Raw genomic sequence first — 120,722 nt, 5'->3', positions numbered from 1 at the left:
ATGGAGACTATTAACATGAGCGCACTTGAGCTAGCACCACATGCCAGAAATAACTTCAGCCCATCCCCCAAGCCGCTGAAGTCGACATACATCAGGACCTTTTTATAACAGTGCACACACCATCCCCCACCGCCTTCCCCCTCAGAGCCGCAGACACCAGCAGGACCAGCCTGAGTTCACCCTCCTCCACATCCTCAAAGAGCTGGAGTTTGAGATAGACCCAGTTCCAATGTTAAATTCCCCCCAGACCCAGGGACCAGGCGCTCTGTGACTTGTGCTATCCCCACTCTGTGTCCACTCTCAGCCTAGTACAGCTGCTAGCGGGGCAGGTGCAGGTGGGGGCAGGGCAAGGAGGTGAGATATGGTCATTTTCGCCGGTTCCACAGGGCCATTCTCTCCTGAAAGTCTCTTTTCTTTCTTTTCCAATTGCCTTCGGAGACTGTCCCTGTGTACCTTGATCCTCTGGCTTTGGCCTGCCGGATGCTGACATACATTGCTGCCTCAGGGTTTACCTAAAGTGGGGCTTCCTCGCCCTCTTCTTTGAGACATGGCTTTATTAGATAGCCCAGGCTGGCCTTGTACTCAAGGCAGTCCTGCCGTCTCGCCCTCTCAGATGCCAAGATAATAGGTGTAAGGAAGAGCTGGAGAGATGGCTCAGAGGATTAAGAGCACTGGCTGTTCTTCCAGGGATCCTGAGTTCAATTCCCAGCAACCACATGGTGGCTCAGAGCCATCTGTAATGAGATTTGATGCCTCTTCTGGCATCCAAGCATACATGCAGACAGAATGACAGTGTGTACATAATAAACAGATAAATAAAGATTTCTTTAAAATAAATAAAAGTATTTTAAAAAATAGGTGTATGGAAATACACTGCCCCCGTCCAGCCAGGGTTTGTTGGGTTTGTTCTGCTGGGTTTGTGCTGACAGAAGCTCAGGCTAAGGAGAGGAAACTTGATGGCTTGACTCTTGGAAAGCATCTGCAGACAGTGTCAAGGGCCGAGGACAGCCATGACGGTTCTTTACTCCTACAGGGAGGGATGGTGAAATCCACTCTCAGGCCCCTGTCAGTCTGGTCCACTGCTGGGCCTCAGGGAAGACCTACAGCTCTGACTGGCTGGAAGACAGGGCCAGCTGAGGCAAAGAGAAGTAGTGTGGACTTAATGATCTAAACTCTTGACTCAGCTTGAAGCGAAGCCGTGAGTGAAGCCAGCTCCCTTCCATGGATAGAGGAAGAGGAAGGATGGGGTCTGGTCGCAGGGGAAGTGCCTGGGCAATCCTAGGATAGAGGGAGGAAGATGGGCATGGCGCGGGGGGGGGGGGGGTTCAGCCCTCACCCCAGCCACACAGCTCTAGCTGGAGATATGTTTATCATTTTAAATTTAGTTATTGAAAAGATGCTGGAGGCACCTAAATTGCATTTAGGAAAAAAAAAAGTCCAAAATATCTTAAATGGAAGGGATGTTTCACATAGGCAATTTCAAGTCAGTACCACCAAAGCCTTTCAGTGCCAGGGCAGGATCTGGTGCATACTGGATTCTTAGTAGGAGAGGTACCTCAAACTGAAGACTCTGTCTCCAGGAAGAAAGGTGGGTGGAAGGGTATGGGTGGGAGAAGGAACTGGAAGGGCCGGGGCAGTGAAGGAAGGAGAAAGAACTGAGGATAGCGTGCATGCAAGCACACGTACACACACGTATACACACACATATACACACACACACACACACACACACACACACACACACACACACACGATGCAATTCTCCAAGAATCCTCAAGAGGGCGCCTGGCACTCTAGAAATGCGCAATTCTGCCACACACCCTCATAGCACTCCTAGCTGAGACCAGCACGGCTAAAGGACGGCAACAGAAACTACGTATAGCCCATATTCCTATGAATGCCCAGCCAGACCACTTCAGTCCAGGCACAGCTCAGAGCACTCAAGGGGTAGGAAAGCTCTTGTTCTTGAAGGCAGGGGTGACCCCAACCACATCTGGAAGCAGCAGAAGGGTAGTTAGGGCTTCTCACTGCCAAGAAACAGGGCTCTGGCATGGCTGAACCAGGACCCTCCACCCACGAAGCCCTCAGAAGAGGACATCTCTTCTGAGCCGCAGAACCCATCTCATACTGGGATTGAGACCCTAAATTTAAGCTTATACCTTAATTTTGAAGTTGCTTTTGGTAAGGCAGGACACACTTCCACTCCAAGAGTGCTCCAAGTTAACTTTTAGGTCCCAGACCTTGGCCCAGCAACCTCAATAGGCTGTATTTGGCCTTTCATCCCAATACACCAATTAAAGGGTGAACTTGGGGAAGAGAGAGAGAGATTTAATCAGTGAATACACTGAGAAAGGGAGCAGACAAAGCGATTCGGTGTTCCCCACACTCAGCTTCACAAACTGATTGAGTTTTGGGTTAAAGTAGGAGAATTGGGGCATGAGCAAGACATGTGCACGGCTAGGGTTTCCTGGCCAAGGTGGCCTAGCTGACCAGTTTCTGATGTGTTTGTTTGTTTTGACTTCAGTGTTTTTTGAGACAGGGTCTCTCTGTGTCTGGCTGTCCTGAAACCGCACTGTAGACCAGGCTGGTCTCGAACTCACAGAGAACCACCTGCCTCTGCCTCCGGGGTGCCACCACCACCCAGCTTCTGCTGTGTTTTTACAACCTGGTGAGGTCCTCACTGCCTGAGGGGACAACCTGATCTTCCAGAGCTAATTACTCCGAGTCCAGGTGCAGTGTCCCTGGGATGTATATAATTGCTCTTCCTGCGGACCTCATAGGGTGGTAGTCTGTCCTTCAGGGCTCTACTGTTCCCAGAATCCAAGCTGCACTGCAGGTTTGGGAGGTGGTTGGAGACTTTTTGGCGCCTTTTGGGGTCTGGAACTAGAGAGTGTAAGATGCCTGGCCATCCTTATCTTTGTGCCTACAGCCTTAAGGAAGAATGGGGTTAGGTGCCATCTGTTTCTAGGGGACAGTTCCTGAGAGATAAAGAGGTCCCGAGGTGACCAGGTGAGCCTGAGTAAAGGTGAGGAGGAGACTCCAGGCTCCCACCCTTCCCCTAGCTGTCTGTGGGCCCAAAGGAAGAGTCAGGTTCTTCTTCTTTTTTTTTTTTTCTTCAAAGGTGTTTTGAAGGTATTTGTACAAGGAGATAGAAAATTCCAGATGGCAAATATGGTAGTTGAAGCCGGACAGAAGTGGACCCCCGCACCACAGTCCTTCAGCCATCATACTCTGAGTTGGATATAACTGGAGTCTGTGAGCCAGGTGTGTGCAAGTGTGCAAACGCGGGATGGAGACTCCCTCTCTGGTGTGCAAGTGTGCAAGTGCTGGGTGGAGACTCCCCCTCTGGGAGCAGCCACTGCTTTGCCCTCTGTGGCAGCCTGGTGTATGGATGGAGGATCAGAGGCTCAGCAGGGGGACCGCATCTCTCTGATTATGGTCTTTGTCTCTGGCGCAATGCCTGTGTATGCAGCATTGACCCCCAAGTCCCCTGAGGTTATCGGTCTCTGAACCTACAGGGATGCCCAGATGTAGAATGGAATCCATGTGCACTAGCTCAGTTACCTGCTGGAAGGGACACTTCCTGGGACCTGAGGAAGGGCATCACAGGTCTGGGCTAGGACCAAGGAAGAGCTGTTCCAGTAGGCCTGAGCAGGGGCACCCCAATCCCACGGGGATTGCCTCCAACCCTCAGAGGGACTGGGGACTGGGGACTGACAACGGCCATCTGGCAGAATGCATGCGTCTCTCTCCTGAGGAAGCTTGTCATGTGGGAAGTTGAATTCTTTCCCCCTCCCCTCTCTTCTTCTTCTTCTTCTTCTTCTTCTTCTTCTTCTTCTTCTTCTTCTTCTTCTTCTTCTTCTTCTTCTTCTTCTTCTTCTTTTTGAGACAGGGTCTTGCTATGTAACCTTGGCTGACCTCAAACTCACAGAACTCCATCTGCCTCCAGAGTGCTGGGTTTAAAAGTGGGTACCACCGTGCCCAGCATCCTCTCTCCTTTTGAGACAGACTGGACGGGCTTCACTATTTAGTGTGTGAGGGTGGCCTTGAACTCATGATCCTCTTGTCTCAACCACCTCCTAAATGCTGGGATTGTAAGCGTGTGCCACTGTGGTGCCTTTTCCCATCTCTCCTTCCTGTTCTCTCTTAGTGCTAGAGCTCTGACCCAGGGCCTGCCGTGTTGGGAAAGCCGGCCACGGCTGAGCTCTCTCCCCAGTCTGCCATGTTGGGAAAGCCGGCCACCGCTGAGCTATCCCCCCAGCCTCTTTTTGGTTGCCTTGCCTTACTGACTGACTGGAGCTTCCAGAATTCGAATATGACTATAAAACACCATGCATTTTTTTTGAGACAGGGTCTTACTATGTAGCCCCCCCCCAACCTTGAGCTCACTGAGTTCACTGTCTTCCTGTCTCCCCAGTACTGGAATGACAGGAGATTTTTTTTTAAAACAAGATTTGAAATAAAAGCTACCTATTATAATGTGGCTGGATGGCACAGAGTGAGCCAGAAGCATAAAAACATTTTATCTCAAACAAGCAAGAGATGTTTGTTAATACCTTCATTTTCTGAGGGCATTTCGCTGTACTGTTTATTCTGAAATAGGTAGATGGGAACTTTATGCCATAGGACTGGTGTAGCATGAGGGCCGGCTTGTTGGGGTTTCTGTCCCGCCCAGCACCCCAACAAGCCAGCAAGTCCCAAGGAAAATCAATCACACAGAGATCTCTATAAGTTATAAAGCTGATTGGCCCATTTGGTCAGGCTTCTTGTTAACTCTCATAGCTTATATTAACCCATTATTCTGATCTATGTTAGCCATATGGCTTGGTACATTTTTCAGCTGGGCAGGTTACATGTTGCTTCTCTGGTGGTCTGTGCAGGAGTGGCAGAGGAAGCTTCCTGCTTTCCAGAATTCTCCTGTTCTCATTGCCCCGCCTCTACTTCCTGTCTGGTTGACCTGCCTATACTTCCTGCCTGGCCAATCAGCGTTTTATTGAAATACATGATTGACAGAATACAATTGAAATACATGATTGACAGATAATCCTTCCACACCAGACTGGGAGTGAGTTTCTAGCTCTTAAACAGACATTGAGCTAGGAGCTGAAGACGGAGCTTAGGGAGTGGAACACTTACCCAGCACCGGTAAGCCCTGGGTTTGCTCCTCAGCACCGAATCAATCAGGAGTAATGGCACAGGCTGGTAATCTCAGCATTCGAGAAGTAGAGGCAGGGGGATCAGAAGTACAAGGTCATCTCCAGCAGTGGGTCTGAGGACATCCTGTGCTACACAAGACCCTGTCTTGACCAAACAAAATAGCAACAAAAACAACAAAAGCTGCCAAATTAACTGAATTCACTGGCTCACGGCCTCCTCTAGCCCACCAGTTCCTTGGGCTAAGAGGATGACAATGTTTCTCCCATCTAAAGTGACCCAGAGTGGAGTGAAGAGAGGGCTCTACCGTTGAGAGCAGTGGCTGCTCTTCCAGAGGACCCGGGTTCAGTTCTCAACACCCACATGGCAGCTTCAGCCGTCTATAACTCCAGTTCCAGGGGATTCAACACCTTTATACAGACAGACACACATGCAGGCAAAACAACAATGCACATAAATAAGAAAAATATTAATGACATCTCACAGAGAGTTTCTATAGACATATTTTCTCGGGTTAGAACGTTCTTGGGACTGATGGCTGCTTAGAAGCTAAGAGCAGTTAGAGTTCCATTCTCAGCAGCCACACCAGACAGTTCACAGCCAGCTGTACTCTGGCTCCAGGGAGCCAGCATCCTCCTCTAGCTTCCACGGACACCCGTGTGCATGTGCGCATAAGCACACACAGAGACATATAAATAAAAATGAAACAAATCTTTTAAAAAAATGAAAGTTTTTTTAATATACTCCACCAAGATGTTGTTCCCTTCCCCTTTGTCTTTCCCCCCTTTTGTAGTGCTGGATATCAAACCCGTCATGTCTACCAGCGTCATGGCCTATCCTGTTGCAGTAAGACTAGGCACTTCCTCTCCTATTGAGGCTGGACAAGGCAACCCAGTACAAGGAAAGGATCCCTAAAGCAGGCAACAGAGTCATAGCAGCCCCTGCTCCCTCTGCCAGGAGATCCACGAGAAGGCCAAGCTACACAACTACGGCATTACATGCAGAGGACCTAGTTCGGTTCCATACAAGTTCTCTGTTTGTCGGTTCAGTCTCTATGAACCCAGGTTAGTTGATTCTGTGGGTTTTCCTTTATGTTTGTTTGTTGGTTTTTTCAAGACAGGGTTTCTCTGTGTAACAGCCCTAGCTGTCCTGGAACTAGCTCTTGTAGACCAGATTGTCCTCGATTCCGTGGGTTTTCTTGTGGTGTCCTCGATCTCTCTGGCTTCTCCCCCTCTTCCGCAGGATGCTCTGAGCTCGCTAATCTTTGGCTGTGGGTCTCTGCATCTGTTTTCATCAGTCGCGGGGTGAAGCCTCTCTGATGACAACTTGGCTGGGCAACAATCTGTGAGGATAGCAGAATATCATTAGGAATTAGAACTCATTTCATTGACTTTTTTTTTCTTTTTTTCTTGCCAGTTTTCCAGTCATGTTTGGTTCTCTCCTAGGTCTCAGGCTGCCCAGCCTCTGGGTCCTGGTCCTCAAGGATGGGTGCCCTCTCATCGTCCGGGTCTCAAGCTGTACTGGTTGGCCATTCCCATAATTTCTGCGTCACCTTTGTCCCAGCACGTCTTATAGGCGAGAAAAATGTTGTTTCTTAAAAACACAAATTAACATTGAATTGAAAAATAGTCTCTGCATCTGTGGAGCTGATCATGATTTTACTCTGTTGGTCAGTTGTTAGGAAGAAGGATTTTTGTAACATTTTACCATTTCAAGTTCAATACTAAGCTTTTCAAAATTTCCACTCTGCTTCCTTCTTTGACCCATGGATGATTCAGAGGTGTTCTCATTTTCATATATATGGTGATTAATGTTTGTCTTCATTATTAAATTTTTAATATAATTGGATCGTGGTCAGAAAGAGAGATGGGTAGGGTTCCTGCTCTTTGAAAGTCCGCTGGCACCTTTTGCTTTGGCCTTCTGTGGAGTTGACTCACCTCCCCATCAAGCTCAGCCCAGTACGCGACTCTCAGGATGCTGCATCTTGGGGAGATGAGGTTCGTGTGGTGGGCTAGACAACCCCCACCCCACACACACATTCCCACCCCCACCCCCACCCCTTTCTGATTCTCCGGCCTCAGGGCATAGCTAGAGTCATAGCCCTTGACTGGCCAGAACCATGGACAGCGGACACGTCCCTCAACCCCGCAGTTGCTGCTCAGGTGTTCACTTTGTTCCAGTCCCAGCATCTTTGCCAGTGACTTGGGACTACCCAGGGGTGGCCTGTGTAAAAGCCTCAGTGGTGACCCGACTTCTCCTGTGCTCTTTTCCTGGTGGACCCAGAATTCTCCAGAATTCTCCAGAGCACGTGATGTGGGAAGCAGATGGTTGGTGTCTAGAGGTGGGTGTGACGCTTTCTGGAAACAGCAGAGATAGCAGGAGTCTCTCCCTGCTGGACACCGATGATCCTGGACAATCAGATCACGTGGGCTGTCCACCAGCCTCCACTTCCTGAGGGCAAGTGGAGTGTGTACCATAAGGAGCTTTGAGAGCATAGTTTTGGGCCAGGAGGTCTACAAAGCAAGTTCCAAGTCAGACAGAACTGTTACACAAAGAAACCCTGTCTCGAAACCACCCCACCCCCAAAAAGAAAAAAAGCATAGTTTTACTTAGGTTTTGCTGTGTCCTGGTAGGGACTGGGGCTTGAACCTAGGGCCTTGTGCTGGGGTTAAAGGCATTTACCACCATGCCTGGCAGGGTCTTAACCCACATGGATTCTCCTGCCTCAGCTTCTGGGTGCTAGAATTAGAAGAGTGCATAGGTACACTTGGTCTGCCTGTCTGTCTGTCCGTCTGTCTGTGTTTAGATAGGGTCTTACTATTTAGCCCAAGCTAGCTGAAACTCTCCATGTGACTCCAGCTGGCTTGACTTGTGGCAATCCTCCTGCCTCAGTGTCAAGTTTGGGGTTTATAGGTGTGCACCAATCCTGGATGAAGTTTTCTGTTTTTTATTTGTGGGGGACCAGAACGTCAAAGTCATCCCAGCTACATAGTAAGTTTGAAGCCACCCTGGGATACACGGCACCCTGTCTGAAAGGAAACTAACTAACAAGCAAATGGCTTGATGGTTAAGAGCACTTGCCACTTTTTCAGAGGACCTGAGTTCTGCTTCTTGTACCCGTATCAGGTGGCTCACAACATCTGTGGCTCCAGCTCTGGGGGTTGGCGCCTTCTGGCCTTTGATGGCCCCTGCACCAGCTTTCACATACCTACATATGCACCTTCGTGTGCACACTCACATGCACACACCCCAAACATTTGAGTGTAACAAAACATACGAACCCAAGTTCATATAACCTGCTAACAGATGAATATTTATTTATTTATTGGCATGAACTGATTCCTTGCTTGGTCGAGTTACTGAAGCTTTTTCAAGCCTCGCATTTCTTTCTGTAACAGGGATCACATTCATCTGGAAAAGAAGTGTAAGGAGCAGGGAATAGGTTCTGGGAGTATCGCAGGTCATAGCTTCTGAGACAACGACGAACCAACCCCTCAAGCTCTGATTGCTCTAACTCCAGGGACCTAAGATGTGATGCTGACCATTGACGTCTAAGGCCGCTCGCCTCGACTGAGGGAGCCCCCCTCCCTGGGGTTTCTGCTAACCCTGTGCCAGATTTCCTGTTATACACGGTCATCTCTTTTTAGAAAAAAGTAGACGCCAAGAGCCCTGATGCCCAGGCCAATGCTCGTCCCAGCCCAGGATCCTGTTATTGTTCTGTGTTGTTACCTACCCATCTCAACCTCCTCACCAGAATACAAGCCCAGGGTGGGCAGGCCTCTGAAAGGTGGTCTTTCTGTCTACAAAAACCGGAGTGGGGCTACCAAGAGCCCAGACTTGCCTTCGGAAGGCTCCCAGGTAGTTAGTTCTACCAATACCCATGTGATTACGGGTCAATGCCTGCAAGAATAGAGATCTGGAGGCCGCTGACTGCTTCCACAAGTCCCTATTTCCCTAGCAGTCTCTCGGGCACTGTGTGACAGTCTTTCTCAGTCCAGCATCTTCAGTCTCCTCCCTCTGGAAACTGCAGAGAAAATACTGACAGCCTGTAGAGAAACTGTCTTGGCGTGCCTGCTTTCAGGAGGAGAAATGTGTGTTGTGTGTGAAGATGTATTGCTATTGATAAGTGTTGAAAAGCTGAATGGCCAATAGCTAGGCCAGAGGTATGGGCGGGACTTCCGGGTAGAGAGAGAAACAGGGATGATTCTAGGCTATGGTCCTTGAGCCCCTCCTCTTGCTCTTAGGAGCAGTGTCCTCATCTGGGTGCTGCAGCCCCCTGAGGGTCTGGGTGTCCTGGTCACATGCCCTCTCCAGGAACACCTGTTGTAAATCAGTTTCCTCCCAGACTGAAACATCTCATCCTCTAGAAATCTCCTTGGGCAGGAAGGCAAACAACTCAAAATGGCTTCAGGAAGTCCCTGAAACCGGCCAGGTTCACCAGGCCCCTCCCTGCAGAGGATGCAGTGAAAACTGAGAATTCCTCTCAGGCAGGTGAAGCTGGGAAGAAGTAGAAACCAGCTGTGCTGCTGGGAGGGGGTTGGACCAACTGAGGCACAGGGAAAGGACACTCTCCGGCCTGCTGAGCTGCCTCAGGCTGTGCAGGGTGCTCCAGGTTCCCAGCTTGTGTGCTGTCACCCATGCTGAGGGATTCAACTGTCTTTGAGTAACCCCCACCCCATTCCTGTAAGTAACCCCAATAACACTCATAGTTTATCAAGTTGAATTTTAGTGGTATCTGTACTTTGGTCTGTTTTTTCCAGAACTTTCTCTCTGAGGTGAATGGGGCAAGACTCTCCATAGCCCTGGGCTCTGTAACTGCAGAAGGGGATCAATCAACCACAACGTGGAGAGTATCTTTTCTGGGGACAGTGACCACCATCTCTTGGGATTCCATCATTGTCAGGGGCGATGATGGGCTATAGCTCACTCCATCTTATCTGATCCTGCCCCCGCCAAACTCGCAGTCAAGTTTTTGGAACTAGGAGGTATTTCTCACCTGCAGCCTTCAGGGCCCTTAGCTCTCTCTCCTTCTGTTCATTTACCCTGCACCACCCTCCCCAGCTTAGCGTCCAGGACACCCATTCTCAGGGAGGCGATGAGAGCAGTGGGGCCTGGGCTGTCTTCCCTCGGCCCTTCCATCCTCGATACTTGCAGATCTGAGGAAGGATCAGGACAGCAGCAGTGGTTTTGCCCCTTCCTGGATGCACGCTTCGGGAGAGGCGATCCTGGGCTTGTTCTGTGGGAGGTGGATTTGTGTGACCTTCCTTCCCTGTCTTCCACCATCTCTCCTACTCAGTAGGGGGACCCTGGAGCAGCAGGGTCCCTTGTCAGGTATGAGCTTTCTGCTCCATCAGTCTCTAGGCCTGACTGCTGCACCCCACTTTTGCGCTAAGCCTGTCTGGAGCAGGTCAAGGGTTTTTTTTTATCTCCCCCACCCCCACTCCTACCTCCACCCCTCTCACAGCCCTCTCTGGAAATCCAGGGGGAGGAGCAGTGCTACACGCAGGAGACCATTCCCAGACTGTATTCAGGATTAGGCATTCAGGGAAGCAGGAGCCATATCTATGATGCCAAGGATCCAAATTATGAGCACCCCCTAGGTAAGGCCAGCGGAGACCCCTGACTCTCTGCGTGGGAGGGGGACAATGAGAAACCAGCAGGTCCAGATGTGGAAACAGCTGATGTCCTTCTCTCCAGTATACTGACAGCCCTGCTGGATATTCAGAAAAACTGGGTCAGCGGCGGGGGAGGGTGTGTACTCCAGGGTACGCAGAGACTGAGTCTGGAGGTGTCACTGTAGGAGTTCTTGATCATCACGCAGAAGAACATTCAGCCATGGTCAAGCACTTGGGGCCCGGATTGGTCCAGCTTTGGTGAAGATGCCCATGTAGAGCAAAGGAGATGGTGTTCCATGGGTTCCATTATGCAGTGGGCGTGGTGGGGGAAAGTAGAGTGCCCTCTTGTGGACACATGAGGAATTTCACCATATTCTTTCGACTCCCAAGTAGTTCCATACCCGTTTGTACTCTACTTCCAAACCCATAGTGGAGTCCTTTTATTAAAGGGTCTACTTATTGAGCTTCAGCATGCAAAGCCCTACTGTTATATAGACAAGCAATTACAAAGCAGTTGCTGCATGCTGTATAAGTCATCCATTTATTCCCCATAGCCACCCCGGGAGGTAAGTGCTACTTTCAATCTGATTTTACAGATTGTGTCAGTGAAGTGCATCAGAGACAGAGAGAAAACGAGCTGCCTAAGGCCACACAGCTACTGTAGAGTCCAGATGCTTTACTGGTGAGCTCTCCTCTGCCCTGCCTGTCACTGGTGTGAGGAAGCTTCATGTGGGCACAATCATGCCATGTTTGCATGCCATGTTTGCACAGTCTCCTCGGGGCCTCTTCTCTGGCTGCTCTGCCGCTCATCCTGCACCCCTGGCCCCTAGGACTTATCACGTGGATGAAAGCAAAGAAGCCCTCCAGTGGCCTTCCTTCTCATACAGTCTTTAGATCTCTTCTTGTGGAAAACCGAAGAAAATGGGGCCTGATGTTTGAGATCCTCAGGGGTGTCCAGAGCTCAGTAAAGGAATAGGGACATGTCGCTAAGGACCCAGAAGCCAATGTGCACAGTGACCACACTCCATTCCTCAAGAGTGTCCTGGCAAATGTCACAAGGCTCGCTTCTTTTCTGAAACCCGAAACCTCGGGGTGTGAGGGGCCAGGAGGAGGAAATGAAGCCTCTTCCGGAGAGCTCCCTCTCATCACGTGCTTGCTGACAGGGTGCTGTGGGTGTACGGAGCCCCCGCTGCAAAGGTGGCTACGGAGCAGAGCTCGGCCTCATGGGACCCTGCCAGAAGAGGAAGGAGGATGAGTCAACGTGGCTGTGATTCAGCGTGGCTGTCTTAGGGGCAACAATAACGGCAGAAGAGATGGCTGGGCTCCTCCGGAGTGGGCGAGAAAGCTTTGTAAGGAGATGGGATCCGTCAGAGTGGGTGGGGAATGAGCCCTTGGAGAGAGGGGAGATGTAGGTGAGGTATATGCAGAGACCTGCAGTCTGAACCGAGGGAGATTCGGAGACAGTGCATCGCAGGCTGCTTGGAATCCATAGTAACTGTAGGGTTCGTACAAGAACCATAGTGCAAGCAGAAGATGGAATCCCTTCTAAGCATGCAGAAATACTTCCCCACACTCCGAGGGAACAGGACAGGCAGAAGGCCCGGGAGGTGGCCCACCTAGTTTCTTAGTGTCTTTGTTAAGCGTTTATGGAGTTCCCTCTCAGTCAGGGCTCTTGTAGCTGTAAGTGGCAGGGACCCAGTGGGCCCAACTCACGTTGAAAAGGAATGGGTTAGTTCACATACCTGGGAGACTCCGTGAGAGTCCAGCTGATGGTCTAGAAAGCGCGGTTGCTGGGGATGTGGGCGGCTGTAATTAGCCCAGCTGGCCACGTGCCCAGCTTTGTGAGGGAAGCATTAGCAGGAGACCACCCAGGAACTCTTTAAAACCATGTGGAGCTGCTGGCTATACCTGTGCATGCCTGGAATCCCAGCACCCAGAAGGCCGAGGCGGGAGGGTCGTATTCTGGAGGCTAAATCGGTGGAGAGCAAGACCTTGCCTTGAAAAAAACAAAAACAGGCAAATAAAAAAAAACCCTCATGGAGTGTGAGGTTCTTCATGAGAGAAAACAGGACATAATTATCGGGACGACTTAGAAATGAACTGGCCAGCGAGTAACAGACGTTGCCTCAGATGGTGTCCAGTCCAGACAAAGTCGGAGTGCTGAAAGCGTCAGTGATGGTGGGGTACAGGGACTGGACAGGCACATGGAAACCCCAAGAGAAAGTCACCCAATCTAGGAGCCCAAGAGAAACCTGAATAGACTTTGTCCGAAATGTTGCCCTTCCACTGAGTTATGGGAAATCAGGGGAATCTTTAGCCGTAGGCATCTGGTTTGGGAAATGGGGGAACAGGTTGTATGGTTCTCTGAGAGAGGACTGCGGAGAGAGGAGGAGAGGGAACTGTAGAGCCCAGCAGGGTGCAGGAAAAGTGAGGGCTGGGAGGTGGCTGGGAGTCCTTCAGGTTGAGACAGCAGCAGGAATAGATTATGTTGGATCTTGAGGATCAGGAAGAGACATAAGTCATGGAGACGGATTGGATGCACTCCAGTGATGGTAGCTAACAATGCGGGAGGAGGCTGGGGCAGGCAAGGCTGAGCTGCGGCACAGCTATGGTTTGCTGAGCAGGCAAACATGGCTGGAGGCGGGGAGAGAAGATGGCCCAGGTGAACGGTGACTCGTGATGCCTGTGATTCTCACTGGAAAGCTTCTAAGCAAAGCGAAAGACTCCCTGCCACGGAATGAGAATCGATGGTGGGCGGCACACGTTTCAGCTGCAGCATCGACGCAAGAAGTCAGAACAGAACGTGCAGAGGGTGCGTCCAGATTATCGCTCGCAAAGTCCATCTTCTGTTCTTCAAGCTGAAGACTGAATTGTTGTTGGTGCAGCGGCCACCAGGAAGCAAACTCATCGATCCGCTTCCTTGCACCTACACTTGTCATGTGACTCAGGCCCCCATGTCTCTCTCCTTTGCGCTCCATCGCATTGGTTTTGGTTGTTTGGCTGTTGCTGTTCTTTTTGTTTTCTGTTTTTTGAGACACGGTTTCTCTGTGTAGCCCTGACTGTCCTAGAAATAGCTCTATAAACCAGGCTGGCCTTGAACTCACAGAAGTCCGACTGCCTCTGCCTCCTGAGTGCTGGGATTAAAGGCACGTGCCACCAAGGCCCAGCATAGATAGACTAGAAAGCCTATCTATCGTCCTGGATTACGAGAACAGTGAGTTTTGTCTTTGCTTAAGTAAGCATCGTGTATGCATGCTTAATTCTCAGGGAGGTCAGAGGAAGAAACACATCCTGTGAAACTGCAGCCACCGAGGCTTGGGAGTCACCAGTGGGTGCTAGAACTAGAACCCGGGCCCTGCGCAGAAGCAGCAGGTGCTCTTAATCCTGAGCTTCTCTCCAGCCCCTATTTTGAAATTTTATTTTAAGTTACATGCATGTGCATGATGTGAGTCTGTGCACAGGAGTGCAGGTGCCTGCAGAGACCACCGGTGATGGAGCCCCGGGAGCTGGGGTTCCATCCAGTGTGGATGTGTTCCATTGTGCACGGGTGCTGGGAACTGAACTCGGGTCCTCTTCAAGAGCCGTGTTCACTCTTTACTGCTGAGCCATCTCTCCAGCCCACCTCCCTCCCTAACTACTTTTCTGTTCGCCTGCGTTTTGTTTTGTTTTTGAGATAGGTGTTATGATTCTGCACCAGAGAGACCTTGACAGGTGGGTGGAAGCCAAGGTGGGTGAAGGACGGACAGAGCTTGTGTGGGGAGTTTTACTGGGGAAAGGGAAGGAAGTGGGGGAAGGGAAGTGAGAGGGGGAGAGAGAAAGGGAGTGCAGAGTGGCCTCGTGGGGAGAGAGGAGAGAGAGAGAGAGAGAGAAAGAGAGAGAGAGAGAGAGAGGGTGGAAGAGGAAGAGAAAGAGAAAGAAGAAGAGAAAGGAGTACGCAGATTCTACAGGTCCCAGGTTCAATTCCCAGCACCCACATGGCAGCTCATAACTGTCTGTAACTCCAAGATCTGACAGATTCACACAGACATATATGTAGGCAAAACACCTGTGCACATAAAATAAAATAAATAAATTATTAAAAAATTAAAAACAAGTTAGTTGAAATACAAATAAATTTAAAAAAATAAATAAATAAGAATAAAAAAATAAAGTAGTCTTCCACAACAATGGTGTCTCTTCACAGCAACAGAAGCCCTAAGACGGTGACAGAATGTGAAAGGGTGAGAGAGTAAATACAAAACAGAAAGCAAAAGAGACTGGGCTTGTTTTCCAGAACCCTCGTCTACCGTGAGGGAGGCATTGGTCCTTCTTAACTGCTGCTAAAGACGCCTGTTCCACCACGCTTGCAGTGACCTTCTGCAAAGGTGCCGGCTACAAGCAAACCATAGCATATGTGTATGTGTGTGTTCGTGTGTGCATGTCTGTAGACAGGTGCATGTATGTGCATGTCGGCAGAGGCACAAGGACAGCCTCGGGCTTTGGTCCTCCTCAGGCACTGCCCACACTGGAGCTCCTACTGGCCTGCGGCTCCACCCCAGTAAGTCAGACTGGCTGGTCCATGGTCCTTAGGAATCCACCTGTCTTCATGTCTCCAGTCCTGGGAGTGGGAGCGCAAGCCACCCTACCACGCTCATCTTTTCTAGTGAGTTCTGGGGAGGTCAAGCTCAGGTCTTTGTGTTCCCATGGCAAGAACTTCATCAACTAAGCCATTTCCCCAGGCCATGAATACACACACACACACTCACACACATGTATGTATGTATGCCAGGTGTGGTAGCATACACCTTTAACTCAGGACTCATGAGGCAGAGGCAGGCAGATCTCTGTGAGTTCCAAACTGGCCTGCTCTACACAGTGAGTTCCAGGTCAGCCAGGGATACACAACAAGATCCTGTCTCAAGAGAAGTACCAAATACAAATGAGATAAAATGTGTGTATGCACATGTATATGATATGATATGATATGATATGTATGTATGTATGTATTGTGAGTGTGGTCATGTATTACCTTAGTGCAAGTTGTCAGAGGACAACTTTCTTTTTTTTTTAAATATTTTTACAGTTTATTTAACTTTATTTTATGTGCATCGGTGTGAAGGTGTCAGATCCCCTGCAACTGGATCTTCAGACAGTTGTGAGCTGCCATGTGGGTGCTGGGAATTGAACCCAGGTCCTCTGGAAGAGCAGTCAGTGCTCTTAACCACTGAGCCATCTCTCCAGCCCCCAGAGGACAACTTTCAAGAGTCAGTATTACCATGTGAATCCCAGGAATCAAACTCAAGTCATCAGATTTGGTTGCAAATGCCTTTATTTGTTAGGCCATCTTGACAGCCCTAATATATGTGTGTGTGTGTGTGTGTGTGTGTGTGTGTGTGTACACATATGTACACACAAGCACATACTTGGTTCCTTGCACATGATATCCCCAGGAAATCAAACAGCAAAGAGCCGAGTGGAATATACTTCAAGCAGTGTCATCAGAGAAATCCCAAACCTGGAAAAGAGGGGTCTCAGATACATATATGTTGTTTGTTTGTCTGCTTGTTTGAGACAGTATTTCTGTATAGTCCTGGCTGTCGTGGAACTTTCTCTGTAGATCAGAATAGCCTAAAACCCAGAGATATGCCTGCCTCTGCCTTTGGAGTGCTAGAATTAAAGGTGTGTACCACCCTGTCTGGCCCCAACGTATTTTTAATATATAGTTTTTGGTTTGTTTTCAGTTTTATGTGTATGGGTGTTTTGCTTGGATGTCCCACCTGCATGCAGTGCGTGCTTGAAGAGTCCCGAAGAGGGCTTCAGACATCCTGATGGTTGTAAGCCACTGCCGGAGTGTTCTGGCAATGCAGCCCAGGTACTCATACAATACATCCCGACTGCAGACTCCCCTCCCTCCACTCCCCCCAACTCCATTCCCCATACTTCCCCTCTCCCTCAGATTCATTCCTCCTCTGTTTCCCTTCAGAAAAGAGCAGGCCTCCTAAGGATATCACCCAAATACAGCATAACAAGATGCAATAGGACTAGGCACAAGTCGGATAGTCTTGGCGATAGCAGTGCACACCTTTAATCTCAGCACTTGGGAGGCAGAGGCAGGTGAATCCCTGTTGAGTTTGAGGCCAGCCTGGAACTACAGAGCTAGTTCCAGGACAGCTAGGGCTGTTACACAGAGAAACCCTGTCTCAAAACCAAATAAACAAACAAAGCCACAAATCTCATATCAAAGCTGGATGAGGCAAACCAGCAGAAAGAAAAGGGTCCCAAGAGCAGGCAAAATAGAGACACCTCCACCCCCACTGTTGATACCCAAGCTAAACAACCACAGCATGTATGCAGAGGACCTAGCTCGGACCCATGCAGGGTCTGAGGTTGCTGCTTCAGTCTCTGTGAGTCCCTCTGAGCCCTGCTTAGCTGATTCGGTGGGCTGTGTTCTCCTAGGGTCCTCTAATGTGGGATTCCCCTCTGTATACTATGAATATATTTTATTACCATTGGTTAATAAAGAAGCTGCTTCGGCCTTTGCTGCCAGTGCTGAGTCAGGAAGACCTCTCTTAAAGGATGCCCCAATGTTACAGAAAAACTTTGGGTGACTGTCCAGGCAGTAAGATATCTCTGTCAATTCTAGAGTTTTGGAAGTTGCTTACAGTGCACTTCTGTTAACTTAGGTAATCGTTCTGGGGTGTTTAATAAAGTTAAAAAATAGATAGTTATAGTTTTCCTTAGTTATGATGAGAGATAAAGTAGATATAAATATTGTAACTGCAATTCTTGCTTGATACATGTTTTGTTATATGTAATTTTACTATGTTAAAGTTAAAACCTTCCTTTTTATTTAGAAAGAAAAGGGGAGATATGTGGGATTCTTCTTTGTATGCTATGAATATGTTTTATTACCATTGTTTATTAAAGAAGCTGCTTTGGCCAATGGCTTAGAGTAAAGCCAGGAGGGAAATCCGAACAGAGATACAGAGAGAAAGTAGGCAGAGTTAGAGAGACTCCATGTAGCAGCTGCCGAAGGAGAAAGATGCCAGCCACCAGTCAGAACCTTACCGGTAGGCCACAGCCTCATGGTGATTCACAGATTAATAGAAATGGGTTAATTTAAGATATAAGAGTTAGCTAGAAATATACATAAGCTGTTGGCCAAACAGTGTTGTGATTAGTATGGTTTCTGTGTGACTATTCACATATGGGCAGCTGGGAAATGAACGAGCAGTCTCTGCTTACAGTCTTTGATCCCTCTGACTTCTACAATCCTTCCCCCCTACTCGGCTGAGGGGTTCCCCAAGCTCTGCCTAATGTTTGACCATGGGGCTCTGCATCTTCTCCCATCAACTGCTGGAGGAAGCCTCGCTAATGACGATTGGTCTACTACCTAGGAACCTTAAAGACCTGGGTTCATGCCCCAGCACAGGATGGAGAAAACGAGAAAGACAGACAGACAGATTGTATGCGGATTTCCTTTGAAGAGTGTCTATTTCCACCATCTTGTTCTCAGCCAGGATGTTTAATCTGGGATCATGTTCTGCTCCAGTCCAGGACCGTGGCCAGCAGTGTGCTTCCATCTCCACGCTCACGATGACCGCTCATGGGACTGGAGAGACGGCTCTTCCAGAGGACCCAGGTTCTGCTCCCAGCATGTACTGGCAGCCTGCAACTGTCTGTAACTCCAGTTTCAGGAGACCTGGAACCTACGGCAAAACACTAATGCACATAAAATAAAATTAAAAAAAAAAAAAAAGGTGACTGACCGCCTGTGGCAGGCAGATCAATCCGAATGAATCACAAGTCATTTTCTGGGAACAATAAGTTAAGAACCTGTTCTTTAGTGTTTGTTTCTTGAGATAAGGTTGTAGATCTATGGAGCCCTAGCTGACCCAGAGTTCCTTGTGTAGATCAGGCCAGACTTGAACTCGCAGCACACACACCGCAAAAATTTTAAATGATATAATTTTTGTGTCTAGGTGTTTTGGCTACATGTATGCCTGTGCACTACAAGCATACAGTGCACGCAGAGACCACAGAGGGCATCGGATGCCCTAGGACTGGAGTCACAGTTGTAACACAGTTGTGAGCTGCCATGTAGGGACAGGGACTCGGGCAGCGTCACTAAACCAACTCTCTGACCTTGAACTCCATGATCAGGAGTGTCCAGTGGCAAGCTTCATGAGCTTTTCTGTCACCTTAACAGAACCATCCCCTTAACACTGCAGAAAAGCCAGGTTTGTTGGCGCCTGTGTGTAATCTGCAGGCAGAAACAGGAGGGTGTGAGTTCGGGGCAGCCTGGGCTACACAACAAGAGCCTGTCTCTAAGGAAAAGGGAACAAAACTGTCAGCAAGATCTGGAAATGAGCCTGTTGTGGTGGCACATGCCGGTAGGATTTGCTGAAAGAGGCAGAGGCAAGAGGATCACAAGTTCGAGGCCAGTCTGGGCTACACATTGCCAGGCGGTGGTGGTGGCACGCCTTTAATCCCAGCACTCAGGAAGTAGAGGCAGGCAGATCTCTGTGAGTTTGAGGCCAGCCTGGTCTACAAGAGCTAGTTCCAGGACAGGCTCCAAAGAGGTAAAATGTGGACTCTGTCTCCACCCCACTCCCACTCCAGGGTAGATGATATAACTGTGGCAAGAACTAGGTGGCCCATCTAGGTGGCCCATAAAAGGAAGCAAGTCCATCACATCTTCATCCTCTTACTTACAGAGATGTGCCTTGCTTATCACGACAGGGAGAGGATGTCTTCACTGACATGCTCTGAACACTCTCAGACTCCCTCTCCAAATCAAAGAGAAACTGCTGTCAGTGTGTGGGAGATAGGGAGGCTCAGTGCTCTTGCCCTGGCTGTCAAACTGTTAGCAGTGTCTATAGCCTTACATTTGACATCGGTTCTCACGCTATACCCAGGCTTGCTTTGAGTTCATGGCGCCCTCCTGTCTCAGCTTCCAGAGAGATGGGTTATAGATGCCTAGTCACTGGCCAATTTTTGTCTGTTTGACATAAATTGGAGTCATTTGGGAAGAGGGAACCTCAGCTGAAGGATTGTCTCCATCAGACTGACCTCTGTGACAAATCACACAGCCTCAGAGCGCCACCAAACACACTACTCTCAATCCCAGTTTATTCAAGTCACGAGCCCCTTCCTGGAAACTGTGCCAAGGTATGGGGTGGCGTATGAGATGAGACACAGTCCCATCATATAAACCTGGCTCCAAGGAGAGAGCGTGGGGACAGAATTTTCCAAAGGACTCTGACTGAACTGATTATTTTGAGACATAGCCCATGTAGCCCATGCCGGCCTCCGACTTCCTATGTGACTGAGAGTGACTTGTGCACACGCTGCTACGCAAAGTGGAGCTGAAGATTAAAACGCCTTCTAAAAGGACGAACGGTAAGTGAACTAACTCATCCCCGAGGGAAGCATTGAGCCCCAGGGCTCGGGACAGCCAGAGACAGTGGAAGGAGGGGTTGCAGTCCCTTCAGAGAACTGGTAGAACATCCAAAGTCTGAATTCAGACGTGTCAAGATGCTCATGTCTGCTTCTCACGCTAAGTACCGGGAGCCATTTCACTACCACTTCCTTCTAGAAGTAGAGAATGTCCTTCTCTGAAGAGGAGAAGAACGAACACAGGGTTGGGAACACTAAAGGCAGAAAGAAGGGAAATGCAAGGTGGAAAAAGGGAAATCAAAGTCACGTTTGGCTGGAGCGACTACTCTCTGAGTAAAAGCACTTGCCACCCAAGTGTGAGGACCTGAGTTCAAATCCCCAGAGTGCATGTGAATGCTTGACATGGAGTTCAAACACCTGTAATCCCTCCTTTCCCAGAAGACGGGAGGTGGAGCCAGGAGAATCCCCCAAAACTCTCAAGCCAACAAATTGCAAACACAGAAGAAAAACAATAGAATCCTTGTCTCAAACAAGGTGGAAGGGGTGGATGGATACCCAAGGATGTCCCCTGACCTCCAAGTGCATGCCACAGCACACACACACACACACACACCCCACAACCACATACATGTGCATACACATGCATACACACGCACACACGCACCACACACAATAAAGTTGGAGGTAATAAATGGGGTTCAGCTCCCTGTCCTCATGCCCCACTCCCAGAATGCTGCAGCTGCTGAGGGGTTTCCTCTGGAGAATGGATCACCTTGGGCAAGGTCTCTGTGTATTGACACTGCAGGGGATGCCAGCTCTCGATAGTCTGGGAGGAAACAAGGTCTTTGGAAGAGACTGTGCCCTCGGTGTAGTCCAGGCTGATTCCCACAGGGTCAGGCTACCAACCTGATGCTACTGGATGTCATTAGGGAAAGCTATGTCTGTTCTGTGTCAACTTAAAAGAGAATGAGCAGATTCATAGAAAGGAAGTGAGGTCATCCTTCCCAGAAGCTTTGTTTGAGGGGGCCCTGAAAGGTGAGCACAGCCTTCAGGTATGAAGAGGGGCTTCATTAGGAGAGATACTCACCATGGATGGCATGACTGGGGTTACCCTGAAGGGACATAGGGACCTTTTAGTTCACCTACGATCAGGAGAGACATGGCATCACAGCCACAGATATAGCCACAGTGGGACCTTGAGGAGGGACAGAGAGAGACTTTCCTCCAAACCTAGCTTCTGACTCGCACAGATTGTCTGTGGCTGTACAAGCATCCTACCCCATGGTCTAACCTGGCCTACGTGTCAAGGGACGCGAAGCAAACACCAGACAGGACCACAGACTGGACCTGTAAGACCATAGTCCACTAGTTCTTTGGCTCAGAGGTTAAGAGCATTGCCTGCTCTTCCAAAGGTCCTGAGTTCAAATACCAGCAACCACATGGTGGCTCACAACCATCTGTAATGAGGTCTGGTGCCCTCTTCTGGCCTGCAGACACACACAGAGACAGAATATTGTATACATAATAAATAAAAAAGAAAAGAGTTAGGGGAGGGAGGGCAGAGCTGGGCTTGCTTTTCCCTCAGAGATCTAAGAACTCAACAGTCACAGCAGGCATCTGTTAGCTCTTCCTCTTAAGGGACAGATTGCACAGAAGTGTGCCCTGATTCCTGGGAGAGAGAGGCAGACAGAGGGTCTTTAAAAAAAAAGACAGGGTCTCTACTACACAGTCCAGCTGTCCTGAAGCTCTATGTGGACCAGAGTGGCTGCAAACTCACAGAGATCTGCCTGCCTCTGCCTCCCGAGTTCTGAGATTAAAGGTGTGAGCCGCCATACCCGACACAGTCAGGCTTTATAAACTGCTGAGTCAGCCCCGGGACCCCATTATCAGCTTCTCCACGGGGTGGGATCTGGGGAGGGGGAATCGCCCTTCCAGATCTCCCCTAGGGTGAAGTGCTTGCCTAGCATGCCTGAGGCCCTGGATTTGATCCTTGGTAATGGCAGCGCGCACGCGCGCGCACACACACACACACACACACACACACACACACTGTCACATGACTTCAGACCAAGATATGTAACATTCAATATTCAGAACACCGAGGATGAAGAGAGGACCAAAATTTTAACATGAATAAATCAAAATGGCTTTTAGAAGCGACAGCATAAAGTAGAATATAATGGAGAAATATGTTAAGAATTCACACTCTAGAGGTAGAGAGGTGGGCTAGTGGTTAAAACACTGGTTGTTCTTCCAGAGGTCCTGAGTTCAATTCCCAGCAACCACATGGTGGCTCACAACCACCTATAATGGGATCTGGTGTACTCTACACATAATAAATAAATCTAAAAAAAACCCCAAAAAACTCTAAAAATATTTACACACTTTCTCTCGTGTGTGTGTGTGTGTGTGTGTGTGTGTGTGTGTGCGCACAGGCATGCGTAGGCATGGAAATCAGGACAGTCTTCTGAGATCGGCTTTCTCCTGCCATGTTGAGATGGGGTCTCTGTCTCTTCTCCAGTGTTCTCCAGCTGTGCCTCGTACCTATGGCTCATCCCCTGGTGAGCTGCTAAGATATCCCCCGTCTCTGTCCCCCATCACCTAGGAGCACTGGGATGCCAGGTGTTTGCCACCAAATGCAGCTTTTACATAGGTTCAGGGCATCAGGCTTGTGTTTTCAGGCCGTGCCGTTAGTGCATTTACTCCCTGTTTTTTAAAAAGAAACAGAATTAGAAAGACAGGTGGCTGCTGTCTGTCATCCTAGCACTCGGAAGGATGAGACAGGAGGATCACTACAAGCTTCAAAGCCACCCTGACTTACAATGTGAGAACCTGTCACAATAAATACGTAAGTAGAATAAAAGAGGAAGAGAGAAGCTGGGTGATGGTGCACACCTCTAATCACAGCCCTTGGGAGGCAGCGGCGGGTGGTGGGGGTGTATCTGAGTTCAAGACCAATCTGGTCTATAGAGTTCCAGGACAGCTAAGACTGTTACACAGAGAAACCCTGTCTTGAACCCCCTTCAAAAGAAAAGAGGGAGAGAGAGGGAGGGAGAGAGAGAGAGAGAGAGAGAGAGAGAGAGAGAGAGAGAGAGAGAGGGAGGGAGGGAGAGAGAGAGAGAGAGAGAGAGAGAGAGAGAGAGAGAGAGAGAAAGTGGGCCTAGTTCCCAGTTCCCGATGACAGCTCTCCCTGAGGACCTTGTCAAACGCTGATCTCAAACCCTTCCCCTGTACTAAGCTGGTTCCTATGAAACTGCTGATCCTGTGTGGCTGATCCTGACCTGCAAAGGGTGGCAGCCTCACACAGTTTCTGCTTACGCCTTCAACACTTGAACAAACCTAGAAACGGGAAGTGTTAAATGGCAAAGATACATCAAGAGTCCTTTCTCTCCTGGGTCGGCCCTATCCAGCCCAGTCTTGACTTTGCTCTCACCCTGCCTTCCCCCAGGTCAGGGTGCTGAGAAGGCAACACAGGCTGAGGGGCTCTCGGGTCACATGTGGCCGCACGAGCCATCAGCTGGAGTACTGAGGAGAAGACAAACTCTAAACTCAGTTTATCCCTAAGTAAGGTCACTTTAAGATCCTAACAGTTCACCCCCAAAACAAGAGCCCAGGGACCAGCAAACCTCACCCGCCCCCTCCCCCCCACCCCCACCCCTACCCTGCCCACAGAAGCAGGACACACTCACCGACTGGTTCCATGTTTATTTTCAGAAAGTGATGAAAGCAAAGAAAACAACCAGACACCACTCTCCCTACAATAAATAGCCTCCCCATCCCAAAGAAACCAAAAAGAGAAAAGCGTGTGTTCACACCAGTTCCAAGTGACCTCGCTCGGTGAGATGTGCACCCTTCTGACCCCTTCCTCTGCACCCACTCTCTTGTCTCCTCACAAAATCACCTGAGTCCTCTCCCTATTCCTGGTTGACTGTCTGTTATAAAAATCCACGGACCTTTCCTCCCTGGTCAAGAGATTAACACAGAAGAGAGACTAACAGTTCAAAGTTCTTCCGCAGGAGAAGGGGCTATGTCTCCAGGCCTGGCCTCTCTCCTGATCCGTCAGAAGCCATGAAGTCTCTCTGGGTCCAAAACTTTCTGGAGTCCACTCTCCGGGGAACTGGTCAGAAGCAGCACCGGGTACATGACTGTAGTTCGGGCAGAGGAAAGGGCAGGGGACACGTCTGTCACATTTCCTTGTGGGCCAGGAAGTAACAAGTGAAGCCCAGAATCCTTCTTGCCCTTCTCCTTCCCCAACCAATCACTACACGGGGAAGGGACGACTCAGGGCTTCTCCGTCCTGTGTCTGTTTTCTAAATTAGTTGGCGCCCTCCAACCCAGTGACATCTTCTCAGTTGGGAAAATAGTTATAAAACTGGCCCTCGGGTTCCTTGTCAAAAGGAGAAGGGGCCCCAGCAGGAGAGGAGCTGTCGCCACTGGAAGGATAAGGGGAGATCCGCCTCCTCTTAGATTCTCCTTCGCCTAGTCCGGAGTCGTTGGGCTCCTGCCGGAGAGGGGTGATCTCAGTCCACAGCGAGGGGGAGCCCTGCTCCTCTGGTACACGTCCCTCTGAGGATCCCAGGCCAGGGTCCATGGGCAGAGTTCGCATGGGGCGGAACCAGCCAGCTGGACTCATCTTGGGAGGGTACTGAGGGGCCACAGGCCAGCCAGCTCCGGGTGCCAGGACTTCTTGGCCACGGTAGTAGGGCACGGTGGGCCCAGAGGCAGAGGGCAGGAATGTGGGCTTCATGCTCACTGCTCGGAACTCGGCTTCATAACTGTGTTCCCGAGATGTCCCCAACCAGTAAGGCTGTGAGACCATATCCTTGGGTTGGCCAGGAAGGTCGGGGTAGAAACGGGTGGGAACGGGATACTGGTTAGATATGAGAGGTGAGTAGGGGTCTCCCCCTAGCAGTTGACAGTTGGGTCCGGGCGGGGAGGGAACATTGGTGTCAACAGATGCATACATGCTGAAAAACAAAACAAAACAGAAAATGTGAAAAAAAAAAAGACACAAGTATGTCTCTTTCTTCCTGTTTCTCCCTCCTTGGCCTGCTTGCCCCCCCCACCCCAGACTCCCGAAGCAGAGACAGGACATGTTGACCACTGATCCACAGTCCCATCTCAGAGAGACCAAAGGCAAGTTGCCGCCAGTGCGCTTACGACTCAAAGTTCTCCCGGAATCCTTTGGCAAAGGGGTTGTTGTCGATTTTCAGCTGAGTGATCTGGAGAAAGGGGAATAGAGTTGCCTGAGTCTGAGGCTCAGGGACTCCAGCTCCCCACCCTCAACAAGAAGGCCGGGCCCGCCCCCTAGCAAATGCCTGTCCCCAGGCCCTTTTGGCCCCAAGCCTCACCTCTGCATTCTGGTAAGCAGTCACCGCAATGAACTGGGTCTCTTGGAAAGTAAAGATGTGTGTATTAGAAGCATTGCAGCCGGCCTCTGACTCCCCATCATTCACCTCCACGATGTGCAGCCGGGGCTGGTACTTATGCAGAGACTGCAGGACAATCATCTAGAGAGGGAGCGAGGTGGTGGCAGGGTCACCGAGGAGCAGCAAGCTTCCTCCTGACCCCACTGTGGTCTCATCGCTGCATCCGCTCCCCCACCAGTGACGACCAGCCCTACCGTGGGACTAGGAAGAATCCCTGAGGACATCTCGTGCTGTCACCATCCTGCCACCATGCCTCTTCTCTTGGGGGCACCTAGTCTTGCCTCTTATGATAGCTTGTGAAATCATGTAGAATCCTTCCTGATCCTCCATGTCAGTGAGATCAAGGTATTAGCATAGAGGTCATATGTGCACATGGGTGCCTCTGTGTGCAAGCATAGATGGAGGCCAGGGAATAACCTCGGGTACCATCCACTTTTTTGAGACAGGGTCTCTCCCAGGCTTGGAACTCAGCAAGTAGGTCAGTGAGTCCTAGGGATCCACCCATTTCTGCCTCCCCAGTGCTAAAGTTACTGGGTCATATCTTTATAGCCAGCTTTTCTTTTCTTTGTTTAACATGGATGGGTTCTAGGGATGAGACTCTGGTCCTTGTTTTTGCAAGGCAAATGCTTTACCAACTGAACCCTCTCTCCAGCTCAGGTTTTAAAAATCAGGATTGGGTGTTGGGCAGTGGTGGCGCATGCTTTTAATTCCAGCACTCTAGAGGCAGAGGCAGGCGGGTCTCTAAGTTCAAGGCAAACCTGGTCTACAGAGCGAGTTCCAGGGCAATACACAGAAACCCTATCCCAGGAAAAACAAAAAACAAAACCTGAACTGAAGCTGTGGAGATGGTTTGGCAAGCAAAGGGTCTTGCTGCCAAGTTTGGCAACCTGAGTTTGATACCTGGGATCTGTGTGATGGAAGAACAGAACCTACTCCAGCCAAGCTGTCCTCTGACCACCACAAACACAACATAGTGCATGTGCACCCCCACAACCGAATAAATAAATGTGTTAAACTAAACGAAACGAAAAACCTCAATGTTCAACGTGAGGATATTTTGTATCCATTCCCTGGGACACTGGAATCCGTCAAAGTTACAAATCATGACCTAGTGAAAAAGCTCCCAGGCTGGTTTGACCTGTGCTGGCCTGAGAGCGAGCCCTGCCAGAGATCCAGCGTTTTCCCACTTCATTGTCTTCTCAAGGTGGGCACCCAAGAGTTCAAAGAGGAAGTAAAGGTGCTGGGGCATAAAGTAGCTCAACTAATAGGAAAAATTGGTTGGTTAGCACGCAACCCATCCCTGGGTGCAATATCCAGAACCATATAAACCAGGCATGGTGGTCTGTGACTGAAATCTCAGCACTCAGGAGCTGGGGGCAGAAGGTCAAGGTCATCCTTGGCTAGGTGGGAAGGAGAGGAGGGGAGGAGAGTAGAGCAGAGGGGAGGAGACTCCAACAGAGTTGCTCTTAGGAAGTGTCAGGGGAGAAGGTCTCAGACGCAGGGGGAGGTGGGGCTGACTGTCCTACCTGGGTCACATTGTTGGACGCCCCCTTGTTGTTGGTGAGTTTTAGTTTTCCAAATGAAACTTCCTGGCGCATCCAGTGGGCTCCGGTGTTGGGGGAGTCTGGGTGGACGTATAAACGGTTTCCTGTGGACAGTTAACCTTATTGCCAAGTAGCCCTTGAACAGACCCTGAGATGTGGGGTTTTGCCTGTTCTGAGAGGAACGTAAGAAAGATTCAGGGGAGGGGACAGGCAGGTTGGACGGGGCAAATGAGGGCAAAGGATTGAGTTGAGTGTCCTCTGCAGAACTGGAGAAAAGGTGACAAGCCAAAGGAAGGTTGAGGTGGCGCATAGGATACAGAACTTTCACATCGGGACAAGAGCTTGAACAATCCACCAGGGGGCGCCAGTCTGGGAGAAAAAGCATGCCCACTGCTCCGAAAGGGGGTCGTACCTGGCATGCTGCCTTCTGCCTTTCCACACTGCACCCATTTGCCACTCTGGTACCGCCAATGGTGCTGGTCTACCAAGACCACATCCACAAACATCCTGTAATGGCTTGTGGGCTCCAGTCCAGCCACAGTGAAAGAGAGGAATGGGAACATTCGCCTGCGGGGAACAGAGAAGTCCCAGGGTCCATTAGGCCAGTGGTCAGTCACCTGTGTGCTCACGGTGTGCTGCAGCCAGCCTCCACCTGTTCACAAGAGCCACTGGCAAGTGGACCACAAGCTGGTTTGTAGATGTAACTGAAAATTAATTCGTAGGGCTGGGGAAATGGCTCAGCAGGTAGGAGCACACACTGCTATGCCTGAGAATCCGAGTTCAGATCTCAGCATCCACATCAGGCCTGTAACTCCAGCTCCAAGGTGACCCAATGTCTCTGGCCTCCACAGATGTCTGCATGCACAGGTACACATAGACACACACAGAGGAGCATGCATAGGCACACACAGGCTCATATACACGCAGAGGCACGTGCAGGCTCTTTCACACACACACAGAAGTACACACACAGACACACACATAGAGGCACATTCAGGCTCACACATGCACACAGAGGAACACATACACGGATTATTAAAAATAAATCTTTTTTTAAAAAAAATTAAATTGTGCTAGCCGGGTATGGTGGCACACACCTTTAGTCCCAGTACTTGGGAGGCAGAGGCAGGAGAATCTCTGAGTTTGAGGTCAGCCTGGTCTACAGAGCAAGTTCCAGGACAGCCAGGGCTACACAAAGAAACCCTGTCTCGAAAAACAAAATAAAACAAAACTTAAAACTCTACAAACATAACAATTAAATACATTCTCTAAGAGCCAAGGCATCCAGCACTCGAGAGTCTCTTTCCCTTGTTTTCCTTGGCTGTACTGTGGTCTGAGCTGGAGCTGATTTGGGGCTGCTGTGTGAGTTGGTAGAGGAACTGACAATGGCTGCTGTGCATCTCCCCAGCTCTTGTTCAGCCCCATCCTTCTGGTAGCTCGGATACACCACTGTCCCAGTTACACCACGGGAATCAGCAGACGCTGCTACAAATCAGTGCCTGTCTTTGGCAGGGCTAGTGATTCTTGATGCATGCCCGACAAGCACTCTGCCACTAAGCTACATCCCAGCCTGCAGACTTTTGAAAATGCTTTCCTCTCAGATCAGCGACTAGATATTTATCTGGAAACCACCATCTCTAACCCTAGTGTGTTTCCTGTGTGGGCCAAAGGCACCAGCCAACACTCCAAAGGTAGTTCCCAGAAGGGTTATGCCTTGGTCCCACCTTCTCCACAGCGACTCCTGCGCTCCGCAGCACGCTCCTGCTATGCTCCCTGAGCGTCCCTCCCTGCCCCACAGCTCTACAGAACGGTCTGCCCCATGCCTGTGCCTTCAGAAGCTCAGTTAACACCCTAGGTGGCCAGAAGCATCTAATCGTCCTTATGCTTAAAGTCTTGGGTCCTAGCAAAAGAAAAGTGAGTGGGCTGGATGCTGCATTATCCCCCATGGTTCTGGAGTGAGAGTCAGAAGAGGAAGCCCTCTCCTGCGATGGCCTTCCCCCAACTTCCACCATCTCTGCCCCTATTATCGTGATCACTACAACCACCACCTCCATATCACAGCCACATCGCTCTCACCGCTATCTCCACCATCACTGCAGCCACCGTCTTCACCATTACAGCCTCCAGCATTGCTACAGTCCCCACCTCCACAGCCATCTTCGTTACCATTGCCGCGCCATGATTACAGCCACTGTCCCTCTGACCGGCACCTGATCTCCACCATCACTGCAGCCACCACCTCCGCCATCAGTACAGCCACCACCTCCACCATCAGTACAGCCACCACCTCCGCCATCAGTACAGCCACCACCTCCCCCATCAGTACAGCCACCACCTCCACCACCTCCACCACCTCCACCATCAGTACAGCCACCACCTCCGCCACCAATGCAGCCACCACCTCCCCCATCAGTACAGCCACCACCTCCACCATCTCCATTACTCCAGCCATCTCCACCATCATGATCACCACCACACTCCGACTTGTCTGTCATCACAAGAGCTACTGTTTCAGCCTCACCACCATTCCCATTGGTCACCCATCACCACAACCATCCTGTCTCCGACCACTCCTACCGCCATCGCTCCCATGCATCTTAGCAGCAGCCTTCAGGGTCACAACCACCACTAGCAGCCTTAGAGCCATCGCAAGTTCCAAAAACTGAGCTCTTTCCTCAGAGGCAAATCCTCACTGGATGTCCCTTCCGCTCCCACATCCCTCCTCCTAGGGGGCCATGTAGGATAGGAAAGCACAGGTCTCTCAGTTAAGAAAACCTCTCTACTAGACTAGCCTTGAACTCACAGTATAGCTAAGGATGACTTTGAACTTCTGGTCTACCTGCTTCAGTTTCCAAAGTCCTGGGATTACAGGTGTACACCATTATACCCAGTTTGTGTAGTGCTAGGAGTCCATCCAAGATAGTGAATTCTAGACAAGAATTCTATCAGCTTAGCTACATCCCTAGCCCAAGAAGTAAGTATTGAGAAACTGGGTGGGGAGAATGCTTAATATTTTCTTTTCTTTTTTTGGGGGGGACTTTTTTGTTATTGTTACTTTGGTTTTGATTTTTTGAGACAGGGTTTCTTTGTAGCTTTGGAGCCTGACCTGGAACTCATGCTATAGACCAGGGTGATCTCAAACTCACAGAGATTCGCCTTCCTCTGCTTCCTGAGTGCTGGGATTAAAGGTGTGCGCCACCATCAGCCGGTCAGATCATAGTTTCTGAGCTGGAGAGATGGCTCGGGTGGTTAAGAGCACTTCCTGCTGTTTCAGAGGATGCAGGTTTGGTTCCCAGCACCACATCAGGCAGCTCACAAGTGTTCGCCACACACACACACACATAAATAAAAATAAATGAGTTTGAGGCCAGCCTGGTCTATAGAATAAAGTCCAGGACAATCAGGACTACACAGAGAAACTCTGTCTCAAAAAATACTTAATTGTTTAAAAACATAGGGAGCAGAATGTGGTAGCACTTACCTTCATTTTATTCTATTTTATTGAAACAGGGTTTCTCTGTGTAGCTCTGGCTGTCCTAGAACTCACTCTGTAGACCGGGCTGGCCTCAGGTTCACAAATTCTACCTGCCATGCCTGGCTCGGCACTCGACTTTAATCTTAGTCCTTGGAAGGCAAAGACAAGTGCATGTCTGTGAGTCTGAGGCCAGCCTGGTCTCCATATGGAGCGCTAGGACACCCAGCTCTATAATAGAAAGACCCTGTCTTAAAAGGGGTAGGAGGCCTGGAGAGATGGCTCATCAGATAAGAGCACTAGCTGCTTTTCTAGACAACCTGGATTCAATTTTCAGCAACCACACGATGGCCTACAACCAGTAAGACCCGTTTCAAGGGATCCAATACTCTCTTGTTGGCCTCAGCAGGCATTAGGCATGCATGAGGTACACATTCATACATGCTGACATAACATCCGTACACATAATATGTATAATAATATATAATATATATATGTCAGGCTTGGGTGGCACACAGCTTTAATCCCAGCACTCAGGAGGCAGAGGCAGGCAGATCTCCCTGTGAGTTTGAAGCCAGTCTGGTCTACATAGCTAGTTCCAGGACAGGCTCCAAAGCTACAGAGAAACCTTGTCTCAAAAAACAAACAAAAGAAAAAAAGAAAAAAGAAGGGAGGGGGAGAGAAGGAGGGAGGGAGAGAGAGAAGGAGAGAGAGAGAGAGAGAGAGAGAGAGAGAGAGAGAATGATGTCTGAGAAATGACCTGCTAGGTTCACCAACGGCCTCCACACACATGTGCACAGCTATACGTGTAAATATACCATACACACACACACACACGCACACGCACGCGCATGCACACACACGCACACACACACACACACACACACACACACACGCACACACACACATGGCTAAGATTACCGGTAGAACCCCAGAATAACTCCCTGATTTACATGTCGCTTTGCTGGGAAGAAGACAGCAGTGGAGATGGACCTGGTACCACGCTCCCCTCTGTGAAGCTACTTACCATACCCCTTTCAGGGGACAGAGTCATGACCCTATAACTCTGTGCTTCCCCAAGAGCTAACTCATCTAGGGATGATTTGCAGGGTCATGGCTGGGGGCATAGTGAGTTCCAGGCCAGTCAAGGCTACACCGTGAGACCCTGTTTCCAGAAACAAAACAATGACTTGTTTCACACATCGACCAACTGACTGGGTCTTCCTTGAAGCAGGTGACAACTCTGCATTCCTCTTTTTTTTTTTTAATAATCTGTTTTTATTTTAAGTGCATTGGTTCTTTGCCTGTATATATGTCTGTGTGAGGGTGTCAGATTCCCCTGGCACTGGAGTTACAGACACATGTGTGAGCTGCCATGTGGGTGCTGGGAATTGAACCCGGGTCTTCTGGGAGAAACAACTAATACTCTTAACCGCTGAGCCACCTCTCTGGCCGCCAGCTCTGCACTTCTGTGTAGCCATCTGCAAGTGATTCTGGGAATCCTAGTCCACGAGTCCAGATGTGGGAGGAGGAGGAAGAGGCCGCGATGCTTGAGAGTATTGTGCATTCTGTAAGTATAAGACATTGCCAAAATATTTCCTGAGGTGACGTCAGTAATTGTGTCAGGGAGAACAGTTTCCCAAGAGCTGCCTCAGTATTGGAAGGTAAAAATATTTTTTAACTTATTTATCGGAGAGGGCATGGAACATTGGAGAGGGGAGAACGGCTTGTGGGAGTTGGTTCTCTCTTTCTGCCATTTGTGGGTTTCGGGTATTGAACTCGGCTCCTCAGCCTTGGTAGCAAGCAGCTTTATCCACTGAGTCATCTCACTAGCTTAATATCATCCATTTTGTGGACATTTTGTTATAACGACAAACTATTCTGTTTATTTTTTGAGAAAGGGTCTTAGTATGTAGCCCAGGTTAGTTTTGAACTTGTGATCTTCCTGAGCCTAAGTGCTGTGATTGTAGGATCACATATCACGGACATGCCCAGATCTTAAAATAAGTGTTTTGTTTTGTTTTGTTTTGTTTTGAGATCTGAAAAGTTGGTCTGGAATGTAACTTAGTGTAAGAGTGCCTGCCCAACATTCATGAGACTCTGGGTTCAATATAGCACCACCAAGAACAAAAATTCAGGGACTGGAGAAATGACTCAGCAGTTAAAAGCACTTGGTCTTGCAGAAGAGCTGGGTTCAATTCCTAGCACCCACATGACGGCTCACAACTATCTGTAACTCCAATTTCAACATCCTCTCCTAATCTTTGAGGGTACCAGCCATGCACGTGGTGCATAAACATACATACATGTGAGGAGAACACTCGTGCACATACATAAAATAAATCTAAATGACAAAAAGAATCTAGAAGGTTGGTGGGCTGTAATGGCTCATGCCTGCAACGCCAGCACTTAAGAGGCTAAGGAAGGCAGTGTACATGTTCAAGGGTCGGCAGCCTGGACACAGACAGCTCCAGTCTAACTACAGAGTCAGCCTCTCTCTCAAAAATAAAATAAAGCCAGGTGGTGATGGCACACGTCTTTAATCCCAGCACACAGGAGGCAGAGGCAGGGGGGTCTGTGAGTTTGAGGCCAGCCTGATCTACAGAGTGAGTTCCAGGACAGCCAAAGTTGTTACACAGAGAAACCCTGTCTCAAAAGCCAAATAAATAAATAAATAAATAATAGAAGTAAAAGTTTGGAGAGATGGCTTAAGGATACTTGCTGCTTTTATGGGTTACCAGGGTACCTGCATGAGCTCATAACGGCCTGTAATTCCAGTTCCAGGAGCTCTGACTGCCAACCTCCATAGGTTCTTCATACACACGTAGTCTACATACATACACTCAGACAGACACACACACAAACACACATTAAAAAATAAAATAAATATTTAAAAAGTAAAATAATAAGAAGCGAAAACATTCATTAACAGTTGGGAGAGTTGGGACTACGAGAACGGTGGTGGTGGCCCTGCCTCACACGAAGCCAAGCTTGCTTTCGCCGCCACCCCAGCTTCACAGAACCACATGTACTTACCAACTGAGCTACTCACCAGCTCTCTCCAGTTATCTTAATTATAATAATCAACCAATCATACTCAGAAAAGTGGGGATTACCAGCAATTAATATCCACCCACACGCCCACGGAGACCCGGCCTCTCCTCCCCGCCGAGGATATCTGCTGTCTGCTGCTGTTTGTGTTTATCACCCATTCACAGCGCACACTGTACACAGAAACGCTGGCACGGCCGGTGCGGGGCACTCCCAGGTTGCCCCGTCTCCAAAATATACAAACAGGGACCCCAGAGCCTCCTTTTTTATGTTTGTTTGCTTGTTTGTTTTGGTTTTTTGAGACAGGGTTTCGCTGTAGTTTTTTAGAGCCTGTCCTGGAACTAGCTGTTGTAGACCAGGCTGGCCTCGAACTCACAGAGATCCGCCTGCCTCTGCCTCCTGAGTGCTGGGATTAAAGGTGTGCGCCACCACCGCCCCGTTTTTTTTTTTTTGTTTGTTTGTTTTTATTTTTAAATATTACAGTTAGCAGTGGTGGCACATGCCTCTGGTACCAGTACTCAGGAGGCAGAGACAGACAGATCTCTGAGTTCAAGCCAGCCTGTTCTACAAGAGCTAGTTCCAGGACTGTTAGGGCTGTTACACAGAGAAACCCTGTCTCAAAAAACTAAAAAAAAAGAAAGAAAAGAAAAGAAAAAAAAAGAAGACGAAGAAAGAAAAACATCACATTTTATTATGTTTAATTTGTAGGTTTGTGCGCGTCCGTGGGTGCGCATGGGCACGCAGAGGTCAGAGGACAGCTTGCGGGAGTCAGTGCTCTCCTTCCCTGCAGGTCCAGGGATCTAAACTCAGGGCCTCAGGATTGGCGGGAAGCTCCACTACCCCTGAGCTATCTCTCTGCCCACTCCAGACACTTCATATTCTCGGTTTCCCTCTCTGAGCCCGACCTGAGTCGTCTTCATCAGTCACCACACTCAAAAGCCTCACTGCTACTGATCCACACCGGTAGGTGGGTCCGGGGTGGGTGGGAGAGGAAAGGCCAAGGGCAGAGTGAGTCAGCCCAGCCAGGACGCAGGGCTGAGGGGCTGCGGGCAGGTCTGAGATGGAAGAATTTTTCAAAAAGAAAGAAGGTCTGTGGGTGATAGGGTAGTGACTTGCAGGTCATTGGAACCCACAGAGGGACAGGCCAGCCTGCCAGAGGAGGAGGACTGAAAGGAAGCTGCTCTGGGCCCCAAACTCTGCAGCAAGAGGAAACAGCCCTGGACCTGCCAGATCACCGGAGCTCAAGCTGAGAAGACACAGAGGCCGTGGGGTTTGGTAGGGCTGAGTTTGGACGGTGGTGTGTCCTGTCTCCTTCCCAGGATGGAGCCTCTGGGTCCTGACTCAAGTGGAGGCATCAGAGGAAACGATGAGGAGCCACTGACCCCATCCCACAGGGACCCCCATGTCATGCAATATGGCCTTAGGAGATGCAAGCAGACTCTTAGGAAACACTCAGAGGCATTCAGGGGTTTCTTTTACAGGTTTCCTGATGGTATTTTTTTATTATTTATTCGTGTGTGTGTGCACATATACGTATATATGTGCATGTCCATTTAGAAGTTGGAGGACACTCTAAGGTGTCATTCTTCAAGCACTGACATTCATTCATTTATTTACTTCTTTCTTTCTTTTCTTTTCTTTTTTTTTTGTTATTGCTTGTTTTTTGTTTGTTTGTTTGTTTTTTGAGACAGGGTTTCTCTGTGTAGCCCTGGCTGTCCTGGAACTTGATTTGTAGACCAGGCTGGCCTCGAACTCACAGAATTGTAGCACGAATAATAAAAATCCAGAGACAGATATTGGGGTTCAAGCTGAAGGATCAGAGAAGCAAAGCAGCCAACCACTAGAGAGCTCTTGCCTCTACGAAATCTTCAGACTGAAAAGAGAGCGAGTTTCTGTTTCATCCTGCATTAAATTCCTCTCTATTGCTGGGATTAAAGCTGTGCACCACCACCACCCGGCCTCTATGGTTTGTAGACCCAGCTGGCCTCGGACACACAGAGAACAGCCTGCCTCTGCCTCTAGAATGTCGGGATTAAAGACAGGCGCTACCATGCCCTGGCTCTTACTTATTTATTTCAATACAGGGTTTTTCACTGCCCTAAATCTCTTTGATTAGTCTAGGCTGACTGGCCAGCAAGCCCCAGGGATTACAAACACCACCACACCTGGCTAATTGGCTAGGATATTTTGGGTGGTGGTGGTGTTTGTTTGTCTGGTTTTTTTTTTTTTCATAACAGGGTTTCTTTGTGTACCCATGGTTGTCCTGGAACTTACTCTGTAGACCAGGCTAGCCTTGAGCTCACAGAGATCTGCCTGCCTCTGCCTCAAAAGTGTTAGGATTAAAGGTGTGTGCCACCACCACTTGGCTGATTGGCTAATTTTATTTTCTTCTTTTTTGTTTCTTGAGACAGGATTTCTCTGGGTAGCCTTGGCTGTCCTAGAACTTACTATGTAGACCTGGCCTCAAAAATCAGAGATCCACCTGCCTGCCTCTGCCTCCCAAGTGTCTAGATTAAAAGCATGTGCCACAACGCCTAGGTTGTGGGGCTCTTAGCATAGGTTCTGGGGTTCAAACTCGGGTCCTCATGTTTACAAAACCAGCACTTCACGCTTTAAACCGTCTCTCCAGTCCTGTTCTCTCTCTCTCTCTCTCTCTCTCTCTCTCTCTCTCTCTCTCTTTCTCTCTCTCTCCTTCTCTTTTTGCAGATGGTAGTGGTGGTGGACAGTACCCATGTGCCATGGTACATGTCTGGAGGTCACAACTTGTGTGAGGAAGTTCTCTCTTTCAATCATGTGAGTCCTGGGAATCAAACTTGGCAGCCAGTGTCTTTCCCCATTAAGGCATTTTGACAATCATTTTTTAAGTTCCATTTTCTCTTCTTTCTTTCTTCCTTCCTTTCTTTTTTTCTATCTTTTTGTTTGTTTGTTTTTTCAAGACAGGGTTCCTCTGTATAGGTTTGGAGCCTGGAACTCGCTCTGTAGACCAGGCTGGCCTCGAACTCACAGAGATCCACCGGCCTCTTCCTCCCGAGTGCTGGGATTAAAGGCATGCGCCACCACCACCTGGCTTAAATTCTGTTTTCAAACCAAGCATGGTTTCAGTGCACACTTGTAATCCCAACATTTGGGAAGCTGAACCTGATGGGTTGAGAATTCCAGGCCAATGTGGGTTATATGAAGTAAGACCTCGTCTCAACCAAATCAACAAAAATCCACTTTTAGAGCAACATAAAGATTTAAAGCAGGGAGACCACCAATTTTAGGCTAATTTTGATTGCATGGCAAGATTCTAGCTCAAAATTACCACAACATGGCACATGCCATTAATGGCAGTACTCGGGAGGCAGGGCAGGCAGATCTCTATGAGTTCTAGGCCAGCCTGGTCTACAGAGTGAGTTCCAGGCCAGCTGAGCCAATATAATGAGACCTTCCTCAAAAACCAATCAAAGCAACAAAGAAAAAGACCAGCCCAATACTGAAAATTTTTGAAGCTAAGACTGCTATATTTAATTTTAATTTTATTTTTTATTTTGTTTTGTTTTTGAGATAGGTTTTTTTCAGTGTAACAGTACTGCCTTTCCTGGAATGTAGACCATTCTGGCCTCGAACTCACAGAGATCTACCTGCCTCCTGAATTCAGGGATTAAAGGCGTGCACCACCACGCCCAGCTTTCTAGTTTTATATAGTAAGATTTGTCATGATAAGCAGTTGGTTGGGGATGTGCGTCAGTGGTGAACTGTCTGTACGGCAGAACACACACAAGGCCTGGGGTTAAACTTTCAGCATTGAAAGAAAAGTAAATTAATTTTGGTTCTTTGAGACAGCATGTCAACCAGACAGGGTGGCGCACACCCATAATACCAGCACTGGGGAGGCAGAGGTAAGAAGACCTGGAGCTCAAAGGAAGCCTTTGCTACACAGCAGAGAGGAAGAAAGAAATTAAAACAAACAAACAAACAAAAACCCTCACTGTGTAGCACAGGCTAGTCTCCAAGTATGGGTATCACCATATGTGCATACCACAGCTGTCCTAAGAAATATGTCTAGCGAACTCTAGGCGACGGGTTCCAGTCGTAACACTAAAACAGAAAGGGGGAGGAAGGAAAGGAAGACATCCAAAAGGGAGGCAACAAAAGCAGCCAAGTGAAAATTCTGCAGTAGGAACACGCAGGAGAGGAGGCCGTGGGAGTCCAGTGTTTCATTTGGAGTGTACCCCTCCAAACGCCTCTCCTAACAGTCCACAGACAGGCCCCAGCCCAGCCATCACTGATGTTCTGGCTGATGCCGACTGCCCCTGACCAGGCCGCAGGATGAGAGGCTCCCTCCTGCTCCTGGCACACCACAAAGCACAGAGTTAGAGGCCCCACCTAGTCCGTTATGTGACAGAGTGTAAGACACTGGTTATCCCCACGACTCAGTGTTCATGAATATGAAACGGGGAGAATACCTGGCCTACCTAACCCACTGTGAAATAATAGAAGTGAAAGCGTGCTGGGGCGCCACGAAAGGCCTTCAGACAGTGTAGGTGGCTGTGGAGACCGAAGAAAGAGGAGTAGACAGGTACCATCTGAGCCCTAGTCCTAGCTCTGCTGACTGTGGTACCTCAGAAGAGTCCCTGGCCGTCTCTGGGCTTGTTTCCCTGTCTGTGCAGCACAAGTCGGAGTTTCTAGTTCCTTCTGGTTCATACACTCTAGAAACCTGGCCAGTACCTGGAGCCATCCAGAGGGAGGTTGGGGGAGCAGAGAATCCTCAGAAGGCTTTGGAGATGAGGGGTGGGCTGTAAACAAACACGTAAGTTTTATCCTCAGTTCATCCCAGTGGGGAAGAACGATTCAGCAGCTCGAAACCAGTTGGTCTTGGCAGCTAGGTCCCTCCGTCCGCCACAGACATCATCTGGAGGGAATATCCTCTAGTAATGCCACCTTGGGACCCCGCAAGGGCTTCTGTCCCCCCTCCTAGAAACCCCAGCTTTGCAATCTCTCCTTTACCACCCGAGTCTCCATCTCGACACCCTACATCCTAACTCAAAATCCACAGAGTCCTGGTCGCTCCCCACTGAGAAGGGCAGGTGCCTCTTCTCCTAAAACGCAAGGGAATTCACAGGGGTGTTGCATACTAAATGACCCCTCACAAACTGCAAGTTTCTCTTTCTTTCTTCAGCAAAGAGACTTCATCCTCCATCCGGAAGCAGCAGGCTGAGCTGCAAACCCTACCACTAATGCAACAGCCCAGGGGAACCCTCCATCTTCTAGCAGGCTGGACTGGTGAATAGCTGGGTAAGAAAGTGGGCACATTTTTAGGGACCAGCCTCAAAGGGCACAGTTCGGGACTGGACACCAGATGGGACTGATTCTGAATTTGGCCTGTTCAGGCACTGGGCATTTTTATCTTCATTAGTTTTACTGTCCCTCATCTCCACACAACACACACACACACACACACACACACACACACACACACACACACACACACCTCTCCCTCTCTCTCCCCTCAGACATATGATATCAAAGTAAGACCGGAAAAGAAACTTGGCGACCGCTTCTTCATGTCACCAAATCCCAGTCTGTCCCGCCACCCCCATACACCAAAGCCACCCTGAGCGTGGCAGCAGTGAAGGCAGGGACGCTGAGATCCCAAAAGATTCTGCCCCTAACACTTCAGTTTCCCATACACAGGGACTGAGAGACGGCCAGCTTCTGTCAGGCCCAGAATATACTCTAACCCCGCTCCGACCCCAGACTGAGGCAAGGAGCAAGTCTGGGACCCTCCGGCTAACTCTTGGTGAAGCGAGAGTCACCGTTTTTCCTCTGCACCAAAGTAACTTCTAATTGCGCCCACACCATCATCTCTGTCCTTTTTTGATCTCTGACTGTTGGTGTGACAAACCCTAGGCATCCGCAGCTCTACAGAGTTTGCGGAGTCCTCCCTGCTATCCTGCTTCCCCATCTCCTAAGACTGAAGCTCAGACTGCGAGCACGAATCAGCAACGTGTAGCTTCAGAATTTGAAAGAAAAAAAAAGGGAGAGAGAGGAAAGTCCTTGCTCTGGCGGGCCACCGAGGCCAGACCCTCGCCGGCTCCGCCCTGCGAGCTCGCAGCGCTCGGCGCGCGCCACACTCACCGTCCTTGCTTAGTGATGATCATCTCTGTCTGGTGCTGGTTGAACTTGGACCACAACAGGTGGTTGCTGAGCGCGACTCTTAGCTTTCCCGATACCTCCAGCCCCGCGGGCAATGCATAGTCCTCGCGCGGCGCTGGGTAGAGCCCGGCGCGCGGATCTGGGGCAGCGTAGCCATCCCCTGGCGGGTAGCCCTCGGCACCCGCGGGCGGCGGGAAAGGCTCGCTCGGCCCGGGGAAGCCGGCCGCCTGGGCCCGGGGCGGGTAGGCGTAGGAGCCGAGGAAGCGGCCCGGTGCGGCAGGCACCAGGGCTCCCCCAGAGTAGGGCGTCCCTAGGCTGCCACCTGCACGGCGATCGGTCAGGTCCTGTGTGCCTGGCTCCGGATAGAAGAAGCGATGCTGCTGGTCCGCTCCGGGCCCCCGGCCCTCGTCACTCGGCATCGGTTCGGTGCCGGTCAGCATGTCTCCGCAGCCCGGCTCCACGACGCCCATCCGCAGCGGGCTGGGCGCCTACCCGCAGCCGTCGAGGAGGCCCGCGGGTCGTGGGGGCAGGGGAGACGGAGACGGGGTCCGGGGACGAGTGGAACACCACCCGAGCTGGGGTTGGGACCTCTGGCCCCTGAGCGCGCGTTGGGGAGGCGCGCAGCTGCTCCGGGGCTCCCTCTCCAGAGGGCCGCTGTCACTAGCGGCGCGGCGGCCTTTGCTGTGGCTTTATGAAGCTCCTTGGGTCCCCTCACCCCGCCACCTCGGCCCCGCCCCGCCTCGCCCCGCCCCCTCGTGGCTAATACAGCGCGAATTCGCTTTTGGTGAGGACTGAAGCCCCCACCACCACCACCACGTAGAGGGGACCAGTAAGTCTCCGTGCGCCCCGAATCTGGCAGAGTCAACCTGCCACCTGAAACTCGAGAGGTTTCTCTCCTCCAGGAAATTCCGCCCATCCTGGAAGGAACGGCAAAGGCCCTTTCCCCAGATGGGACCATCTGAGCATTCTCACGGCTCTTTCAGGCTCGGAGCTACTTAGACTATACATATTCAACAGATATCTGTTGCTGCCTCTTGTATGCCCAGGCTCTATGACTTTTTTGCACGAAATGTTTGTCTGCCTTCTCTTGGCTAGAACCCCCTCATCGTCGCCACCACCCTGGCCGGGAGATGATGTTTGTCCCTCTAGTCCAGAAGCTGATTTGGAAGCTGTTGGACAACAGGCTCCCAAAAGCATTGCGCCCAAAGCAGCCCTCCCTGGGCTGAGCTGACTGAAACGCTCCCACAAAAGCTCGTTCACGTGGCAAAGCAGCCAGTCAAAGACACGGGAAGTAGCACTTGGCTGTCAGTGTTCAGAGTCCCAGAACTGACTGACTCTGTGATTCGGGTATGTGGGACCTGGGTAAGTCACTTCCTTTGCCTGAAAGTCAGTCCCTCAGGCCTGATGGTGTAGGCTGGGGCAAATAAACATTCGTATTGGGGGTGGGGGCTGTGAATCTTACATCAGCGGCTGTCGGTGTGCTGCATTTTCCATTCTGTTATAGAGGAAACAAGGTGACTAGCAGGCACCCAGAGCTGGTTAATAGCCCAGCGCATGCTCTGACGGAGGAGTGTCCTTTCTCCGCTGTTCTATTCTGCTAAGGGAAGTCACACACATTGAGAAGTATCCTTCTTCTCCCAGTTGAAAATGAACCATTGGGAGCTTTCTTACAAAAGGAAAAACGTTCTCAGGGCTGAGGATGCAGTTCAGTTGATGGGGAGCTGCCTTGCATACACCAAGCTCTGGTTCCTTTCCCAGCTTTATACAGATGGGGCATGGTGGCAAATCACTGTAATCCCAGCACCAGAAAGGTGGTAAAGACTCAAAAGTTTAAGGTCATCTTCATCTACAATTTGGGCCAGCCTAGGTTACATGAGATCTTATCTCAAAAATAAGTAAATAAAAATGAAAGCGTCATTTGAAAGTTATCTATTTATTGTGTGTAGGCATGTGTGCCATGGTGCATGTTTGGAGTTCAAAGGACAACAGTGTGGAGTCTGCTCTCCTCCCATCTTTATGTGGGTTCTGGGGCTCAAACTCAGGTCGTAAGGCTTGGACAGCAAGCGCCTTTACCTGCTGAACCATCTTGCTGGCCCCAATACTAAAACATCTTTCTATAGGAAAGTTTAGCAGTGCAGAAAAGCAAGGTTATATAAATTACCCCTAGTTTTAGCTCCTCAAAGCAAACAGTAGGGACATTTTTGAGGAACATCCTTCCAGATGTCCCTCCTGTATACCTTCTCTCTGTGTCTCTGTCTTTCACACGCACGCGTGCGTGATTTTATATAAACATCGCAGTCTGTTTAGTCATGTGGATTTTTTTTCAATCAACAAGGTGTACTGGATTTTTTTTGCATGTTAAATATATAAAGATTTACATTTTAAAGAATGTTCCAAAATATACCTCCACACAGTTTTATTCGGTTAAAAGGGAGTCTTCTCTGCCTCACCTCTGCCCCACCCCACTTCTCTCAGGGAGAGGGGGGTGACCTCATCACTACATTTCTGTCCCAGCCCAATAGGGCTTCACCCACAGGGGCCCAGAGGGACACTCTCCTCTCAACTAGAGCTGAACCAAGAGGCAGGCTGGCAGGGGAAGGTGAAGCTAGGGACCCCAGGGGACGGACACGACCCAGGGAGGGTGGGGGAGAGACGATTAGTGCATCTCTTGAGAATGGGGCCTGGATTCATGATAGCACCAGAAATTGAGGTCTCCTCACCCCTTTTCCCTTAATCCCCCATGCCTTAGGGGGTAGAAGCTCAGAAGAGAGTGACCCTGGGATCCTTGGCTACCTGTTGTGAAAAACTGATTTCAAGATTCATCAGAGTGACTAATTTCCCCAGGAGGGGAAGATTTTGAACCCCGAGAACTCCTTGTGGGAACATTTTTGCTAAGTGTCCCTTTGTGAACGGCCAAATGTAGTCTTGTTCCTCAGCCTTTCCCTCTCTCCTCTTCCATGTTGACCCTCAGGTCGAGTGATCCATCCCCCTGCTTCGAAACAGAATGTTCTAAGCTCCCAAAAATCTGTGCAGAGAGAAAGGACTATGATTGTCTTTGATTGTCTTATCTGGATGGTCCTGGGAACATATCGCTGGAAGAAGGGGCGGGGGGCTGAGTGTGGTCTCCCCCTAATCCGGTGGGTTCATAGAACCTGCCTTATTAACCTTAGATTCCTCACCCCCTTCACCCTCATTCCCTCTAATTTCTTCCACCCAAAAAAGAAAGTGCTTGTGAAAAAAGCGGGGGCTGAGTGGCCCTGGTGTCACCACTGCCAGTCCCGCCCCTATGCCAGCTTGGGTGAGAAGAGGAGCCCTGGCAGTGACACCTCCTCTTCCTGCCACCTCACCCTCCTTCCCAGACCCCAGGGCTGGCGAGGTGGGAAGAGTGGATAGAAGAGAGGAGGCCCCTTGGGATCCCCTCTCTTCCCTGTGGCTGCTGCTCCCAGCCCCTCTCTCATACAGCCAGCACATCCTACCCACAGGCTGGCCCTGATAGGGAAGGAGCAAAGAAACAAAGAGTAGGCATCCAGGATGGAGCCAGCCAGCACCCATTGCAAAAGTCAGTCTGAATGGGTAACATGAGAGACAGAATGCTTCAAAAGTCACACATCCTCTTGGCCACAGAGCTAGGGCTGAGGGTCTGTTGTCAACTCCCCAGGCTAGTGTTCTTCCTAGAAGTCAGGTAAATGAAAACCAGCCAAGGGCTGGGGTGTGGCTTGGTAGCTAAGCACCTACCTGACATATGCAAAGCCCTCAGTTCTGTCCCTGGCCTCACAAAAAAGTAAGTCTGATAGTCCTCCAAAAAAGATCTGAAAACTGGGGAACAGCGAGAGATTGCAGCTAAACCTGCTGACTTGACACTGGCTCTCCTCACCCTGTGGTGTTCAAGCGTGCAAGACTTCTTTCCAGTATAAGACGTAGAATTCCAGGTGCTCGTGCAAGGCCACACAGTCCCATCATCCCTCTGGGCCACTGCCTAGCCCAGCAAACTGTCACGTGGGTTTCTGGGACTAGTTCCCAGCCATGCCGATTCTGGGGCCTGACAGACTTTAGTGTCTTGGGTTGAGGTGACAATGGCCTTCAGGGGTGCCTCACACCCCACTTCCAGGCCCCTTCTTCTTCCTCTCCAAGCCAGGTGTACCAGAAATTTGCAGTGCCAGGGCCTAGAGGTGGAGGCCATCAGAAACCTTACTGCAGGCATTATGGTGCCCTGGTCAGGGGCATAGGGCCAATAGCTCAGAGATCAGGCACCAGGGGCCAAGTCTCTGCCTGTGGAACCATAGAGGCTAGAGCAGTGAAGGCGGCCTGCGAGCACCCGTCTCAGGATACACTCATGAGAGAGCCAGAGGCAAGAAACCGTGAAGTCAGATACTTAACTGTGACTCAGTGAGAAAGTCTCAGGCCCCAGAGGGGGGAAGCAAGGAAGAGATGTCCCCGAGAGCAGAGATCAAAGACCTCAGGGGCTAAAAGGCTTTGGGGTGCCAAAGTCCCAAGAGAGGGAAATGGCATCTTCCACAAGTGACTTGGTGGGAACCCCCAACTCCAACCCTCACTAGCTGGGTAACCTATTGCAATGTCATGACATCGTTGGCTTCCTAGTCAGAGAAAGAGACTCACTTGGACTATAAAGGCAGAGAGCCTTGGCCTAAGACAGGAGCAGAATGGAGGCCCAGACTGTTTGCCTCTCTTTTGTTTCCAGCTGCCTGCTTCTTCCCTCTCCTCCCTCTAGCTCAGGAGACTGCTCAACAAAGGGCCCCCCAGTCCCTTAGGTTCTTGAGACAGAAGAGAACTCATCGTTCAGAAGACTGGTCTCAGTAAGGAGGGGTAGGCTTGCCTTCCTCCGCACCCCATACAACATTCCCTGATTCCCCCAAGGGCTGTGATAAACTAGGCCCTGGGAACTCTTGGGGACCCAATTCAGGATCAGTCCCCTGACCCCAAAGAGTTCCTAGCTAGGTAGGTGACCATGGGCCCCAGACTTCCCCACACTGCAGCCCACTTCAGCCCCCAGAGACAGACCGGCAACCCAACAGCTTGTGCAAACACGGGTTACTCCCATGTGCACAGACACGCCAAACATGAAGCCCTGCAAACTGTCATTCACTTACCCTGAAGCCCTCCCTGCTCCTGAGTCCAGAGAGCATGGCTGTGGCCGGAACCGTCGGCTTAGCAGAGAGGGGGCAGGGCACTGCCGAGCACCTGGAGAACACACCCCACCCCCAACAGTGACAGCTGCAGGAGGTCGGAATCCCCAGCACCCAGTACCCAGGGCTTACTCCAAGGTCAAGGGCTCCAGGCTCTCATTGCTGGGTAGGAGTCACTCTTTGTCACTCTGCACACTTCTCGAGATGGGTAACTTTTACTCTCTGATCCTAGATGCCACCGCAGCCCCACGTTGAGCTCCCTGCCCTGACTTTCTCATTCCTTTCCACCAGCACCCCATCCCTAGGGTTGAGGGTCCCCTTAACCCTTAAGGTAATCACCTGGAACAACTGAGATTGTCAGGGTACTGAGGGCAAACACAAGCTTTAGGAAGGCCCTGGGGGAGACAGTGCCTCTTCCCCCCAGGGAATCTGGCAGGCAGGCCTTAATCTCAGCAGGAAGCAGGGTCTGGTTACCAGAGGTGGGGGTGGGGGAATGCCAGGGCCTTGGGGAAAGGGAGCTGAGCCGAGGAGGGAGAGAGGAGCCAGGGCAAGACTGGAGAAGTGGCCTTAACTCCTGTGTAGCTGGGCTCCTCTGTCCCTCCCTATTCCATCTTACACAAAGCTTCCAGAACAATCTGGCCATGCCAGCTTGTGCTTCCCAAGGGCTAACCTCTGGGCTCTGGCCACAGATATCTCCTGCTTGGGCCCTCATTTCTCCCAGATCCTTAAGTTTCCCAAGCAGTCTGTATTTTTCTGTCTCTCTCCTTCCTTCCTTCCTTCCTTCCTTCCTTCCTTCCTTCCTTCCTTCCTTCCTTCCTTCCTTCTTTTCTTGAGACAAGGTCTCACTAGGAAGTGCTGGCTTAGAACTAAGTAGACTAGGCTGGCCTCGAACTCACAGAGATCTGCCTGCCTATTGAGTGCTGGGATTAAAGTTGTGTGCCACCATGTCTGAAGCTTTTGGTGCTTCTCTGCCTTGTTGGTTGGAGCCTGTACATGTCTCTAGGTCTTTGTGTCATAGCATGTCTTGGCCATATCTACCTCTATTTCTGGATCTATGAGAGGTAGAGGAAGGATGCTAAGGGAGTCAAGGTTAGCCTCAACTACATATCAAATTGAAGGTCAGTCTGGGCTACATGATATCCTATCTGAAAAATAACTAAAATCAAAACAACGGATGCAGTGGCTGGCGTCCTGTACATGGGTTCTCTATCTGTCTCTGTCTCCTGCTATCCCTGGCTCCATGAACCTACTGTAGTCGCTATCATGGGTTTCTGTCTGCCTGTCCCTGCATCTCCAGCTCTGTCAGTGTCTCAAGGTCAGTCCAACTATCAGGACGCTGTTGAACATCTGCACATCTGGGCGGGTCCCTCTTTTTGGACCCTTGGCTTTGCCCTTCTTGCTAATGTGACAGGATAAGGTGACGGGGCTGTTTGGTGACCTGCTAGGGAGGGAGGGACGAGGGGACAGTAGGTATATGTTGGGTGAGAGATCAAGGTGTTCAATCTGTTTCTAATGGGGTGTGGAGCAAGTTGAGCAGCCCCAGACCTGAGGATGGAGCTCACAGGGGACACAGGGTGGTGTCCTTGCTCAGGGGGTAGGGACTGAGTTACACAGAGACTAAGATGGGAGTGTGGTGTCATGTGCCTGGATGCCAGTACTCAGGAGGGTAAGCTAGGAAGAGCCTGAGTTCCAGGCTAGCCTGGGCTACACAGGGAGCCCCTTGTTTCAAAAACAAGAACAGAAAACAAAAAACAAAAACAACGAAAAACTGACTGTTGGGATGACTTGGTCAATAAAATGCTCTTTTCACAGAATGAGGACCTGAGTAAGTCTCCCGTACTCCCGCTGTGACAAACACAGTATCCTACACTTGTGATCCCAGCTCTGGGAAGGAGACAGGAAGAAGGGTTCCTGGGACCCAATGATCAGGCCATCTAGCCAACTCCAGATTCAGTGAAAGACCTGGGGGAGGGTGGTGGTGGTCTGGAGACATGGCTCAGCATTTAAGAGCACTGGTTGCTTTTGCAAAGGACCCAAGTTTAGTTCTCAGCACCAGCAGGGCACCTCACAACCATCAGTGACTCCAGTTCCAGGGAATCTGACATCCTCTTTCGGCATCCAAGGGCACCAGGCACTCATGTGATGCACATATATACACGCAGGCTAACATTGGCACACATTTACAAAAAAAAATCTTTAAATGAATATATATGGAGACACAGTTGAGGAAGACACCTAACAAGGACCTGTGTACTGATACGCATGCACGCGCACACACATACACAAACACAGACACACACGTGGACACAGAGCAGGGAGAAACTGAAACAGACTAGAGTGGGGGAGACTCAGAAACAGACAGAAAGACAGACAGGAAGCTCTGGGTTCTGATCCTAGCTCCCCCACCAGCCCTACATGACCTTGGACCTGTCCCTTTCTTTCCCTGCACCTCAGTTTTCTGCTCTGTAAAATGAGCCCACCATCTACAGTTCAGAGAGAGCCAGAGTGGCGGCTCTAAATTCAGGTCCGAAGGCTGACACCCTTACTGTCCCTAGAGGAGATGCCCCCAAAGTCCCTTCTCCTCTAGACCATCAGTCCTTGCGTCTGCCATTCAGCACCACTAGGGGAAGGACAGAGGAAAGAATGGAGGTTAGACAGCAGGAAGGACTTCCTGCCCTGCAATGGGAGGGTAAGGAGGTCCCAGTTTCTCCTAGCTGCAGACCTCCAGGGTCCCCTCTGTTGGGGTAGAGTGGCAGGGGTGGGGGGCACTCAGCAGCTGGGTAATTAGCCTTCGCTCTCAGGCCCTGAGGGGAGGGGCTGCAGGACTAAGAAAGCAACGCAAAGTGACAGGGGTGGTTTTGACACGCGGTGGAGCTGACGGGCCCAGGGGGCCAGGGTTTGGTTTGGGAGGGGGGTGGATCTTATCAAATGATTAAAAAATAGGTCAGAAGGAAGAAGCCACAGCCGGCACTGGGTCCGTGGTGAGAAGGCCACACAGCTTCCCCAGGGCTGTGGGCTTTTGTGAGGTGGGGGTGCTGAGGAGGGCTTCCAGGGGCGGGCGGAGGGAACAAGAAGACTGCTGGGCCAGCAGCCGGCCTCTGCCTCTCCAGCTCCGTTCATGGGTCGGTTGGAATTCTACTTTCAGGCCCCTCTGGCTACTTCTTCCTTCATCCACTGAGCTCTAGCCACATCACACTCCCAATGCGCCAGCACCAGAGACCCCGTGGCGGCGTGGAAGTCCTTCTCACCCGCTAGCCTCTGGTTAGCTGCTGCAAAGACAGCCAGCTCACCCTGCTCTTGCCTCTTCAGACGCCTCCCCGCTATCATCTTACCAACCAGACTATGTGGGGTCCACTTTGGCCCTCCAGTTTATTCTTAGCGCTTCCATGAGCCCCTCCCTTCCTGTAAACAGTGTGACAGTAGCGGCCTGGAAAAGCCAGAGCATGGAGTGGTCCTGGGGCCACAGGGCAAGTTGATGATCTCCAGGAGCAAAGCAAACAGGGGCCGAGTACCCAGTAGTTTAAGTCTCTACCCTTCTACCCTTGAGCCATCTTCCCATAAGCCTTCACTCTCAACCCCTTTTCTTTTCTGAGCTCTCTGGGAACAGTCAGGACTGTCCAGGGTCCTTGGAACTCTAGACACTGACCTAGAAGTAATGACAGATAGTGGAGAGATAAGGCCAGCCATGCTGTCGTCTCTAGTCAAGGGGACACCTGAGTCTCAGCTGCTCCCATGCAGGACACCCAGGGCCATGTTGGCATGAAAATGGATTGGCTAGATCTGACCTTGAGATTAACCCCACTTACCACCCCAGATGTAGATCTGCTCTGACACACAAGTCTGTGATCTCCCTGGGGCCTGATGTCTACTGTCCACCCCTCCCGGCCACCCAGTGAGTGTCACAAAGAGTCCCACCAGGGCCATGGGCAGCTGGCACTCTGTGCAGGACCTAGAAATGGCCTGGACAGCGTCTCTGGTTGCAGGGGGGAGACTGACTTGACGGTCCATCAGTGCCCCCTCTTCTTGCCCACCTCCCTCCCCCTCTGCCCATCTGTTTCTTCCCTGTCACTGGCACCAGAGTCTGACACCGTGGACCAGGGAGGGGAGGTTGGTGAGGGTCAGGCAAGTCCTTAGCAACTGAAGCAGCAACTGGAAATGGAAATACCAGCCCATTTCCTCGCTGCATTTCCTGCAGGGCATGCGTACACTGACCCAGACGCTGGGGCCTTGGGATGCCTTGTGTCCAGAACACCTGCTGCTCTGGACATATGGCCACATCTGGCTTCTGCTTCCTCTCATCTCTGTGAATTGGGAAATAAAACCCCAGTTCTGTTTGCCCCCTCTGCTGCTGGGCAGCTGGGATGGACAAGCAGGAAGCAGAGAGGACAGCCACAGGCAACTCACACCCCTTGCTGTCATTATATTTGAATTGGCAGGGACCATTCTGCCTAACTCACAGGTGGGGGAAAGGAAGCAGAGGCACAGAGAAGTTAACGGGTTCTCAAGGCCACATAGTGGGTAACATGGTGATGCGCCTCCCTGGGACCCTGAACTCTTGGGAACACTGGACATTGGGAATGGCACCATGCCCTCAGACTCAGTTGACTGTTTACTGGATTCCTTTCCGGGTGTCTTGGCCCGGAGTCCTTCTGCAGAAAGGAGAGCCTCCAAACCCTCCTTAGGTGCCTGGTACTCCTCCGCCCCTCCTGACATCCTTTACTGCCTGTAGACCCCATAGAACTGGACTCCATTACTCAGCAACCCCATCACTTTTATGACCTGAGGGATGGCAAAGGTCATAGATGGGCACAGTCACACAGCTGAGAGCAGGCTGGGCAGGGTGAGAACGCAGGAAGATAGGTCCAGATGGGAAACACCCTGGAGTCCTGGCTTCTTGGAGCAGGAGTGGGAAGCAGGGATGCTCCTGGTCCCTCTGAGATGTCTGTTAACGGCTGTTGAGCCCATTCCTGGACATCTGGGCAGGCATAAGCTTCCACTACCAGGTCCTGGGTAGGCATGTGCTTGCACTAGAGTGGGCAGCCCTGTGGGTGGCGCTGCACTCTCTAAGGCTGGGACACCTTACCCTGCCCTGCTGGCCAAAACCTTCCTCTTCTTTTCACCCTGGGACCTGTGAGTCAAGGATCAAGAAGTGGGAAGCAGAACCAGCCGCCAGCTGCTCGGTCCCTCTCCATCCAAAGGACTGGCTGCCATTCTGGGGGGCCTGAATGTCCTCCTTGAAGCGGCAGAAGTTGCCTGGGGTCAGACTGGAATTTAAGAATTATTGTTAGGGCTGGGAGTGAGGAGGGGGCTTGACAACATTTGGGGAGGTCAGGGGTCCACCTTCTGACTCCAGATACTTTTCAAGATCTGCACCCTTAACAACAAGACTTCGAGAAAGAGCCTCTGAGACAGAGTCCTTTCCCTGCCCACGGACCACAGGTTCTTCCTCGAGTCTTAATCCCTTAGAGAGGGGTGGAAGAGGACAGAGATGAATCGCAGTTTCTTATAAACCTGGTGGCTTCTTGTTCTCCGACGACAGTACAGTGAAGGAGCCCTGTGGTTCTGGCTTTGAGTCAGCCCCCTGGTCCGGGCGTCCCCAATGCCATCTCTCTCCGCCCCGCCCAAACTGGAAAATCAGGCTCACGCCTGTGCCCGAGACTCAGTGCTTCCCCACACCATCTCGCTTTCCGCTAAAAGGAGGTGTTTCCTCGAAGCTGGGAAAAGTCAACCACGGGGAGGCGGGACTCGGGGGGCACGGGCACTGGCGGGGGTGGGCCTACCTGCCTTCCTGTTCCTCTCCTGCCCCCTCCTCAGCGCAGCTCCCCACCCCCTGCTAAGAGCCCAGTGCCTTTGCGCCAAGAAGGCACGTTTGACTGTGGGGGAGGGGCTCCCGTAGGTAGGGAGGGCGGAGCGAAAGAGGGAGCTGTCACACTTCTAGTGTCACTGAATGACGGAAGCCCAGTGTCCGTACATAGGTTCCTGGCCCTTTCCTATGTCCATAAGTTCCTCTCGGTCCGGCGAGTGACCCTCCCCTTTGTATGAGGGAGTTAAATGTCCCCCACCGCCTGCAGAGGAAAAGCCTACTCACTTCGGAGGAAGGCACTCAGGTGTTTTGTTTGTTGAGACAAATCTCATTGCAGCCCAAGCGGGCCTCGAACTTGCTGTGTAGCAGAGGCTAGCCTTGAACGCCTCGTTCTCCTGCTTCTTGGGTGCCAGGCTTCAAGGGTTTATGACGGGTGGGTGCTATTTATTTATTTATTTATTTATTTATTTTGGTTTTTCGAGACAGGGTTTCCCTGTGTAACAGTCCTAGCTGGCCTAGCTCTTGTAGACCAGGGATTCACTTGCCTCTGCCTCCTGAGTGCTGGGATTGAAGGCATGATCCACCACGGCCCGGCCAACGGGTGGGTGCTTTCCATATCAGAATTCTTCTTTCCCACGGCGGGCTGTGGGGGCACCAGTGCTTAATTGAAAGGATACTAGTCACAGGCTATGTTCTGCGGGCCCTCCTCTTTCTTGCTGTTCCACGGGTCCAAACAATAGCCCGAATCAACAAAAGCAGACCTCGGGCCCTGGATGAGGGCCCCAGAGTCTGGAGGGTCCCACGCCTAAGGGAAGCAGGGTCTTCAGAGAGAGTGGCTAGGGAGGCCTGAGGTTTAGAGTGAGGAGGCTGAAAGAGAAAGAGAGATGGAGAGAGAAAGAAAACAGGAAAGAGGAGTGAAAGAAGGAAACTAAGACTGGTGGACAGTCAGATAGAGAGCAGCACCGGGGCACTGGAGGGGACGGCGGAGTTAGGTCCCAGGGAAAGGCAGGGCCGACGTTCGGCTCCTCTCCTCCCTTAGCAGAACAGACAGCTAACAGACAGCGTGGACAGAGTCCAAGCCTTTCATATCGAGAAGGGTACGTAGGGCGCTTAATGGGAACTAGGCTGACTCAGAGTCACCAGAAGACCCCCGAGTCTGGGTAGAGCCCACTTCCAGAGGGCGCTTCTGGCGGGAATCAGTTGCGGCAGGGGGCCTCCGCAGGGACCTGGCAGGCAGGCACTGTGTGGGCGCGACCTGCAGGACAGCCTCCCGATCCCGACTGGGGTCCGAACTAGGCTTCCGGGTGTGTTTGCTTGGCTAGCTTGCTTTGGGACAGCACTTACCAATGGAAACGGCAGACTTGCTAAAAGATGCATTTAAGGAATACTAAGGGAAATGCTACTTCCTCCCTCCGTGCCCTCATCATTGCACCCCAAGGAGGCCGGAAAAGAGGCCAAGGGTCCCAGAAGGAAAAGGAAAGCGTCTCTCTCTCGGCCCACCTCCCCTGAACTCAGTATCACCTGACAGGCGACCTTGGAAAACCAGAGCTTAGGATCTCTCATAGGCCTTCAACCAGGGCCTGGGCTGGGCATGTGGAACCTTGCTCCTGGCCCCTGCGCCACTCCTTCCCTGAAAGATCATCAGCAGAACTTTTTGAGAGGGAGGAAAGGGCCAATCCAGGTCACACAGCCGCCTACCTAGGGGGAATTCCACCCTAAGGGCCGGGTCCTTAGCTCCAGCGAGTCCAGGAGCTTGACTGGTACTTAGGGCCTGTGTAGAGAATCCAATGTTTCCAGCCAGCGCTGCTCTCCCCAGGGCTGATCCTTGAGAAGTGGAGCAGGGTGAGCCAGAGGGAGATTAGCTCTTCCAGGGACCCTGCTACCTCCTGCCCAACCCCTCCCTCCTCTAAGCAGTAGGATAAGGAAGCTAGGAAAGTTGCAGCCAACAGCTAGGTGGTATTGGACATCTCAGGCACTAGTAAATACCCCCAGAGGAAACCGGGAGACATGGGGGTCTAATGTAAGGGGTTCTTAACCCCTTTAGTCATTTTAGGAAGCCAAACTGAATAGCATTGACTGATATGCACCCAACCACAAGCCAATTTTGTGGTTTCAGTTTTCAGAAGGCAGAGTGAGCTTTGGCCCTAGGCAGAGGAGTGGTCTGTGTCCCAGACCAGGCCACCTGCAGGCAACTGAGGCACAGTAACTGAGTCCCCAACTCAAGATCACACAGACAGGATGGCTGCGATAGCTAACTAAGCTTCTCCCCTCCCCACCCCCATATCTCTGGCATGGTTTCTGAACACTGGGACAACCCTTTGCCAATGCCCCTGACTCTCCTTTCTTCCTTTCCTTTCCCATTTCCTTTCCCCTTCCTCCTGACATTTACCCCTTCCCTTCCTCTCCTTTCTTTGCCTTTCCTCTTTCCCCTTCCTCCTTTTGTCTTCTTTTCTTCCAAATAGATTCATCTTCACTTTCTTCCCTTTCTCCTTTATTCTCCTCTCCTGACACCTTGTCAGGAATGATCGGTTTTCCCAACCCACCCTCGCTACCTTCTCATGACCTGTAGGGGAAGTAATGGAGGTGAGTTCTAAGAAAATGTCTCACTGAGTAGCATTTAGAAGAATCTAGAAATACAGAATGCCAATAAGTCAGCTCTGGAAAATAGATTGAAATGACCTAGTCCAGTTCCTTCCTATCTTCATGCTAGGAGCGGTCACTGAGAAGTGACCCCAGGCTTCCAGGATGCAGAGCCTCGCCTGCAACTGCAGACCATTCTGCAAAATGCAGCTCCTCTCCCCTTCCCCACGCTCCCAGGGTAGGCCACACATTTGGCCTCATGACCTAGACGAAGTGACAAGAAAGGAGATGCTGAAGAGGCAGATGCAGTCCAGGCGTGGAGTTTGAGCAATACACAGCACTCCCGTGCCTTTCTCTCGGGAAGCCATTCTGTGTTCGCTGGTGACCTGGGCCACAAGAGGAGGAAGCAAAGAAAAGGAGGCCGTGTGAGAATGTCACATCCCTCATAGCCCAAGGGATGCAGGAGGAGAAGAGAAAAGGTAGCAAAGTGAGGTGAGGTGCCTAGAAGTAGGGGATGAGGGAAGCTCGGGAAGGGGGTACCCCCAACTCCCAGGAAAAGCTGACCTCATGAGAGTTACTACTGCCCAGGTTCAGCATCCCAGGGGCTCCCGTCTCCCTGAGCCATGTGATCTCTACTAAGGATTCTACCGTGGTGGCTGCAGCCACCTCTCACACAGAGCAAGATGGCTTATGTGTGACTCTTCCTACTGTCTGATCCGTTGAGCAAATGGAGGAGAGTTGATAGCTAAATGTTTACCAGCACACCACTGGGTGGTGAGGTCAGCCTCAAACCCAGGAGTGCCATGTATGTGTTGGTATGCACTATTTCTGATGTCCCTGTGACACTTGAGACATACCCATGTGTCACTGTGATCCGACTGGGTGACACTGAGTATATGCCACATGCACCAGAGGAAATGTGTCTTACATGTGGTTGTCCTGGAAGGCTGGTAGGTAGGAAGGAGTGTGTGTGTGTGTGTGTGTGTGTGTGTGTGTGTTTGTGCATGTGTGTGCACGTGTGTGTGTGTGTGTGGGGGGTCTGTTCAGGCTACTTCCAGGTGAAGTGTGACAGATGAGTCCAGAGCATCTAGCTGGCCATCAAGGGGAGGAGACCTATTTGTTTCCACCATGAGGGACAAGCTGATATAACAGACTTTTTAAGCTCAAAGAACTCCCGGGGTGCTGCGCACACCAGGGTCTCTGCATCCTGGAGGCAGTGAGGTACGGAGGCAGGCAAGGGGTGCTCTAACTCGGAAGAGCATGTGTACAGGACACACCGCACCACAAAGACCAGGACAGGGGGCGCTGTTCTCCCCCTTGCCCCTCACCCATGCTGGGGAAAGCTATCTTCTTCACACCATCTCCTCCTCCTCCCCCTCACCTCCCATCCACAGTTGCTATCTGTGGGGGAAGGAGAGATGGCTTCTGTCACACCCACGGGTCAAGGGCTCCAGGAAGGGGGAGGAGAGTGCTTATCCCTCAGTGGGGTTAGAGCAAGAGCCTTGGCAAATGACCCCTTCAGCTCCTCTCCTGGGCCACTCGGCTCCATCGTCAGTTCCTGCCTTGAGCCCTCCTTCGTGCTGCCAAGCAGGCCTGCAGAAGATGTCTGGTACAAGAGGAGTGTCAAGCACTCCCAGGAGCCACTGCCTCTTCCACCACCACTGTCCCCATCCCGCCGCACCACCCCTCCCCATTGCTTTCTGCCCCACACCTCTTAGTATGTGAAGCCGGAAGAGAAAAGGCCTGAAGACAAGAACCCAGCAAGGGGAGACTTGAGATGGCGGGAGGTCTTCTGGTCCGATGGCCTTCTAACTCCAGTCTCTTACTTGTGCTATGACTTGAGGGACGTCCCTGAACCTTCAGATACCTGGACCCACCGTCATCCCTCCTGTCTAGGGCCTACAGACAGCCTGCTCATCGTGGTTCACTGTGCCCAACTCAACTCTTTGTGTCCCTCGTTGCACAGATGCCAGGCCAATCTCCCCAGCCTTAGAGGGAGGAAGGGAGCCACTGTGGGCCATCCAGGGTTAGCATCCTGCTGGATGCTGCTGCATCCCTTTGTCATTCTGAAAGTTCCTTCTACTGCAACCCATGCTGAGTGAGGACGTGCCTTTCTTCCCACCCCAGCCAGCCTTCTTCAGATGAATCCATACCTTTGGGGGAGACAGATGACCAAGCTCCAAAAATGAAAACAAAAGTCTCCACACTCATCTCCAGCCACACTCTAGCTCCTCGCCTTTTCCTCCTTTGGCCCCAAGCTGCCACAGAAACCTACAGGGCATTAGAGCTTTCATCCCCAAATGAGTCAGGGCCCTTGAGAGCTGAGCTGGGGTGCAAGAATTTCCCCCTTGTGCCAAGCAGTGGCTCTGCTTGCGGGCACCCTCCATCTAGCCCCCTGGAGGCCAAGGAGCGAGATTAGCTTCCTCAGGCAGGCCTGTGGAGTTCTAGACACAGACCTCCCTCAACACCCACCAAGGCCTCTCTGTGATGCTAAGAGGGAATAGGGGTCCAGAGGGCCTAAGGAAGGCTTTAGGGAGCCCAGCCTGATGAGCTATGCTCTGTCGCCATTCCACAGTGCCCTCTACATTTTCAACCACAGATTCAATGACCCCAGAAATGTTTCCCTCTATCAGAGGCCGCAGGGACCTTCCAGGGAGGTGCTCAGAGGCCAGCTCCAGACCTCCCGGCTCATTCCTTCCCTTCTCACTCAGGAATCAAAGGACTTCTTCAGGGGAGAAAGTGGTCCTAGAAGGTGCTGAGGCCAAGGAAGATGATTGGGAGAGGAAAAGCAGCAAGCAGCTGGCTGACCCCTGGGGAAGCTGGCAGCCTCCCACACTACCCCTGCGCTGCATACATTCTCTCCCCTCAAAATAGCATCTCTGGGGGGGGGGGAGTGAGGGGAGTTCTCAGTCATTGTTCACTCCTTCGCGCGGAGCCTTCACAGCTCTCCCTGCTGTCTCTCGCGACCTGGTTTCCCTGCCCAGCCCTTCTGCTCTGCCTGCACCCTTGCCTTTTCACCCTCCTGGTTCCTAGGACCTCTTGCCAGGAAGAGAGCCCACTGACCTCGGCCCACCCTACCTCCTGTCTCCTGTGCCCCCACCCTCTGCTGTAGCTGCCCCTGGGGGGAAGAAGTAGATTTAACATACACAATTTGAACATCAAAGGTGTGGGTGAGGGTTTAAGCCACACTCTTCATTCAGGTTGAGAAAAGAAAAATGGCTGGCTGGGATGGCAGCTCAATGGTAGAGTTCTTCCTATCATGTACAAGGCCAGCAGGAGTGGTCCTAATTCTTCCCTCTTCCTCATGAAGGCAAGGCTCAACATGTGGAGACCTTACTCAAGTAACGATGCTCTCCATTGGAACTGGGAGCCCCAGGAGGAAGGGTTTCTCTGGGCTCTGACTCACACTGGGCTCTGATTTATCTCCCGCCATAGACTCTAGCGGTACGCTCTGCTGATATTGGCTGGACTGTGTCCGGTGTGGAATGTCTTCTTGCGTTGCAGATGGACAAATGGGAGAGCCCGGCTCAGGATCTGAGAAAGGTTCCATCTGATGGGGAAGACAGACCACAGACGGGGGAACGAACATGGACAGAGGCCACTTCTCAGCTGGGAGGACTTCAGAGACAGGGCTCACCGGGTAGGGCTGTGGAGTGCTGGAGCCGTGTGGGGTCGAGAGCGGCCAGAGGCTGGGATGGGGCGTCTGCTAGTCTAAGCCTGGATGAGCAACAGTGGGTGTACTTCCTCTCCCCCAGACCAGCTGTGAAGCTGACCTCCTGTCCCTAGCACCGTGGGAGAGTTGGAGGCAGGGAAAGAGCCTCTCAAAGTCATCCCCCCAAGGGAACCACTTTCCCCCCTTGTTATTTCTGGCTCCATTTTCTTGGTCAAGAAGGGTGTCAGTGGCAATGCAAATGAGGAGGTGCTGGAGGTGCTGGTGACACCCATCCTGTCCTCGGCTCCTCCCTGCCTTCCCCTATGCCCACACTAACACAGCGGCCTGGAACATCTATGAAAAGCGGCTGGTAACTCTGCCCTTGGCCAGAGTGGCAGGGGGAGCGGCCAAAGCTGCAGGCTGAGGCGTAGTCCTCAGAGGGCAGGGCAGGCACAGAGTGGGTCTCGGAGGAGTCCTTCGCTGCACCTGCCCCTCCTGCCCTCAGGTCCCACCAGGTCTCAGGCTGTGAACATTGATTTGTGTCTTAGCAACTGCAGAGATTCTGGTGAGTGCCATGGACCAGGACCTCAAGCCAGAGCTTCCCTCCCAAGGCTGTTCTGGGCAGGGCCAGCAACTTTGTAATACTGGGCTCAGAACCCCCTGTGGATGGAACTAGATCTCATGGGAACCTGTGGAGGATAGGAGTTGGCGAGGAGTTCTCTGGACCACTGAGACTCTCTCAAGTCACAGGAGTGGACGTAGAGGAAGGGCAGAAAGAACAGGACAGCGCCCGTGGGTTTCACATCTCGCTGCTCTCTGTCCTTGGCTAGTCGCCCCGTGCCACTTCTCCCGTTGAAGAAGACACACACCCCCGCCCCGCCCGTCCTTAATGCTTCATTCTCTTTCATGTCTCAATTCTCCCTGAGGTGGCCAAATATGCTCTGTTTATACTCTTGCTGAAGGAGAGGTGGCCTGCTCCCCCACCTTATAAAGTTGGCACCCAGTGAAAACCCCACCCCCGTCTTCATCAGCCCTAATCAGCTGGGTGAGGTGTTTCTCATTAACATGACTCACTCATCCACGCACCCCCTTTTTTTTTTATTATCGATTGGCTCCTTTCAACAGAAGCCACAGGTTTTACATAGAGCTGTCACCCCCTCAGCAGATCACCCGACAAAGCCAGGGACCTCCAGTTGGAGAAACCCTGAGGGGCAGGGCAGAACTGGAGAGAATGTTGGATGGAGATATGCCCTGGCTGATTTGGTTCCTGCTGAGTCCTCTCCCTCACCCCTACAGACACATGGTCATGGTCTTCGGGTCTGTGCTGGGGAGAGCAAGTGGAGCCCCAGGAATCTCTTCTATCCTCTCAGGGGTCTCCCCTCCACCTCGCTCAAGTGGGAGTAGTTCCAATCTTCCGCCTTGTTTTCAGGAGCCTAGAAACGTTAACCTCTTGGTCCCCGAACCCTGCAATTCTCAATCCCCATCCTGTCGCCCTCCGGGCTGCAGAGAACAATCCATAGCAAAAGTGCTGTGTGGCGGCGGCAGTCCTGCTGGAGATGTGGGAGGGACGAGAGTGGCAGGGTCACCAGCCCTCTCCCCTCAGTGGCAATGGAAGTCTGTGGCTGTGGAGGGGACCTAGAGGGGAACACGCTGCCTTTTTCCTTCCCTGCCTTCTCTTCCAGCCCCCAGCAACATTCTGCTCTTTACCCGAGCCTTTCCCAAGTCCCTAGAAATCAAGGAGACAAGCTGCCAGAGTCTGCTCCCTATGTCCCCATGCTCTCTTCACCCTGATGACAGGGAAGGATACCAGGATACCTGGGTTTCCTCCCATCTTCAGTCACAGACTCAAGGCCGGCCTGTGCCCATGTGCCAGCTCATCTCATGCCCTCCTTCGCCACTTTTCTCAAGGCTCAGTGTTTCCCTCGCCTTCTGTGTTCCCAGAACATCCCTAGTCCGGAAGCCAGTGCTTCTGGAGCCACAGGGCTCACTAAGCACTCATATACCAGATGTCCTAGAATCTTCTTTGTCAGGGCCGTGAGGCACATCTGCAAGGTGGTCTACCTTTCCTTGCACTCAGCGAGGTCCTGGCTGCAGACGTGGTTGAAATCGGGAGGCTGGCCCTTGCTGCGTGTGGTGGGATGGCTGCCATGTTCTAGAGCTGAACCCCAACCACTGATCAGCAAAGGCCTCCATGTCCTCTCTCTCTTTCTCTTTCTTTTTCGAGAAAGGGTTTCTCTTGTAGTCCTTGCTGTCCTGGAGCTCACTCTGTAGACCAGGCTGGCCTCAAACTCAGCAATCTGCTTGTCTCTGCCTCCTGGCTGTTGGGATTAAAGCCATGGGCCACCACGCCCTGCTTTCGTATTTTCTTTCCAGTACCAGGGATTCAAACCAGAGCCTTTGTGCAGGCTGGACAAGAGTCCTACCACTAAGCCACACCCTCCAGTCCTCCCCTGTGTGTGCTGCTTTTAAGTGACCATGCGGCTTAAAAAAGGTCTCATGGGAATGAAAGACAGAGTCAATGAATGAACAACTCAGACTTGTTTTTTTCTTTTTTTCTCAGAGAGCACAGCCAAGGCTGTGGCAAAAGTCATGAATTCATGACCCAGCTCTGGCCTCCCAAACCTGAGGTCTTTGAGGGAACAGTTGCGCCTGAAGCCTAGCTCCGCCCTAGTCTTAGACCCACGAGGACACAGAATATAGATTTCCTTCTTTACGTTGTCTCAGCTTGGTTCCTGGCATTTTGAACTATCTGAGAAAGCTATCAGAAAAATAAGGGCTACTGATCAATGAAAACGGCCCCAGAACTTCTGCAGGCCAGGTGTGCTGACGGGAAAAATCCCTGTACCTACAGGGGTAGGCGACTGCTTCACACCTGTTCTAAATGAAGACATAAGCCATGTGTAACCAGCAGCCAGTATCAACAGAATCACAGAATGTGGGCCACCCACACTTGCTAGTGCCAGCTCCGCAGTGCCTATGGTTCCCAAGACAGTTTCTAAGACCTCCCAAGTGAGGTTCAAGGCCCCTCCCGACCCATGGAAGCACGGGCTGAGAGCAGATGGAACAGGTAAGTTTTATTTGGACTTTCAACTTGTTCAGAGAGCACAGGGCCCTCTCTCCCCTCTACAGGCCCCCTTCCCCATGTCCCCTCCCTAGGGAACACTCAGGGTACAATGATGCATCTCTGGAGTCCTTGGCCCCTTCCCTGCTGACATACCCCTCGTTCCTGCACAGAGGAAGGAGGGGTGTGGGGAGAGGGCCTGGAAGATTTGGATCAGAATGGCACAAGCGATGGACGGTGCTTTTCACTGCCACCAGCTGGCCAAGGCCCCAGGGAGGCTCAAAGTGAGGGGTGGATTCATAGTGGGCAGCAGGCTCCCTCAGGAGGCTCCCACCTCAGCCTGGGGCCCCAGCCTCCCGCTCCCCTGTCTTTCTGAGGGGACGGCTCTGAGGTAGATTTCACAGAGGGAATTTAGGGTTGGGTGGGTGGGTGTGGAATGGGGATTAGCTCTTTTGAAGTTGATCTCCACAGCACCCTGGGCCCATTCTCGGGTTCTGGCCTGGGAGGGAGGGGCTGATGACACCCACCCAGCAAACACAGGCGGAGTCACACCTGGGCTCCGGGGCACCTATGGTGTCAGGAGCTGCAGTGGGGGAGCATGGAGGCATCTGCCTTGATGATCTGCTCTTTAGTGCCAGGGACTCTGGAAGGGCCCAGGCCTGTGAGGTTGGCAGACCGACCATCCCCTGGACTGAGAGGGAAATGGCCCAGGAGTCCCCAGCCTCAAGGCAGCCCCTTTGGGCTAGATCATCCAAGGCCTGCAGGGTCCTCCCACACCTCTGCCACATTCCCTGTTCCCTCGGGTGGGCAGAGGGGGAGAACAGAGTTAGCCTGCAGAGAGTAACGAGAAACAAGATGCCTCCTTCCTCAATACCACGAGTCCAAGGCTGGTCAGGCATGAGACAGAGGGCTGGCATCAGTGTGCAGGGCAGGCTCTGAGACCCTCTCAAGAGGTCCTCCCCGGAAGAACATTGCCCGGGGAAGATGGACATTTGGAAAGGGGCTCCCGGAGCTCTTGACCCTTCCTCTCCCTCCCCCAAGCACTAGACTTCTGCTTGGATCCAACCTTGTTGAAAACCAGAAAAGCAGAGAGAGAGAGAGAGAGAGAGAGAGAGAGAGAGAGAGAGAGATGGAAGGTATATCCTCCCCATTTCAGACCAGACCCCACTCCCCAGAGGAAATCAGGAAGATGGAGAGAGCCTTGGTCAACCTCCTGGAAAGAGCCCGAGCTGAGCGGTGCCTGGGCCAGGGAAGACACACTGACTCGGTAGCTAGTGGAGGTATCTGGGGACGCAAGGGGCAGGGGCCCCCCACGAGATTCATGCAGCATTCAAAGTGAGTGTTCGGGGGGAGATAAGAGAGCAGAGAATCAGCCAGCCGGGGTAGAGGCGCCCTAGATCTTGCTGTTCTCCAGGTGGGAGTCAATGTGTTTGATGAGGGCGTCATCCGGGTACCCGACAGGGAAACCCAGCTGGCAGAGGGGGCAGCTGCGGATGTCAGAGCCCACCGTCTCCATCAGTAGCTGCCGGGAGAGAATGAAAGCACTTAGAGCCTGCCTCATACCCCAGCCTGCTCCTTCCTAGGACCCGCAATAGGGTGGGCTGCAGCATGCAGAGGGTCCGGCTACCCTTTCTCCAGCTCTATCCTCAACCTCATTCTTTGCCCAGGGCACAGGTCTTAAAAAGTGCGTCTTAAAAAGGGTCTTAAAAAGTCCCTGTTCAGTTAGCTGGGGTACACCAGTCATGAGGGAAACCAGGACTTTGACATGCCTCCAGAGTGACTCAGACACAGCTAACTTAAAGCACTGGACAACTGCAAACCATGTCCAACCCCAAAATTCCGGTCACTCTCGGGAAATTCATCACTTCTGTGAAATGACGGACCACTGGAACAGGTTATCATGCAGAACAAACAGAAAAGAGTCCAGGATCTGAGACTTCGAGTATGGAACCTGATAGGCAGGCCTGTCCCTGTGTGGGGCCATATTCTGTCCCTTTAGTATCCCTGTCCTTCCGCACCAACATAATAGTACGCTTGAGCCACACATCGGAGAACTGCTTTAGGATCATTGCCTCCTTAAAACTCTCTAAGGTAATAGTGCCCTCGCCCTCATTTTGCTGATAAGGAAACTGACAGAATTTGAATGAGGTTCTTCAGACACTAAGCAGTGGAGTCGAAATCAAAGCTAGGACTTTGAGGACCATGTTTCTAACAGTGCAGGTGGCATGGGAGCTTGTTACTACCAATTGGAAACCGAGGGAGAGGAAGAGGAAGGTCTATACTAAGCTAGGGTGTGTTTACGGGGTTGCCCCTGCCTACCATGTGTGAGGATAAGGAACAGGGTGGGACTCCAGAGGGAGAGCAGGCTCTCTCCTGGCACCTCACGGTACCCAGGTTAAGGGAAGCAGTATACAACTCACATTGATGGATGGCCAGGACTGTGCGTGCTCAGCGTGGGCATAGGCGGTGGCTGCAGGTGACTCCGGGATGGGGAAACCCGCACAGAATGAGGCGCAGCGGATGGTGCCCGCTTCGGGGCTGGGTGGGCTGGCCGGCATGGCCCACTCCTCTTCCTCTGATGGCTGCTTCTCAAAGCGCAGGCGGATGCCCTCGAAGGCGCGGCGAGGGCTGAGCGGCCTGCCGGGGCCATAGAGCTCGCCGCCGTAGGCGCGGGGCTTGGGGAGTGTGGCGGCCTCGGCCTGCAGCCAGGCAGGGGAGGCACTGGCATAGGCTGCGCCCTCTGCCAGCTCCGAGTAGCTGCGGCGGCCCTGGAAGCCGGCCTTGGCGTGGTGGCTAGGCGGCTTGGCGTAGGCGCGCTCGGCCAGCGTCCTCTCTCCGGGCGGCGGCGGAGGCCGGGGCTGCGGGGCCGGACAGCTGGGTGGCACCGGCGAGCGGCGCTGCGGGCTGGGTGACTGACACGATGGCGGCACCGGCGAGCGGCGCTGTGGGACGGGCGACGAGCAGGAGGGCGAGGCGGGCGAGCGGCGCTGCTGGGGCGAAGGGCACGGGGGCACCGGCGAGCGGCGCTGTGCGGCAGGGGACTGGCACGGGGCACAGGGCGGCGGTCGGGCAGGTGGGGAGGGCGAGGGGCACGCGGGGGCCGGGGAATGGCGCTGCGATAGTGGCGAATGCCTTTGACCTGGAAAAGAGAAAGCAGGGTTGGAGAGGAAAGTTAAGTAGCTCGCGTGGACATTGCTCACCCAGGGAGTGGGAGGTGGCTTCTGGGCCCAGCGCCCCTGCTCCCCACACTGGGGGCCTGTCCGTCTCTAGCAGTCTCACCTGCATTCCGGGCCTGCTCCTGCAGCAAAGTCCTCAAGATCCTCCCCTGCAGGGAACTCAACTCCCGAAGCCGACCCAGCTCCTCCGTGAGTTCTGTGTAGGCCAGCGCCAAGTTCACCCTGAGGTCAGAGGGCAAGGGGTGGGAAAGAAAAGGGATGTGGTTCTTCTGCCCCCGCCATAGTAGAAAAGAACCCGCTCTGCCTTACATCTTTCGCACCTACCCCAGCTGCAGGAATCCTTTCTGCCTGTAAGGTCCACCTCAACAGCCACCTCTTCTGGGGAGCCTCCCTCTGCTTCCAGAGATCGTCCCCCATACTGGAGCAGAGGTTCCCCGCCTAGGGCAAGGATGTGGAATAGAGAAATTCCAAGGGGATCCCTGAATCCCATTTGGGGGCTGATTCCTAAGAAAGCTACATATTGAGTTTACAGGCGTGCATACTAGCACACGGAAGCTGACGCGGAAGCTGAAGCCTGACTGCCTGGGACACAGAACAGGTTCAGGGCAAGCCTGGTGAGGTCCTGCCTCAAGACAAAAAGCACAGTCTAACTCTATGGTAGAACACTTGCCTAGCAAGCGTGCGGTCCTGGGTTCAATACTGGCCACAATCCCAAAATTGTAATACCCAAGATCTACAACTCTAAACAAACAATCTGCGTGATGGGGGAGGGGGACTCATAAGAAACATCCTCATCCTCGAAAACACTGGGGACCACTTCTGCACAGGCAGTGACGAAGGAAGGAGGAAGCCATGCTTTAGGAAGCGTTCCACTCGTGGAAGGCAGAGGTTGATTCGCTGCCCTCCAAGCTGGCCCCATTGCCCGCCCACTGCTCTTGTCCCTGCCTAAAGGCCGCCTGTGTGCTCCAAGCTTCCTACCTCTCAGGACCTCTCTGAACACATCTATCCTGCCCTTCCCATTCATATCCGTACAAGCAGCTGGTGGGCACTGCCCGCCTGCAGGGCGTGCCACCCAGACTCAGCTTTTCTCAAAGGCTGCCTTGCTGTGGACTTTTATTGAGAACTGTTCCATTGTATTCTCTTCCCAGTTCCTTTGTTCAGGGCTTGTTACTCAGTACAGGTTCAGAAATGGCTCCCATCCAGTTTTTTCCTGTTCATGTCCTGCAAATTAGGCCTCTTCAACACACGCACTCATGGAGCTGGGGCACACTCACTCCTAAGTTTAGCAAAGGACCCTTTTTTCCCTCTGGGCCACCCCAAACACACACAATGAGAGTTATCACTCCAGTGCTGCCCCTCTTTCTTCCCATGAGCTGCTACCCCGCCCCAGGAGCAATTGATCTCTGCCAGGGCTTTCAGACCTGCCTGCATCTGAGCTTCTGGGCTCGGATGGGTCTGAGCACTCTCTGAAGGTAAGGGTTTGGTTTTCCTTAGCTCTCCCACCTCTACAATTCCAGAAGGGACCCTGGAACTTCAGCAGCTGGGGATGTAGGGAAGTAACAGGTACTATTGAGGGTCAGTCTCCTCCCAGGGCGAGAGGATGCACCCAGAGTGGCAAAGGGCGGTGGCTGGAGATGTGCGAGGCAGGGAGCCTATCAGGAGAGCAGAGGCATCCAGGCTGGGGTTTCAGAGAACAGGTAATGATGTGCTCCCCACTCTGGTTCAGGGGCTGAGCCAGACCTAGGGTCACAGTGTAACACTACTTTTAATCCAATTACAATAGGGCTTCTGGGAGCTAAGCCCACTTCTTAGGGAAAATCAGGCCTCACTGCCTATCTTCCAAGACAGGAGTCGTCCAGGGAGCCCTGACTTGGGCCATGGCCACCAACCCACTATATATATCTCAGGCCTTATGTCTGTGAAAACACCCTCTGCTCCACCCCCATCCCACAAGTCTGTGGGAAGAAATGGCATCTTCCTCTGAGCCTATCCACATATCCCACACCAAACTCGGGGTTCTCCACGGAAGCTTTGGCTTTTAGACTGAAAGCCATCTGAGGTCAGGAGCTGTGTGTTCCTAGTCAGGCTGAGGGCTCCTGGGGAACAGGATCGTGCTGTCCACGCAGCAGTGGAGGCCAGGGGGAGCTCTGCACAGGGCAGAGATGGCTGTTCTCCCCATCCACCTTCCCCGCTGTATCTCAGGTGACAGATACAGGTCGTCTCTTTCACACTCTGCCTGGGAGATCTCACCTGTCACATTCAGTTCCCCAGGCCCCTTTCTCCCCTGCTGGCTCTCTTGGTGTCAGGAGTCACCCTAGTTTCCACAGCCCAGTGCCTGGCACTCTCCTTGAAGTGAAAAACATGGAGCTTCAAGAAATGGAAGGAAGGGGGCTGGAGAGATGGCTCAGTGGTTAAGAGCACTGACTGCTCTTCCAGAGGTCCTGAGTTCAATTCCCAGTACCCACATGGTGACTCACAGCCATCTATAATAAGACCTGGTGCCCCCTTCTGGCATGTGGGCACACATGGAAGGAATGCTGTACACATAATAAATATAAATAAATCAAAAAAAAAAGAAATGGAAGGAAGAAGCCCCTACCACAGTGTGCACAGCCTCTCTCCAGGCTGATACTGCGACCCTGAAGCAAGCTGACAAAGTCCTCCGAAAGCCTCAGGTCACCCTCACAGAGACCCTGGACAGAGTGAGGAGCTCTGACCTGTCCTGACACCTCACAGTCCTGTGGGACATGCCTTTCCTCTGGCTATCTCTCTCCTCACACACTGGTGGCTGAATATGCTAAGCACCACAATGACTCATTGAAAACACTGCCAATTCAGTGGAAAAAAAAATCTCAACTTGACAACACAACCCAGAGCTTCACAGGTGCATCTAAACACAGACCCTGCTTCCTGACTTCCTGGCCACACCTGAGAGATTTTTCCACCATTATGACTTGAGGAAGAACAGGTCCTGTGAGCCACAACACACATTTCCCTGGGTCTATACGAGTGCCGATCATGGGCTAGGAACTTCATTTGTCTTTACGACTACCCTATGCCCACCTACCCACCTATCTATGTCACAGGTAAGAAGATGGTCCACAGAGGTAAAGTCACTCGGCCATGTCCTGAAGCTGGGAGAAGAGCACCAACCTCCAAGATTCCAAAGACCCAGCTACTAAGTGTTACACAAACACCTCCCAAACCTCAGGGAAGTGGGAGGAAGCACAGTGGGAAAGCAGGAGAGAACGAGGAGGAGGAGGAGGCTGGGCACCTCGGAGGCAGCCCAGGCGGTCCGAGAGTGACGGACTACAAGGGAGTGGAAGGTCAGCGTGGCCGAGAGCTAGTAGGAGGCCATGGAGCAGCGGCATACAGAGCGGTGAGTCAAACACTTGCTCTCCGCACCTCAGCCCACTCGGCTGGCATCTGTGGAAAAGCTGGAGTACAAACGGTGGAGCTGGCAGGAGAGAGGGCTACTCTTCCCTGACTTAACCTTTCATTCATCCTTCCCAAAGTCCCTCCTGGAAGGAGTTGTCTTCACTGTCACTAATAAAGCAACTGCAATCCAGGAAAGTCAAAGACCTGAGCATCCTCTCCAAAGCTTCTTTCTGCCTCAAAGGAGTCTGGGAGCCACACAGACCACCCCCACCCCACCAGACCCCACAGTGTGGGGAGAAGTCAGGACTCAGGCTGGCCTTGAGGGATGGGGTGAGACTTGGAGACTGGCTTCGAGTCAGGATGAAAGCGGGGATCAGGGTCCAGCTAGATACACGGCTGGCAGTTCTTTTGTGGCCATGGTTATGGACTAGGGATAGCAGTAAAGTCAGGTCCTGAGCAGGGGCGGCAATAGGACGATAGCTGGCCTGTGGTCAGAGCCCTCATCTGATGCAGACCCGGAAGAAAACCAGAAACCCAGCATTCCCAGCCCTTCCATCCTTACCCTGGTTGCCTCTAGTTGCCCCAGGCACCCTACCCAGCAGGGGAATTTAGGGGCCAAACTTTCCACCCACCCACAGGCACACCCAGCATCAGTCTTCCCGCCTGCCAGACCCTCAGGGAGGGGACCACAGGCACCAGGCCGTGGAGCGGACTTGAGGTTGCGGGCTGGCGGAGGAGGAAGTCGCTTTGCAACAAGCCAGTGCTCCACCACTTCCTTTCCGGAGCCTTGAGCCCTTCATGCTCCTCGACCAGCTATGACTTGTGGTCCCCAGACCTGAGCTTTTATGGCAGCCTCCACCAGGCAGAAGCAGATGACTATGGGTCCAGAAGCTTCCCTAGACACAGTGGGACTGAGCAACCCATAGTTGGACAAGAACCAGGGACCTCTGTTTGCCCTGGCCTGTCCCTGCTCACACTAGTTGCATAATTAATAGTGTCCCCTTTCACTTTCAAAAGTGATGCAATTTCGTCAACAAATCACATGGTCACCTTCTTATAAAAGGCCTCCTACCTGCAGAACCACCTGAGCAGGCAACAGTGAGCCTCTTCACCCTGCCTGCTAGGACCTGTCTGGACCACCCTTCCATGGTTTCTGAAGTCTTTCTTAATGCCTCATGTCTATGAGAGTGATGTGGACATAAGAAAGCCCATTTTGGGGTTTGGGCTTTTTGTTTGTTTGTTTAAGGATACTGACTTAAGATTTGTTTAGTGTGTTGGATGTGGTGGTTCATGCCTATAATTCTAGCACTTGGGAAGAAGAGCCAGGAAGGTGAACTAGGGCTATTTAGCACTTAGGAGGCAGAGGCAGGTGGACTCTGGGAATTCTAGTCCAGCCTGGTCTACATAGTGAGTTCCCAGGGATACGTAGTGTTACCCTGTCTTGGAAAAACAAAACAAACAAACAAATGAAAAAACCAGTTGAGGGTGGGTGGTGGTGGTTTACACCTTTAATCCCAGCACTGGGGAGGCAGAGGCAGGTGGATCTCTGTGAGTTCGAGGCCAGCCTGGTCTACACAGCAAGTTCCAGGACAGGCTCCAAAGCTACAGAGAAACCCTGTCTTGATAAACAAAACAAACAAACAAACAAACAAACAAAACAAGAACAAAAGTTGGCAGTACATGCTGTAATGTTTGCACACGGGAGGCAGAGGAGGAGAAAAGGGGTCATCCTTGGCTACATAGCAAGTTCAAGGCAGCCTGGGCTATGTGCTCTGTCTTAAAAACCAAAAACCAAACCAAAACTCTGACAAAGAACAATAAAAACCACTTGGTGATGAGAGAGGGGAGGCCACGCTTGGCTTCTACAGGGAGAAGGACAAGAGCTGCTCCGGTTCTGGGCCTAGCTGGCAGGCACAAGGCTGGAAATGCCTTCAAAACCCGGTCCCTCCGGCCAGCAGACCCCCCTGCCCACCCTCAGGGTGCCCCGCAGCTGCAAGTGCTCAGGGGTTAATTTGTTCTGGGTATCGGCTGAAGGAGACTTAAAGCAAAGGAAGTAGGGAGGGTGAGAAGCCTGACAGAGGAGGCCCTGGGCCTGCTGGTTCTGGGGGCAGGAGGCTAGGTTCAGGGTATAAGGGGGTCTCCGACTTCCGTCCTGACCCACCCCACACTGCCCTTGACCTCTGTGCAGAGTTTCCATCCTCTCTCTTCTGAGTTCACACTTCCCCACCACTAACCACAGCCCACGCAGAGGCTTGTGGGTGGAGAGAAGGGGTGGGAGGGGTGGGCGGAAAAGGTCCCAGGTTGCAACCCTGAGCCCCCCACACTAGGAAAAAAGAAAGACCTATAATTTATGGTTTCCCCCTCTTTTCGCTGGGCCCCTTCACCTATAAGACCCCATCTACCTTCCAGAGCTGCTATCTGCTTGGCGCCCTCTCTCCCTCAAGCAGTGACTGTAAAGGTTCTCTGGCCCCCAGCACTGGCCATACTTTCAAACAGTCCCACCCAGGAATCTGCAGGCCAGGGGAGGGGACTATAGAGTTCCTGCACAGGTCACCTTGACAAGGATCTTCCTGGGTCCTTACCTCCCCGAACGTCCTCACAAGCTCAGTGAACTCCACCGCCACCTCCAACCTCCTCCCTCATCATTGTTCTTCCTCCCCTGAACTGTGACCTCCAGGAAGCAAGCTCTCCTAGAGATCCTACCCACAGGTCAGACCTGGAGAATGGCAGCCTGGTCCCTGCGGCCTGGCGGCCGTCAGTACCCTGGCTGTGAAGCGTGGTGGTCAGAGTCTGTGGGCCAGGAGCTGAGAACAAGGGACTGCAGCCTCCAAGGCCGGCTCCTAGGCGCGGAGAGCACCAGGATGGGTTCAGACAGGCAAGACTGCTGTAGGGGACATGTTTTAGTGGAGCGTTCCTGAGGTCAGTGAGGCTGCCCCAGAGAACAAGTGAGACTGAAGGCACCTTTCAAGATGAGAAGATTAATTCCTAGAGGCAGGCTGGGTTCAAGAACCGCCCTCTTCCCCCAGATAATTTAGAGCCAGCATTTCACTCCCTGGGAAAGCCCATCAATAAAATTCCCACTTGACTGGGTGGTGGTGGTGCACACCTTTAATCCCAGCACTTGGGAGGCAGAGGTAGGTGAATCTCTGTGAGTTCAAAGTCAGCCTGATCTACAGAGCAAGTTCCAGGATAGTCAAAGCTACACAGAGAGACCCTGTCTCGGGAAAACAAACAAGAAAACAAACAAACAAACAAACGAATAAATAAAATCCCCACTTGATATGTAGTCAGCAGAAGTAGATAAAAGAGATGATTGCTGATCCTGGGAGCTGAAAAGAGGTGACTGAGCCATCCTTAGATGGGGGGATGGGAGGAAGCCCCAGGGAATTGCCTATTACCAAAAAGGCTGGGTTTATAAGAAAATAAAACTACTAGGGGAGTGAGGACTTCCTCTGAGAACTGATCCTGCCTCACGGGGACTGTCCAGAAGCATTTATACTAACAGAGAAGAAAGAGCAGGTCGGATCTGCTGGGCTGACAGAGATCCAGGAGGCCTGTGGAAGCCAGAGTCAGGTCTAGGAGGAGCCCGCTGCACCTTGGGAGAATTTCCTCAACCAGTTCCCTTGGGTTGGCAGGGAAGGGATTAGTTTGGCCAGAACAAGCAATATGGATGATGCAGCCTCCCAAACACCTTCTGAGATGGTTTATCTGTCACTCGGTACTTGCGGTCCTAGCCCTGAAGGATCCGCCACTCTCTTTGCCTCTTCCCATCTTTACCTCACCTTCCTCTCACATCCTGCAGCAATGACTGACTTCTGAGCACAGGAGGAGAACCCAAGGTCCAGAGGGACAAAGGGTAAGTCAAGAATGCACGGCCTTTCCCCAGCCCAGGAAGAGTTCTGGGATCCAGCCTTGCCAAAGCCTCCACTAAGTGCAAGATTTTTCACTATAAGAAGGGGTTGGACTCACTGACCCCTAAGGAGACCTTCGGGGCTCAGCAAGGATCTACTCTACGTGGATATGCGTGCTTTCCAGGTTTGAATATATGGACTACCATGGTCCCAGAGCCCCAGCCACAAGCTAGGGTGGACCCTTTCCACAAAGCTCCCTCCCATCCCCCACAGAAGCCTAGCTGAGGGAGGGGTCTCCCCCTCATCAGTCCCACAAACTAGGTTCTCACCCTTTCAGCTGTCACAGCTCCACCCAAGTCCTCACCCCAGGGTGGGGAAGGAAGCAAGGGGGACCTCTCGTTGGCCAGAAACGGGAAGGATGAGGAGAAAACCTGTTGAGAGGGAGGACCCCTGGAATCCTGGGAATTGGGTATGCCACCGAGGGAAGGTTAATTCCTGCCCCACTCAGGGCCCCAGTCTTCTCTGGTAAGGGATGGATGAAGCTTGTACCTTTAGCTTCATTTCACCAGAGAGGAATTAAGCAAAAGGAGGTTTAAGCACTGTTTCTCAGAAGTGGGTGAGGCTGAGTGCCGGGCAGCTGTGAACGATGCCAGGCTGCACTGCTGCCCAGCACGTCCCAAGACCCTTGTCATGTACCCCACACACTCAGCTTCTTCCTGCTTTCTAGGCCTCTCCTCTGGGACTCTACTCTCTTCCTACCTCAAGGACTCTTCCCTTTAAATAAACAGACGCGGCAGGCCGAATCCTAATCCAGGGAGGCCGACTCCCTCCTCAGGGATGTACTCTCACCCTCTAAGTTTTGTTTCTGCTACAGAAAACTCACCGGGGAATACAGAACAGGGTGGCAGAGCCACTGAGTGCATCCCCAGCCCAAGCCTCTGGGCCTGGTCCCAGAACCTGAGCGCTCCAGTGCCCTCCCTGCTTCCTGTAATGGGGGCAGAGTGTAAGCAACCCAGACATCACACCCTAGACCTAGAAAAGAGGTCTCTCAAATAATGTGGACAGATGGAAAGCAAACGATGGAGACCTGAGGTGTCTCCTAGCGTATGGGGTTGAGAGGGCAAGGGTTACAGATGTGACTTACTGATCATCCCCAACTCTCTTTACCCAAGCCATGTCACATTCCGACTGGTTGGAGGCCAGATCCTGAGGAGAAAAGTAGAGGTCAGAGCCCAGCCTCCCCTCTGCCTTCACCCCTTCTCTGCTGATCTATGCTCTGTACATCTAAGGGCAGCTCCAAAGTCACTGTTACCTGGGCCCGGGACTCCTGTAGCTGCTTCAGCTCTCCCTGCAGTCTCTCGCATTCTGCCTGGAGTTGCTCTTCCCGCAGCTGCGCCCCCCGAGCCTCCCCCTGCGCAGCCTCCAGGGCCTCTTCTAGTCGTCTTCGCTCCAGCTCGCTCACACTTACGCTAGCAGGGCCAGGCCAGCCTGCCGTCGGGAGACAAGACAAGGTAAGGTAGGCTCTAGCTGTCCGTCACTCCCCCCCCCCCCCCCCCCCCCCCGCTGACTCCCAGGTCCACACAAAGCCAAACACATAGGGGAGGAACTCAGTCCACGATAAAGCCAAACACCCAGGGATGAGAGATACTATTACAAGGGAAATTAGGATGGGCTAGATGGAGATTCAACCCTGCTGTGGGCCAGGGGTGGGGGGAGATAAGATGGCCTCTGGAAGGTGTCTCAGGCTAGAACCAGAAGTCTGGAGCATCCTCGGGGGACTCTGAGTGGGCCGCCCTCTGCTGGCATACCCAAGAATTTTATGATCTGAACAGCAGAGGTATGTCAGTGGGAGAATTTGTCAAAGGGTGGCTGAGGTGAAAGAACAGTTGGAGAGGAGAATGGAATAATTTTGAACAAATTTAAGATATTGGAAAGAAGCCAGGTACGGTGTCACATGATTGTAATCCCAGCTCCAGGGAAGCAGAATAAGGCGTAGCATTCCAAATTCAAGGATATCTCCTGGTGTACATAGTAAATTCCAGACCAAAGAGAGCTATATAATAAGACCCCATCTCAAATAAATAAATAATGAGTAAATGAAAGAATTGTATGGGGACTTTAGGCAAGTCGGAGGTGCCCAGTGGTATTGAAAGGAGAGTTACGATTGGAGATTTGGAGATCAGGAAGGCAGAGGTCACTGAAGACTTACCATGACCCAAGGCAGGTCCCCCTCTCAAAGCCAGATAGTGCAGGTCCAGGTCAGGACAGGGTGTGGCGGGGGCAGATGGGGGGCTCAGGCTGGGAAAAGCTGCATCCCGGAGGCCTTGTTGCTGCTGCAGCTGTTGCTCCAAGGCACAGATCTGCTGCAAGTGAGTCTCTACCAGGGCCCGCTGCAGGGAAAGACAGAAGGCTCAGCATCTGGACAGGGCCAGGGAGTGCCATAGACTCCCGGACCCAAGAGTCCCCAAGGCTGGGTAGTCATCACTCCCCAGACTGGAGCAGAGGTTGCTAAAGTGTCCCACACTCACACTCCAAGTGGCCACAGGTGCGAGGCCTCCCCTCCCAGCACCTGCAATGCAGATGTCTCTGGCTACTGTGGCTGGCAAGGTCAGAGCCAATCCTCTTCCCTGTCACTATCGCACAGGGGCATTTATACAAAGATTTGGCTCTAGGTCCAGCCACCCCACCCCCTCAGGAATGTAGCTTCCACTACTGGGCTTCCTCTGCCTCCTGTATGAGATGGGGATAGCAGTGCCACGCCTACCTCTTCTGATTGTTGTGAGAGCTAAAATGAGTAAGCGTGCGTGCGTAGAGGGATGAGAACAGAGCCTGGCATGCAGCGAGAGCCTCACACATGTTTCTGACTATGAGAGGAAAATGGTCTTACCCAAATGTCCCTTTCCCCTCACAGTTGCTCAATGAGATGGTTACCATGTACCCTGCTTGTTAGAGGAGGGATGGGAGCTAAATAACTGGAACAGGGCCACAGTGAGGAGCTGACAGAGACCATGTCTCCTGATCCTGCCACCTGCCCACACACTCGCACAAATGGCCACACGCTAACTCTCATCACACTCATGGCAAGAGCTGTCTCTAGAGTTACCCGCACCCTCTCTCGGGCACAGTACCACAGGTACAGCTTTGATGCAGTGTAAGATATATACATATCTATCTATACATGTCTATAGATAGATATGTATATATATATAAATATAATATGTATATATATACATACACAATAGGATACACACACACACACACATATATCCTACAGAGACACTGCATAGCCAAGGGGACAGAGTCACCCATGACCTGGGTGACACCGTCTCACTCACAAGGCAAAACAGGCAATCAATCACAGATAGATACACATGCACACAGGGCCACACACAATCATAGGGCTGGAATGCTCATACAGAATCACACAGTACCAGGTACATGAATACCTCACCCCCACTCTCTGGGCCTCACCATCTCCCCCAGCTCTGTCTCCAAGTCGTTTTTCTCCACACAGAGTTTCTCGTAAGCCTGGATCATCTCCCCGAGTTGTTCTTCTTGCTCCTTATTCTTCTGCAACTGGGTAGGCCCGGAGAGGTGTGCCAGGGTCAGGGCCGTCCTTGACAGGGAGCAGAGGGGCTCCACGAACCTCCCCAACCCCATTCCCAATAGAACAAGGAGAGCTGAAGCTGGTTTAGGGAGACAGTGGTCATGATGGGGCCATGGCAAGGCAATTGGCATCAGAAACAGATGGAAGCAGGAAGCTTAAGGAGTTGGGCTGGTCGGGAAGCTAAGGCCAGGGACTTACCTCATGTTGGAACTGGTTGAGCCGCTGCTGCAGACTGACCTTCTCTACCTCCAGCAGGGAGCCATCCTTGATTTCATACAGGGGGAAGCCGTGCTCCTCTCCAAAATCAGTGATCAGTGGGTACTGTGGGAGGGCGGTCCTCAGAGAAGGCTGGCCTCCACCCAGTGACCACTCTGCGCCCCAAACCTACTGCTTCAGAGACTCCCATTCCTGCCCTCTCCAATGGGACCTACCACTCCAAAGCTGAGAGCCACCCCCACCCCCCGGCCCCCCAATTAGCTACAGGTGCAGCGAAGCTGACACACCAGAGCAGCCACTTCTTCAAGCATGAGCCTCCAGTTCTGATGATGACTTTGTAGTCTTGAACTCTCCCGGGCGCCCTCCCACCCTTGCAACATCCCTGTCCAACTTCCCATCCCATGCAGGTTCTGACCTTGATCTCATAGACTTTGAGGCGCCGGCGGAGGGTGGCATTCTCTTTCTCCAGGCCCCCTAGCCGCTCCTTGATATCTCCATAGGCTGTGATGAGAGCAAAGTGGGAGGCAGAACACATGTCGCCTCCAAGGGAGGAGTCTCCAGGACCATCCAGCCACACCTCACTGGGCCCCAAAGCTTCTTGGGTCAGGATGCTGATGTCATCTTCAAACATGGACTCCATGGTAAGAGCTTCAGCCCACACTGGGCCTCCTGAGAGAGCAAAAGGAGCAGCGTGAAGAGAACCACCTGGTGCTTGTCCCCAGCTCCCCCATCCTGGTCTGAGGACCCTGTAGTAGGTGTAGAGTTTCGGCTGGGTGACCAGATCCCACAACACATTCTCCTTCAGAAGGTTACGTCTATCCGCCACTGTCACCGATCGTCGAGGAAGGAGATGGAACCAGATGGACCTCATGAGTGGAGTCAGGGGACAATTGATAAACAGGGTCAAGGAAGCCACAGTGAAGGGAAGGGCTCTTTCCAGAACCAAGAGAGACCTGTGGATGGGAGACCTACTGTCCCAGCACTGGCACAGCCCAGAACCTGCCTGGTCAACTCCCCCAGACCTCCGGTTTCCCAAATACCTCGACAGCCGCCGAGATTCCCATCCCAGGCCTCTGTCGCCGCTCTTAAGGAAATCCAGTGCTTCTGGAGGGCCAGTCCTACCAGTCAGCCTGGCCTCTGCGGCCCCCGCCCAACTTCCTCCCGCAGGATCCCAGAGTTCAGGAAAAGGAAGTGCCTCCCTTAACTGCACCGGGGTTGTGGCAACCGTCCAGGCGCAGCCGGCCCCTGACCTGGGACCTACAGGAAGTCCTCGGCTGAGTGTCAGAGACAGCAAACTGGGCAAGGGGGCCTAAGGGGAACGGAGACCACTAAGGGAGACTCCAGCCTGTCCCATTGTGCCTGCACTCAGGGAAATGGGGAGCCCTGCGAGGGGGCAGGAATGACTCAGGGCTCCCAAACGAGTAGGCAGCGAGGGGGTGCATGTGTACTTCTCCCGGCCCTGTTTATGAATGTGTGGCTGTGGCTGGCATGTGGGGGGAGTGTGTGTCTGTGAATGAGTGTAGGTGTGCCGCCGTCAATGAGCGCCTTTGCGGGGCGGAGGACGGGGGTCAGCGCGGAGTTCGGAAGCGGCCAGAGGTTGTGAGCACGCGTGCGTGAGCGTGTGGGCAGGGTGGGCACGTTCGGGCCGAGTGTCACGTGAGGCACTATGGGAATGTCCGAGGTGTGTGCGCGCGCTGGAGCGTGTGTGCGCCTCGGCCAGGGGGCTCGGCCCGAAGGCGCGAGTTCCGACAGTGCAGGCCCCAGCCCCCTCCCCCCAGCCTCGGCTAAGAGCCGGAGGGACGCGTGTGACAGGTCTGAGTAAGGAGCGTGTGCGCGTGTTTGTAGGGCTGGCCCCACCTTTAACCCTCTCTTGCCCACGCCACCCCGTACCCCTACCCCGCTGGCCGGCGCTCATCACACACCCCCTCGACCCCTGTCCACGATCTCGGGCCACCCCCACTCGAGGACTCCGTGTCCCCACACACCCCTGCCGTGAGACCCGAGCTGCCTTCCTCCGCATCCTGGGGCCGCGCACGGAGAACCCGCGCAGGCGACTGGGGAGGGGGCGCCGGTACCGGCCAGGCCCCTCCCGCGGTCCCTTAAAGAGCCGCTCTTGAAACCCCCTCGGGATCGGCGGACAGAAATTGTCGCCCCTCCCCTCTCGGGGGCCGAGACCGCGCAGCCCCCTCCCCCACCGCGGCCCGGCCCCGGGAGGGCTACTGAGCAGCGACGCTCGGGCTGGCCGTAGGCTGCGGGCAGCGGCGCAGGACCCTTCCCTACTCTGCTCCTGGGCAAAGCGCCCGCCCACCTGCGCCCCGCGTCCCCGGCCTCCCGCGCCCCCGAACGCCCCGCGCCCGCCGCGCCCCTCCCCCTCCCTCGGCCCGGCCCGCACTCACGGCTGCCGCGGGCTTCTGCTCGCAGTCGCAGCGCACCCCTCCGCCGGCTCCCTCCCCTGACCAGCCCCGGCGCCCCCACCCCCTGGCACCGCGCGCCGCTCCGCGCCCTGCCGCCGCCGCCGGGTCTCTCCCCACCCCCTCCCCTCCCCTCCCGGCCCCCTCCCTCCCGCTCGCCCGCCCCGCTCCTCCTCCGCCGCCGCCGTCTCCTCCGCCTCCTCCTCCCCGGCTGCTCCGGGTCTCTCCAGCTGGGCCGGCGCCCGGGACCCCGAGGCTGCCACCACCACGTGGCGAGGGGCGGCGGCCCCCGCGGTGCGGCCGGGCGGAGGCTGGCAGCGCGCCTGGCGCCCACCCGCTCCCCGCCGCGCGGCCTCCCCTCCCCGCCGACCGGCGCAGTGTCTGCGGACTATGTGCTGGGGCGCCGCGGGCTGGACTTGGGGCTGCACATTTTGCGAAGAAGTAGAGCTGTTTATTTGGGGAAAATATTTTTGTTTTTTTATTTATTGGTCTTTGGAGAAGAAAGATCACCTGCCTGACTATGCTTTGCTCTCGGAGGAGGGGGCATCGATCTGATCTCTCCGCTTGAACACAGAGACATTAGAGTTAAATCTAACTTTGAAAGTGAGAGTGAACTAAGGAGATGAAATGTTCATTTGGGAAGACGGACAGCCCTCCCACCCTCATTACAGACGCTCCCAGAGGCCAGAGAAGTAGAAACATCTCACCCTTTTCACAAAGATTTGAGCATCTGCCAAACTGCCAGGCAGAAGATGGGTCTTTTTGTCACATTCCCACTGTGTGACCTTGGGCAAGTTACACTGACTTACACTGACTTACACTGGAGATCATTCCCGACAGGCCACCCTAATGAGGAAAGAATAGGGATCAGACGCCAAGGTGCCCTGAGAACGCCTGGGAGATGTTAATGAGTCATTTTCGTTCCCTGGTGGATTAAGAACCGTGGACAGAGGCAAAGCCAGCCTAACAGCTGCTGGGAGACCGCCAGGGGAAAGCTGAGGGCTTCTGAGCGAGGTAGATGCAAACTCTCCAAGCAGGGCAAAGGCAACAAGGGAAGGGGTTCTTGTAGGGGTCAATATTTAGCTGGGAAGACTCCCTGGAACCCGAGCCCAGCTTTCTGGCTTTTTAGAAGAAGTGCTTCTGAGAAGGGAAGGATGAAAGAAAAAGGTAAAAAGGTCTCTTATTCTGCAATAGCTTTGAGAAACAAGGGCAGTTGTCATTTTCTCCACTGTAGAGAAAATGCAAGGCTAGCTAGGGTCAGTTGCTCCTCCCAGGATGGCCAGCACCGGTCTTGGACACTCTTCAAAGAGGGGATTCTCACTGGCTTGGCCTCCTCCTGCTGGCCCGCTCCCTTTTATAGTTCAGAACACAAAGGCCCCTCAGCTACTTGCTGGCCAAGCAAGCACTAACTTTCTCTGAGCCATGTAGGATGACCCACCTATCCTGTAGATATGAAGGCAAGCTGACCGGAACATAGGTTACTCCACTCACTAGACCCAAGGGCAAGGTAGGGTCCTTTTCCTTCAGGCTCCACAATTTCTCTTGTGAAGTAGGAGCCGTTAAGATTGGAGGCCAGGTTTAGGGTTGCTGTCCCCACAATCCTCGGTGAGCTGTGAGCAGAGCTGGCCATAGCCGGCCCTCCCTTGCTGGAAAAGACAGTGGGTCGAGGTACCTACCCTCTGAGTACACTCTCCAGGGTGAGTCAGCCCTGCAGCTGCTGGCTGCTCACAGTGCAGGCCTGAGTGAGTCACCTGGTGCCCTAGAGCCAGGTGCTTCTATCCTGGGCTCTATGTGGCTGGTGGCAAAAGCCCAACAGACTTAGATGCCTGAAAACCTGCCCCTAAGTTTGGCCCTGATTTCAGTACATTCTATTTCTAGCTCCTGTTCATGTAAGACAATGCTAAGGACAAGAACGCGCCTCAGCCCATGGTCACTACATTTATTTAATAAAAATACTCAAAAATTTTTTGGGGGGGAGTGTTTTGAGACACAGTCTCACTCTGTGGCATCAGACTCAAAGCTCACCTGTCTCAGCCCACCTGTCTCAGCCCACCTGTCTCAGCCCACCTCTTCAGAGGGAGGATGGCAGGAATGAACCACATGCCTGACTTTTTACAAAAATTTCTCCAACACCCATGATGCACTGGATGCTGAGGATACAGTAAGAAGTCTGCCTTTTCCCCCCACTCATGGAATTTACATTCTGGTAGAAGAGTCAGAAAAATAAAAATATTACTCAGGAACTTAACAAAGGTTGGAAGCCGGGCATGATAATGCCTGCTTTTAATCCCAGCACTTGGGAAGCAGAAGCAGCCAGATTAAGTTGGGCATGGTGGCCTCCATCTGTAAGTTCAACACTTGGGAGGCAGTGGGAAATCTGGGATTTGGAGGCCATCATGGGCTATGTTGTGAAGTCTCAAAAATCCTCCAATCTTTCATGGCTCCCACTTCACAGGAGATATTGTGGAGCCTGAAGGAGAAGGGCACTACCTGCCCTTGTGTCTTGAGAATGGGCTGGCCTATGCTCCAATCCGCTTGCCTTCCTATCTGCCCGACAGGTGGGAGTGTAAGTCAGTGACAGATCTCTTGGTGCTGGGCTTGTTCCAGTCCCAGGGCTCAGGGGAAGAGGAACCAGGAGTAGCAGCCAGGAAAGGGAGGTGTGGCTTCAGGGATGTCTAGGAAGAGCAACAGATGACACAGCCTTGTGATAAATCCTGGACGATTAGAGGTCATGTTCTGAATTGTTAATAAAGGAATGAAACCCTGTGACTTGAACTTGTGTGACTGAGGAAGCTGGGCTTGGTCTAAGTTTCTTCTAAGAGCCCTGAAACCACCTAGGCTCCTATCATGGAGGAGACAGAGGGAAACACCAGGGGACCCATTTCGGGAGGGAAGGGAGCTTAGATAGAAGAGGGAGATTGTTGGTCAGATTGTGGAACTTTCCTAACTGACCTTCCCAGGTGTGGGGAGAGAGGCCCTACTGTCCTCAAGTACAGTGCTAAAGCTGAGCCCTGGAAGCACCCTTCCTGGAAGCCATCAGGGAGAGCCTGTCTCCCACTCCCAGGACTCTTGCTCTGCAGAAAGACTTTGCCTTTCCTCTTCCATTCTTGCCTAAAAGAGAGTAGGAGGAAGTGGCATTAGGCTGAATCAAAACCAGATGACTCAAATAGCTGGCGGGCAAAATTGATTAGATACATGCGACAGTACAGGATCTGGCACCACCTTCGACGCTCCACTTCCAGACCTCAGGAAAGTGGGGTCACTGTGGAACCATCGTGGGCTATCAGAGGCAGCTGTTGGTCTCCTCTGTGGACAGAGTTGAAGGCAGTGAAGATAGAGCCATTCCTGCACTAATTTCTCATTCTTTCAGGGCTCATGGGGCACCTCAGAGAAACCAGGACCTCCAGGAGCAGGGCTTGGGGAGATGGGTTATGTTACGGTATTATTTTACAGTTCTGTTTCACTTTCTTAAAAAGGATGTTTATTTTTATCCAAAGTCAAAATTATTTATGTAGGTGGTGCTGGGACAAACCTGGGTTTTGTTCATGCTAGGCATCTGCTTGACCACGGAGCACATCCCCAGCTGCCAAACAAAATTACAAACTGATACTGACCCAGTCCCAGTGTTATGTGCTGCTAATCGCAGCTAACTGGGAGGTCGAGACTTGAGGATTATGAATTCAAGCCCAGCCTGGGCAACGTAGACATGTTACCTCAGAAAAGCAAAAATTTAATCTTGGCGTATTGGCTTCTACCTGTAAAACAGCACTCAGGAGGCAAGAACAGAGCTTAAAACCTGCCTGGCTTACACAGCAAGTTTCAAGAGTCCATAACAAATAATGGCAAAGATAGGGGTTGGAAGATGGCTCATCCAATAAGAACACTGGCTGGTCCTGCAGAGGACCAGGCACAATTTTCTGCACCCACATGGTGGCTCACATTCACTTCCAACTCAGTTCAGGGAATCAGATGCTCCCTTGGGTACCAGGAAAAGCTGTGGTGCAGATACAACATGAACACAGGTAAGATAAAAATACTTTAATTTTTTAGAAAGTTTTAAAGTTAGGTGGTGGTAGCACTTGGGAGGCAGAGGCAGGCATATCTCTCTGACTTCAAGGCCAGATTGGTTTAGAGTAAGTTCCAGAAAAGGCAAGGCTACACAGAAACCCTGTCTTGGGAAAGCAGAGAAAAAAAGTTTTATTAGTTATTGATATTCATCACCCATGAATAAGAGCGCCACAGGAAACGGGTTTGGGGTGTTTAGTTCGGCTTACTGTATCTCCATTATCTTCAGTGTCTGGTAGTTGCCAGTTGATTAATTGGTTATCTAATTTATGTCCAAAGCCTTGTATTATGAAACTCCTATGCCTTATCTTTCACTGGGATTCATTTTACAAATGAGGAAAGTGAGAATTAAAAAGGGTTAATTGACTATCGCTGGAGGGTGGTACTCAGTGAAGAACTATTGCTATGGAGGACTGACCTAGAGACAGTCCACGATGGTCTCACCCTCAAGATAGTAACACTCAGGCCTGCAGGGAAAGCCAAAAATTATTTCCACTCTGAAGACAGTTCAGCTGCTGGGATCTTGGGCCAAGGAGCACCTGAAGGTAACCCAGGCCTCACAGGTTTCCTGCCTGGGCTGCACTGTGCAGAATCAGCAGGTAGGGTGGGGTAGTTAAGATGTGCCGCTTACTCAGCAACCCTGGGGCCTTTCTGCCTACCAGGCACTAGAGACTATTTCAAGAAGCTTCTGGCTCAGGGGGGAAATGGAGCAGAAGTAGAGATGGTTTGTCTCACACTGCAAATAGGAAGAAAGTCGGCCTTTGGTAAGACAGACAAGATAGACACAAACACACACAAACAGAGGCACCCCCCCCCCATGCCCACCCAGTGAATTGAGTTTGGCAGTTATATTGGTATAGTAGCTCATGCCTATAATCCCACTTGGGTTGAGGCATTATGAAGGCCACAAGTCCCAGGCCAGTATGGCCCAGGCACCCCCAAAATAGTTTGAACTAGAAAGATGGCTTAGTGGCTAAGAGCACTCAATGCTCCTGCAGAGGACACAGGTTCAGTACCCAGCACCCACACCAGGTGGCTCACAACAACCCTCTGAAACTGCACTTGCAGGGCATCTGATGTTCTCTAACCCCCAAAAGTGTCTGCATGCATATCTGCACATAAATTCATGCAGCCTCACACTCAAGGAATAAATCTTTGTTTTTAGAGACGGCTTCTCTGATAGTCACTCTGACTGGTCTAAGTATTTGACCAGGTAGAAGTTGAACTCATATTCGTCTGCCTTTTGCCTCCTGGGTTCTGGGATTAAAGGTATGCACTTAGCAAATGCAGCAATGTAATAAATCTAACTCAAATTTTAAATGTATATGAGTGTTCTGTCTGTATGTCTGCGTACTGTGTACCTAGTTCCACAGAAGGCCATTGACCCTCTGAGACTTGAGTTACACGTGCTTGTGAGCCACTATAAATTGTCAGGAATTGAACCCAGGTTCTCAGGAAAAACCAGCCAGTAGTCTTAACTGCTGAGCCCTCTCTTCAGCCCCAATAAATAAATCTTTAAAAAAGTTTTACAGTTTCAGCTCACTATGATAGCATACACCTGTAACCATAGCACTCCAGAGGCCAAGATCTCAAGTTTGAGACCAACCAAGCTATACAGGGAGATCCTGTTATGACAGTATTAACACTGAAAAATTACTTATTGTATATGATGTGTTACTACAGACACACATCAGAGCGTGTGTGAAGGTAGAGAACAACTCTTTTCCCATTCTACCTTGTCACCAAGGAACTGAACTCAGGTTGTGAGGTTTGTGTGTCAAGTGCCTTTATCCCACTGAGGCATCTTGTCCTCCTGTCCTCACAAAAAACTCAGCAGGTGTCAAAGGCATACAATGAATCTTACTACAGAATTATGACAGAAAAATGGCCTTGGGACTGAATCTCAAAAATACTGTTATTCAGCATCACACAGCCTCTGGGGACCACTGGGAAGCTGGCAACATTCTTAGCTCCTGTGTCCCAGTCCTTATCTATAAAATGGGACTAAAATCCCAGTACTTGGGAAGAGAAGCAGGCAGATCTCTGAGTTTGTGGCCAACCTGGTCTATAGAGTGAGTCTCAGGACAATCAGGTCTCTCTGTAGCAGAGAGACCCTGTCTACAAAAACAAAAAACCAAATAGGTAGTCATTCATTAGCAAGCCTACGTGGCAGTGGAAAAAGCCCAGGAGTAAATAAGTTTAAAATACTTTAGCTGGTGATTGAAGAGAAACAGCTAATACAGGACAGTATCTTCAGGGCGTGACCTTGGTCTGACAACCTTTCTGCTCCTCACTCACACTGAAAGGAGTAAGAGACTAGGTAGTTCTTACTAAGAAGATAGTGAAACATAAACACCCGCACTTTGGGTTGATTAAACACTCAGCGAGGAGCATTCATGTACCATCATATTGTGGCTACCTGCAGTACTGAGGAGATAACAACTTTCTGGCAGCAGCCTGAATTGGAAACACAGCTGTTCTTGGTCAATGGCTATGGCTTATGAGTTTTGAGGCCAACAAGTTACTTTCATACAGTCATCTTCACAATAAGACAGAAGACACAACAATTTCTCCCTCATACGATCACTTTAACTTCTACTCTTGCATGTATACCATATGGAGACAGCAGTACATATCGTGTAGGTATAGGCTAGGTGTCGGGCTTCCTTATGGAGAATGCAGTAAGGAAAGTGGGAGGATCACGTGCACGTCACTGTAAGTCAGCGGTGCCACTGGACCAGTCAACAGGAGGAAGGAAAGAACCCAGCTTAAACAAAATTCAGAGAAGAGATGGACAGAGAAACTGTTCATTGTTGCAGGCGAAGTAAACAGGAACTTTGGGTGGGCCACCTCCAGGGTCTTATCCTGGAAGCTTGCAGGAGACAGAGGACAACCTCCCCACTTCCTCAGTCTTCCCAGCAGTCTCCTGCAGTGTACCTACCTTTGTGTCTCAAAGGGCAATTCTTTTTTTTTTAATATTTATTATGTATACAATATTCAGTCTGTGTGTATGCCTGCAGGCCAGAAGAGGGCACCAGACCCCATTACAGGTGGTTGTGAGCCACCATATGGTTGCTGGGAATTGAACTCAGGACCTTTGGAAGAGCAGGCAATGCTCTTAACCTCTGAGCCATCTCTCCAGCCCTCAAAGGGCAATTCTTAAATTCTATTTCACTTGCATGCTCCTTAATCCATTTGTGTACACACACACACACACACACACACACACAGCCTCTTTCAAACCACTCATTTCACAGTGACAACATCTGAAATAAAGAACGAAGCAGCAAGATGTTGAAAATAAAAATAAAGCGGACTTTATTCAGAAGATAAAGGTGGTGGTATCAGTTTTGGTTAATAAAATTGGGCTCAAGTGTTTTAACAGGTCTTTAATGCCATCACAGACTGGCATGCCAACGGCATTCTGAATGCCAATTACAGATTGATGCTATCAAAGCTGATGGAATTTGGACTTCTTCTAAAGTCAGACTACACACATCTTAAAATAGTGAGAGTAAGGAGACTGCTTGGTTCTGAACGTTAGAACACCATACTGAGCAAGCCCCTCCACTTCTCCACAGACCCTAGGGCTGCCTCTGACAGCTAAAACTTCAACATTTCAACAGAGGAGGGAGGGAGGGAGGACTGGGAGAACTGAGAAAAACAAAAAGCAAAGTTAACCAATATAATTGGTGCAGGCAGTTGCCACTCGTGGCAAACCCAAGTCTAGTCTGAGCCCGCTTTCCTCACATTTGCACTGACATCTTCCCAAGCAGACAGTAACTACATTCTTGAAGGAATGTGCCAAGACTCAGGGTGGAAAAGGCCCAGACAATGAGTGGACAGAAAGCATTTCGAGTTCATTTGCCTTAAGTGGTACCAACCGATTAAGGACAAACACCCAAACCATAGAAAACAGTAGCTGAAAGTAACTAAGAGAGGATAAAAATGCATAACCAGTGCAGAATAGCAAGGCACCATGACCACAATCCAACCAGCCCATTTCCTCCTCTCCAGCATTGTATGCATCTGGGAGAAAGCATTAGTAACAGCACTTGTCAACTGCTTCCCTGGAACAAAACATGACAAAACACACGGAAGGTTTTGTTTTCATCATGGTTCTCGGTGTACTTTATTCCCCTGCTGTCGCGCTAAGCAGCCCACACAGGACAGAAATGGGTAGCACTGAGGAATGATCAGATTGTTTTTTCCTTTCCCCCAATATTTCTGCCCCCTCCCTAAGCCCTGCCCCAAACCTATCTAGTATCAGGAATGGTTAGTAAATCTGAAAAAACAGCTAAGATGGAAACAAGGCATTCAGAGGCCTGGGCCTCTCTTCACACTAGGGCTCAAGTCCTAGTGATTGCTCTGCTCACAATGGGAGTGTCTCTCCTTCAAATACTTTTTTGTACACCGGTTCACAGATCAGATCGGCACTTCGACTCTGAACCTGGCACCAAAAGGCACAATATCTGATACCCTGTAAAGAGCGACTAGAAGCTGCGTATGGACAGGCAAAGGGAGCCAGTCCCACTCAGGAATGGGCCTAGGCAGGGAAGATGAAAGGAGCAGAGGAGAAAACCTAAGCCAGCATCACTTACTACAATGGAAATGAAGTAGGAATGAGGGTCTTGTGTTTAAATCTTCCAACCTACCAGGAAGCCAAAAAACTCCCTTGGTTTCTATTATTTCTTTAAAGCAGCATATTTAAAACGCCAGCAAATCTCCTAATGTCTGCACGAGCCAAGAGGGCCAGCTCACAGAAATCATTTCTTATTGCTGAAAGACTAAAATCCAGGGTGCCTTGTTCCCTTGTAAAAGGGAAAATAATTCTGATTTATGGTAATCACAGCACATCACACTTTAAAAAAATACTAAAGCGTGTGAGCAGGGGAATGTTTGACACCATTTTATTCATCTTAACATCAGTGGAAAAATATAACCTTTTCCTAGTGCCATTTTCATCACAACAGTTGTAGTTAGTGTGTGTGTATATATACGTATACACACACACACTTGTCTTATTGGTTAGTTGGTTTTGAAGTGCAGCAAGAGACCAATACCGCATTGCAGTCAATCAAAGAAAAGAACAGAAGGCCAAGCAGTTTCCAAATGGTTATTTTATCAGATTGTTCAACATTAAATTTTCGTCATTTGCAATTCAAAATAGTTACCTGAAGTTTGCGGTTTTGAGTGTGTATTTACTTTTGTTGTACATTTGTACTCTAAACTCTTTGGCACAGTTTTCTGGGGGCATTCAGGCTGCCACAATGTAAGTCAGGAGACAGCTTGCTAGTGATGCCAATTTTCGAGCATTTAAATTTGGTTTGGGTTGTGGCTTTTTGTCTTTGAAGTCTGCATTTTATTTGTAACAACTGTACTTTTATTTTTCTATATCCTCTAACTCCAGAGTTTTTTTCTCCCCCCTCCCCCCACAGCTACATTCACAGCTGAACCACAGTATCAGGAAAGGCGCCTTGATGAAAAGATCAGGACAGGAGCTCTGACCATTCGTCAGTGTTTTCCCTAGAATAATTAAAAATGAAACCAAACCAAACCTAAAAAGAGCGTCTTTCCTCATTTGTTGTTTAAACACGTCTCTTGTGCTGCATCAGTAGCCAGAACTTCAGTTAGTTTATGAAATGCAACATCAAACCCCTGTGTTTTCTGGGAAAAGAAACTGCAATGACTTGAAGTTGAGAATGTGGATACCGCCTCACTCACACACACTCATTCTCAGACTGTGAAATCCCCCACGCGCCTTCTAACGGGCACATGTGCAGTACCAAGTGCAACGGTACAGTGAAGGTGGGCTCGAGACCCGGGCTCCATCTTTCTCCTCAGTAGCAAAGGCCAGGCTGCCTTTTACAATACAGCCCCACAGCTGAACCCAGGTCCTCCTCTCCCAAACCTGTCATCCCATTCGGCACCGCCAAGACAGGAAAGCTAGTTCTAGCCTCCCCTGGGAAGAGACAGCTTTTTTGTTTTTAATAAGTAAGTAAATCCATTGTTTCTCTGTTCCAAGATGGCTGATGTTATGTTTGTCTACAAAGTCAGTGCTTAACTTAGCTCACTAACAGCGCTGCTGTTGTCGGCTGTGGCAGGATTTTCAATGTGGTGTTTTCAAGCCTCACTCACTCATCCTCTCATTCCCAAACATTCAGCATCCGTGCACACTCCTCACTTCCAGGTTTTTTCAAAAGATTGGAGATTTCCAGTGGGGGTCTCAGGTCATCATCCCATTGGTACCAGATCTAAAATAAAATGGATGAAGAGGTCAATCCTGTGGTCACATACACCCAACTCCTACAACTAACTGCCCCTAAGTCTGAATGGGACTTGGCAACTCTCAAAGACTGACAACTTTCTTGTCTTCCTTTGTACTATCTACCTGCTGCCTTAAGTAAGCATCAAATACAACTAGTGAAAAGTGCTTCCAAAATTCAATTCCAGGCAATCCAAGCAATAATAAATGAACACTCAAGGCTAGATATGGTGACACACACCTTTAATCCCACTACATGGGAGGCAGAGCCAAGATCTAGGGGCTAGCCAGGCTACATACAGAAACCTCCAGCCACCAGGTTTGAGTCCCAATACAAAGGAAGGGACACGGAAAATGGGGGGGGGAGGGAAAATTTTATTAGGTCCCAAAATATCTTCAATATTTTGATCTGAGTTCTGTTGTCCTTCACAAGGACTCAATATTCAGCTTAGAAAAGATTACCTGAATAAAGGCCTGCTCGGAAGCAGGTACAGAAAAGTGTTAATAAAATAACCAATAGGCATCTATTACCGAAAGTTCTTAATAAAGTCCTTAAAGAAAATGTGCCCTCCTAAGATCCAAAGGAGCGAAGTCAAGATCTTACCAAGCTTGGTTCTTTAGTTTCCTCAGTTCCTTTGTTGCCCACGTAGCAAGGGTCTTTGCTTTGTTAGTCTTCGATCTCCGTCCTTCAGTTAATAGTTCATGGATCATTGGCCTAGCTTCTACTAATTTCAGTACATCCTTCCCAAATGCTGTACATAAGTCCCTGTGCAAAACAAACACACCTGAGAATGACTTCCTGGTCACACCTGTACCGTGGTTGATGCTGCCAACGATGAATTTCCTGGTCATTATTCACTTTAGTCATCAGTCAGCTCTTCTCTTTTCTGGTTTTTCAAGATAGGGTTTCTCTGTGTAGCCCTGGCTGGCCTCAAATTCACAAAGATCTGTCTGCATCTGTCTCCCAAGTAGAAGGATTAAAGATACGTGCCACCGCCACCTAGCTCATTCACTTCTTAAAATTCTAGGAGACTTCTGGAATAAATTAAGTTGCAAGTGTTAGAAGGACTCAGCCAATGTTAATAGCTGAGTGTGGCAGAACAATCCCATCAAGTCAGTAAACGAGGAAGAAGCTGACAAGTTTCATCAGCATGGGCACATATCAAGACCTTCTCAAAAGAAGTAATAAGAAAAGGGAAGTAGAATAAGGCCTACGAGCTGTGATGCTATGTCCCAACATGGACTCAGGATCTCAGAAGAGGCTGGTGAGGAGGCTCAGTAGGTAAAGCTGCCTGCTGTCAAATCCTCAGTACCCACATGGTTTAGGAGAGAACTGAATCCCTCAAGCTTCCTCTGACCTCCATGCACATACATGCATACAAGGTAAGTAATACTTTTAAAGGGCTATGTAGTGTGAAGCCTTGGGTTTCATCACCAGCACTGTAAAAGAGCAAAACAAAACCAATTTTCTCTGTATACACTTCTGGTTCTGTGGAAGAAGGCATGACTTACCCTATCAGTCCAGCAGCACATGCTACGACTCCATCTGTATGATCCTCGTCTCCAGCAATGTGATCAATAAAAGACAAAATAAATTCTACTCTGGGTTGTACCAGCATTACATCCGCTATAAAGGAAAGAAGAGGTCTGATTAAACTGTCCCATGTTATACAGGACTCAGCCTCTTTTCAATATGGCCACTGCTAGTCTACCCCAATAGCAAGGTTCCAGCTGGATAACCAGCTATACAGAGGATACCAAAAAATTATTCTTCAGTTTAGAAGGATATCCTTCAAATTCACAGAGGGAATAAATTTTCCTTTTGTAATCACATGGAACATAGAATTTTTGTGAACTGAAAAATAGAATAAAGCATTACCCAGTGGGAAGTGCCCCCATACCACTGAGTTAGCTGCCACAAGTGGAACACAAAAGGCACAACCTCCACTGTGGGCTTGAGTTACTCAACCAACAATTGCTCTAGCTGCTGCCTGCAACCAGTAAAGAGCACTGGCACCTCTGCACTTTCCAATAGCCTCATTAGACTCCTAAAAAAGACAAAGCTAGGTGTGGTTCAGTGGCAGAGCTTAGCTACCATGTCATGCAGCCCTGGCTTTGATTGTGTACACTCCACCACTCCTACCACGGGGAAAACACCAATGTCTGTCTCTTGCCCTCCCCGCAAACCCTCTGTTCACTAGGGTACCACTTCTTTTTGTTCCTCCTAGATGCAGCAGGTGCTCATTCACCAATGAGCTACAAAGGTAAGATGCACCCTGGCCAATGGATTTCGGGAGCTGGGCTATATTATATACTCAACGGTGTACGTTTTCCTGATCTCCCTTCAATCCTTGGACAATTCCTGTATAAGCTTCCAAGCAGCTTTCTCTTAGTTCATTCAGATAATCCACCATGTCGAAGTCTGACTGGAAGAGACAAAGAATAAAACCTCTGTCATAGTGGCCACCTTAAGAGAGGTACACCATAAACAGTTCTCCTACTCTGTTAGAGTTGGTCTTAGAAGACCATCAAGACATCCCACACTTACTTTGTCCACCTGAGCTTGGGAGGCCTGCTGTAGAGTATTCAATACAACCTCTAGGTATTTTTTAAACTCTCCACCAATAGCAAGAGCAATATCACCAAACACAGACAGAATCTGTGGCTTCACAGACCTGTGGACATTTTCATTCTAACAAGAAAAAGAGAAAAGAGGAACTTATATACATGAATCTTGTCTGATTTGAAGACCCAAGCACAAAAACAGAGTTACTTTGAATAGAAAAATTACATATTTATTTTATCACTTCCCAAGTATACCACACATTACTTAGACTGGCCAATTAGCCTAAGAAATGCTTACCCCCAAGTTCTCCAGGAGCAGCTGCATGACCTCATCACAGAAAGGTAAGATGTTAGACTGCAGGGCTCGGCACAAGTCTCCCACTAAGCCAACAGCTGCCAAACACACCTGCAAAGAATCAAGGAAACGATTTCCCAAACAGAAAAGGCTTCCAGCAGAGCACAGCATTACTTTTACCTAGTCAATGGTCCCTTATCACTTGAACCAGAATCAGAGAACACAACTTCTCTTGTGAAGATTATAGAATTTTAACCAGATTCAGCAAGAGAACTAAACTAGGGCTGCCTGAGTTATCAGTAGGAAAGAATGGAGGTGGCAGAACATGGAAAACTGCAGTGGTGACATAACTTGGCAGCTGCCTTTTAATTAGGACTGTTAGGCAGTCACCTTGTGTTCTCTATCTGGCAGATCCAATATCCTGCTTTTCACAGACGACCTCCAATGCAGACACTAAGGATACAAATAATGTAAAAGGGGAAACCACTTGGCTTCAGAACCTTGATTTTGTCTGGACTACTCTATGCCGCATTAGTGAGAGTATATGATTTTGAGGGCTGGGATGTATTTTTCAGTTTAAGCAACTTGCCCAACATTAGCACATACAGGCTCCAAGTCTGATTTTCAACAATGTGAAAACAAACAAACAAAGACAGTTTTGAAAAGCAAATCCTACCTGGTACTCAGCATAATTTTTCAATCCAATACCCAAGAATGGTTTAAAGGCCTCCATGTACTTGAGGAATTCACCACCCAACACTGTTAATGGAACAAACAATTAGCTAATCATAGCAACAAAAGATACGTGAGTCAAATAACCCAGGACATATTCACTGTTCAACATGTTGGGCAGAATGTGTTGATTTACTAATCATTTTCTATCATTAAGATATTCAAGCTTTCTAACTGTTGTTGGAAGGGCCAAGTCCACACAATTTAGAATGTCAATGCTCATCAGAATGAGATTTTACTACAGCTAAAATAACAGAAAACCATGGACTTAAGGAAAGAATAACTTTCAGTTGGCTGAGACAGCTATGCTGCTTTATTCCCCCTCCTCCATGGGAAGCCAGCTTCAAAACAAAGTCAGTCACAGCAAGGACTAAACAAGCGAGTCAGGAAAAGGAACAGAAAGGCAGGAGTGTAGCTCAGTGATAGAGCACTTGGCTAAGATAGTCTGGGTCCTAGGTTCAATCCATAGCACAGAGAAAACGGAAAAAGGCAAGGCAGACAGAGTTGCAGACTGACTACAGCGCCTGAGCGGTCCTTTCCCAGCCCACTCCCATCATTCTAATGGTTAAAATTTTTATTTTCTTATTTAATCAATTTTACTTATTTATGTCTTAAGTCTATATGTGTACATGGAAGCCACAAGAAGCTATAGGTGTTTGTAAGCCATATCACATGGGTGCTAGGACTCAAACTTTGGTTCTCTGCAAGAGCAACAAGCGCTTTTAACCAATAAGGAACCTTTCTAGGCACCGTCTGCTTTCTTGGGAAAAGGTCACATTCTGTAGCTAATGTGTCCCCAAAACTTGAAATCCACTTGTCTCAGCTTCCCAAATGCTTGGATTACAAGTATTCAGCTTTCTTCCCAACCCTACCCCAGCAAGATTCATGCATCCCAGGCCAGCCTTGAATTACTATGTAGCCCAGTGTGGCAGAGGTGATATTAAGCTCCTGATCCTCCTACCAACACTACCTGAGAGCTAGGGAAACAGGTGTGTATCCCTATACAGCTTATGTTGTTTTGGGGGCACCCCAGGGCTTTCTGCTCCTTAAAATACTCTGCCAATTGATCTATACCCTCAGCATATTTTTGGTCTTTCCCGAGAAGGGACTCACTATGAATAATATGCTGGAACAAACTCACAATTCTTCTGCCTCTGCCTTCAGAGTGTGACTATAGGCATGTACTATCACACCTGGTTTTGAACATAGACTGCTTATTCCAGAAATAGGACTGATCCTCAGAATAGCAGACTTTAAATACTGCCTTAGCAGTATACTTAAAGTTCATCTCTGATGAAGCATTCCAGAGTTTCAATGTACTCTTTAATGTTTTGAATACCCTTAAAAAAAAAAGTCTAAAGTGTTCCCTAAAGCAATTTTGTAGATAATATGTAACTACAAAAGTCAATCAACTCCTAAAACTCAGGTAAATTTATTCCATACCACACTAAGTCCTATAATCTATTCAAGCCCAAAGCATTGTAATCCAGACTCAAAGGTACCAAAGGCAGAAATGAAACCAGAATCTTTCTTCTGTTTCCCCTACCGTCAACAAAAGAAAACAAACCTTAAGAAAGCAAGTTGGCTTTAAGTTTTTTGAGACAGGGTTTTCTCTCTGTGTAGCTTTGCAAACTGTCCTGGAACTTACTCTGTAGACCAGGCTGGCCTTGAACTCACTTACCTCTGCCTGCCAAGTGCTGGGATTAAAGCCCACCCCTGCCTGGCTACAAATTTACTTCCAAGGGAAGAAGGAAACTGATGAACGCTTTGATGGGCACCAACTGTCCCTAAAAGGCTGCCAATCTGACGTAGATGCTAAACTAGCTGGCCATTACATTAAGGAGGCTGGCAAAGAAGGCAGTGATATAATTTACACACGTCAATTCAACCATCACCTTTTCCTTGCACTCTGAGGACACAGTCTCTGTCTTTTGCTGCTCACTAACCTTCCACCAGTGTGCTAACTGCCATCAGGGCATCTTCTTGCACTCCCCCAGACCCAGCTGTGCTTTGGAACATCCTTAAGAGGGAGGCCATGACCACATCAGAGATCTGCAAGGCATCTTGATGCTGCACTTTCCGGAGTACATTCTGTGAAATGAACAACAATTTAGGATCTGTTGATTCCAAAGCCTGAAATCAGGACACTATGCCTTTTCTTTGAAAAATAAAATGTAAAACATCATCTCCTCTGTCTGTCAGAGAGAACCATCATTACCCTCTACACCCCAGTTTTACTAGAATGACACATTATTTCAGTTTACAAAAAGGGTATGTCTTAAAGGTGCTCTTACACAAATAAAAAACCTACAGCCTGAACTGATAAAATGACCATAACAACTCCTTCCAATTCCATACACTATTCTCAAACTGTTCTCCTCACTCCTGTATTTGTTCATCTAAAGCCATTGGATCACTGTGTTTGATGAGAAGGTTCTATCACTAACCCTTAAAATACAACAACTGAACAGAGTTCACAGGTAAAACCTAGTGTGACCGAATACCAAAATCCAGTATCTATTTATGCTTCAGAAGTCCCAGAACTTTCCTTTTGTCCCGACAGGAAAAGGATAAGCAGACATTGACATTTTATTTCAGTTTTCACAGCCAATCTTTGAAAAGAAAAAAGCACTATAAATGCCACATCAGGTAATGTTTCAAAGATGGTCACCAAGTGTAAGCCATTTATTTTGTCAATGCAGGGATTGAGCCTAGGGCCCTGCATATGCCAGTGACTGGCCTGAGTTAGGACTCTAGTCCCAGGGCCATATTGTTAACTAAGCGAACCACATCTGACCAAGATGGGTTTGGACAAAAACCAAGAGAAAAAGCTGTCAACACATGACAGATGTACAGCTGGGAGGGACCATTAAGCTGAGGCACTTCTCATCGTCACAAAGACAAATTAGATCTTTCAGGACAGACACAAAAGAAAGGCAAGAAATACTCTTTCAGTCACAGATCAAAGCCCTCTGATTACAACTACCAGACAGAATTATCATATTTCAGAGGTCTGTGTGCCCATCAATCTGTCATAACAATAAATTGGCTGTCTTTCTTTAAGGTATTAAACGAGGTCAGGGATTCAAAAGGAAGCTCAGTTGCTAACAGCTATGGCTGGTCTTCCACAAGAACTGGTTTTCATTCCAAGCACGAACATGTCAATTTACAACCATCTCTAACTCCAGTGCAAAAAGCGCCAACATCCTTTTCGGCCCTCTTAGGCACTTCCCACATATGGTGAACAGATATGCATGTAGGCAACACACCCGTTAAGAAAAGAGAAAGAGAAATGGCATCATACCTGAAGAGTTGCACACAGTAGAGACTGAAGGTCATTGAACTGGATTCTGTCTGATGTGCTCTGGATATGGGACTGAAGAAAGAAAAATCGGGTTCTCATGGAAACCTTCCACTTGCAGCAATTACCAGGACCTCTGAAAGGTAAGCCTCTGAAATGCTAACAGTGAGCAGCACTAGCAGAAGGCAGGGGCAAGCAAAGCAGGCAGTAAGCTGCAAGCTTCTTGGCTATTGTCTGAACCTAAGGCTATGCCAAGGGCCGCAACAAAGTACCCCCACCTTCCCCAGGACACAACACTCCCTGGTCTCACCTCCATCTGAAGCACCTGCTGCAGTCGTTCCATAATGACCAGGGTGGTCTTTTGCACTGCAGGGTAACAATCCTTGGCACTATTTTTTACAATTTCCATTAGAGATTCATATGCAGAACTTCTCAGGTTGTTCTGGTGTCCATCAGGTCTATAAGGATACAAAACAAAAAGGCCTCACTTGAGAAGTAGTAACAGAAAAGGAGTTCGTAAAGCAGACATATTTCCCCAACAACAGGAAACCACAGGTTGGGGATGTTATTCAGAGGTAAAGACATTGCCCACAAAAAGCCATGGATTCAATCTCTAGTACTGTAAAATCGGAAGCCAAAAATGGTATGACAGCAAACCAGGTTTGAACTTGGCAATAAGATATCAATGAATCAATTCAGGTTTGGTGTTGCACACCTTCAATCCCAGCACTTGGGAGGCAGAAGCAGGAAGATCTGAGTTCCAGAACACCTAGAGCTCTTACACAGAGAATCCCTGTCTCAAAAAGCCAAAAAGATACCAATGAACCATAGGTGTAATATCACACACCTAAAACCCTGGTACTGAGAGACTTTGCTTAGGCTAAAGAGTGGAGACCTGGTTTGTTTCTTTGTTTTTAAAGTAGACAAGTGGATAGTATGTACAAACTAAAGGAGCTGACTCAGCAGATAAATACACTTGTCACCAAGGCTTACGCCAGACCTCAGTCCTTCTACCCCAGATGGTAGAAAAAAATTGACTCAGTAAGATACCTCAGTCGCCACATGTGCACCACTCACAAAGTAGTTTTTTTTTTTTTAAATATTTATTCATTTATTATGCATTTAATACCTGCCTACATGTGTGCCTGCAGGCCAGAGAGGACACCAGATCTCATTACAGATGGTTGTGAGCCACCATATGGTGCTAGGAATTGAACTCAAGACCTTTGGAAGAGCAGACAATGCTCTTAACCACTGAGCCATCTCTCCAGCTCCCCACAAAGTAGTTTTTAGCCGGACCTTGGTGGCACACACCAGCACTCGGACAAGGTCAGCCTTGTCTACACAGTGAGTTCCAGGACAGTCAGGGTTATGCTAAGAGACCCCTTTTCCTTTTTTGTTTTTGAGACAGAATTTCTCTGTGTATCTTTAGCTGTTCTGAAACTCTTTAGACCATGCTGGCCTCAAACTCAGAGATCCGATTGCTTCTGCCTCCCAAGTGCTGGGATTAAAGGCATGTACCACCACTGCCTGGCTTAAATAAATAAATCAAAATTCCTTTGAGCCAATGCTGCGCTCGTGTTCTCTAGACATGGCTATAACGAGAGCTAGTGAGATAGTTCCATAACCTCAAGTGAAAAGACAGCAGCTCTCTACAAGTTGCCCCTCACCTTCACCGTGACACACTGTCTGTCTACTCTCTCACATACAGAGACTCTAACCAAAAACGTAGAATGGAAGGGAGTTTTTGTAAGCGATCAGGCTAAAACTGACTGAACAAATGCAAGTTAATTCAAGAAACTGAGCAGTCACAAAGGAAACATGAGCGACTGACTGGAGTGTGATGTGCCTACTACTGCAGGACTTCTCTCCCTAAATACTTAACGTACTATAGGACACTGTAAACTTCTCCAGAGAAGGTATTGCGCTGTGTCATGTCCCAGTTTTTACGCTCTAGCTCTAGAAAACAGGCGTTAGCCATACTGCTGCCGGCTTCCAAGGATTACTGGTTACCTGTCTGTGGTCTCCAATAGTTTCTGAACTATCAGCTCAAATGAAGAAGACAAACAATAGGTGGCTGGTTCTTCTTGATCATCGGCTACATCTGCAGCTTCATAAGCAGCTTCAGCCAGACTAGAAAAAGCCTGGAATGCAGAGAGACTTAAGATCAGTTCCAAGGGAACCCCACTGTAGGATTCTCTCATCTCCCTCCCCATCCCGATACCTTGAACAGTATTCTCTAACCTACAATTAATGGCTCTTAAAGCTCCAACTTTTCTTGTCAAGGTCATCAAGAAAAATTCATTACTCAGCACCCACATCAGGTGATTCACACTGCTTCTAACTCCAGCTCCAGGGGACCTGACACTCTCTTCTGGAGGAAGCACACCCACTTCTCTCAACAGGAAAAACATTAGACTCTATAAAAGAGAATTCATTAGGGAATGGTGATATAAGTACCTTTTGCTTAGGAGTATTAAAATTCTATAGGGAGGGCTGGAGAGACGGCTCTGTGGTTAAGGGCACTAGCTGTTCTCCTAGAGGGACTGAATTCAATTCCCAGAACCCACATGGCAGATCTGTAACTCCAGTTCTAGGGGATCTTACACCCAAGCGCACACTCATAATTTAAAAAAAGAAAAAAAAAATCTAAAAGTTTAAGCAAGAAGGACCGGATGAGATGTGTTGGAGCACGTCTTTAATCCCAGCACTTGGGAGTCAGAGGCAGGCATATCTCTCTCTGAGTTTGAGGTCAGCCTGGGGTGCATAATGAGACCTTATCTTCAAAGTATGGGTGAGGACTGGCTGTTTGCAGGATAAAGGTTCAACTCCTAGTATCCACAAAGTGGCTCACAACTCCAGTTCCAGGGAATCTGATGCTCTTTTTGGATCCCTGCAGGCACCAGGCCCACACAAACAAAACACTCAATACAGAAAAATAATCCAAAAAAAATTTTTTTTTTTTTTAAGAAGAAACACTGTATGTGCAGCCTAGTAATCTGCCCAACGCTCTTAAGTGCAGAGTCCTTTCAGCAATTCCCTTCTGTCCTCTCACTCAGGGACCTACAGTGACTCAGCAGAGTCTGACCACCTCCTCTTGCTTCCATCCTTCTCTTTTCTTTCTGTAGCAAAACCTCCGTTTTAATCAGAACTTCTTGTCTAAAAGCAATCGAAGGAGAAAAGCCAAGTACAGAGAGTCTCCTGCCTCATGCTTTAAGTGCTTTGGGACCAATCAACGTCAGTCACCAGCTCCACTGGCCTCTGCAGCTGCCATCTGCCTAGATCCTAACTGAAGATATTAGGAGACAAGATTGAGAAAATGTCTTCCAGTGAGGTAGGTCCCTTTCTTTCACACATCTCCTTCTCAATGGCACAGGACAAGCACCTGTCTTCACCAGGAAGAAAGTCCCTTACCCAGCACACATTTGAAGCCACTCTGGGCTCAGCACTGAGGCCTTCAATCAGACACTGCAGCAGGGGAGCCAAGTAGACATCATTGATGGCAGCTTCAGGGAGCAGTTCACAAATCCTGCCCACAGTCCAAGCTGTTGTGTCTCGAACAACTACACTGGGGTCTTTCATTAACTCTATTAGGGTGGGCATAGCCTGCAAATAAAATAAAGCAAACAAATTGAAATTCATGCTGACTACTATTCAAAAGAAACACCACTGGTCCGTGTGGCACATGCCTATGATTTCAGCATTTAGAAAACGAAGGCAGGAGGATGCAGAATTGAAGCCATTTACGGCTATTATATGTTACAAATTTGATGCCAAACCTCATCTGAAATAAAAACACATCTTTCCCCATATAGCCCATATAGTGACAGAAAGATTTTAATGTAATATATGACGAAGACATTCTGAAAATAGATGTTTCTAAAAACAAAACAACAAGAACAACAACAAAAAAATAGTAACAGTAAACAAAAAGATTGTAAAACGTTCTCTTCCCACAGGGTGGTGATGGCACAGCCTTTAATCCCAGCAGAGGCAGGTGGATCTCTGTGAGTTTGAAGTCAGCCTGGTCTACAAGAGTAAGTTCCAGGACAGCAAGGACTACACAGAGAAACCCTGCCTTGAAAAACCAAGAGAAGGAGGTAGGGAAGAGTTCTACTCCCTTTACTGACTTCCAATATAGGATTTTATTAAAGAGTTTGCAGTAGATTCTTTCAGTCTATTAGAAATTATTTTATTCAGGTAGTGACCCCAAAAAGTAATCACAATGGCACCAGCTTCTATCTGGAAAGACTCAGTTCTTTATGCACAAATTTCAATTACAATGAGGTCTTCTATCATTTGTACCAGCAAAATAAACACATTTCCACAAGAAGAATATCATTACATAACTGTCAATTTTGCTCAAAGACTAGAATAATAATAATACTATCACAAAGACTATGGGAATGGTCCTGTAAGCCCCAACATTTGGGTAGCAGAGGCAGGAAGATCTGCAGCAAAGAGCCAGCCTCAACCACATAGTTAATCATTCTCATTTACTTGGAAGGCTGAGTGAAATATGAAGATGCTATGAGAGCTGGAGTTGGAGCTAGCTGTGTCTAGAGGCTTATGCTTGTAACTCCAGCACTCACAAGCCAGTAGTCACCAGTTCAAGGCTAACCCTGGGATATGGGTTGAGACTGTCCCAAAAGTCCAAGATCAACAGAAAAATTTTAAAGCATATTAAAAAGTTGTAAGGCAATCTTCATAGTGATAACTCTAACCTGTTGTCCAAAGAGCACATAAAACAAAGTTGCAATGTCTTGAGGTAAGAGTATTATTGGATAAGAACATATTAAAATCGACCCGTTTCTTGGTCTTCATTTTAAGTTTCTGGGTCACGACTTAATTTTAAGTTAAACATAGTTTACTCTTAATAAGACAGGTGACGATGGTGAGACAGCACAGGCTGGTTTCATTACTATCTAGCTAAGGCCGATGGCCTTGGCCTCCTGACCCATTAGTCTCCACAAGAATGTAGGTTTTAAGTCTGTACTATCTACCAATCAATTATTTGGAAATAGCCTTTGAGGGTGATTACATACAGTTTAGATTAACATTCATGCAAATGCACACAGATATACACTTACACCATTCCATTTTCCAGTCTGAAATTTCCCTAAGCCTTCCTTACCTGTATAACTAATGGTTTGAGCTGATTAGGTTCCGGTCCTTCCAAGATACTGCCAAAAGCCATTACTGCTGCATCCCGGTATCGCCAGTCAGGGTTCTTGATATGTTCTTTAATGAAGGGAAGGACATGCGGCACAATGTCATCTTCACAGCAGGTAGACAGAAGCATGAGGCACACCCCAGCTGCTTTACAAGGGTTCCAGTCATCGTCGTCATCGTTTTCATCCTGGTGAAAGAATGTGACATCAGGTAAGCTTTCTTGTTCCATGAAGTCACTCAAACAGGCTCTCTACATACTTCCAAGCAGCATAAGCAACATAAGAATATGATCATGGTCATGGATCAAATAAAATGAAATGTTTATTTTTTTTAATATTTCTCTAAGCTTGACAACATAGCTTATGTCAACCTAAGAAGCAATCAGATGAAGACACTCCAGTTACATACAAGAAGGATTAACTGGCCAGCCTGGTGGGGTACACCGATGACATTAACACTTGAGGGCTGAAGAAGGAAGACTATCATGAGTTTGAGACTAACCAGGTGTACAAAGATCCTGTGTCTCAAAACACCAGGAGTTGGAAATATAGCTCAGTTGGTAGACTGCTTACAAAGACCTGGGACTGGCTGTCAATATATAAAGCAGACAGGTTAACACATGTCTGCTAACCCTGACCCAACCTCTACACCTGCAGTTTCCTTCTCTTCTCTGAGGCAGAGGGGAGCAGGTCTTATATATGCCAGGCATGCTCCTACTACTACTGAACTATGTCTCATTATCACTTTAGCACTCAGGAAGGCAGAGCGTGTGTGGTTTGTTCATAACCAAGGCATAGAGGATGCTCAGGCACACTCTCTTCACAAATACTCTTTTCACAGACAACTCTGCCTCAGTCCCTGAGTCATCTTCAACAGAACATCAGATGGCTGCCAATGTCCTCCATGGAAACCATTCCACATGGAACCAACCCACCTTAAATAAGGTTTCTCACTCATCCTGTCAAGAGTCTCACCTGTTTAGTAAGTGTCTGTGTGAGGATGGGGACCAGGTACTGTAGTGCTCCCTTGGCATAAAACTTGCTGGTATGCTCGGGGGGCCGTCCTTGTTCTGCTGCCTAACAAGAAACACAAAGTAAGCTGGCTGCAATGAACACTACAGGAACAGTGAGAATTGAAACATATAAGGCTAATGGCAACATTAATTGTGACATCTGGAGACGCTGCTTACACTTTTATCAACCTCAGTGAGATTTACGTAGCGTATCTATGCATTTATCTATGTATTATATACATGTTTATTAAAGACCAAGTCAGCCTTTAGAATTATATTCTTGAACTGGCTATGAAGCTCAGGTGCTAGTGTTTATCTAGGATGCGCAAAGCCCCTAGCTTAATCCTGAACACTGCATAAATCAGGCATTGCAGTGATATGGACTAGAATCCCAGCACTTAGAGATGGGGAAGAGAGGATTAGAAGATAAGGGTCACAGCCAAGGCTATACAAAGAAACACAGAAAGAGGTCAGGGTCATTAATTAATATATTAAAAAAATTTAATTCACATTAATAATCTGATATCTAGGGGTGGGAAGATTAACTCAGTTGGTAAAATGTTTGACTTAGGGTTAGAGAGTTCCAGCTCCAGAACCCACATTAAAAACAAAATGAAACAAAACCAAAAACCTGGGTGTGCTGCTGAGTCTAGTGGTGCATGCTTTAATTATAGGGTTTGGGAGGCAAAGACAAGGGGATATCTATGAGTTCCAGGACAGAAAGAACTACTAGATAGCAAGATCCCGTTCTGAAAACAAAAACAAAACAACAAAAATCCCAACAAAGTATAACTTGCAAACTTATAATCACAGAACTACAGTGTAGAGATAAGTAAATTCTGGTCCAAGTCGCATGAAATAATTTACCTCAAGACACCAAACAAAACCCCCAAACACAAGGTAAATAGTACCTGAGATTGTTCTCTAGTCTCTACATACATAGCAATGCACATTAAAAAAAATAAATAAATAAAATAACAAGTTCCATAAAATCAGGGCATGGGGACGGCTGTGCTGGGACACACTGGCAGTACGGAAGCAGAGCTTAGTGTCAAGATCCCAAGTCTATAAAGATAGCCTTTCCCCATATCGGACTCCTTCTTCAGAGCTGGTAAGTTATCAAGTATGCATCTTAGGCGTGCATTAAGATTTCAAAAAGGAAAACACTTCACTTCAGCAGACACCTCAATAGGCTGACAACCTGCTGCCCCCTTGTGTTCACAGAAGAATTATCAGCATGAGTACCTGAAACTAGTAAAAACATGAGCTGTTTGTCTCAGTACTCAGGCAATCTGAACAGCAGAAAAAAACATTATCCTGTCAGAATGGAAGGCTTCCAGAAGAATGATACCCACAAACAAAATGTGTAAGATCTCGGCAGAACAGCAGCTCTTCTCAAAGAGGCTCACCCCAGGCTCACCTCTGAAGCCTCAATGGCCAAATCCATTTCCTCATCACAGACGTTGGACCAAAATTCTATTCCTTGTAGGGCAACCTCATCAATGTCACTTTTCATTGCTTCAATTGTGATCTTAAAGAAAAAAAAATAAAGAATTAAAAAATATACCTGAGATCACAAGTAAGTATTCAAGCTAAAAATCCTTTTAACTAGACATTCAAGATTTAAAATAAATAGATATAGAAATAAAATTATGAAGTTAATCTGAAATAAACAGGAACAAAAAGAAAAGACTTTCAAGATAAACTTTTAACAACCAAAAATAGTACACATTTTCTTACACCACTGGTAAATTTATCATTTATGGCAAGGCTCACAGCTGTGATCCCAGCTCTTTACGGATTGCTCAGTTTGTGGCCATCCTGAACTACATAGTGAATTACAGACCAACTGGAATTACAGTGTGAAACAAATGTCTCACAAAAATAACAAGCCCTAACACCCATACTCAAGAAATTTTCTTGACTTCATAATACTAAGTTTTAAAAAACCCACAGAATTACAAAATAGCAATTAAAAATGAACCCTGCAACTAGTTACAAGTTCAAATTACATAAAATACTTACTGCAAAAAGGGCAGGACCCATATATGTCTCCATGTACTGGTAATACAATGACATTATCTTCACTAGATTCTGTAAAGCAGCCACTCGTACCTTTTAGGGACAGATTAAACAGTTACTAAGTAACTAGTAGCCTGTACAAGCACACTTAATGAACTAAGAGAACCTAAGCAACATTGTCATTTGGTCCCAATCAATCTGTTCCCTCCCTCTTCTGCTCACTACCTCTTCTCATCCTGTGTCCCACACGGTTTTTTTTTTTTTAAACAATGCCTGGAAAAGTCACAGCAGGGTTAACCTTACTAGTGCTACCTAGACTGAAGATGCTCCTTTCACTAAGGTCAGGGGATTAAATTACAGAATCAGCAATGCCATTACAATATCTACAATGAAAATAGTCACGGGGACGACTCATGGCACTGTATCAGCAAAGGTGATCAAAACCTCCTTCTCACTGGTGCACGAGAAAGAGGCAGGTGGATCTTAGTGAGTTCAAGGCCAGCATGGTCCAGAGTGAGTTCCTGGTTAGTCAGGACTGTTAAACAGAGAAACACTATCTTGAAAAGCAAAACCAAACCAAAACAAACAAACAAAAAAAAATCCTTCTCAATCTTTAAGATAGTAATAGTCTCCACTGTAGAAAAACTTTCATTACTAAGATTAGTCAAACCTTGTTTTAATTCATTGATTCTCTAAATTTCAAACTGAATGATAGAGCCCGCAGTTCCTAGGAATACAGGGAAAGACAATTTTCATAAAGCGACAAACTTACCCTTGTGTCTGGACACTGTGTGGCTTCACAGACCACTTGCATGATAAAGTGCCGCTCGGACTGCAGAAGGTTAAAGAGCATTAGGAATGCATTAAATGCATGCAGGAAGGCTTCAAGACTTTACAAAGAAAATCTTTGTAAAGGCCCTACAACATCTCTGGTACAACTAGCACTCTCCCCTGAAGCAGTAAGGGCTATAAGCAGTTTTCCTCTGGTGTCTTCAGCATGATCCTTCCCTCTAAGGAGGTCTTTAATCTTTTAATTCCCAAGGTGATCTCCCTAAACACGGTATCAGAGAAAGGCAGACAGAAAGATGTAGGTCACAAGGTTTAAACAATAGCTAGTGGAGAGAGACAGAGAGACAGAGATACAGCACGCACACGCAAAAGAGAGAGAACTCAATGTAGAAAACCACTTTCTTCATAGGTAAATTTTAAGATTAGGAGGACATAGTATTACATGCATATAGGCAGAGGGCAAGGGGATCTCTGAGTCTGAAGTTAGCATGCACTATAATGAGTTATAGGTAACCTAGGCAACATAGCGAGACCCTGTTCCCCAAAATAAAAAAATTTAAGAATATTCAGAACATTTGATTTTGTAGACAAAATTTGTTTTCTGTGAATTGACAAATTCACATCAAATGTAGTAAAGAAAGAACAAAAGTGTGAACTTCACTGTTATTCTTCCTAAGTCACCTGTGATCTAAAAGGAAACCCCACTTCTGAACCAATTAAAATTAGTCTGTTCTTCACACCTTTAACCCCGGCACTAGGGAGAAAGGTGGCTCTGAGTTCTAGGACAGTAAGGCCTACACAGTGAAATCTTGTCTCAAATAAATAAATAATAAACCACCCACACACAAATTAGTTTGCTGTGGCATTCCAGATCTTACTCTACTCAAAGGCCAAGAAATGGGGGGGGACTGAGCCAAGGTGTCAACAAATAAAAACCCCAAAAGAGTTTCAGAACATATGGTTAGTAATTCCACTTCTGACTATAAGCTAAAAAGAACTGAAATCAGCTCTCAAAAACATCCACACACACATGTTCACAACAGCACTGTTCACAGTACCCAAAAGGTGGAAGCAGCCCAAAATGATGGCTTGGTATGCAAAATGCAGAACATTCACACGAAGGAAATCTTACCCAGACTTAAAAAGGAAAATTGTCATGCATGAATGAGTCTTGAGGATACTATGCTAAGTTTAAAAAACAAAGAGTCAAACAAGCAAACCCTAGCTACAAAAAGGTATGTATGTCTAGGACGGTGAGAACACAAGTCTGCTGACTATAGAGTTCAACCCCCTGAAAAGCATCCATGTAAAGGTGAAAGGAGAAAACAGATTCTGAAGTTGTCCTCTGCCTGATTCACTGTGTGCCACTCCCACATGGGCAAATGCAGTCGATTCCATTCATGCTTAATCACTAGGCAGGTAGATATACAGTTAGTTCTGCCAGATGAAACACTGTTAAGAACGCTTCTACAGGGGGCTGGAGAGATGGCTCAGAGGTTAAGAGCATTGCCTGCTCTTCCAAAGGTCCTGAGTTCAATTCCCAGCAACCACATGGTGGCTCAGAACCATCTGTAATGGGGTCTGGTGCCCTCTTCTGGCCTGCAGGCATACACACAGACAGAATATTGTATACATAATAAATAAATAAATATTAAAAAAAAAAAAGAACGCTTCTACAGCGACTGAGTAACTGACCTCACACTGAAAAATGGTCACCATAATGAATCTCTGGTCTCATCAACTCGTAGATTTCATGGAGATACTAATAAGAAACTGGAGAAACTAATAAGACTGGAGATGAATGCTTCTAAGCAAGGTAGGACTTTCTAATCTTAAAAATAAACCAACACTCCATTCCTCACCCTCTGACATGTGTCTCTATCATGTGTCGGAGAAACATACCTCTTTGTCAAAGTTTGCTTTGGTGAACTCCAGGGAGTTCAGGAGTGCATTAGTAGCAGCTAACTTCACATTGTTACTAGGCTCCTCTTTCCTCATCCCTTGTATTATGGCAGTCAGAATCTCATTGGATTTATCTTGTAGCTGCTCTGGGTCCTAAAACAGACAGAGAAATACAATGGTCATAACAACACGCTGGTGGCTGATCACCAATCTTTTTAACTATAAAAATCTACCTAAGGGAGTTCCATGACTTTGACCCTTTCTTTTTGACACATTTTCATCTGGGACAGTTCTGCAAATTACACACAAAATACTCCAGAATGGCACAAAACTAAACTGAAACAAACCGAACCCATCATCCCTGACTTCTTAACATGTCTCTGGACACAGGAAGCATTGGCTTTTCCCCTTTCTGTATACACAGAGATGACAGCAGTCTTGTGGCTTTTCCTGCCTGTGACAAACAAAATAAAGCTTTAGTACAGTCAAGGACTTGGGTAAAACATCTAAAGATGTCTAAATTCAGGTCAAATGTTACGTATGGGCCATGTAATAAGCCAATGCTGAACAGATATCAAGAGGAGTAAACCTCATCAGCAACAGTCCAGGAAGGGCTCCATCTAAGACTTCTGTGGCTATAGTGACTGAACCAACCACAGCGAGTGAGGAAACTGGCTTCCAGGCAGTAATTAAAAAGGCACTGCAACAGTCACAGTATCAGAACCCTGAGCCAGCAGGGAGTTCAAGGTCAGCCTGAACTATAAGAGATGTCTCAAAACAACAAAGTATTTCATATGGATTTCCACTCTACATTTGTTCTTTTTATTTTTGCACTGGAGATTATACCTAAGGGTCTCATGAATGCAAGGCTATAACCCAATAGTTCCATTCAGAGTTCATGACCCTCAAGTTTCTTATTTCAGAGCATAACTAGTAATTTGAGAATACAGGTCCAAAGTAAGTATTCCCATAAGCACTACAGCAGGTTGGTATTTCCATCTGATAGATTCCCAGTACCACTCCAGTAACAGGTAAAAGATTCAAAGTATATAAGTTAGAAGCAGTAGGCAAATACTTACTATATCTTGGCAGATGTAACCAATAGCTTCCAATGTGGACTCTTTCATGTGCTCTGTGCTGTTGGGGTTTGTAACATTGGCTACCAGCTGAGGAATGAGTTCTGGCCATTGGTTTACTGGGATCTCTGCACAAGCAATACCAGCTACACATTGCGAAGCAGAACTAGGCCGATAAGTTTCTGTGCCCAAAGTCTGTAAAACCTGGAGGGAGGGGGAGACACACAACAGAATATCAATTTGTAACATTCTTTGAGCATATTTTACATACCATCATGTGCCTGATTTTTGTTCACCTTGCCCCACAAAAAGACTATCAAAACTAGTCTCCAGCCAAATGAACTTCTGATCTCACGTCTCACTTCAAAAACACCTGTCTGAAACTCAAGAGTGAAAAGCAGCACAGATAAGTAAGGCAGGTGCAATGAGGGCAAAATGCATTTTCTGGGCACTTGGTAGTGAAGAGTATTTCACTGACAGGAAGGTGGGGTCATGGAATGTGCAGCTGTGGAGCACCAGGGGAATCTGATTCCCAGTACACTAACCTAATCTGAAGACTCAAGAAAGTGCTTTTCTCACCAATGACATGAACAAGCCAAACCTCCTTTCTGGTCACTGACAACCCAGTACTGACTTATACAAAAAGGCTTAGGGTTGAGTGACACCATCCTTTAAATGTCACTGAAATCTAAAATTCAACTATTACATAACTTGCACACTCAGAGTTCTAAGAGTTCTGTACGCCTAAGAAACAAAATACTGTTCTTAGCAATCACCAAGAAGTAGTTGGTGATGCCAAATGGAGATCCACTTGTCACTAATCATGTCTCTTCGGAAATGGCAGCCACACAGCATTATACAGGGTAATGGCACAGGCTCAGATTAAGAATAAAGCCACAATTTGTCCACAGTTAACCATTATTACCTGATCACCTAATTCAGACCATGAACTCAGTAAGAACCATCAGACCACTAAAAGGCAAACAGTTAACTGTTCCTGGCATGAACAGGACAAAGAAAAGCTGCCAGATATTCAGGCCAGCTCTGCTCACTGGGTCAGGTCATTTAGTGCCCTGCTGCGTAGCTATTAGATAGTATGAACTCTATTTCTCTTACATGGCATATTATCTTTGTCAGCCTCCATCCAATAACAAGTAATTCTGATCTTAAATGAAAGTTTTGCTCTCTAGGAACAGTTGAGTTGGAATTAATGTCAATAAAAACTGTACGTCAAAGATATAAAGTGGCGGACAGCCCAATTCACACTAAAAATCTTAGCACTTAGATGGCTGAGGCAGAAGAATATGAGTACAAGGCCAGCCTGGGGTACACAAAGAGATCCTTTCTTAAAAATCACAAAACAAAATGAAAAAAATAAAAATGAGGTAAACTATCAGGACAGAATGGGAATAATTCAATCTGACTGAAGTCCCAGCCCCAAGTGCAGACGCCCAGCATCAGGGAGAGGAAGGTAAGGTAAGAGGACTACCATGTATGTGGCAGAAGCCAGTCTGGGAACACAGTGTGACAGTCCCAATTCCAAAAGCGCACACCTTTAATTCCAGCACTTGGGAGGCGGAGGCAGGAGGATCTCTGTAAGTTCGAGGCCAGCCTGGTCTATAGAGGTAGTTCCAAAACTGTTTCAGAGTAACAGTCTCAAAATTAAAAACTAAAAAAAGAGAGATTTTTCAATCATAAAATAAATTTCATTATGGGGGCTGGAGAGATGGCTCAGCAGTTAAGAGTATCACCTGTTCTTCCAGAGGTCCTGAGTTTAATTAATTCCCAGCAACCACATGGTGGCTCCCAACCATCTCTAGTGGGATCTGATGGTCCATCTGGCATAAAGTTAGGCATGCCGATAGAGTACTCATGCATAAAATCAATAAATAAATCTTTTTAAAAAAATATTTCATTTATGTCCAACAGCTAAGAGAAAGAGGGTTTCTCTTTCTCTTACTTTCCATACATGGCTGGAAAGATGGCTCAGCCATTAAGAGTGCACACATCACTTACAGAGGATTCAAGTTTGGCTCCTACATTGAGCAGCTCACCAGGACCTATAATTTCAGTGGGATCCAACACCTTTGTCCTTCATAGGCACCTGTGGGTTTGAGGCATGTCTCGTCTACCTTGTAAGTCTGAGGCCAGCTAAGGCTACACAGTGAGACCCTGCCGAAATACAGCACTTTGGAAAAATGTTATTTCTAAGAACAAATAATTTGGACAGAAACATCATTATATACTCCAAGGGAGAGTCAAAATAAGTTACTTTCCTACCGCATGAGTCAAGTAACAGGTACTAGAAAGTGTGACTGGAGAAGGAATGAGGGTCACTACTGGGGAAGCATCAGACTCAAAGGATATTAATCTGCTAAAGCTGGCATCTAAATCCAGCAATTATGATGCCCATAATCTCAACCTATATAAGTATACAAAAATTTCTCTTATATTCATCTTAAATGCCCAGAACAAATTATGGCTGCATAGCTGTTTAATTTAGCCAGTTTCCTTTAGGTAATGCAGGCCATTAATTAACATTATTAATTAAAAGCCAAAAAGGTTTGAATCCTAGGCTTTAGCTAGATCCCGAACCCAACAACAAAGACAACAACAGCAGCAAAACTTACAAAAATGCCATGATGCAAAACAGCAAAGAACACTGTATTTTCATTAAAATTCATCATCTCAACCAGTGTCAAGATCTCAAGGAAGTTTTTCATATTTTGGAACACACCTTAGATCTAAGCAATCAGGAAGCATAGGCAGATAGACTGTGAGTTTGGGGTCACCCTAGTGTACTGAGACCCAGACCCAAAATAAACAAGTAAGTAAATAAATAAATGCACCATTAACGCCATAATCCCATTTGCAACTCTTTACATTTGAAAGACTCAAACATCACTTAATGCTCCCTCCGACATTATATAGGAACTAGCCACCAAAGCTCAACAAGAGCTATCTGATTGTGCTCAGCAATCAATAACACTTCCTGCTCTGTCAAAGGACCTGAGAGTTCAGTTCCCAGCACCCTTGCCTGATGGCTAACAAAGGAAGCTAACTTCAGTTCCAGGGGATGAGACAACCTCTTCTACTGTCCAAAGGCACCCAAACATAAAGACACATAAATAAAAATGATGATATTGAAAAATATCTCTGAAAACCCAAGCATGGTGGAATACACCTGTATCCCAGCATTCAGGATAAAAGTAAAAAGGTAAGAGTTCCCCCTTTTACTATAAATTTAAGGTCAGCTGGTACTTAACACGTGTCTGTCTGTTGCTCTCTCTCTATACACACACTATATACACACATATCAATCAGAGTACAATGTGGTGACACACAAAGTGAAGACAGGAAGACCTGGAATTTGATGCTAGCCTGAGCTACAGGAGACTTTTATGAAAAGAATTCCCAATTTCATTCCAGAGACCCCAAACACATATTGTCTCTTGTGTGCTGCTAAGAGCACCTGAGGCTCTATAGATCCTAGAAGCCTCTATTGCGATATTTAGAAATTTCAGTATTAGTGAAATTTCTTAGGGGGCATTGATTTGCAGCACCAAAACCTGTGTTTCTTCAACACTAACGAGATCCCAAACTGCTGCAGGTCACCTTAGTCAGCTAACCCAACCGACTGGCAGACACCTTTGCCACAGTGAGAGGTTTTAAATGAAGCAGAAAGAGACAGCACTGTCAAGGTCCTATGCCATGCAATGACCAAGACGTTCCTCAGGCGTCACGACAGTTACTCACATAGTTCTTGACTTCCCGTCGAGCATTAGCATCAATAGCAAGCCACCTCTGCTGGTACTGCGCCTTGATATCTGGATCTTTCGATGTCAAAGAGTTCTTGATTTGTAGTCCAGCTGCAACTCTGGCAACTTGACTGTTTCCTGGATTTGCCAGCACTCTGGACAGTTCCACGAGGAACGTGGGCTGTTAAGAAAAGATGAATTTGTCAGTCTCAGAAATCTCAACGTCCCTGTACAGCATTAAATTACTGAGAAACACACACAGAAATTTAGATCAAATCAAAATCTTTCAGGGAACTGGGAAATCTAGATTTAACACTCAAGATTCCCAAACAAAGCAATGTAAAAAGACCCTGCTTTAGCGTAATTCCTGTAAAAACATTACTTACTATACAAAAAAAGATGGTGTCTTCCTACCAAGATTGCACACAAATCTTCTAATAGCTCCCCAGAATTAAAGCAAATTCAACAACCTGATAGTGAGTTATCGTAGGTACAAGTTTCCCTATGTACCTGTAAGAATGCCCAGTACTGCCAATTTGCTTAATGATAGGACATGGGAGGGAGAAAATTGGTGTATACTTTAAAAAATTAAAATCTAGAGCAAAAATAATGCTCAGGGCAGTTTTCTCCTCCTGTACAAGTGACCTTTGTATCAGAAATATATGTAAGCCTCAAACAGATGTCAGGGCCTAGTCCTCTGCAGTCTGATTCTGAGTGTTCAGAAAGATGGATTTAAGTAAAAGTAATAAATAATATTCAGAAACAGTAAAAAAATGAAGATAAAAACAAGACAGGTTGCCAATTAAAGGTATTTTCTATTTAATAGCGAAACATATAAAAGCCCTCTCGTGTTTTGTACTAACAGTGAAACCTCCAAATACTCACTTTATAAGATACAGACGAAAAAGTGACTCTAAAACTTTTAACACACACAAACACACATACACGGGTGGGGGGAGGGGAAGCTCTTAAAAACAGGAGGCAATTTCCAAGGTTTTATTATTTTATATTGTCTCTGAAGAGTATTAGGAGAAAGATAAAGGACTTTTTGAAAATCAGCAAAATATACCACAAGGGGAATTCTCAGTCTACACTAACAAGAAATGTTTGAAGGGGGGTAAGTTAAAAGATAAAAGGTTAAAGTCCCTTACCTAAGTACCAAAAAGAAAAGTGGTTTGTATAAATGGGTCTTGTCACATTAAGGATGCTACTATTTTAACCAAACTGTCACAAAGGTCCACATTTGTTAGGTGATTTTTTAATCACTAACTTTAAGAGACTTTCAATACCAGCTCCCCTTCCCTCTGTTACCCACCCCCAAGAAGGAGAGGGATCGCAAAGAGAATACTTAAATCATTTCCCATTTTCCTACAAAAGGTCAGTCTTTTTTTTTTTTTAATGTACTTCTTAAACGGGGTTACACCTCTGTGATTTCTTCAGAGGATAAGGTCAAATCTCAGGAACGAACATTAGATTCTGGTCAGGATACAGGTCCCTAAGGATGAAATCCCTAATGATCCAAGTCCAAACATAAGATACACGCACGAGTAGCTCAGGAAAGGGATCACCGCGCGAAAGAGGAAAAATAGTGGCAGTGGGTTCGGAGGTGGTCGGGTGCCAGGCGTGGCCATGAGCACAGACCAAGGGAGCTGGGAAAGGGTAGGGCTCTGAGAAGTAGGTGCAGACGGCCACAAGAGCCACGGGACAAGAAGGAAAAGCCGGCTCCAGCCAGTAGAATGCAGGCAGTAGGGCGCAGAGCTTCCACATGGCCCCTAGGCCCGGCTCCCCAACCCCCACCCTTGCTGAACACGCAGCGCCATGCAACCTAACTTCCCTTCCCTCCCTCTTTCTCCCTCCCGCTGCACCGCCGCCCTCAGGCCGCGCGGCGATTGGCCAGCGGTCACCCCGGCGCGCCTCGCCATTGGCCAGTCACAGGGCCCGGGGCGGGACACACCCACCGGCTTCCCGATGGCGGGGTTAGGTTGGACCGGGCGGGGGGGAAGGGGGACGAGATGGGGCGGGGTGGGTTCCTGAGGCCTGGGCCTCCAGGAGGGCGGGAAGGCCCGCACGCAAGGATGGGGACGCGGCGGGGCAGTACGCACCAGGTTCTCTACGGCCGCACGTTCCAGGAACTTCTGCGCCGCTTCCAGCTCCAGCCGATCTGGGGGAGGGAGGAATGGGGAGAGGCAGCGGGGTCAGAGGGGCCACCCCCTCCCCCACCGCAATCACCTCAGCCCGACCCCCGGCCCCGAGTCCTACCCGGAGACACGGTCTTCTCGAGAATGGTGATCAGCTCCATGGCGGAGATGACGGCGGCGGGGACTCCTCCAAAGACGACGGCCCGGCCTCTCGGGCGGCGGCTCCAACTGGGGATGGGGGTTGGGGGTCGGGTGGGAAGGGAGGGTGGGGTGGGGGGCGGGGGTCACCACAAGCCCATTCACCGGCTGCCTCTGGGCAGGCGCTCTGTCTCCCCTTCCTCCCCACTCTCCTTCCTTCCGCCCTCCTGAGGTGCTAGGCGGCAGCAGCTGCTCCTCTGGCGGCGGGGGAGGGACCCCGGGGGCAGCTCAGAGCGCGGCTGGTGCTCAGGCGGCGGAGGGAGAAAGAAGGAAGGGCGGCAGTAAGTGAGAGGCGGATCGCTGGGAGGGAGAGAGATTGAGGGAGGGAAGCGGAGGGATATTCTTGCCGGACCTCTCCGCGGCGGCACCGCGCTGCACGACGATTGGCTGCTGCCGCGGCTGCGCGGAATCCCCAATTGGCTAGAATGTTTGCGTTGAAGGGCCGCCGCGCGCCTATTCGCCCGCGGGCTTCAAGGCCCGGTTGGCTGGGCGGGCAGAGGAGTGGGGAGCGCTCATAGGCCGAGGGGCGGGACATTGGGGTGGGGCAGGTAAGAGTCGCCTGCTGATTGGGCAGGCCTGGTAAAGGCCTTCGGGCTCACACCGGCTGTGCGCGGGGAGGAGGGTGGGCGGAAAGGAAGGCTCGGAGTGCGTCCGATTGGCTGGGGCTCTGGACGTTGATAGGACGGGGCGCCCGACGAAGTGGGGACAGGAGTTCGGGGTCGCGGGGCGTAAAGGCGGGAGTCGTCCGGGCTCTTAAGAGTCCGGCGCGGGGCACGACGGGACGCCTCCTAGAAGGGGCGGAGCTGCGCGCGAGCGGCTCGGACCGGACTCTGCGCAACGCGGTCACTCCCTGGGGTAGAAAAAGGGTTTCGCGGGCCTCGGAGGGGGCGGGGAGGGGGACCGTTAAAGTCCTGCGCCGCGCCCACAGGAAGCTGCTGTAATGGCGAGGTCGGCTGTCTCCCAGCGCTGGGCTGAGCAGGACCATGAGGGCCACGTGGTTTACCTTCCAACGTGCGGATTTGGAAGCTGAAGCCCAGAGGGAGCGTGGAGTGTGTCCAAGGTCACACAGCCGATGGAAGCCTAGGTCGGAGCTGGGTTCAGGCGCGCCTAAATGCCCTTGGAGTCCCTGTCCGGACCTCTGCGGTTACAAAGTTTCGCGGAGGCGCCACCTTAGACCACGCAACAGCTACCATAAACCATTGGTGCTCAAACTTAGATCGAAAAGATGTGTACAGAAGGATATAAAGAACACGTGCGCTGGTTAGGCGTGGCGACACACCTACAATCTCAGTATCCCGAAGGCCGAGGCTGCCTGGGCTACAGTCTGAGATCTTGTATCAAAAAATAAATAAATTCTGGTGCACGCAGTTGATTGACAGTCCCTTCCCTTCCCCACTTGGGCGTCTGGGCTGCAAGTCGGGTTCAGGAGCAGATGGGCCCAGGATTAGTGGCTTGTAGATTTTACTGCCTAGTTTTAATATGTGAAGAAATTCCCTTACACTAGCCACATTTGGGAAACCCAGGAGGATCTAGTGTTTTTCTGGAAAGCACAGGCCGGCTTGGCCAGCTAACCTGTAATTTCTTTGTTGTATTTTTCAATTTGTTTTTTTTTTTGACAGCTTTATATGAATATGTTCTGATTTCTTCACCTTACTTTGATTTTAAGAAAAAATTTGGTTAGCATGCAAGTATAGTTTTGGTGTGGCTTTTTGTTTAATAAAATTGACCTCATGCAGCTCTGGCTGGCCTGGAACTCACTTGGTTGGACGAAGCTGGCCTTGAACTCAGATCCACCTGCTTTTGCCTTCTAAATGCTAAGATCAAAGGTATACGTCACCACACTTGACCAGGAAATAAGTTTTATTGTAATGTTTTTATTTGAATTTATCAGAGTTTTTTGTTTGTTTTTGGTGGTGGTGGATTTATTTGGTTTTTTTGTTTGTTTTACCTCTTTGAGACGGGGTCCCTTTCTGTGGCTGGCCTAATATTCATTGTATTCACTCTTTAGCTCACGCTGTCTTCAGTATTTCTGCCATCCTCAGTCCTGAGTGCTGGGATTACCCCTGCTGCCCTATCTCCACCTTACAAACATGTGGACACACCTACACACAGGTACACATATACCCCTTGCTGGTCCCAAGCCTCCATAACTTGGATTGAGACAAAAGTTGGTCTTTTTATGCTACAGAAATTTAGTATTGCTTTTCTTTTTTTGTTTGTTTGTTTTGTTTTGTTTTTCCCCAAGACAAGGTTTCTCCATAGCTTTGGTACCTGTCCTGGAACTAGCTCTAGTAGGCCAGGCTGGCCTTGAACTCACTGAGATCAGCCTGCCAAGTGCTGGGATTAAAGGCGTGCACCACTACCACCCGGCTTAGAAATTTTGTTTTGCAACAAGAAATGTAGGCCCATCATTCCTCTCACTATACTCTTCACCTAGTTGATTTCCTCTGGCTTCTAAGATTCTGTAACCCTCACCTTTTGCTCTGTATGTATGGCTTTAAATCAGTGAGGGAGAAACTGGGGGTGCCGGTCAGTCAGTTAGATAGACAGTTTGTCTAGTGCTTTAGTATTCCCCGGTAGTTTTTAGTCCACAGGGCTGGGTGCCTCAACAGTGTCAGTGTGGTGCCGAAAACCTGGAGAATTCCTGCATGGCCACTCATCTTCAGTCCATGCTGGAAGGGCAAAGAAGCTGGTTTTAGTGGAAGATGGCGGCAGCAGCAGCCACCTGGTAGATATACTACCCAGCAGAACGTGAAGGCTGGCAGGCAAAATCAGACCTGCTTTCCCCTCTTGGCTACCACTGAAAAGTCTCTTCACTCTGGGGGAAACTGTTCCCCCATCATCAGTTAATCAGTCCAAGATTACCCTCACAAACCTATCCAGAGAGTTTCATTGACCAAGTTGACAGCCAAGTCTAACCATTGCACTAGCGTGAACAGAGCCCAGGGGGCTTTGATCCCCAGCTCTGCATAAACTGGGGGTGGTACTCTTTGCCTGTAATCTCAGCACTTGGAGAGGGAGGCACAGAATGATCAGAAGTTCCAGGTCATCATCAAGACTACATGAGACCCTGAATAAAAATAAATAGGGGCTGCAGAAATGGTTCTGCCTTTCCAGAGGACCCAGGTTCAATTCCCAGCATGCGCATGGGTGTTTCAAACTCTTAACTCCAAATTCAGGTGGTCCCATGCTCTTCTGGCCATTTGAAAATAAGGCTTAGTGAGATGACATCCCTGAGAATCCTTCATTGGTGTTTCTGACACAGGATGATGGCCCATGGTTTGTTTCCAGGAAAGTTTGCTTTCCTGCAGTTTGCTGAGCTCACCTCTGCCTCAGCATCAGACATAATAGAACCAGTCAGAGAAAATGGGTTGTTTTGTTTTTTGAGGCAGGGTTTCCTCTGTGTAGCACTGACTGCCCTGAAACTCACTTTGTAGACCAGGTTAGCCTGGAACTCACCGAGATCCTCCTGCCTCTGCCTCCCAAGTGCTGGGATTTACAGGCATGCGCTACAACCGCCCCGGATGAAAAAATGGATTTTTAAAAGTGCCTAGAATGAGATGTTGGAAGGATAGTAGATTGATATTAAAATTCCCATCAACATCAGATTCTTACTGAAACCAACATGGAATGTGTTTCTGTTGTTGGGCTAAAGTCAGTAATGGTGCTGTCTCATTCCTATCACATGTATTCCTACACTGTTGCATTCGCTACTGCATTGAGTGCTGAGCGCAGACATCAAAAATGCCTGCTTGAGTTCATGTCCCCAGCTCTCCCTCTTCTTAGCCTATGAGATGTACTTTCCTCTTGTAAAATGGCGCTAAGAGGGCTGGAGATGTAGCTTAGCAGGCAGCACTTAGCTGAGCATCCAGAAAGCCAGTTCCATCCCAACATGGAAAAGGGAAGACATTCTGAAAAGTGCTGGTTCTCAGGAATTTGATCTTGGTTTTGTTTTAGAATTATATGCATGCATGAGTGTTTCCTGTGTGTGTATGTATATCATGTGTATGCCTAGTCCCAAAGGAGTCAGAAGTTGTGATTCTCCTAGCCATGGAATGACAGGCATATGCTATTACGTAGGACCCAGGTGGCCTTGGTGACAGGCCCTATTCTTCAGCACACCTCTTCTTACCTAAAAGGATCATTTATTGCCTCTGCTAGCCCCTATAAATGACAAGTTCTAAAAGGCCAGCATCATGTGTCTCACTGTTTAAAGTAGTGCCTGGCATATAGTAGGTTCTCAATGTGCTCAGTGGCTAAAACAGACATAATTAGCATGCATCATATTCATGTGACTCACAAGAAATGACTGATTTTTCAGAGATGCTTTATAGCTTAGCTGTGCTGTCCTTAGCCCATACGAACGGGGATCAAGGTACCTCCCACACTCCTGAGCCTCTCCTTGCCTAGAATTCTCTCCTCGCCCCTTCCCATCATCAATACATTCAACTACACTAGTTGGTAACTCCCCAAATATTGGGGCATTTTAAGTGTAATATGGGAAGGCTCAGTGTGCAAAAGCTCTTGCAGCACAAACATGAGGAACTGAGTTCAGATCTCCATGACCCAGTACAAGCCAGACACAGCCCAAGTGTCTGTAATCCCAGGGCTCCTATGGGGAAGTGGAGAAGATTCAGGGGTACATGGACACAACGACGACAATGGTACATGACAACATACTTTGCCTTCACATGCATGCTATGCATGCACACCAAGATTCACACACGAGTACTCGGGAGGCATAGGCAGGTGGATCTCTGAGTTTGAGAACAGTCTGGTCTACAAAGTGAGTTCCAGGACAGCCAGAGCTACACAGAGAAACCCTGTCTTCAGAAACAAAATTAAAAAAAAAAAAAAAAAAAAAACGAAAAATAACAAGCAAATAACCAATTTTAAATGCCGAGGTGGAAAACTAAGGAGACGGCTCAGGCGCACTTGCTATGTAAACCTGAGGACTTGCATTCTCATCCCAGCGCCCACGGGAAATTGATCATGGCAGTGCACATCTGTAACCCCAGGATTGCAGGCAGAAGACAGGCCAATCTCTGGGGGTTTCCAGCCAGCTAGGCTAGCTAAAGCGGCAAGCTACAGGTTCAGTAAGAGACTCTGTCTCAAAAAATAAGGTGGCTACGAAATTAAGGAAGACATCCTGATACCGAGCTCTGGCCTCCACCTGTGCCAACATGGGTAAGCACACCTGATTCACACGCACACAGTCACACACACGCAAAGGGTAGTGGATAAATCGGATAAGGTGGCACGTGACTAACCTAAGCACTCAGGAGCTGCAACAAGAGGTTCTCTAAAAGTTCAAAGCCTGCCTGGGCTTTAGCAAGCCCGGATAACTCAGGGGGGAAAGGTAACAGCACAGGAGGCCTAGTATTCAGAGAACTGCAAAGAGAGGGTGAAGAAGAGAAAGCAGTCCTGACAGAAGAACCGAGAAACCACCCAGAACCACGGGTTTCCAGAACAGAAGGAAGGCTCCATGAGCATGGTTCAGAGGATGAAAATGGCTTGTAAGCAGTAAGCAACGTCATGACGTTTCTGACGCACGAGGATCCCAGCATGCAAAGGGAAAAAGCAGGTTACAGAAACAGCCACTGGGAACATCATGCTTCTCTGCTTCTGGTTTGGGAGACCATGGAGAAAATCCCAAGAGCCGTTTTCCTCACCAGCTGTCCTAACAATCACGACCTGTCGCCGTATAAATTAGCCAAAATAGCGATTCAGGCTAGTAAGTACATTTACAGAAGCACGAAAGGAAAATCCGACACCGTTTACTTCCTACCTGTGCAGCGTTTCTCAGGAGCCAGCTGGGGGATATGACGCATTAAAACCGGAAAATAAAACAAGGGCAGCCAGGCATGGTGGCTTGCCCAGCAACAGCAGCATTAGGGAGGCAGAAGTAGGATTGCCGTGAGTTTGAACCAACCTGTGCTACAGAGTAAGACCCATTTGAACAAAAGCAAAACCATCATTCAAAAAAAGAAAAAGACAGACAATCCAGGAATCCGGATTCTCAACATGGGTCAGAATAAAGGTCTTCAAGACAACAGTGAGGAAAATGCCAGGGTACTAACTTGCCAGGCAAAGGTCTGGAGAGCAGCCAGGACAGAAGTGACCCAGGCCAGGGTGGCTCTGGATAAAGGTGCTCGCTACTGGGACTTTACAACCTGAGTTCAGTCACTGGAACCCACATAGTAGAAAGAAGCAATGAGTTTCCTTAGTTTGTCCCCAGAAGACCACAAACACACAAATCAAATTTAATAATAAAAAGAAGTGACATATCCGAGAAAGAAAATGGAACGGCTACTATAAGAATACACACTGGGGGCTGGAGAGATGGCTCAGTGGTTAAGAGCATTGCCTGCTCTTCCAAAGGTCTTGAGTTCAATTCCCAGCAACCACATGGTGGCTCACAACCATTTGTAATGAGATCTGGTGCCCTCTCTGGCCTGCAGGCACACATGTAGGCCGATATTGTATGCATAATAAATGAATAAATACTAAAAAAAAAAAAATACACACTGATGGTGAATGGGAGAATGGTCATTGCAAGGACATTGAGGAAATCTAACCCGTTTTTGTTTATAACTCCAGATATTAAAAACTGATGGGCGCCAGTGGTGAATGCCTTTAATCTTGGCACTTGGGAGGCAGAGGCAGGAGGATGTCTATGAGTTTGAGGCCAGCCTGGTTTACACAGCATTTTTCAGGCCTACTAAGATTACATATTGAGACTCTGTCTCAATCAGACAAAAAACTAACAAAGAAACAACATAATCATAGACTGAGTTGTCCAACTGTGTGTATCGTACAGAGAAAACAGCCTGCTGACTTCCACCCTGGCACAGATGATCTATTCCCTGCAGCCCGAATGTCTACTTTTCCAGTTGTCCTTCCTGAGTCCTTATTAAGGGCTAGCCTACTACTGTTTATTAAGAGCTAGTTCCAGGACAGCTAGGGCTGTTACACAGAGAAACTCTGTCTCAAAAAAACAAAAAACAAAACAACAACAAAACCAAAAAAAAAAAAAAAAGGAAAAGACAAAAAGAGGTCAGGAAAATGTCCAAACAGCTATGGACAAAAGTGTGCACATAAACACATTTCATTGTTTATATTAAATATCTGAAGCATTAAACATATGGTCTAATAACTTGATGGCTTCTGATTTACCCAAACAGTATATTGAAGTCTACAGACAACTTTCATCCCATCACAGGGAAGTACAGTTGTGCATATATATTTTGGTTTTTGCTTTTGCTTTTCAAGATAGGGTTTTTCTGTAGCTTCAGAGCCTGTCCTGGAACTCACTCTGTAGACCAGGCTGGCCTTGAACTCAGATATGCCTGTCTCTGCCTCCTAAATTCTGGGATTAAAGGCATACACCACTACCACCCTGCTAGTTATGTACAACTTGAAGCCAGACTATATAGTAGGCTAGCCCTTAATAAATTTACATTATATACTTTCATAGGTCTGTGTTTATTTTTCCCACTGGACCATGAGCGATGTGGATGGTAAACTCTTGTTCACTCATCTGTAGCAGTTTGACACTAAATAGAACTTGCCCACTCCCCCACACACACACTCCCACACTCTGCTCTTTCTTTCTTGTTTTATTTTGGTTTTTTGTTTTTTGAGACAGGGTTTCTCTATAATTTTGGAGACTGTCCTGGAACTAGCTCTTGTAGACCAGGTTGGCCTTGAACTCACAGAGATCCCCCCCCCCCCCCCCCCCCCCCCGCTTCTGCCTCCCGAGTGCTGGGATTAAAGGTGTGCACCACCACGCCCAGCTTCACCCTGCTCTTTTTTAATCTAAACTATATTGAGTCACTACAGAAACTGCAATTTGAGATGAAGACCACACCTAGTATTTGAATAGCACATATTTGCTTAGTACTGTCGGACCTGTCTGCCCTGCTCTACCCTCAAGCTATATAGGAAGGGGTTGTGTTCCAGAAGGTGCCTTGCCCCCAAAGTCTCTCAGAGTCAGCATGGCATTCTCTCAAAACTCAGGTTTCCTGAGTCTTCTGGCCATGCTGCTAAGGCTGGCCCTGAATTTAGGAGCGCAAGTAATCAAGCTGACTTTTAGGAAGCTGGAGAGGTGGCTCAGTGGGTAAGAGCATGGGCTGCTCCTGTACATGACCAGAGTTCGGTTCCCAGCACCCCTATCAGATGCCTGGAACTCCAGCTCCAAGAAATCTAAGGTGTCTTCTGTCCCCAGACACCTGCAATGCATCCACATATATAATTAAAAATAAAACAAAATTTAAAAGCTCGTATTTGATGGATGGATCTAGAAAACATATGGAGTGAGGTAACCCAGACCTCATAACCAGAAAGACTCATAAGTGGCTTTTAGACATAAAGCAAAGAAAACCAGCCTACAATTCACATCCCCAGAGAATCTAGACAACAAAGAGGACCCTAAGAGAGACATACATGGGAAGTAGAAAAAGACAAGATCTGCTGAGTAAATTGCGAGCGTGGGGATCATGGGAGAGGCTAGAAGGGGAGGGGGAGGAAGGGAGGGAAGCAGAGAAAAATATATAACTCAATAAAAACAATTTTTAAAACTGGTATTTGAAACCAATAGCATTTTGTAAGGACTATGTGGTTCAGTTGTAGGATAATTCCCTAAGATAGCAAAGCTGCAGGTTATGCCCCCAATAGTACAAAAAAAAAAAAAAAAAGAGGAGAAAGGTACCATGCAGGCCAAAGGGGAAAACGCCCACCCGTTTGTAGCCTCTCCGATTGTACTGTGTGAGG

General features: G+C 49.3%; 3 protein-coding genes across 5 annotated transcripts; all 3 read right to left on the bottom strand.

Moving 5' to 3' along the window:
• Positions 1-23,837: 23,837 nt before the first annotated feature.
• Tbx21 (T-box transcription factor 21) lies at positions 23,838-40,432 on the bottom strand. Its single transcript, XM_048450890.3, has 6 exons — positions 39,764-40,432; positions 27,533-27,687; positions 27,103-27,224; positions 25,499-25,657; positions 25,308-25,369; positions 23,838-25,114 (listed from the first exon to the last, which is right to left on the bottom strand). The coding sequence occupies exons 1-6, from the start codon at positions 40,249-40,251 to the stop codon at positions 24,496-24,498; spliced, it is 1,605 nt and encodes a 534-aa protein (XP_048306847.3). The 5' UTR covers positions 40,252-40,432; the 3' UTR covers positions 23,838-24,495.
• A 19,582-nt stretch (positions 40,433-60,014) lies between these two features.
• Tbkbp1 (TBK1 binding protein 1) lies at positions 60,015-76,711 on the bottom strand. 3 transcript variants are annotated; one of them, XM_085695719.2, is made up of 10 exons: positions 76,646-76,711; positions 74,665-74,918; positions 74,232-74,354; positions 73,898-74,002; positions 72,636-72,816; positions 71,739-71,914; positions 71,571-71,632; positions 63,301-63,419; positions 62,442-63,160; positions 60,015-61,543 (listed from the first exon to the last, which is right to left on the bottom strand). In XM_085695719.2, the coding sequence occupies exons 2-10, from the start codon at positions 74,887-74,889 to the stop codon at positions 61,415-61,417; spliced, it is 1,839 nt and encodes a 612-aa protein (XP_085551845.1). In that variant the 5' UTR covers positions 74,890-74,918; positions 76,646-76,711; the 3' UTR covers positions 60,015-61,414. The 3 variants fall into 3 exon arrangements, with proteins under 3 accessions (XP_085551845.1, XP_085551844.1, XP_085551843.1); XM_085695718.2 differs by lacking the exon at positions 76,646-76,711 and adding an exon at positions 75,290-76,129; XM_085695717.2 differs by lacking the exon at positions 76,646-76,711 and having other exon boundaries at positions 74,665-75,281.
• A 7,308-nt stretch (positions 76,712-84,019) lies between these two features.
• Kpnb1 (karyopherin subunit beta 1) lies at positions 84,020-112,247 on the bottom strand. Its single transcript, XM_048450889.3, has 22 exons — positions 111,874-112,247; positions 111,717-111,775; positions 109,613-109,795; positions 105,860-106,060; positions 104,781-104,933; positions 102,862-102,921; positions 102,093-102,182; positions 101,488-101,598; positions 100,030-100,131; positions 99,018-99,242; positions 97,298-97,489; positions 95,897-96,027; positions 94,194-94,341; positions 93,887-93,958; positions 92,529-92,673; positions 90,527-90,609; positions 89,854-89,961; positions 89,539-89,682; positions 89,311-89,416; positions 88,503-88,617; positions 87,595-87,756; positions 84,020-86,979 (listed from the first exon to the last, which is right to left on the bottom strand). Coding segments are annotated over exons 1-22 (2,631 nt in total). The 5' UTR covers positions 111,914-112,247; the 3' UTR covers positions 84,020-86,978.
• Positions 112,248-120,722: the final 8,475 nt, after the last annotated feature.

This window comes from Myodes glareolus, chromosome 9 (genome assembly GCF_982192425.1).
Source record: "Myodes glareolus chromosome 9, mMyoGla1.1, whole genome shotgun sequence".
Lineage (NCBI taxonomy): Eukaryota > Metazoa > Chordata > Mammalia > Rodentia > Cricetidae > Myodes > Myodes glareolus.
Note: the sequence above shows the minus strand (reverse complement) of the source record. Positions and strands in the feature narration are given on the sequence as shown.

What these genes read in the sequence shown, in the direction of transcription:
- Tbx21 (XM_048450890.3), bottom strand. Translation starts at nt 40,251, where the DNA reads ATGGGCGTCGTGGAGCCGGGCTGCGGAGACATGCTGACCGGCACCGAA. An exon ending in GGCAGAAGGCAGCATGCCAG is followed by an intron (nt 27,225 to 27,532) that starts GTACGACCCCCT and finishes AACTGTCCACAG; the next exon opens with GAAACCGTTTATACGTCCAC. An exon ending in CGTCCAACAATGTGACCCAG is followed by an intron (nt 25,658 to 27,102) that starts GTAGGACAGTCA and finishes CTCCCTCTCTAG; the next exon opens with ATGATTGTCCTGCAGTCTCT.
- Tbkbp1 (XM_085695717.2), bottom strand. Translation starts at nt 75,120, where the DNA reads ATGAGGTCCATCTGGTTCCATCTCCTTCCTCGACGATCGGTGACAGTG. An exon ending in TCAACCAGTTCCAACATGAG is followed by an intron (nt 74,003 to 74,231) that starts GTAAGTCCCTGG and finishes GGGCCTACCCAG; the next exon opens with TTGCAGAAGAATAAGGAGCA. An exon ending in GGAGCAGGCCCGGAATGCAG is followed by an intron (nt 63,161 to 63,300) that starts GTGAGACTGCTA and finishes TCTCTTTTCCAG; the next exon opens with GTCAAAGGCATTCGCCACTA.
- Kpnb1 (XM_048450889.3), bottom strand. Translation starts at nt 111,913, where the DNA reads ATGGAGCTGATCACCATTCTCGAGAAGACCGTGTCTCCGG. An exon ending in GACGGGAAGTCAAGAACTAT is followed by an intron (nt 106,061 to 109,612) that starts GTGAGTAACTGT and finishes CCCTCCCTCCAG; the next exon opens with GTTTTACAGACTTTGGGCAC. An exon ending in TGGGTCCTGCCCTTTTTGCA is followed by an intron (nt 101,599 to 102,092) that starts GTAAGTATTTTA and finishes TTTTTCTTTAAG; the next exon opens with ATCACAATTGAAGCAATGAA.